General features: G+C 37.3%; 5 protein-coding genes and 1 long non-coding RNA gene across 7 annotated transcripts; 4 read left to right on the top strand and 2 right to left on the bottom strand.

Moving 5' to 3' along the window:
* Nucleotides 1-2,282: 2,282 nt before the first annotated feature.
* LOC139121949 (splicing factor Cactin-like) lies at nt 2,283-23,863 on the bottom strand. The gene is given in 16 exon segments (XM_070687288.1): nt 2,283-4,014; nt 9,285-9,398; nt 9,572-9,655; nt 10,382-10,534; nt 11,177-11,366; nt 12,155-12,420; nt 12,739-12,918; nt 13,355-13,428; nt 14,166-14,411; nt 15,686-15,740; nt 16,312-16,446; nt 17,180-17,260; nt 18,684-18,749; nt 18,976-19,099; nt 19,383-19,832; nt 23,686-23,863. Coding segments are annotated over 16 exon segments (2,433 nt in total). The 5' UTR covers nt 23,775-23,863; the 3' UTR covers nt 2,283-3,888.
* A 262-nt stretch (nt 23,864-24,125) lies between these two features.
* LOC139121950 (uncharacterized) lies at nt 24,126-28,560 on the top strand. The gene is made up of 2 exons (XM_070687289.1): nt 24,126-24,920; nt 25,838-28,560. Exons 1-2 carry the CDS (start codon nt 24,402-24,404, stop codon nt 25,946-25,948), a joined length of 630 nt encoding a protein of 209 aa, XP_070543390.1. The 5' UTR covers nt 24,126-24,401; the 3' UTR covers nt 25,949-28,560.
* A 2,941-nt stretch (nt 28,561-31,501) lies between these two features.
* LOC139121954 (short-chain collagen C4-like) lies at nt 31,502-38,194 on the top strand. The gene is made up of 6 exons (XM_070687291.1): nt 31,502-31,855; nt 34,797-34,905; nt 35,701-35,843; nt 36,424-36,586; nt 36,899-37,048; nt 37,260-38,194. The coding sequence occupies exons 1-6, from the start codon at nt 31,595-31,597 to the stop codon at nt 37,745-37,747; spliced, it is 1,314 nt and encodes a 437-aa protein (XP_070543392.1). The 5' UTR covers nt 31,502-31,594; the 3' UTR covers nt 37,748-38,194.
* Nucleotides 38,195-40,009: 1,815 nt separating this feature from the next.
* LOC139121953 (short-chain collagen C4-like) lies at nt 40,010-66,195 on the top strand. Its single transcript, XM_070687290.1, has 6 exons — nt 40,010-40,290; nt 41,639-41,756; nt 42,231-42,373; nt 43,729-43,891; nt 46,420-46,569; nt 65,405-66,195. Exons 1-6 carry the CDS (start codon nt 40,030-40,032, stop codon nt 65,890-65,892), a joined length of 1,323 nt encoding a protein of 440 aa, XP_070543391.1. The 5' UTR covers nt 40,010-40,029; the 3' UTR covers nt 65,893-66,195.
* An 11,500-nt stretch (nt 66,196-77,695) lies between these two features.
* Nucleotides 77,696-78,229, top strand: LOC139121951 (uncharacterized). The gene is made up of 2 exons (XR_011549371.1): nt 77,696-77,975; nt 78,159-78,229. It is a non-coding gene; the product is annotated as an uncharacterized lncRNA (long non-coding RNA).
* A 4,879-nt stretch (nt 78,230-83,108) lies between these two features.
* LOC139121955 (neuronal acetylcholine receptor subunit beta-4-like) lies at nt 83,109-121,675 on the bottom strand. Of its 2 annotated transcripts, none has more exons than XM_070687293.1 (7): nt 121,567-121,675; nt 108,589-108,722; nt 100,986-101,125; nt 92,715-92,759; nt 89,796-89,905; nt 88,048-89,080; nt 83,109-84,770 (listed from the first exon to the last, which is right to left on the bottom strand). In XM_070687293.1, exons 2-7 carry the CDS (start codon nt 108,656-108,658, stop codon nt 84,621-84,623), a joined length of 1,548 nt encoding a protein of 515 aa, XP_070543394.1. In that variant the 5' UTR covers nt 108,659-108,722; nt 121,567-121,675; the 3' UTR covers nt 83,109-84,620. The 2 variants fall into 2 exon arrangements, with proteins under 2 accessions (XP_070543394.1, XP_070543393.1); XM_070687292.1 differs by lacking the exon at nt 121,567-121,675 and adding an exon at nt 111,178-112,339.
* Between the last annotated feature and the right edge of the window lie 3,701 nt (nt 121,676-125,376).

The following is a 125,376-nucleotide window of genomic DNA, read 5'->3' on the forward strand; positions in this document are numbered from 1 at the left end:
ACTTGTAACTGAATCATGCAATTTGTGGCTGGTATGATACATTTTATGGAATTGACTGTTTATTTAAGAAGTTCAAAATGACAAAACATCTTAAAAAGGTATTGCAGTCTGCATTGTGAAATGGTATCAGAGACATGTTTTATCATAAACAAGTTTGTACATGTTATCCTACTGTCACAGATTTAGCTCCATGGCAGAACAGACTCTGGTGTTAAATTATTGCAAGTAAACACACTCAAATAAATTTTACAACATGTTTCAGGTTTTTGAGACAAGAGGTTCAACAGCTACACAATACGCACAAAATCAGCCCTGACATTTTACTACAGTACTATCACAGTATAGACTCTTGTGTTAAATTATTGACACACACAAATTAATTTTACAACATCTTTCAGTTTTAGAGAGATTCAATCTGTAATAGCTACAACACAGGTCATAAAATCAGCCCAGACATTCACTATGATGAACTCATTTTTGTGAGTTTTATAAACTCATTGATTTCTGCTATTTCTAAGATTATTTACAACTATGAAGAGTATCTTCCATATGTGCATACCAGTGTTGGTATAAAAATATGTCTTCACCAGTACAACAAGTGCTATAAAATGAAGTGTTTGCAGAGAGTGTGTCCAGGTATAAAATAATCCGCAAGGCTGTACTACAATTTACTGTTTTATTCAGTTGAAGTGTTTCAACATTTACATAAGGGGGAAAAATTGTTTGATGCAGCAAGTTGAAATGGGTCTTTTTTCATGTAAAATGTAACAAAAAATGGTTTAATAACATACATAGATGACACTGTTAGACTTTGCTAAAAATAAAAACTTTTAGTGGCAGACTTTGCCGCTCAAACAGCACTAAAAAAAACGGAGTCAGAAATACAATGTACCTTAACTATAAAATACTTGTCTGAGCATGTGAGTGTTTGGAAGTTTCTATGAATAAATGATAACTGGGACTGTGTACTCCATTAAAAGTATATTCAACAGTACAACCATTGTATACACTCACATTGTTCAGTTTACTGGCAAAATGTTTAGTGAATAATTTTGTGCATTCCTTGTTATTTGTTATACTTGTAATAAAATACTGACACAAAATTTTGAGCAAATAAACAGTATTTATATACGAAGAGTATGACAGTGATATGCAGAGTCAGTAAAGCTGGTGTGTACCAATCATAAACCTTGATTATTTCAGAGTAAGATGATGAGAGTCACTCATTATTACTGGTAACACTTTTCGTTATAGTTTACTTATAAAGTGTAACTGTCCAATCATAACATGATACTTTTTTTTTTTTATCAGTATCGCTTAAGCAGTATCGCTTCAGTAAATCCTTGATCAGATTTGAATCAACAAAATACCATACCTACCGGTAGTCATCTAGCAGAGACATATGTAGTCAAAACTGCTCAGCTAAATCCCCACCTAACAATGGATTATATCATGATATTTAATCAAAACATGACAGAATCTCTGCAAATTCTGGCAGAACATTTCAAAGTTTCATATAGATTGAGTGGGTGGTAGAGAAACCAAACACTAGATATATGGTATGAAAGCTCTGAACACATGTATGCATGTGCTGAGAATGAAGTATATACATGGAATATTCACATGAAAGGGTTTTAGGACAAAATAGCCGTGAAAACGCAATGGATCAGCTGGACTGCATAATTTCGAACAGCGACATGCTCATGAAAGAAATCAAATTGAAAACTGACATTCAGATGTGTGATGTTGCACACTATTGAATGATGTATATTGTCCATTCCTTTCAAATGAAAGTTGACATCTGAATAAAAGTCATTTGTACAGAGACTGGAGAAGGAAACCCCTGAAGAATAATTAACTACAAGTAAACAGTTTGTTTGTATGTTGCATTAAGTTGAGGAGGATGTTCTATTTCTTCATTTTCCCAGTGTCTTGGACAAGCAATCTTCATTTGTTTCTATTCCATGCGTCACCAAGCAGTTTCTCTTCCCTTGAAGTGTGGTGTGGTGTTCCTTCACATCAAAGTATCACTCTGATGCTGCACTATTTGGGACTATTAAAACATTACTTATTTTTTCTATAATCCCAAAAAAGAGCTGCATTGCCAGAAAAAAGGGGAAATACTAGTATTTCATTGGAGAAAAGAATGCTATGGAGGCGGAATTCATGGTTCAAATATGAAAAACACTCTGCAGAAATTCTGACTCATGAGTACTCATGAGTCAAAACAGGCAAAGCCAAACATCTTCCAGTCACATAAATGGATGCAAAACATGCAGAGATTGACTAGTAGCAAACATGTAACAAAAATTTATTTTCACAAGGAAAGGAGTGACTATCATATGTCTGAGAGCTACCTCCAAGCACAATCCATCATCAAATGAGATAAAACTGACTGAAGAAAACAGCATCTACATGTTATATATCATTGAACATCCCTGAATAGGGTTTGTTCACAGGAGTCTGGTAAATGAATTGCACACTTCATATGCTGTATTATTCAAAAAGAACAAAAATAATATTTAATCCCTTGTAAAATATCGGAAATACATTTCAATTCATAAAGTGTCAGTCTTGTTTCAGCTTTTACCTTGTGACAAATCAGAACATCATCTATGTATAGGGTTCAGAATCAAACATGTTGAAAAAAAAATTCACACAAAGTCATGACATTGAAAAAATTTTATACACAAATAGTATCTTTACATAGAAGACTTTTCTGTGAGAAGACTTCCTAGTGTGAAAGAAGTGGTAACACCATGCATTTACCATGTTGCATGTAAAAATCTTCCCTTTCAATATTTTGTTGAAGGACACACTCATCCTGACATGTCAAAACAGATACCTATTCACATAGTGCTCAGCATCAACCCTTACCTGTCGATGAAACCGTCAGGGACCGCTGTGTGTTTTGATCTTGCTTATATCACAATCACATCTCTCATGGAATTCCTCAATAAAATCACAATGGCTAACAAGGACGCAATTTGTGTACAATACTTTGTATGGCTGGAGTGCTAGGCTGCTGGTATGAACTTAAGCTACATTGCCCACATAGATAAGACTTCACAGTGAGAAGTATGAAGGTCAACAGACACTGAAGAATACTTAAAAGTTATCAGACATGCACATTACAATTTACAAGTCATAAAAGCAATACCTGTGTGTTTCTGCATTGTTGACTTTTTTGATTCCTTCTGGTTAAAACTGACTAGTAAGGAAAATGTAATGGTTGTTGTAATTGCTGGTTAACTAATTGTACAAAGTGTTGTAAAATTGTCAAAAAATACTGCTACATAGAAATGTTGTACCATCCAATGAGACTGATAATGGCTTAAACTACAAACTTAAAGCCGGAAATATGTCATTAAATGACGACTGGTCTTCTGAAATTTAAAACCAGCACATGTTAAAATTAAATTTGAAAGGTCTCAAGGAATAATTTACAACTGTGCTATTGAAATTCTGTGCAGGAAAACCTACATGATCTCTTATAGTCTTCTCATTGTAATAAAATATTTATGTCTCATTGTCTATAGGTATGAAATAATTGTTTATGAATTGTCACTGTTGACTGGCTATGTACATACGGCAAAGGAAGTTTTCACAATTTCACTCAAGACAATATCTGACAATTTGTTTTTGGTACTGCTGATATTGAAATATTCTACAAGTGAGTGCAATATTGTTGAAGTACATCTCTCAGTTGTTGAAAGACTTGCGAGATTTATTCAGAACCATGGCATTGTATGTGATTGAAAATAATACACAGGGTAAAAATATGTTAAAACTCTAAATCGTTACCTTCTAGAGCACACCTGCAGTAGACAAGATACAAGCTTTGTTTGAAACTTCCCTGGAAATTAAATGTTACCGAAGAATTCCTTCTTATCTTCGGTATCGATATCGTTTAAAGTGGAACCAAAGCTGGAAGATTCCATTGTTGTACTGACAGCGGAAACCATGGCGATGTGAATACTCCCATTCACGGTTCACAATCTTGAAAGCAATGTCCTATAGGAGATAAAGAACAAATTCAATTGATTATATCATGATTTCATAATCATCACCTAAAAGTTATCATCATTTGAAATTAGAGTATTAATGTTGTGATGCTATCTTATGTAGAAGCATCAAACAAATCATTTCAATTACTTATTGCTAATCTTTCTCCTGAGAGGGCTTGAAATTATTAACTCTTTGAGTGCAAACCTCAACTTTTGTTGCCTGTATAGACTATAAGAAAGGCAGCAACTTTTTTTCAGATCTGGACAGTTTTTTCGAGATTTTTCACAAAATTTTGGTCAAAAATTGAACTCATTGAGAGGTTACGACCATTTGGTCCAAAATCATCAAATAAATTACAGAAAAATTCACAACAATTGGTGAAATGTTACACTGAAATTTTAGTGGTAAAAATTGCAGCGCTCATACGGTTAACTGTGTTCATATCCTCAAATTTGTCATTTTCTACTACCTAATTGGCAAAGTGGTGTTCTAATTTCAACCACTATTGCACAATAAATATGACCTTGTTCAGCAGATATTGTACAACACTTATGTACTTATTGTGAAAAGGTCCACAGGTAGCCACTTTGATTTGGCCACTCCTGGCTACCAGTCATTTTCAAAATCAAAAATTGTTTCATGTGTCAGTTACAGGTGCTGGAATTCCTTGAATCTAGACACAGAGGGACTGGCAAACAGTTGCCCAACTCTGTCACTCTAGACGTGTCCCATAAAACAATGTTACCAGGAGAGGATGGGGTAAACACCTCTGAACAAACAGAGTAATGAAGAAATTCTCAAACAATCAGGTGACTGGTCATATTTTAACCCAGGTCACTAGTCATGATTTTAACCCAATACGGACAATACAGAAGAGGTGCTTTCATTGACAGTGACACTTATAGTGATCAACCTTTGTCAATATTGGATAGTGAAAAATTACCAATAAATTGCACAAATGGACTGACCAACGTATTTTCATTTTGGACAACAACAATATTTAAATTTTATGGTCCACATGGACAATACAATAGGTAACAGTTGACAAAAGTCAGGTTGAATTCAGTTGAAAGCAAACTCAATACTGAATGAACTTGGGGATCAAATTATGGCAGAGATTTAATTTGGTGTGAGATGTTATCTATTGCATATTTATGATTGAAATGTCATAAAAATCCCACTCAATTGAACATGATTTAATATGACTGGTATTTTCAGGGCAGGGGTATTTTTAGAATAGACTATACATGTTTGTCCTGTTGTCACTTATACTGTCATAACCAAAATTTGTTTACGTAGGTGACTACACATGGATTGTGCAATGTTAGCCAGTGGGATTCAAATCAGGTATAGAGATGGCAACATTTCCACCTTTGTTCGTTCTTTACTGTAATTGTTATCTGGTGAGTGTCTCACTACATCTGACCAACTGCGATAGACGATCTCTTCCAAATCTTACACATCAGCCAACACAGCTGACCACTTGGAAAGAGGTTTACAAAGCCCGCTAAGTATGGATGTGAAGTGTGGGCTGCTCCACATAGGGTTGTTTGCTTTGCAACAGTAACCCAGATAGTGCTGATTGCAATTTCAGGTTTGTTGCTAAATATAACTGCATGCGAAAAACATCGGACACTACTGCTTGAACTTCAGACAAATTTTGTTGTTGCATGTGTGGCTATTGTAGTAGCTTGTAGTCTCACCCATACATTAGTGTGACTTTTAGTAGCAATTGCAACACAAGTAGATTTTATTTTCGTCATTATGCAAAAAATGCAGACAAATATTTATTTATTTATTTATGCATATTAATGAAAGAAAAAATGACTTCATTTGAGATCAGCGCTATTATTTTCAGGCTTCACACCAGTTTGGTTTTGTTTTAAAATGACAGTGACTCTTAATTATATCTTCCATGGTTGTTTTTAATGACAGTCGGCATTTTGTCCACTTATTGTTTCCCTAAACATTTACAAATTTACTTTTCTTTTAGTGCAATCACTCTCCTCAATATCAGATGTGCCAGGTACTAGGTGCTTGCGTGAAGATTGAAAGCCCCGAAAGCCCAAATAGCTGCGAATGTGTAATAAACCGATCTCAAAATATCCTGAGTTTTCCAAGAATTTTCTTTGAATGAGACCCATTAAAGACTGAAAAAGCGTATAACACTGTCATAATTGTTGAAAGTGGCATGTAAATTCAAACGTTTTTTAACATCATTTTAGATTTCCAGCCATTTTTAAAAATCACTCTCCTAATATAAGATGTGCCAGGAGCATGGATGAAGACTGAAAGCCCCGAAAGCTCCAGATCTGATGTACACAGTGTCTGGAGGATTTTTTCTTTCATCATGGAAACCATAAAAGTACAGCTAATAATGACAAAAACTGCATTTTGTTAACTATCATTTTACTTATGAAAATAACACCTTTTATTTGGAAACCTGTGACTGTAAGGAAAAGTCAAATAAAAAATATCTTGCCATTTTTCCCTTGGAAAATATGTCACTGTATCAATGTATTATGAAATATTAGTGCATGTTGCTTTCTCATGCCGAATTCTCATAGAGGAAACAGGTTTTTGTCATGCTTTGTACATGAACTGCAGATTTCATAGTGATGAGTATACTTTGCAAAGCAGACTTCCAATATGCAATATCCAGGTATCTCTGATATATTAAAGTTATGTGCCTGAAGGCTGGATAAAAAATGTAAATGATGCGATTCGTGTATGGTATGACGCTCTGCAAAACAGACTTACAATCTGCAAACATCTAGCATTCTTTGTGTCTTTGATGTACTGAAGTTATGCGCCTGACAGGTGTGCCCAAACTTGTAACTGAATCATGCAATTTGTGGCTGGTATGATACATTTTATGGAATTGACTGTTTATTTAAGAAGTTAAAAATGACAAAACATCTGAAAAAGGTATTGCAGTCTGCATTGTGAAATGGTATCAGAGACCTGTTTTATCGTAAACAAGTTTGTACATGTTATCCTACTGTCACAGACTTAGCTCCATGGCAGAATAGACTCTAGTGTTAATTATTGCAAGTAAACACACTCAAATAAATTCTACAACATGTTTCAGGTTTTAGAGACAAGAGGTTCAACAGCTACACAATACGTGTATTAATCGGTTAAAATCAGCCCAGACATTTTACTACAGTGCTATTGCAGTATAGACTCTTGTGTCAAATTATTAACACACACAAATTAATTTTACAATATGTTTCAGTTTTAGAGAGTTTCAATCTGTAATAGCTACAACACAGATTATAAAATCAGCCCAGACATTCACTATGATGACCTTATTTTTGTGAGTTTTATAAACTCATTGGTTTCTGCTATTTATAAGATTATTTACAACTATGAAGAGTATCTTCCGTATATGCATACCAGTGTTGGTATAAAATGTAATGTCTTCACCGGTACAAGTAGTGCTATGAAATGAAGTGTTTGCAGAGTGTAACCAGGTATAAAATAATCCGCAAGGCTGTACTACAATTTACTGTTTTATTCAGTTGAAGTGTTTCAACATTTACATAAGGGGGAAAAATTATTTGATGCAGCAAGTTGAAATGGGTCTTTTTTCATGTAAAATGTAACAAAAAATGGTCTAATAACATACATAGATGACACTGTTAGACTTTGCTAAAAATATAAACCGATCTCAAAATATCCTGAGTTTTCCAAGAATTTTCTTTGAATGAGACCCATTAAAGACTGAAAAAGCGTATAACACTGTCATAATTGTTGAAAGTGGCATGTAAATTCAAACGTTTTTTAACATCATTTTAGATTTCCAGCCATTTTTAAAAATCACTCTCCTAATATAAGATGTGCCAGGAGCATGGATGAAGACTGAAAGCCCCAATAGTTGCGAACTGCCAACAAAATGAGTACTAAGCTTAGTCTTCATCACCTTTCCTATTTAGATCGGAAGATCATAAAAGGAGGGCAGCGTAGGGAGCGTTCTCGAGCGATGGATCTTTCAGTCTACTTTCCTACTCTGTGTCTTCTAATCGTTCTCTCACTAATCATTCCTTCATTTGATGTTTGTGCTGTTTGCCCAGAAATAGTGAAATTGCAAGCTTTGGCTGATCACAGACAGTAGAGGGGCCGATCGATATGTATGCAGTATATCCGCAATTGTTGTTCAGAAGGGCATTGGTTACTGTGTTAATATTACAATTGAAGCCATGCCCATCACAAACACTGTCTATGACATCAGTGTAATGCATCACATATGCTTTGCTCCATTCCCGTTGTATTAAAACAGAAGACCTTAAAATACTAGTTTTTTTTACGATTAAATACAACTCTTTTGTGACTTTTTGAAGTCTACCTCAGCAGCTTGGTCATACGCAATGTTACGTATCACTAACTATGCTGATGGGTGTTCTCTTTTTTCTTATCAGCGCCTACGTCTTGTTTTTGCATTTTTCTTGGTTTCAAAGTGTGAACAGGGGTCCTTGTCTTGGGAACAGTGTGAAATGGCATGTGTTCACACAGAGTCCTTGGAATTTGCACCAGTCATTGACAACATGATAAACTCGAAAAAAATCTCCCGGGAATTCTTTTATCTGTCCTAGTGTTTTTGTGACAGACTCGTAAAGGTGTTAATGTAGACTAGGGAGTTAATCACTGGTCATAAAATTACAAAGTCATTGAAAACGATCTTCATCCTCCAACAAAAATAGCAGACACACTTTGCAAGATTAATGCAACAGCTTTTGATCATGCAAGTTTCGACCTGTGCAGCATTTGCACAGGGAAAGACTTTTTTGGAAGTTATAAATTTAAATTGACTGTCATGTCATCTTCGCGCAAACAATGACCATATAATACAAAACACAGTTTTCACCAATATCTGAGCTTTCAGAAAATGTATACTTTAATGGGGTTATGAGCTCAGCTGTTTGCAGAGAATTCAACGTTTAGGCCAAAAAAAATAAATTGTTCTGTTCCAATAACATGGTTTTCAAAAAAGAGGTTGTAGGTAGGCAGGGATTTTTTTGAAAGACATCCTCGTTCAAACAAAATCAAATGTGAGGTAAGCACGTGTGATTTTATGGGTTCTTCTTTCTTTTTTTCACTTCTGTGTTTACGTAGCACCAAAACATTCAGGGTCGGCAGGTAAAAAATAGAGTAGGTCAGGTTATTGGAACAGCACATTTTTTGTTTTTGGCCTTTTTGGGTCAACTCTTGTCTTGAAACCTCAAATATTATGTAGTCAAAGAAACTGTCTGTGCGATTTGACTGTGGTTAATTACCTCATATGGTGGTCCTGCATGGAATTTTAGAAGGGCAAAATCCTTGTTGTCATCACACGGTGTCATTATGTACTCTGGTGTCTTCCTCTTGTCAATCAAATCTGGATAGAATATCTGTTCAAAGAGATAAAGAAGTCATTGGAGGAATGCATCCCTTCTACAACACACACTAGTTTGACAAACTGCCATCCTGTTTCCATGACTACAAAAATGCAACAGCAGTAGTGAACTTCTTGACAGCATGAATACATGGTTGATTTTCTGCATCAAGTGTTTTTGATACTTACATTAAATTTATAACCTTGCACAATTTTTGGAGGTGGGTTGTCCATGTCATAGTGAGTCTGGTTGTATTTGTTCCATTCAAATCCCTGTAAAACAAGAAAACCTCAGTTTACAGACAAACCCTCTACGATTCCTAATTTTTATTTCTTAGCATCAAAAACGCATACCTTGCTTTCCTGTTTGGAATGATTTTTAACAACATCAGTGTGATGTTATTTGAAAATCACTTTCATATAAAATATTGAATCATTACATTCTTTTTCAGTCTACATCGCTTTTTATAGTGAAATAAAAATTGAGTTCAGTCTGTGCCTGGTGAAAAACAAACCTGTATTTTTAGAATTAAAAACCTATAAACGTACAAATATGACTAAAAATAAATGACAGGTAGCTCAAAAGTTGTAAAATTTTATCACTTTTTCTGAACTGAATACTTAATCGCCACTTATGTGAGGCAATGTGCAGGTCACATAAAGGTCATTTAATACTTAATACAAATGCAACCAATTCCAATAGTTTTCAATCAATACTTAACCTGGTGAAAAAGACCCATGTTTACTGGTGGACACCATTAAGCATTTCACTGGCATATACTCGTGAGTGAAAATACAGAATATGCAATTGTCTTTTCATATTGGAGGAGTCATCCTACTATTGGGAAACAGGACATTACTTCTGATGATTTGGAAAAGCCATTTGGATGAACAGGGATAATAAACTCAAAATTCTTTGAAGATCAATTTTTTCAAAATAAAACAAATACAACAAAAAGTAAAACATTTTTAGAAATATCTGAGCTAAAGACATCTTACTGTGTGAACTCTGTTAAAATATCGCGGTTTTCTTGGCCGGTATTTATCGGACCAAAGGTAGAGCTTATCTGATGGCACTTCTACAGCAAACGTGGCCTCATCTCTACCCATTCCTTCACGCGCTTTCTTCTCAAACTCTGCCTCTGCAGTGTCCTGTTAATACGAAAAAAAGTATTTCATTTGTAATGAATTTTGGCAACCTAAAGGTGAATACTTCAGCGATTCGACTTTACGGTTTCATTTCCTCAAAGAGGCCATCATGATTATAGAGACACAATCTGCCTATGAAATTTGTTTCGAAATTCTGTCAGTGACAAACATTTTGCCGTGTTGGTGCATATTTGTGAATTATATCAGAAAGGATTGACAGCTTTTGCTAGACAGACACTACAGATGTGACGATGACACAGCTGTTGGCCTGTGTGGGCAGAGATTGAAATGTTATTGAGGGATTGATGCAGAAATAATATTTGTCAGTCGGCAAATTCAGTGATAAACATGTGATAAAGCAGAAAATATATAAAAAATTTGGGCAAATTTTGCGACTCCTTAGGAAAAATGAATATTTTACTGTGAAACATGCTTTCACTGGAATTGAATACAAGATTGCAAAATGCTGAAAAGTGCATTTTTCAAACAATATTTCGAGTAAAAGTTCAAAATGGCAATTTTTGCATTGAAGTCTGTGTACTATTTTTAGTAGACAAATAACCTTTTCCTTGCGTCTAAAAATAATGCTAATTAGCAATCTTATGAGTGAGTAGTTGAAATACAAAGAATAGTGAGATAGCTTACTTTTGCTGTCCCTGTTCCCAATACTTGTCTTCTTGCATGTTCCAATCTGATCATGTCCTCTTCAACATCAAATAGCAGCGTATCTGGCGGTAAATCTTTGCTTGTGAGAAGCTGAGGGCTGTATTTTCCCATTTCATAATCTTCTTGACTCTGAGCCAACAAATCTTGCTCTGTTAAAACCGATTCACCTCTGAAGAACAGAAAAAAAAATGACCATAAATGTTGATCATGATCATTTTGAGAAGTCAAGATCATAGACAGAATTCATTACGTTGTTTGACACTATACTATTAGTTTATGAAACTTTGATCAGTTTTACACAGTTTTGTCTTTTGTTTGTTGATTGTAGTCATAAATGAAAATGTCTTCACCATAAAATAAACACTTACAAGAAGCCAACCTCCACAAAATATCACTTTAAGTGAGCAATTTCTTATTCAAATGTGAACTGATCTGATCTTTTCAATCTGTACAGGTACAAATCTATGCGTGCTTTCAAATTGCTGTAAGGTTGCAATCACAGTAACAGCGATGTAAGGCTGTGACCTAATTGCTGCCTTTTCTGTGTTCTGTGTCAATTTTTTTTTGTTTCCCAACCTAAAAATGACCTAAAATAGATGCAGCCACTACTTCAGTGACAATATGGCCACAAAGGTCACTTTTTTAATCACGTGTGTTTGGTGATCAAAATTTGCATGTGCACTTGTCAACCTCCACAGTAAGGGAAAATACGGTTGTCAGTGTAAATCTAAAATTCTACACAGATTTGCCGAGGGAATTAGCGGAATCGTCAATCCTGATTACCATAATTGGTAGTGAATTGTCAGAAAGATGAGAATACAACCAATGTATGTATGGCATGAATATGATAATACGAACTGTGCAGCTGACACAATCAAAGTGTGACAACAAAACGCGTGTAAACAGTTCTTTTCTGTAAAAATTTTGGAACAGATCTTATATCAGATGAGTACTCACTCCTTCTCTTCACTATCATCCTCCTCTTCTTCCTCCTTTTTCTCATCTTCATCGTCACTCTTTGCTTTAGCTCCATCTTCTCTCTTATCACTAGCTTTTAGAGCAGTATCATCATTGTCATCGTTATCGGATGCATCATCATCATCATCTTCAGAGTCAGATATCCGTATTTCATTACTGTCTTTCAAAGACAGCTCTTTATTGACTGGCATTTCATTACTGTCCGGCACACCAGCTGGGAACAAAGGTTCTGGAGCAACGCCTTGCTGTGTGGTTGAATGTGGAATACAGGTCAAAGGTCAGACAAATCAACAGTCACTGTCGTGAATTCATACACTACAAGACAGTGAAAAACACTTCATGAATGAGCTCTTTCACAAACCACAACTACTTGTTTTGGGCTTTTGGAATAAAGACAAAATTCTCTTGATCATCATTCTGTGTCTTAAATGTATTCATTATTGAAATGAAGCAAGGCTGTTACATGGTGGTATATTTGCTGTTATTTGCTGATATCTCAAGACTTCTGCCTGATAAAATATCAATTTAATAAGGAGAGGTGTTGTAATAATTCACAAACAAACCTGTTGTCTAAGTCTCAACAATTTGTTTCGGAGTCTTTCTTGATGTCTCTCCCGGAGTCTAGCTCTGGCCATGTGTGCTTTCAGCTGCTGTAACAGTGATTCCCAGTAACCGATATCAACCGCATTTCCACTTTTGATTTTCTTTAAGATTTGGTCCTGCAATGCCATCAGCTGACTTGACTGCCAAATTGAAGTAAAAAAAAAAATTATCACACATGGACATCAAAAAGTCGTTTTTTTCATAATCTCACTTTCTATACTGAGCTTCACCAGGAGGTTGACACACTGCAACGGATTTATACAAAGGATAATGCCATGTTTGACTCTTGTCACACTCTTCATTGATGTAACCAAATCATGATTTCACAGACAAGTTCAGATATTTCACGCTATCCTCTCATTTTTCTACTGTTGTACACCTACACATAAATACAATTCAATTCTGCTCAAACTTTTATTTTCCCCTGAATCATCAAACCACTATTTAAGATGGAAAATATCTCATAACAAAGATTGCTATCACCATGTCGTCTCTTACAGATGACAATAATTCTTCTATAAAATTTAGAAATAAGCTGTTGTAATTTTGTATATTCTCAAGACAAAAGGCACTTACAGTTTTTCCTTTGAAAACAGTGGCTACTTCACTGCTGACTGATGCATTGATACCTTCTCGTCTTTCAACACTGTCTGTAATGTCAGAGATGAAAACATGACAATGCTTTTGTAAAAATCTAAGTCATAGCATGATGTAATTATGAGCTGACAAATGACAGAAATATTATGGTAAACTTTCAAATTGATAATATAAGCTTGGAAGTGAGTATTTTCTGGTTTGATTTGATTGACTTTAAATGAAAAGCTGTTAAAGTTTTCAAGAAAATGTCAATTGATCGACAATTATTCTTCAATTTATCGACAATTATTCTTAAAAAAAAGATTATGTCTGTAATCAGCTGAGGAATCATGGATGAAGTTGCTTTGTTATGAACTGAAAAGTTTTAGAAAACCCTTAATACGGTATTTGGGAATCACCACTGTATAGTTCCACACCATTACCCAGTACATCAGTACATCAGGCCAAATGAAATGGCATATGAGTAACGTTTACATTAAAAGCAGCACAACTCTAAGTTATGATAGCAAGACCAGGAAATAGATTTTGTTCAATAATCGCTTTTTAAAGATTTCTTCTCCTTGACTTATGCACAGAAAAATGTCCGGAAGTGTTTTACCAACAATTCTTACATGAAATACATCACTGTTTTACACTGAATAAATACTTTTAAGTTAAATATTGGTAGGTATCTCACAAGTGCAGAACAACACACACCCAACAAACATCAAACAAACATTGCATCTATGAACAGCGCCACCACAGGTCATGATGCCAACTTACAGTCAACACATCTCGGGCGAAGACTTACCTGAAGCTTTAGGTTCGATTTTCTTCAATTTCACTAACTCATCTTCTGTAATGATGGTCATATCTTTCCAAAAGTCAACATTTAGCCCTTGTTCCAGTGCAATGTAAACTTTGATATCCTCTAACAAATCCTCTAAGTCAAATATTGTCAACCCATGGAGTACTTTGTATGGCTCATGCATTTCAACAGCCAGGTCATCCTCTTCTTCAGCACTGATGTATTGAGCAAGTAAGTCTATGGGTTTAGCTGTGAAAATAACATTATCATTACTAACTCAATAGTGCTCCATGGTCAAAAATATCAAAGGAACTTCTAGATATATCTGACCTTGTACATGAACACAACATTGCAAGTTATCATTTACAACTTTGCTAATCTTCATCTAGCCATTCCATAAGGAAGCAATTTCATGAATAATGTGAATTTGTTTGTTCTCAGCATTGTAACAAATTGTATATCACTTTCTGTCAATCGTCACATTTTACAATTCTTCATAATGAACATGTAACATCTGTATGAGCAATATGAACACATATAAACAATCTGTCACTCGCAAACACTGTTTCCATGGTTCTGCTACAGTTCAAGTCTACACTTCCTATACATATCACAAACAAGTTGGAAAACTGTCATTGGCAAACTATTTCTCTGTTTCTTATTCCATAGTAGCGGTTAATGATGTGTTTGTAATGTAAGTGATAAAAGGGCCAGTCTTATGGGACTTGAAGGCAAATTTCAAGAGATTTCATCACAAACTGAAGAAATGGAATTGGAACGATACATCACTAGTATTTAAGTAGCATTCTTGTTTTTTAACTTTTTTTATCATCCTATTTTGATGCAAACAGTCAATATTTGACCCTGAATTTAAGGGTGGATTATGGGGAATTGAATGACAAAGGCTGGTTTCATAAGATGACCTTGATAATCTGACATCTCATTACAATTACTGATTTTGAGGACATGCTCTGAATGTGTGTTATCCTATGGATCAGACTTTTCGAGGTAGTCCATGAGAAACAAAGTGTGTGCCACAAGACTGTGCAAACCACTAGACCTTTTCCTGGATATCCAACAATGCATTGTTACCGCTGTATCAAACACCGTATACACACTCAAAACAACAAAATCATACTGATTTTGTGTTGCACAATGGATTGTTATACATGAATGATACAAATTTACAATGCCAAAATGTGCCTTGTGTATTTTGTATCCATTGGCGACGGAAATATAGATTCCCGTGTAACCTGCCATAGTGTTCTATGAGTAATATACCCTGCGAATACCCTACGGCTAAAAAGTTCTATGAGTAATGTACAATTTGTATACCGAAGTGCACTGTATCATGTAGCAAACAAAAGAACTATACACTCACTTAACTGTGTTCTACAACATGTCTGTACTGCCAAGATAAAATTACAGGTACATGACCACCATTGACAAACATTCCATCTACAATTAAGCGGGACATCCCTTTACATTATATATTTGTCTGTCATAATAAGCAAGCTGCTTACCTCTACCATCTTGAATACGAATCTTAGATCTCATCTTGGCTTGATGCAAATGAAACTGTACAGACACAAAAACAGGTTTTCAGATTACTTGATTGGGACAACTTTGTATTGACCTCATGTTCTATATACTTCTTTTTTGCAGTAAATATTAATATTTAAAGATTCCACTTAATGAATCTGTTAGCTGTTAAATAAAACAAAATGTAGTAATACTGAAAAAAAAACATTTATCTCTGATATATATATGTCAGCCATGTTCACTTAAAGAACACAGAACACAGAACTTGTTGTAGAAGCATTGTAGAGTATCAGTGGTACATTTTTTTTCTGCATGACCATTCAAGTGAAAAATCATCACTGACAACTACGGGTACAGGTGACAAATTCCTTAAGAAGTTATTTACATTACAAGGTATCTGAGGTTCAATGTACTTCTTTGTAAGGAATGTTGTTAGCTTGATTGCAGTAATGACGATTCATCTCAGCCTCTGAATAGCTGACAAACAGAGATACAGGCACATCACTGTGTCAAATAATACTAGTACAATTGCAGAGTACAGAAAAAATCACACATTTTCTACATGCTTACAGATGATAATCTTAAGTCTTTTTTTCTAAATACTTACACTGTCTTCTTCAGTCTCCCATTCTTTAAACTGTTCAGATTCTTTCTGTCTTTGCTAAAATTCCATTTCTTTTTCTCTTTCTTCTTTTTCTCGTTCTCTTTCCAGTCTTCTCTGTTTTACTTTTGTCAGTTCTAACTGTTGGTACCAAACACAGTTTCAATGTTACCTCTGATTATACTGGCAATTGCCACTGCCTTAGTCTAGTTGTCTGATTTGCTAAAGCTGGGGTTTATATTTTCAATGGGCTCCACAGAAACTGAGTATTGAAGCAAAATAGGTTGGCTGCAGCAATATAGAAAGTTATCCCCTATGTAATATCTGTGAGGTTGTGGGACTTTCGTAACTGTTACAGTTGAACAAGCCACCATGTCTGCCTCTTGGACTAAAGTCAATTTTGATTCTTATATTTTCACTGGAACAGCTTGCTGAGTCTAGTGTTGAAGAAGTTGTCAAAGCAACAACTGTAATAGAGGATCATGCAGACAGCATTGTCGTCAACTAGCGGTATCACTGTACACTGAACACTTGATGATAAATGCAGAACACATTGAAATCGATATTTTGGTATTTTAAATCCTGAATGTAGATTCTATGTTGAACTGTGGTTTAAAAGAGGAATCCGTATCATTTTGATGAGTATCATGGAGTTTGTTATGCCCAAAATGACATTTGTAAAAATTGTAATAATGCAAGAAAGTGAATTTCAAACTAATAATTTGTTCTTTCTGTTTGCAAATGTATGCAGTATGTAAGCATTGCCTAGTCAGAGGGAACAACATTCAATATATTGTGGCATGTACCGTATGACCTTATACCACAGTTTGTTATACATTAAAATGATAGTACATGTACATGCTATTAAACTTACTCGATTCTCAATCTGTTTCTGTCTACTCTTTCTTTTCAACTCTTCTTTGTCAATGTGTGATAAACCCATCTTGGCATTTTTCTGCAAGTATTGAAAAACACATATTAAGCCACAGCTGAACTTCACTAAAACACCATGCGTAAAACACCATGCGTGTTGTTTACAGTATCTCTGAAACCAATCAAAATCTACAAAGTCAGTTTCACAAATAGCATTTTTTGGGGTCATAAAAGCTGACCCACTAGAAACGTAATTCCTTAGATTTGGTTTCAACCCCCTCCTCATTCTCATAATAATGAAACTCCTCAATATGAAATTGTTTTTAGGAAACCGTTATTGTTTATGTATGGAGAATACAAACCTGTTTTAAACGCACATGTACAAAATCAACACATGAATGTTTATAAACAAACTTTACTTTTACACTTTTTCAACGTTTCTATATTCTATATTCTTCTATCAGATTTCAAATTATGTTTTTCAAGGTGTGATTTTCTTCATGACAGAACACAACACATGCCAACTGCTGGAACACAGTTCAGAAAGTGTCAATCTATCTTGATTTCCTAGGTACAAATGCATTTAATTGTCGAAAAGACACGTTTCATAATTTAGCAACAGACAAGTCATTACTAAGGGTCATGACTTGTAGCAATTTAATGTGTTGCAATTAAAACATCGTATTTTTGTTATAGAATGATAGTCTCAATTTTTTTAATTTTATTTTTTGTTACTGCAGAATTCTTACTGTGATTTCGACGTGCACAAAATAAATTGGGGTCTTTGCCATCAGACTGGATGTAACCCCCCCCCCCCCCCCCATTCTAAACTAAGGAATTACATTTTTCTAATGCATCAGCTTTTATTATTGACAGCCCTAATCTTCCCTACCAGTATTCACTAAACTTTGTTTCCAACATATTCAAGAAGATGCCTTTTTAAAAAGGTTAGAATAAAATATTTCTTTACATGTATGTTGTTTCTTTGCAGTGTACATGTTAACTTTTGTATTAATTTAAAGGGCATGTACCTGTAGCTTTTAGTAATTTTTTTCACTTTTTATGTTTTTAATGTCAACTACAGTTTATTGTTCTACTCTCCAAAGCATGTTGAGATACACAGTATTCAGCTTGTCAACTCAGTCTTTACATGTGTAAACTGCGCTTTTATTGTCGACGAGTGAACTTTGGTCAAGTCTAGAATTCAAATGTATACAATAGCAGTGCATTTTACACTGTGTCGACAAACTAAATAGGGATTTCAACTTGCTTTTTCGAGTAGGAAAAGAACTTACTGTTGACAAAACAAAAATTGTGAGAAAAATCATCATGAATTACAGCTAGTGACCCTTTAATCCATAAAGGAGTTTCAAATACATCCTCTTTATTTTGCTCAATGAAATTTGACAAGCAAACATCTCATTTTAGATTGAGCATTTATGTATGATTGACGCATCAAGTCAACCGCAGCTCGAGTATCTTCTTTTTGCTCTGAATACACATACCTTGTCCCAGACGAAGGTTTCTAACAGATTTGGATCACCAAAGGGGTTGTCAGCGTTGGTATAGCCCTGAAAAAAAGTGAACAAAAGTTGGGTTCTGACAATGTGAATATTTACATGTCTGATGTGGACAGCATAGCATTTCATCATAGATTCTAGACCTGACTATTTTGCCCTTGCTAGTGCCAAGACAATGTAAACACATTTAAACAACCAAATTTGCCATTAGGACTGGATGAACAACTGGCAAGAAGTGCTTCATTTTGAATTTCTCTTTCAAAATATTTTTTCTTACCATCATTTCTCTATCCCATCCCATTCTCTCCTTTTGACGTCTTTCTTTAGCAGCTTTCTTCGCCAATCTTCTAGCTCGTTTCTCTTCTGGTGTTTCAATGGATTTCAGTAATTCTTTCTGATTCCTGCCAAGTAGTAAACAAACAAAGTTGACAAAGTGTGTTCAACTTTCATCAATTTTGAACTTGACATGGTTCAACAAACAAAGATAGGTATTAACAAAGAATTACAATACATTCAAAGATTTCTTTCAGACACATGAAGAAATACATGTAATATCTCTAATCGCTGTCCTATCAATTGTTTTCCATTCTCCACATGAAGATCTACTACCCATATGTACAAACCACTGTTGTAGTTTCAGATTTGCTTAACTATCAGTAAGTATAACAATTCCACATAAAATACCTTCTTTCTTCTTTTCTTTTCAGTTTTTCCTCTTGTAACTTCAGCTTTTCTGCCTTCCTTTTCTTCTTGAGTTTCTTCTTTTCCTTTTTACTCAGTTTTTCATCTTTCTCAGATTCACTGGAACTACTCTCTGAAGAGTTACTATACTCTTCAGAAGAGGAAGCTTCACTATTTGAAGAATGTCTTTTCCTCCTTGCAGGTGAGCCACCTCTTCTTCTGTGCTCCTCCCGTGACCTTGAGTGTGAGTGTTGGGAAGAATCTGAATCTTCTGGTGACCTTGACCTTGAATGTCTTTTCTTTCCTGACTTAGAAGTTCTGTGTCTTGGCCTGTCTTTGTTAGATATTGGTGATCTAGATCTGTGCCTGTTAAGTCTTTCCTGAGAATGCTCTCTGTATTTGTTATATTTTCTTTCTCTTGATCTTGATCTCTTTCGATCCCTTGACCTTGACCTACATGTATAAAATAAAACTTTCAAGTATTTCAATGTTGAATCTGGTCCATGAATTATATTTTATAAGCACCAGAAATTCACCGTTGTGAAAACTGTTTCAAGTTTAGGCCCTGGAAAGACATTTGCTGTTCTACTTATGAGATTTCTGAACTTTTTGAGTCAATTACCAGAAATTTGAAATTTCTTTTAGTCAGCCTAACATGAATATATGTAAAAGTTTCTGAAATCTAAAGAGAGTGGGTAGCACAATGAAATTACCTGAGCTTTTGAAATTATTGAGTCTCCTTCATGAGATGCTTGGATGGAATGAAAGTAAGAATCAACTGACCACAAAATATTGAGAATGAAACATGGAGGTCGAAAGGAGTGTCCCTTCTATCTCCATAATCCAGATTAAACTTCCTTATTTTGACCTCATTTAACCCCTTATTAACCTTCATTACTACTCTACTGGGTTCCTTTCCCTTGATGAAAGTAACTGTTCCAAAGCAGTGTGTAGGGTTGCTTATTTACACATAGGTTGATTGTTTACACTTCATCAAGACAATGCAATGCTTCTGGTGTGAATCCTGACAGTTCTTAGACCAGTTACGGCATTTTTCACAAAATTGCTCCACTTTTTTAAACTGAAAATTCTCTTGACTATAATGTACCGGTAACATCTGAAACAGGGTCCTTACCGAAAAGCAAAGCAATGGTCACAAGCTCTTCAACCATGCATAAATCAAAAGTGTACATGACCAACAATCAAAAATTGCCGCTTTCTTTAATATGTTTTTTGTTACTTTCTACATATAAATCTATTAATGTATACAATTTTTGGCTTCTGACCAATTTAAATTCATTCGAATTTTACCATTAAAATACTTTGGTACTGTTGTTAAGTCTTGAATGATTCTGAAGGACAAATTTAATGGATTCAAGAGTTCATTAATAAGTTTGGAAAAAAAGTAAACTACGAGATTTACACTAATTGTAACCAAATGGCAGTCGCTATCATTGTCCCTTTGATGACAGGTTGGCTGACTCCTCATTCTACCTCCTTGCTCTAACTCACTGAATACCATGCGGACCAGTTACCATGTTGAGACAGCTCCAAGCAATGCAGACTGACAGACCATTATATGAATTTAGACAGTACTCCCATATGAAAGTGGGTGTGGGAGCGCCCTCGTATGATGAACCTTCCAGTCTACAGACAATATACGACTTATTCTCATTACTCTTCAGTTCCGTTCTTCATTCTCTAACACCTTTGTTCTCAAAAATCTAGCAGAGCACTTAGTCTTGGAGTAAGACATGCTTATGTATTTTTTTCATAATTTTTGCATTGCCTGTTGGACAAACTGCACAAGAAACACTGTTAGACTAGGTTCAAGTCTGTGATTTGTGAATGTTGGAGTTGAGTGAACGCGACGTTTTCATGTGAAACGCATGAATGGCTGGACGCGATGAGTGGGGTGAACGCTATACGGGAGAGATTCACCCAGAATCACAGACTTGGCTTTCTTGCACGATCTGTGTTGCTATAAATTATTCATGAGATGTCGTTTTTATTTACTTATATATTATTCATAAGATGACATCTCTGTATTGGGAGGAGTTACCTCTTGACCCCATGCGAGACGTGCATAAAACTTACATGGTGTTGTTGACAAAATGTCGAGTGTGATCACTCCCACAAAAGTCAGCACTACCTCTGTTGTATCACTGAAAACGCATGAAAGTATGTGTTGCTTGTGGGGCCCATGTTGCAAAATGCGATAATCGTCAGAGGTTTATTAGCATGCGTTCTCCTTATTGGATAGAATAATGGTGGGAGCTGTCAATCATTTTGTATTTGCTTTGACGTCACTGTGTACACAGTCCATCTGGCCGCCAGAACTGTACAAGAAGTCCAAGTCAGTTTCTTGTATTTCCTGAATAACTCTCCCATTTTTTATCCATAACTCACAAAGACAATGATTGTACATGCCCTGCCTTTCCATGCTTTTTAAAAATCATCTGAGATGATAAAACAAGTGAAATCAATTTAGGTAGGCAACAATATGGCAAATTACACACTGAAAGTGAACAACTGTGAAACAGCATTGCTGTGGCCTGTAAAGACACTGCTTATCCGAGGCACTTTTTTTGGACACGCATGTATATGTACCTGTGAATGGAATCTTGAACAGGTCAAACAATCATTGAACTGACCGCCAAATGATTATCAGTTTGTGCACTAAACCCACTGACATTGGAGAAGAAGACTGCACTGTAACTATGAATAAACGTGGACCCCATTTCCACAGCACTAGTCAAGATAAGTGGAAATAAACATTTGGATACAAAACGCACTAAAACAAATTTTCTGGGGGCCTGGCCCTTGGCTATTACCCATCCCAAACTCTATTGAACCACTCCCTAGACCACTAGCGATTATGCAGCAGTCAATGTAATCCCTGAGGGACCCAAATTGGAGTCCAGGCACTTCGCCCCACACAACTTTGCCCAAAAACCATTTCGTACCAAGACCACCTCGTCCCAAGTACTACTTCATCCAACGCCACTTCGCCCCATGTACCACCTCGTACTAAAACCACTTCGCCCCTGTATAATACCATCATAATACTACCAACTCATCCTAAAACAACGATGCCACGATATATCATATTTCATATGCTTGTATTGCGATGACGTTTCTTTGTATATATAGTAGATAATGTGTCCAAGCTGAACCTCTACAAAGACAGAGGCCAATATTCACAAATTCGTTTGACAAACGTTTGTGCAGTAAAACAGGTAAAACCTGCAGTCAGGACATTTTGGCTACCACGAACCATTTATTCTTGAATGAAACCATAAATGGTCTATTAGACAAAAGAAAAAACGCAAACTAGTGAATGTTACAACTCAGGTGCCGTGTGCAGAATTGCACAATGTCATTTTCTCGAAATGTATACAGTTTCAAGATTTCAGTCCTGGGATGATAGAAAGGTGATAAAACTTCAAGAGCAGTGGTTGGTTATAGGTGAAATGGTTTTGGGCGATGTGACTTTTGGGGCGAAGAGCTTTTGGTATGAGGTTGTTTTGGTGCAAAATGGTATGGGACGAGATGATATGGTGTGAAGTGGTTTTGGTGCGAAGTGTCTGGGAACCCCCAAATTCGGGCGATACTGGACAAATCTGGGGGATTTCCATGTTTGCCATGAAACTATGCCAGTAGGGGAAGGGCAATTGCCTCATATAGATCCCCTAAGTCAATTTCACGGACAAGCGCAGATTTTATGAAAGTCCCACCCATTGGGATGGGGGAAATGTGGGGATATACTTGTTCTAGGTGGGGATTTTCCAGATTGTCTTGCCTCAGGGTGTGGGGCATTTGCCAAATTTCATAAGACTAATTTCAAATCCCCACCCCCCACTTTGCCCTGAGGTTGGAGCGGGGGTTGACATTGACCGCCGCATTTCGACTATTTCAAATGCTTGTATTGCGATGACGTTTCTTTGTATATATAGTAGATAATGTGTCCAAGCTGAACCTCTACAAAGACAGAGGCCAACATTCACAAACTTGGACAAAGTCGTTTGACAAACGTTTGTGCAGTAAAACAGGTAAAACCTGCAGTCGTGTAATGAGCAGTGTCATGACAGTGCTCGGCTCTCAAGCGACAAACCTAATTGTACGGGGTACATGTAGTACTATAACTGGCATAAACAACACTCGCTTGTGGTAAGGCATATGGCGGACAGCCCTCCTCACGTACAAAGCGGGTTCACGAAGCCTCAAGGTAGACGTCCGCCGTGTGCACTCTGCGGCATAAACAAAACAAGGTGCACTTCCTGAAATGTGAGAACTAGATTTTTACCTTTGCCTTGTCGATCGTTTCTCCCGATCGTATGATCTGTAAGGTGATCTAGACCTATGACGCCTCCTCTTTCTATCTGGAGACTCCATTGAGAAAGATATTTGCTGAAAATAGGAACTTTATCGGAAGTAATCAACGTTGATCTTGCGTTCGTTCAAAACAGACAGGCGGCCGCCATTTTCTTGTTTGTACGCATGCGCATTACTGCTTACAATAACCTCTTACTACGCTGTTTTTATGTATATTGTGTTGATAAATTGTATTCCCATTTTGCCATAACTGCTATTTATCCATAGCAAATTGTATTAGAAAGCTATTTCTACCATCCACTGCACTAAAATATTCCTCAATTCTGATTTTATTTACCTTGTAAAACTTTGTATCTGGCCCGTGTTTGGACGAGGACGGGTGGAGGTTATAGCGTACCGTGTATGCACCTAGCACCTTCACATCGCAGCGCGCAGGGACACAAGCGAGACGTCAACGTCTGTTTTTCAACAATTTGCAGAGATCTGAATCCAGCCGATATACGCCGTGTTCATGGGATTTGAGTTTGTTGTATTTGCACATTACACGGGATACAGCACTATGTATATAACTGAATAATGGAGTGTTGATGCATCGGAACCAGGTTATGGCAGGACTTTTGTTTACATTCTTGTAATGTTATGACGACAGGTATTGAAGCGTAATTCAGTAATTTACACATTCTCGCCATGGCCAGTCCGACCAAGGAAGATTCACCAGATACTAATAACCACTTTGCAGTTGACAATGATACAAGCGAACAAGAGAGTCAGAGCGACGCGGCATCATCTTCTGATGATGCTGGCAATCAAGAGAAACACAAACCGGCAGAATTCGATGGCGACCCTGATGAACTCTGCAGCCAACTTGAAAACATGGAGCTTACCGAAGAAGAAACGGAAGAGCTGTTGAAAGAGGCCATGGAAATCAACAAAAAGCTGAAGGCTGAATTAAAACGCCAAGAACGGGAAATGAGTGCAAAAAGCGCAAAAAGACACAGCCGAGGTACTCCCACGGGTGAAAGACCGGGCAGTGGACGGTATGGTGTATTGCCACCAATCCAGTCAAAAGGCAGTGCCCAACGGCATGCAGAAAAAGATAAAATATATGGAGTGAAACTCTCGCATGCAAAGACTGGACACACATCTCAGAGTTCATCAAGTTCAACAAAATCCAGAGATAGAACAACAATAAGTTCTGGGCACGGGGTATGTTAGACTATATCATTTGAGCCAGCTACTGTAATTTGCCTATTCCCACCTCCAGTATATAGGTATATTACTGAGGCTATACCTTCGTTTTTGACATACCTTGAAATGTTACTTGACTGCAATGCCGTTGTTAATCCCCATAATGCAATACAACACCGAATCCAAGGACAAGTGCTATTGGCTTTTGTTCAAACATGCCTTGGAGTTTAGTAAAAAAAGCTAAAAGCTCAGGGCAACAGTTTGTGCATTCCAAAACATTACTGTTAAACTAAAAGATAACCAGTGTTTTCTCTAGCTTTGCACATTTATAGGGACTCCCCCTCCCCCCGCTAAAAACAGGGAGGATGGGAAATATATTTTTCGATGCTTGCGATGTTTTGTCTCTTTTATTGACTGATGTTGCATTAAATTGTTTTAACACGGTATTTACATTAATGTGTTGTGCAGTTAGATTTCGTTTGTGAATTAATTAATTAACCCTTTGATAATTTTCAAGATGTAAATCAAGCAATTCACACACTGATCTCTTGTGAAGAGAGAGTTCTGCCTGAGACCTGCCATGATTCTATGGGAGGTAAAATAACCAAGCTCTACCATTGTACCAATCATATGGTAAAAGTGTAATTGTCACCCATGAACCTCTTTCAAAGGGTGACAGTCGAGTACAACAGTTGCAGAATTATGCAATCACAGAAAACACTGGATAACAGTAAAGTACACAATTTCAAGAGAACTAGCTACAATTTAACAGATACAAATGTCTTTACTGTATTATGTCTGAATCAGGGTATTATATTTCATTAATGTTATAAAACCAATATGGACCAATTTAGTTAAGTAATGTTTGTTATTGCATTTTAATGTATAATCATTATAATTTATGCCATTTGTGTTATCTTTATCTTTCACTGTAGAGTAAGAGGCAGTCACCGGTGAAAAGTGGTCGAGTGACTCAGTCTGCAGACCCTAAACTAACCAGAAGTAAAGGAAGACCAGAATGGAATGATAGATTTTCATTTTCTTAAGTTGTTATCAAGCCAACTTACCAACTTCCTCATGAGGAATGTATTTCCCACAGCTCAACAAAGTTGTGTAAACATTTCCTGTTCTGACTTTAGATGAAGAAAAATATCAAAGTACATACAACTGGTTTCATACTATAGTCCTTGGACTAGAAATGAATGAGGGTTATCCCTTTTTATGTTGTACAAAGAAGCAGCAATACTCAAAATGTTTTTCATTCTGTAAATTAACAGCGAACTTTACGATTTTAACCGTGGTTTTACAGCTAGTTCCGTCCACTTTGTCAACTTTAAGCTGATTATGTTCCTCTCATATGAACTTTTCTTCGTATCCATAGAGATTCTCGTGTCATATTTCATCTGTAAATACGTAATGTTGCGACAACTTTCATTATGTTTTCACCAAACCAAAAAGCTGAAACACCGTGTGTATGAAGTTTTTTGAGATCACTGCTAAATGTTTTAGTTAATGAGCCCATGCTGTACTGGTAGTGATTAGAACACTATGGTTAAATGCCTAAGTACTGTGTGGTACATGTATATTACTGAAAGGATTTCTATGTTTTCAAATTATATCTTGTTGATGTAAACAAATGCAGTGTATATATAGTTTGAATATCAGAAGTGACTTGTTCAATGGTATAATTAAGCAACAAACCACACCGAGTGATGGTACCGGTATACCACAAGCAGATTTTGACCATTTCAGGACATGTATAGACAAGCGATAGGGAGTGCATGAATTGGTCAAAATTGAGTGATATACCCATTGCTGAGGTGGTTTATTGCCATTATATCATAACAGTATTTTGAAATTCTGGCCTGAAACGTTGAAAAAGGAAATTGTTAGAACTGTACTATATCGTGAATATAGCATGGTTATTTTCGCGACTCGACCAATCAGATCACCGTATTTGTGCCATGAATGTACTGATATGATGTAATGTAGCAGATGTATTTAGAATGTACAACTGTAACAGAGTGTACAACAACATACTTCATTTGATGATAATCATCACATCATTTGTAAATACAGCAGCAAGTGTGATGATGTTGCAATGTTACCATGCTATGAATTTTAAAATGTATGCGTATCTATTGCATTGTGCTAAAACGCCATTTTTCCACTGTCTTTGAAAATTGTCTTTTTAAAGGAAAACAAGTTTTTTAGAGAAGAATTGACATATGGAATTTATTGATAGGCCTTTGAGACATGTCATTCACTCAAACAACTTTTAAACTGTATTGGTCAGTAGACAGCAATTACAGTAGCCCTTTGCACATAGCCTGATGTTGTGCTGTGTATTTGTATGGGGAGGGGGTACTTCAATATACCATCTATTGATATAAGTTCATGCTTTTTTATCCATGTTTGCAATATATTTCGTTATACCATAGGCCCAAATGAATGTTATGACCAGTACCTTTCATGACAGACCAGAAGTGATTCACTGTAATACTTTCAGATCACCAGTCCATTTATAACAATGGTCATGTGGTAATCTTAATATAAACATTGACCTTTGGCAAGGTTCACCTGTTGGCACAAGTGTGAGGCGCATGACACTGATAGTACTCAAAGAATTTGTAAACTGAATCAGTAGTCGGTTCTTGAAATATTTTCTGTTTGTCTGTCAGTAATAGCACTGAAAGTATTTATAATAATTCACTCTTCAATCTTTGCGAGGTATCACAATTGAATGAATATTAATGTACATAATAATCTTTTGACTTGGTTTGATTTCCTGTTGATGAGAGAGATCAACAACAATAGTTATGTTGTACATTTTACAATCCCTTGTTGATTAAACAGTTGTTACATGGCTGGTAAATCCCAAATGATTAAGATAAGTGTTGCAAGCTAGTTTGGCTGTGCTACTTCAAGTTTTGTGTGACTACTCTGTAAAGATCTTTGCATTGAACAGCTTTCAGTGATGTGTAGTTCAGTGTGCACTAGTATCATATAGAGAATCAATGCTTTGTAGCAAATGATAGGGCTCTCAGAAAACATTTTAATGTTTGCATTTTAGAACCATTTTAATGCCCACTCATGTACAGTACAGGTTTTCATGTCATATCTGTTTACTTTTCAGATTGTAATTATATAGCTGTTGTATTTGGAATACAAATCTGATTGGTCACAATGATCATTTATAATTCATACAACTGTTCACTGTAAAGGGCTGCATTATAAGTTCAATGTTGGATAAAAGACTTCATCTAGGTTCCCCCACTTTAGTCAGTAAATGTAGCACCTTGTGTTGAAGTCATGGCCAGTCTCTTTTTTCAACCACTAAGTCTCAATAAAAAATTTTGCATCTTCCGATATTTTTCAAATTTCAATTTTTCTTGTTATTAAATTAATTTGTCAGACACAAATTCTGTAGTTCAAAACCCCTCCATCAAACCCAACTACCCTCCAACTAACAAGATTAAGGTTTTTATCCAACTGAAACTTTTGATGTTGTCCCATATATCACCGTCGTGGGTGGAGGGACAGTGCATATATGAAGAACAACAACATGCTTTGTGAATAGCACATATTGCTATGTCAATAAACTGTGCTATATCAGATATACTATGTCAATAAACTGTGCTATATCAGATTTATCACATGCAGAGCATTGTGTGTTATTGTTGTGATCCTTGAAATATGGCATGGAGACGTGTATTGCAGCATAAAATCATGCAGGTGTTTGCTTTTATCAGAAAACACTACATGTGTAACACTCATTGATTGCAGACAAAAACAAATATCCCAAGCCTACATAAATATTATTTGATGATTGATGTCCAGGTGAATTCAAATCTTTGAGTGATACAGAATAAAAATTAAAGATTTTTTGCCAATTTGGACTCTCTCCACATCATTTAGTCATAGGATCTGTCTATAAATTCACTAATCCTGGTTCATATGACGTGAAATAGAAAATTACTTGGTTAAGTTTGTCTGTTACACTCCGATACCTGTTGCTGTCATGGAAACAATCCATACAAGTACATTCTTGCTGACAGAACAGTAACCTCAGCCCAGGTTGCCATGCAGTTTGTTTGAATCCATGGCTTTTTCTCATTGGGCAGTGTTTACAAACACCAGAGGAAGGGTGGGGCGCAGGAGATTTGCTTCCTCTATTTTCAGAACCCTCTCCTATGTCCCTCAATTTTTTTCAAGTACCCCTTTGAAGTCTCCCTCCCACTGCAGTGTCCCCTGCTAACATAAAAGTGGCTTAAATTCCAAAATTGTGCCGGAATAAAGTGTGCATTGTGTAGTAGTAACAGTACAAGTCAAATTGTAGACAGAAGTAAGACTGTCTATGTACAAATAAAGCTGATCCAATCTAGTTTAAAAATGTCAACTTTATAATTTTAAAGTGTTTTAATTTGGCATTAAAAATTGGATTAATGAGCAGTATATTCAAAATGAAAATAATTGTAAGGCATTTTTGTCAGGGTTATACATTTTGAGTGGTTGTACGCTTATTTCATCGCTATGTGATTTGGTACCACAGCCGAGTGGTTCAATTCCCGTTCCAAGACAGAAACTATTAAATTGTAATACTTTATAGAAACTATTAAATTGTAATACTTTAATAATATTTCCTGTCCCTTTTCCACGACAGATTGTTGATAGAGTTGACACTTCGGGGGACAAATTTAAAGAAAAATGATGGTCGTGCAAATCTATATATTGAAGTGTGAGGAGTCTAATTTCTACTTTAATTTTCTTCGTAGGGTTAAAACGGATATTGATGACCGTTTTAAATTTAAAATCTAAGACAATCTGATAATTTGACTCCTTCAACAACGATCTACGGTCCCCCCGCAAACCTTGGTTGTCATTTGTTCACTGAGTGCGCCATCAACGACGAAGCCTCGATCTAAGACCGGCGAAGTCCCCATTTTGCGAGCAGATCGGGGCTTCGCGCTTATGGTGCATCCGGCACACTAAGCTCTGGCTAGGTCTGGCAATCGAGACTGACTTTTTTACTGCGTACTGTAGAATTTTCAAATTTTAACTTGTAACTCATTCAACATCTAATTTATATCCAAAAGTTAAGTTGTCAATATTGGAATGCCGGCCGTACATGGCATAGGTTGCGCTGACAAAGTCAAAGCTGAAAAGTAGACTACTCAACATGCTTTGAAAAGTAGACTTGGAAATAAGTTCACTAAGACTGAGAAAACTTCTAAAAATATCATCAAAAGTTGCAGCTATTTTACAACATGGGAAATCTCATGCAGGTTTAAAGTATTTTCTATTTTTGTCTTCGTTTGTACATGCTGTTTAGAACACTACATTCTAAATTTATACGATTTTATGTAGAGCTGTTGATGAGAAGACTTCAGAATATTTATTTATAATTACCTTCATGTTAGTACCATTTCTGGTCAAAATTTCTCCGAAATGACTCTTTGATCATTTTCGGTTTTTAGATCTCAAGTAATACCTTCATTCAAATTTGATTATTTCATTATTTGTCACAAGGATCTAATATTTATGTTCTAATAATTTTTTGAGTTCAAAGTCCGGACTTGAGAGTATTTTATCATTTCTCGTTAAAACCTGAGAGATGATTGCTCAAAGATGAATCGGATTCGAATAAGGCTATTTCTGTACGTTAGTAATGTGCGGGACATATGACAGGGATATGACAGCTGACCTGTATTGGCAGATTCTCATGGAAGAGCAAAATAGCGTCCTCTCTGTCTTAAGTAGACTAACGAAATATTGAAAGTTCTTCATATCAAATCGAAAAACATTGTGCACGATGATGGACTTGTACTTTGGGTGACGATTTGCCCAGTTTCAAGGGTCAGATCTATGACGTATCATCATACGCTTGTTAACAAAAGTAACTGCTGCTGTTACAAGCCAATAAAATAGCGGAAAAAAACGCGTGAAACAGATTACATATAGATTCCATACTTCCGTATTGCGTCCTATTTTCGAATCCGGTTTCTTCTAACAATCGTTGATCCCTGTTGGTGTGTGTCAATTTAACACGAGAGCTTTTTGGATGGAAACTTTAATCACACACACACACTCCCATCTCTCTTGCGAGCTTTACGTATAAGTCATCGTATTATCACAATCATGTTGGCAATTCTTCTTTGCGATGTCAGGTTTGGGAGAATTTAACGTGAAATTCAAATTTTTGTTCTAACAACACGGAATTGCTGCCATGTAACAATGGACCTCTGTTTTTTGTCCCTTTCACGATTTATTCCGAATTAGTATATTTCCAGACCATTTTCTGTCCGGCTTCTGTCCCTTATCCTGTGTAAACCTCATAGCTTACATGATCTATTATCAGTTGCTTATCTTCGGCATAGGCTACAGAGTTGCATATGACGCACTTGCCAATTGACTAATCTGTGTTAGATAAAGTTGACACCGGGCATATCAGAGGGTAACAATTTAGATGATCCCAGGGCCTCGAAACTGTTTCGCCAGGATCTTTTTTCCAACACGGACTGGGTACTTCCTTGCTGTGCAAGAGGATAGGACGTTGGATATCACATTTCAGGATTTTTATACATAACAAGATATAACAAACAGGATGCAGAATGACCCCCTCACATAATGAAATCTGTCACGTCCTCCTGTAAGACAGTCCTAGATTCTAAGTCTCTCCATCAAGACCCGTCATGCAAGCAGCATCAGTTGTCAAGATGAACGGATCCACTGAAATGTCTGGAGATCAGTTTTACTCTTTTCAAGAGAAGAAGATGAAGCCAAGAAGTTTTCCGTTGATGTTCGTGTTGTGTTGGTTCACGATAACCATCTTGGTTGCAGTCGGCGTCGCTTCTTTACTTTGCTATGTTCAGATACGCGAGTATCAAGGACAAATCGATGAGTATGTGGAGAGACTGGAGTTTCTGGAACAAGAATTAGAGAAAGCCACAATGGTGAGAATACGACACAGTAAGCTATGCGAATGAACACCTTAAAATTTATTTCCATGACTTTGTTTAGTAGAACTACGAACACTGGACAACTGTTTTATCATACTTTTGCTAAAGTACATCAGGATTTGGTTTTTAAAAAGGTACAAGCCCTCTTCTTTCAACCCGGAACTTTTTTATTATTTTATGTAAAACAAAGAGGGACAGCAGACAGAAAATATAGATGAAAAGAGAGCTGATAAAAAAGGAGGGAAAGAAGGCAGGCAAGGGCGAAGAAAAGGATGACAAATCCTAATTATCATTTTGTTAAGAGGGTACATTTTGTTTTGCAATCAGATCATAGGGGATTCAATCTCCGATGATGACGATGATGATGATTAAATATTTAAAAATGAAGATAAATAAACATATATTTGGACTCAGTAAATTTGTTGTTATTGTTGTTGTTATTGTTGTTGTCGTTGTTGATACTATTTGCAGAAAAGAACAAAGTATGCGCTGCAAATTTCAACACAGCCTAACTATACATGTGCGTCGCAAATTCAATACAGCCTAACTATACATGTGCGTTGCAAATTCAATACAGCCTAACTATACATGTGCGTTGCTGCCTAACTATACATGTGCGTTGCAAATTCAATACAGCCTAACTATACATGTGCGTTGCTGCCTAACTATACATGTGCGTTGCAAATTCAATACAGCCTAACTATACATGTGCGTTGCTGCCTAACTATACATGTGCGTTGCAAATTCAATACAGCCTAACTATACATGTGCGTTGCTGCCTAACTATACATGTGCGTTGCTGCCTAACTCAATACAGCCTAACATTGGGTAATGTTAGGCTGTATTGAATTTGCAACGCACATGTATAGTTAGGGACCGTCTCAGATTGTCGCAGAAGTTCAAAAAGCGAAATTTATTCGTTTAGGGGGGGACGGGGTTTGACCTCCATTCAATTAATGAACTTCACTTTCGCACTTTTATTTTGTGATCACAAGTTTTCGTGTGTTTATTTTTAATTAAAGAAAAACAGCACACTCGTGCCAACAAATTTGTCACTGTTTCCATCTCGTTTGTGCCCCAAACACAATTTACCGATAGGAACATTGTATCCTAAACATTTCATTCATCAAATTATACAAAGACAAAAAGTATCATGTTTTTTTAATGTGCTATTTATAAGCGTCTGCTCTAACCACTAGATGTCTTTATTCTCACTTGTTATGCACCTGGTCATAGTCGTTTTGAATATGATTGAACATGCCTGGGCCCCCTTGTCAAAGTTTCTCGCTTATTTACCGCCCCTACCAAGTACAAATTGCGTGTTCACAAAGACAAAGAACAGCACAAGAGATGCAAAAAGGGAAAGTAAAATAAAATGAAATTTTTATGCGGTAAAATGCCCTGTTAGTACTCAAATCTGATCGATTACTTTAATTGTAATGTGGCAAGGGATATACGTCTTTACTTTAGTAGTTATAGCAAGAATGCAACATTGTACTCTCAGGCAGACATGAACATTTCGCACTTTTGAAGTTTCGTTTAGGGGGAGGGGGGAGGGGGTTTTGATCTAAACGAAGAAATTTCGTTTCTTGAACTTCTGCGACAATCTGAGACGGTCCCTTAGGCTGTATTGAATTTGCAACGCACATGTATGTTAGGCAGCAACGCACATGTATAGTTAGGCTGTATTGAATTTGCGACGCACATGTTTAGTTAGGCTGTGTTGAAATTTGCAGCGCATACTTTGTTCTTTTCTGCAAATAGTATCAACAACGACAACAACAATAACAACAACAATAACAACAAATTTACTGAGTCCAAATATATGTTTATTTATCTTCATTTTTAAATATTTAATCATCATCATCGTCATCATCGGAGATTGAATCCCCTATGATCAGATTGTTATCTTTCTGGACATACTTTTCTATTGAAATGGACTGGTAAACTCTGTTAAAGATCCATTAGCTGTAACTTTGGTCATTTTGTTATTTTGTTTGTTCTGTGTAGCATCTGCAGTTTCTGGTTTGAATCCTTGAACCATGGAGAAATTCCTCACTTTTAGCTCATAAATATACCCTATATGAGTATAATCTGCATTGTTATTATTGAAATTTTGTATTCAGGTCCGGACTAGAATACATTTATCGACAATAACAATGGTCATTTCACACACACACAGGCTGTGTTGGCAAGCAGGACATCGGGCATTGGTCATGATGATCGGATTATAGTAAAAATCTGTAGTTGATACATTAAAACAGAGTAGTGAAAAGTTAGTCAAAAGTTACAGGTAATGCCCCTTTAAGAAAGAGGCCTTTCGGGGTCTCAGTGCTTTAGTAACGCACGGTATACTTATGATATTTGCTGTTACAAGTTGGTTTAGAAGGTTCGTGTAGAATCAATTAAACAGACCATCCTACACCCTGCTCTAAGAATACTGATTTCAGCCTAAAGGAGATCGATTATAGACACAAGAGATTCCCACTGCAGCTAGTCGTTATTTTTTCTATTTCGAAAAGTCTTCTATCAGGGAAACTTCCGTCTATTCTATGCACTGTATAAAATGAGTGTATACACTGTATCCTTATCGTTATTTCATATGGCGGAAACCTATCCACGCTTGTTAACAGTCACATCCATGCCTGAAAAGGATCTGCACTAAGGAACAGTCTCGCATAAAATGGAAAATGGAAGGTCAACTGTAGCAATGTGAAAAGAATAAGAACCGTATAAGTGGCAATTCAGTGGCTCTTCTAAGAGAGCAACAGTGTACTGATGACAACTATAGGCAAAATAAAAAATGATGACACTAAGAATTAATATTTCGCCTGTAGATTTTATTCGTACATATGATTTTCGCGTTGTAATGTCATCACATTCCGAAAAATTCGTGTGTTGAAAAAATAACAAGTAACATGCGTTTACATTTTAGATGACGTCAGCTGACATCACCAAGGAAACAAACATGGGTACAGAAATCGCTGGAATGTCTAAACTGGAAGCAAGAGTTCGTCGTGATGTGACGGCAGAACCGCAAACGGGTAATAATTCACTCACTTTTACGACAAAAATGGTGTAGTCTAAACATTTCATTTGTTTGTACTACAAAAATATGTGTATGTCAATATTTTGTAATGGTGTAGACTCCACCATCAGTAACTTGTGATGCATTTTCAAATATGTTTCCTCTGCCCTGTGTGCGAAGTACGTTTTTGTAATCCCAAAATAATGTTGGAATGTCTAGTCTTCAACTTGTAAAGATACCATGTTGTTAGATTGAATGATTCGGTCGCGTATCATGTATATGAGTTTCAGCCAAGTTCAGCCCAGTGTAGTTTATCACCGTGAATTCAAGAAAATGATGTATTCCTACAACTGACACATCGGGCTTCTGCTTGAGCATGGCATTGGTAGATACCCATAAAAGACTGAACCTTTCAGTCTGGATGTGTGTGTGTGTGTGTGTGTGTGTGTGTAATTGTGTGATATGACCATGTATCATTGTCTACAACAGAATTTTTGTCAGTACAAGAATGGTGCAGAGTGTTTGCACATAGTAGAAAAATGACTGCCGTCTAAGGCCTGCAAGGCAAATAGAAATATTTAAAGATGCTTCGGGGAGAAAAAACAGAAACTAGAAAATAGACTATTGTTCTATAGCATATCAAAAGTTACAATTGAAGGCATATACTTCGTCTAGTCCATGCGCCTTCTTAGCCAGTCCGGACTCAAGAAAAACAGCGATCTGAATCTTTTTAAGGGCATAAAGGTTGCATAGGCCAATCAGGACTGTGGAAATGTTGAAGAAATAGTCATATTTTATAATTTATTTACAGGTGACAACTGTGCCCCTGGACCTCGTGGTCCTCCAGGCGCACAAGGAAGAGACGGTGTGCCAGGTCGTGATGGAAGAGATGGTATTCCAGGAATGCCAGGTACTCCTGGCGCTGCTGGCGCTGCAGGACCAATTGGTCCTCGGGTAAGTCGAAACAATACTCTTTGACTTTACACCTCAGAAAGAAAACTTTTGGATTGAAAAGATCATTACAGTGATGCTAAATACAAGTAAATACCTGTCAACAATACTTCAAGGGATTAGACTGATTGCCTGAGTATGCCCCATAGATAGATCATAGGCTGATAAAGTATCAGTAGTCTAAACAAAATATATAATAATCATAAAATATGAATACTATCAATAAACGTAGCTCGGTATTTGACCAATGTTGAGCTTCCTTTCCGTTCTGCAATACTTGAAAATTAACTAAATGCTTTAAACAGGGTTGTGTTTTGTTTCCGCTCTGAAGTACGTGGAGAAGTCCCTGAAAGCCTTTGATCACCCTTGATACAGCCGTTTATGGTGCGTTCAGTATAGCACGTGTATATGTACTATAAGGGAGAAACCCTGCTCGGAGAAACACTCTGGCTAGCGAAGTTGCTCCGACATGAACAAAGTTTATCGTTCTGGTAGTAGCAATACTTGTGTTCGGAAGATCTTACGGCCAGCCTCACATTTGGATTTTTGTGAGACTGATACAAATTATGAATTGTGATTTCAGGGCGACAGGGGAATGAAGGGTCAACCTGGAGAGCCTGGAATGCCAGGTGAAAAGGGAGTCATCGGTAAATCAGGACCTGAAGGTGAGAAGGGTGAACCTGGAAGCTGTGGATGTGACTATCACCCTTCGACATGGTCACAGGATGGTTTATCAACTTCACTGGGTAAGTACTTTATCCCATGATCTCAACAATTGCAAAACAGTAGTTTCGATCAGTAACAGTTTCGCATGGTAGTATTACATTTCAATTTTGCACGAAAGTTAATAACAAAAAACTTAATCTTCATTCGGGGAGTTGCATCGTAATGGATACCCGCCTAAAGAAACCTTAGACGAGATTGGGAGTTAATATTAAAACAATACTTTCTTCCTTCTCTTTGTGTAAATATTGATACCCGCTGGATGGATCATGAGCATTGGATCCAGTTCGATGAAATAACTAGAACCGAGTCTTTCTTTTAAAAAAACTTTTCAGAGTCATCTCACGGAAGCAGTAGCAGCAGCAGTAGCCATGGTAACTCATCATCATCGGGATCCTCCAACCAACCTCTGACAACTGGCAGTATGTATGTCCGATGGGGGCGCACTACGTGCCCTGATACTGGCGCTGAGCTGGTCTTTGAAGGTATGGTTTGTCAACTTCGAGCATCTGATCATGAAACGTTATCATAAGTAAAGTATTTCTCGACTTATTAACATGACTTATGGAATTATCTTTTATAATTGGTATATTCATTTGGATTAATGCATAAAAAAGGAGTAACATGTACCGATGAAATAATTACAATGCAAGGCCTTATAATATGATATAAAACCTGATTATTTTTTATTTCCAGGTTTAGCTGCGGGTTCATATTTTTCACACAAGGGCGGGTCATCAAATTACGAATGTCTTCCCCTTGATCCTGAGTGGGGAACTTACAACGATGCCTGGAACTCTAAATCCTACATATATGGCGTTGAATACGAAGTCAGCTCATTCGATCCATTTTCACATGAAAACGCGGAGGCACTACACAACCATGATGTTCCGTGTGCGTTATGCAGAGTGCCAACTCGTGGTGTCAAGTTGATGATTCCAGGAAAGACACAATGTCCAAAGAAGTGGACCAAAGAGTATGGTGGTTACCTGGTATCCGGACACTATGCTCATAATGCACAGTATATTTTTGAATGTGTTGATGAGGCTCCCGAAGCACGTCCAGGCACCGAACCAAATCAAGAAGGCGCTTTGATGTACGTCGTTGAGGGCGCCTGCGGTTCACTTCCGTGCGCACCCTATGTCAATGGTAGAGAACTGACGTGTGTTGTCTGCACAATCTAAAATACATGAACTGCTGTTTGCAAGAAAACTCACATAAAACAGGCTTTTATGATGTAATGTGTACGTATGCAGACCGGAAAAAATCATCAATTGTAGCTGGCTTCACCGTCACCCGTGGTCGGTCTATTCCGCTTGGCGTCTATGCCCCCATAGACGTGTGTACATATGCTACTTCTCAGACATATATATGTACACACGTCTATGCGGGCATAGACGCCGAGTGGAATAGACCGACTACAGCGACTGTGTTGGCTTCGAAAGAATTGGTTCCTCACTAGGGCAGTAAGCTTATTTTGCATTTTTATAGGTAGGAAGTGAGTTTTCAGTCCAGATTGTCAATAACATTACACTTTAAAAATATGAATGTTATGTTGACAAACTGAATTCTGGGCATTTCTATCAGTGATATACAGAATAAAAATAATGACAAATTGTTAAAAGAAATAACTACTGTCTCTTTAATATTAAGCCATACACACAAACGAGTACAACAGACTTTCAGTGTGCAAAGCATTGGTTCATTAACATTTACCGTGAAGGTTTGTAACGGTCTAAATACGGAGTCGACTTAATTTTTTTTGGTTGACCACTGTTGTCTCTGCATAGGTGATTGACATCAATTTATGTACAACAGTTCTGGACTGTTACCTTTGACTCAGAAGGTGGTCGCCCTATTTCATATTTCGCCCTGCTTTCCAAAGTTGGCATCATTGGGGAGGGTCACCGTGTTTTTTCTTGGGAGGGGGGGGGTCTGTCAGGCACATTTTTATGTGCGCAGAAAGCAAAAAAATCCACCGCCCTCACCAGGCGGAAGAAAGTGACTTGTCCCTTATATTCATCCGTATATATGACGTATATTGATCCGTATATATGACACTCATTGTTGGGATCATCTATAGATATCTTGATCTGATCAAAGTGTTCAGACATATCCCACTGCACCACCAGACCCCAATCATCAATGGAGGGACACAACGAAGTGCCTTTCTTCTTATTATATATAAAATGTCACTATATATAAATATTAACTTCAAGTTAAACAGAAACGGGCCGGGCGTTAAAACACTAGAGGTGTGCTGAGACCGGAATTCCATGGTCTTTATATTTAACGGTAGGTTCTAATGCAATCGAAGCTTTCCTTGCTCAGTGGTACTTTGCATTTTCTTTTTTCATCACGTATTAAGCTTACATTGTCTTCTACGGATAACTAAGTCGTAAATAAATGCGTAGTGATTGCCAATATACAATAAAATCAATGATCTTTTCGTGTCACCGGCTACATCGTTGAGCGATCTCAGTTACTGTGTTTTGTCCTACACATCGTGCCTCGAACAGTTTCGTGTATAACCAGCGTTCTCACGAACCAGGGCTTTATCAGGTTTATTTTTGGTCCACAATGTAGCGCCCTCAGATGTTGCTGCCAAGAGGTCAATATAAATAACATAGTTTTCTTTCCTAATCCTAAAATTAGGACAATATTTCGCATTTAAATGTATGCTTTCTTTGGATTTACCAGCTTGATTTTCAATCGATTAATAATGTGTGAAGGGAGATGGGAACTGTTGTCTATTAGGTTGAGCAGAGTTGTTGAGGGACATTATCGAACATACTGTAACTGTTCAAAGTTTAAAAGTGGACATCACTTTCATAAAACCCTTCAGGGATAATGTATGTATACTGTGAGAATAGAGAGCGACAATAGTTCTGTCCTTAAAAATCATATATTGGCATAAAATCCCACCCACGTCCCAATCAAATTTGTGTATTTTCACTCTTGACTTCGAAAGGGAATGGCCCAAAGTTTCTTTACGGAAAATTTTAGCAAATATTGAAGTCTTTAAATTTTGAGGCGCGTACACATTCAGAGTGAATGAATATTTAATTATTTGTATCTTACCATAAATGCTCGCAGTAGCTTGGCATTATCATAAAACTTTTACTGGTTCGTACAAGATACATTTGTCATCTCTATTGTTAGGCTGTAAAAAAACCAAAGAAGCAGTAGTTTTTTCCTCCGGCTTTATTTCGCGAAGAGCAGAGATACATTCACGTTGATTACACTGGGATGGAGAGTACTGACTGCCAACCTAGACACTTCCTTGTTTTGCATTTTCACGTATCAAGTTGTATCAGTCGGACGCAGGTAGACACATCAACGTTTAAAGTTTCAGGAATTTCGTCCTTAAAAACAACAACAGGATACAGGATTATCCTATCATATACCGAATACAACCTTATGTGAATTTATTCTTGCGCGCCAACTCTATCCACTTAGACCCGTCATGCAAGCAGCAGCAGTTTTCAAGATGAATGGATCCACTGCAATGTCTGGAGATCAGTTTTACTCTTTTCAAGAGAAGCAGATGAAGCCAAGAAGCTTTCCGTTGATGTTCGTGGTGTGTTGGTTCACGATAACCATCTTGGTTGCAGTCGGCGTCGCTTCTTTACTTTGCTATGTTCAAATACGTGAGTATCAGGGACAAATCGATGAGTACGTGGAGAGACTGGAGTTTCTGGAACAAGAATTAGAAAAAGCCGCAAAGGTAAGAATGCGATTTAGAATACTATAATAACTATACTGGGGAAAATTTTTAAAAGTGGATACATGTTATTGCCAAATATTTCCTCTGCGTACGCAGATTTGGTAGTTCAAGTTGGGTTCCAGACCACAAATGTATGCAAAAAGGCATACTAATATTCTATTACTTTGATATAGTTCTGAACAAGGATATTTGCGTTTTTGAGAAGCTTTTCAAAATCCCTATAACAGACCTTTTAGGACTGCATTTCCCCTGTCTGTACCCGTTATTCAAGATGTGGTGATCTCTTTCAAAAATAGTGGTTGGGAGAGAGAGAGAGAGAGAGAGAGAGAGAGAGAGAGAGAGAGAGAGAGAGAGAGGAGGAGTCTGTGTGAAAAGTTTGCATTTTTGTCTCTAACAACTCCAGCACTGCAATGCAAATAACGCCTTCATTTCCTGACCCTCGCCTCGGTAGGCAGAATGTCCTTCATATTATTCGAATAGGTGCCTTTCACTTGATGTGAAATTTACCAACTAACAACATGACAAATGGTGAAAAATCGTACGACATACAGCACGGCAGTAATGTAGGTTTAGGAATCAATAAAATGGCGAATTTCACATTTCAACTCGGCTTCATTTACAAGAGGGTTCACGAATTGTGTCACCTAAAGATATCAATTATGTCATTTATAAGACCAAAGGTACAACCGGAGTACAGCATCCCGGGGATATTGTATCGGGCTCTGCTAACAATATACAACCTTTAAAAAACAAAGTCTATGAGAAAAGTATTATGAGTTTGTTTTGAATCTTAAAACTAACAATAATTACAAAGCGTTTGCCTGATTTTCCATGTAATAGTCTATTATGTCTAGGGCAGCTAGCGACCCAAACATATTTTGAGAGTTGCAATCTTTGTTTTTCCGAGGAAAACTTCAAATTAGCAAAAACGTTTACACAAGTAGAATTTTTTGCCTCGATCTAAAAAAATCTTCTCCGAATTGCCTATCCAACCGTCTCCAAATTTGGTATGTAAATACCGAGAAATGACCTCATACAGTTTTGTTAAAACGATGACCAAATTTGCATAATTATGCGAAAGATTTATCTGATGGCCCTCGCTGCACTGACTGTGCCCTTGTTCAGATTTGTGAAAATTAGCAAACAATTTGCTCATGTATTTGCACATTGTTTTTCAAACTTTGAGTTGCTTGCTCAAATGCAACTAAATTTGGATTTTAGGTTCCTAGGGATAACCTCATTAAGATATGTTCAAATGATGTCGGAGACATACAATTTGGTGTGTGCATGTTTTTCGAATAGTACTAGAAATTACTTGCTGAAGCACTAATAACCAGTGTAATTCCAGATGACGTCAGGGGCTAAAGAAACAGAAGAGAAGGGTGACTACATGCAGATGGAAACTACTGTATTGTCTGAACTTGAAGCCAGACTTCGTCGTGATGTGACTGAGGAACCACAGGAAAGTAAGGAATTGCCTGCATTATAAAAACAACCGAAGTGGAATTATATAGTCATCAAATTTTAAAGCTTATCGGATGAAAGGAATAACATTGGTTCACAATCTGATAAAACACAGATCAAGACAAGATTGAGAAAGCTGTCCCCGGTGAACAGTATATCCCATTGTATGAAATGCTGAAAAACTTGCTACTTGTCAATAGCTAAGGTAAAAATACGAGCAGCGCGTGTCAATAATCTCACATATCTCATTCGAAAGACGAAAAGTCTTATTAAATTTCAGTAATGAACAATAATATCGAAAATGAAAGACAAATGGATTGAACACTTAGCATTTTAAAATATTTGTTCGGTAGGAGAATACAAACTTGTGGGAAAATAAAACAAAAGTTGAAAGCATTTTGAGATCATTTCAATGAGTTATACTGTCCACCATGTGGGCATACCCAAGGCGTCGATACCTCACACTGTATTTTCAGGCGAAAACTGTGAACCGGGACCACGTGGTCCTCCAGGCGCACAAGGAAGAGACGGTGTGCCAGGTCGTGATGGAAGAGATGGTATTCCAGGAATGCCAGGTACTCCTGGCGCTGCTGGCGCTGCAGGACCGATTGGTCCTCGGGTAAGTCGATACACTATCGAAGGAAAATAACAAAGCTTTGGTGTGACAGTGGACACAAATTCATAATCATGATGTGTCGGACAGAACATACGAATAGACTACGGTAATAGGAATTAATTGCCAAATGATTCTTATAACATCCTACAAGTTGTCGTAAAATTCACCAGAAAGCTATCAATTTGTATTTCAACACAGGTAATGTAAAACAATACAGATGTAATTAACAATGAACTCAATGATATCAGTGAAACTCGTTAAACTTGACTCTGAACGCTAATTTGTTTTGCCAACTGTTTCCGAAGATCTTTACTTTTGACAGTAAGTGTCTCCATTTATACTGTTGTCCTTTATCTTTTGTCATTCTAAATTTATGAGAAAATTGTTTAAAGATACAAACTAGCTGTATTCGGATCACCCGGTCCGACTATATCAGCGCGGAACCTTGTTTCCCCTGAACTCACTCAGTATCAAACAAATTTGACCCTTTTCCTGTTGCAGAATGAAAGCCAACCGAAAAGGCGGAGGCATACTTGATTCGCTTTTTTGAAAGTCTCGACATTTATTGAAATCACCGTCGGTAGCAACTGGGCTAAGATTTCTACATGTAAAGCTTCGGTATCTGTTTTCCGTTCGGTTTTCCTTGTCCATGTCCAGACTCAACATGGTCAGGTCAAGGGAACTCTTGTGGTCAACTTTTAAAGTTGTGGATCAAAGAAATCAGTAACATTTAAAGTTAAATTTTGCATCTTTCTTAAGATGTATAATGCTTTGAATGCATTCATTGTTAGTCATGGAGCCGACACCGATGGACGCCGTTACCTCACATAGCACAAAATGTTTTCTATTCATTTGCATAAATTGTGGCCGAAATTCGGGGTCATTTGCGCAGATTATACCAGGCTGTGATTTTTTTATGACGTCGACATTAGAATGTCCGCGCGCACACACGGTTGTCTGAAAACAACAGCTATAGGAGCCAGGCTATGGCCAAAGGAGCGCGTGACCACACGTGACCATGATAAGCATATCGTATACTCATAATATTCAATTTCATATTTGTCATAAAGTGATTAAATGTTGGCAAGTAGGTCACCAAGGAAGCTTTAATTTCATAATGACGTATAAGCATTCATAGAAACAGAAGCGAAGCCAGAGGCTTAGGTCCTGAGGTCATGGTTAATGGAATTCCAATTCATAATAGCTTCAACAAATGTCTTGAAACAATATAATCTATTCCCCTCTAAGTTCACTTAAAACGGCGCAGAAAGATCGCCTTGGATGAAACACAGATCCCCATTCTACCTTATGCCGCTTAAAGTTGTTTTGTTTGACTCACGAATGAATTGTGATTTCAGGGCGACAGGGGAATGAAAGGTCAACCTGGAGAGCCTGGAATACCAGGTGAAAAGGGAGTCATCGGTAAATCAGGACCTGAAGGTGAGAAAGGTGAACGTGGAAGCTGTGGATGTGACTATCACCCGTCGTCATGGTTACAGCATGGCTTACCAACTTCACAGGGTAGGTATTATACCATTCATCTTTCTCAAGATGAAGCGATTGCAGTTTTGCGAAGCATACGTACTGCCATCCTTCAAAATCATACATTGATAAGTTAATTAAACTTCATCAAAGCAGTGAGTCTAGTCTGCATCTCGTCTAATCACGGTCCCTCTATGGACCGTGGTCTAATCTTCGAGCAGATATCAAGTTCTCATCTGGGCGTCACATCCGGTAATGTTTATAAACTGTCACCAGGGATGATTTACATGACAAATTGAAAATCTAGAGGGGGAAAGTAAAAGCCGTTTGCATCATACTTTCTGCCACGATTTATACATTTTTTTCGTTCCCGCTCACAAATTTCTCATTCGCCTGCATGAAAACGCCCATACGCTCCACAGGCGCTCCTTAGCTGGGTAGTCTGCTATGTAGACCGATTTTCGGATCGATTTATTGATCCCGTTGTCGATATGCCCGCCACTGCAACCTAAATATTTATTCTAAGGAGCGCCTACGCTCCCTACCCACTACAAAAGCACCAACTGCCCTCTCACCGCCGCAGTTTTGTAGTCCCCGTCGCCAAGGCCCAGTATAATACGAATACCACTTTGTCCCCCACCCCGAGACTATGTTACCTATTTTGAGTGAAGAAATTTGAATCTGTAGTGTAAAAGCTCTCCAATGCGTGCTCGCTTTCATCTCCTTACGCTAAATTTTAAACTCGGTTGAAAAGGACACACCCTACAGATTTTTAACTTTTAATGAATTTCCATTTACAGATTGTTAACTTGTGGATGAAAATTAGTGATATTTTCAAAATTAAAGGATAGGCCTAATTGTTTGTCATCTAGCGCGAATTTCCAGGTACTTGAAGTAAGAAACTGACCGTTTGATCAATACTGGAGGGTCACAGATTCAGGGGAGAAAGTAAAATCTATATGAAATTGTCTGGTGTTAATTTCCTAGCAGTGTATGGGGTTGACATTCAAAGCATATATTGTTTAATTAGTTGTAAATTTGCTGGTCCGGGGGGTGGGGGGACGGATGTTCTGTTGCTAAACTTTGATAACTTGACAGTCAAGGCGGGTAAAACTGATGAATGTGTGAATGTATCGAGATCAGTTGACGCAGTCAGTAAAAAGCACGCCCCATGTGCTTGACGCAAGATGTCAACTCGTAAGGGACTGGTCAGGTTCTTCGACCGGGGGGGGGGGGAGGCGGTGGATTATTTTTTGACGACGTCAAAAAGTGACTGACCCCCTATTCCAAATTTTGAAAACAGGGTGACCCCCCCCTCCGCGAGACAACGGTAAAACAAAAGGTGGATATAAATTGTGTGTGTATATATATATATATATATATATATATATATATATATATATATATATATAATATATATATATATATATATATATATATATCTATTCAACAGTCATTCTGAATTCATGCTTTCCATATGAACTGTAGATTTCATAATGGTACACTTTCACTTGGCAAACATCAAGATATCTCTGATTTATTAAAGTATATGGCGCCCGAAGGCGCCGCCGAAAATATGAAACATCCAGATATCTTTAATATAATATATTAAAGATATCTGGATGTATCATATGAAACATCCTGATATCTTTGATATATATGTCTTGCATAGTAAAGTCATGCACCGGAAGGGCGTGCTGAAAAGCGTCTGATATATTAAAGTAATGCGCTTGAAGAGCACACTGAAAAATATTGAACATACAGATATCTCTGATATATGTGTGCCAGATATGTTAAAAATATCTCTGATTATTAAAGTTACGCGCCCGAAGAGCGCGCCGAAAAATGCAACTGAATGATGAAATTTGTGGCTGACACTAGCATTTTAAGCAATGATGAGCCTGTGTCAAAATTCAAAAAACACTGACCCCCCTATTGGGCATTTCAAAAACATGGTGGACCCCCCCTATCACCAAAGTCAAAAACAGGGTGACCCCCATGAATCCACCGCCCCCCCCCCCCAGGCCGAAGAAACTGACCAGTCCCTAATGTCAAGTTCGACATTTATGTTCATCGATACTTCAATGTATTTGTCTATGCGAAAAGGGATTGGGGAACTAGGTTTGGCACTCAACATTTGACCTTTCTTTATTAAAGATGGTATGGCTCCTGTTTGAAGGGTTTGCATATACTTTCCTGTGCCGACTGTTGTTACTTCAATGAAGGAGTTCGCCAACATGTGTATAAATCAATAGATGAGTTGTTTATGATTGATATTTACGATAATAAATAATGATGTAGGTAATTATTAATGCATTTATCTTGAAAAAGTGGTGAAAAATTGGCAAAATTACACAATTACTAATACTTTGTAGACGTGTCGAGTGTCGGTCATTATCGCAACGGAAGCGCAAATGGACACCTTATATTACGCTTTCTTGTCTGCCCCTTGTCTTGTATTTGTTGGAGAAATATGTCTAGCCTTTCAAAAAAGTTTTCCATTGTGATGTGGTATACGTAATCTGGGTCTTGATTGATAATTAATCCGCCATTTTATGACTTTTCAGGGTCATCTCACGGAAGCAGTAGCAGCAGTAGTAACGATGGTAACTCATCGTCATCGGGATTCTCCAATCAGCCTCTTACAACTGGGAGTATGTATGTCCGATGGGGGCGCACTACTTGTCCTAACACTGGCGCTGAACTAGTCTTTGAAGGTATGCTTGCCCACGCTGGAGTAACTTGTTATTCAAACATTATCATTATTGTGAAGTCACTTTCCCAGATCTACAAGTATTGATTATAAATATTGATGAATGTAAATTTTGTACGGCAGTAATGACTAACAAATCATAACAAAGGTCGAATTTAAAAATGGAAAGAGAATGGATATTATAATGCGCTCGTTGTGTTTGACGATTTGACACTAACGGTGCCTTGAAGCCGATGGATGGATTTTGTTGATTATACATTGAAACCTTTACAAATATCGAGTCGATATCTCTTTTCATTAAAGGTGCGCGTTCTGTGTTCATTATACGGATTGCAAACAACTTATACGATTCTTTACGATTATAATGTAATGTAGCAATCTACATGTCAGCCTTGGTTGTTTTTCTAATAATGAATATATTGGAAATACACTGCAGGTTTGTCCGGATATTGAGATAAGGAAGATAACCTGTCAATTCTTCCTCTGAGTCTATAAAGTGCAAGAGATGTAGCACTCGAACCGAGGAGAAATAAGATTTAGAAAATAAGTTTCGAGTCAACATTGCAAAATTCGCTGCTTTCGTTAAAGTACAAGGGATATCGCTTAATTGTAATGAAACCGACTATCCAAATCAAGTAAAAGTCATCACTGTGGTAAATATAACACATGCTCTTTCATTCCACATGTGCAACATTTGTTTCTCGCCGACCAAAAAAAACCCGAGAAAAGTTGCGTGTTCTGATTTGATTATCAATGATTTGATTATCAATGACCATTTTGTAAAAAAATGCCACTCACATTTGAAAGCATAACGTAGAATTCGAGGATCGTGTAATTACTGTTAGAACCCGCCGATGGTTTTGTGAAGGGCACTGCCTGTATTTTAATTTATGCGACGGCCTGGAAATGCGCCACCAGCGGCTGGATTTTTGGTCAGATTTTGACATAAAATAGTCGAATTTCATCAACTTGGTAAGGGAAATCTCGAAAAACGATATTACTAGATCATAAATAAAGTGTCAGGCATGAGAGTAAAAGTAAACCAAAGTTTGTTCGGTGATTTGTGGGCTTTACATGAGCCCTTGAATTTTGAAAACTCAGAATTTTGTTGATCGTTTGTCTTTACCTCAAAATTGACCCCCTTTAGGCCTTTCGGGCCAGATATCGAGATAATCATACCCTAGACACATGTAAGGGAAAATCATAATTTGTAGGCGGGGGGGGGGGTGCTGATCGGTGATTGTTAGAATATTGTTGCTCACACAATTCTACGTATTTCAAGCAAATGTCTCCTGGACATTTTGTTTCACATTAACGCTCTATGTTTTATGAAATATTGTAGCCAAATATTATATCAGAAAGTTAGAACGGGACATAATCATACGTGTCTCTACTTGAATGTCAAGGAAACCATTAGCATAAAATCTGCGAAAACAAGATAATTTCCCGGTTCTACTGCTCGATGTTGATGTAACGACTGATTTTTCGCATTTGCAATATAATCCAATTATTTGAAAAGATAAACCATGGTGACGTCTAATATTAAATTAATTTCGATGGGTAGACTCAACCAGAGGTTGTATGTAGATAGAACTGGTAGCCCGGGATTGCAAAGAAAAGGAACAACCATTACTCTGTATTCAATTGTTTGGAAATGATTTTGCTGTTGTCAAGAAGTGAACGCACCCAAACAAAGAGGAGAAATATTCTCTCAAATTCAAAAACAGTCTCTATTCAGATCAAATCAATTCGTAGTTTGTAAAACAATGCTAATATTCAAATTTCATAAACAGATGTTCACAGTACTACCGGTGAGTCCATGGTTTCACACAAGTTCAAAGAGGGTCATTCTTTGTAAGGTTTTTGTGAGCAATACAGAATGCATGTCCAGCGTGCGCTTCTTCTCGCCTTTTCTGGTTAGTGACGAAATTGTCTTTGTAAACTCTTTGAAAATCGATTTTCATTATGATCCGCCATCAACAGACCTCCGATGCCTAATTTTTCTCCAGGTCTACTGTTTACGGCACCGAATGAACGTAGGACTCCACATATTCAAATTTAAGACATACTTCTGGTCATTTGTTTAATAGGACTTCAAATACTCTTGTGACTTCTACAGGACCGCACTTATATCATATTTCAGTATATATCGACAGCAATGTAAGTTGTCTATAGCTCGCTGATATTTTAATGCGGTCGTTGTGTTTGACGATTTGACACTAACTGTGCCTTGAAGCCGATCAAGTACAAAAGGATGGATTTTGTTGATTATACATTGAAACCTTGACAAATATCGAGTCTATATCTTTTTCATTAAAGGTGCGCGTTCTGTGTTCATTATACGGATTGCAAACAACTTATACGATTCTTTACGATTATAATGTAATGTAGCAATCTACATGTCAGTCTTGGTTGTTTTCTAATAATGAATAGATCGGAAGTACACTGCAGGTTTGTCCGGATATATATGATAAGGATGTATACCTGTCAATTCTCCCTCTAAGTCTAAAAAGTGCAAGAGATGTAGCCGAGGAGAAATAAGATTTAGAAAAAAAGTTTCGAGTCAACAGTGCAAAATTCACTGCTTTCGTTAAAGTACAAGCGATATCGCTTAATTGTAATGAAACCGACTAACCAAATCAAGTAAAAGTCATCACTCTGGTAAATATAACACATGCTCTTTTATTTCACATGTGCAATATTAGTTTCTGTCGACAAAAAAAACACGATAAAACTTGCGTGTCGTTATTATAATATCAATGAAGAATGACCATTTTGTAAAAAACTGCCACTCACATTTGAAAGCATAACGTAGAATTCGAGGATCGTGTGGTTACTGTTAGAACCCGCCGATGGTTTTGTGAAGGGCACTGCCTGTATTTTAATTTATGCGACGGCCTGAAAGCGCCACACAGCGCTGGATTTTTGGTCAGATTTTGACATAAAATAGTCGAATTTCATCAACTTGGTAAGGGAAATCTCGAAAAACGATATTTCTAGATCGTAAATATAGTGTCAGGCATGAGAGTAAAGTAAACCAAAGTTTGTTCGGTGATTCGTAGGCTTTACATGAGCCCTTGAATTTTGAAAACTCAGAATTTTGTTGATCGTTTGTCTTTACCTCAAAATTGACCCCCTTTAGGCCTTTCGGGCCAGATATCGAGATAATCATACCCTAGACACATATAAGGGAAAATCATAATTTAAGTCGGGGGAGGGGGGTTGATGATCGGCGATTGTTAGAATATTGTTGCTCACACAATTCTACGTATTTCAAGCAAATGTCTCATGGCCATTTTGTTTCACATTAACGCTCTATGTTTTATGAAATATTGTAGCCAAATATTATATCAGAAAGTTGAAATGGGACATAATCATACGTGTTTACTTGAATGTCAAGGAAACCATAAGCATAAAATCTGCGAAAACAAGATAATTTCCCGGTTTGATGTAACGACTGATTTTTCGCATTTGCAATACAATCTAATTATTTGAAAAGATAAACCATGGTGACGTCTAATATTAAATTAATTTCGATGGGTAGACTCAACCAGAGGTTGTATGTAGATAGAACTGGTAGCCCGGGATTGCAAAGAAAAGGAACAACCATTACTCTGTATTCAATTTTTTGCAAATGATTTTGCTGTTGTCAAGAAGTGAACGCACCCAAACAAAGAGGAGAAATATTCTCTCAAATTCAAAAACAGTCTCTATTCAGATCAAATCAATTCGTAGTTTGTAAAACAATGCTAATATTCAAATTTCATAAACAGATGTTCACAGTACTACCGGTGAGTCCATGGTTTCACAGAAGTTCAACGAGGGTCATTCTTTGTAAGGCTTGTGTGAGCAATACAGAATGCATGTCCAGCGTCCGCTTCTTCTCGCCTTCTCTGGTTAGTGACGAAATTGTCTTTGTAAACTCTTTGAAAATCGATTTTCATTATGATCCGCCATCAACAGACCTCCGATGCCTAATTTCTCTCCAGGTCGACTGTTTACGGCACCGAATGAACGTAGGACTCCACACAATCAAATTAAAGACATACTTCTGGTCATTTGTTTAACAGGACTTCGAATACTCTTGTGACTACTACAGGGCCGCACTTAAATCATATTTCAGTATATATCGACAGCAAAGTAAGCTGTCTATAGCCCGCTGATATTATAATGCGGTCGTCGTGTTTGACGATTTGACTCTAACTGTGCCTTGAAGCTGATCAAGTACAAAAGGATGGATTTCGTGGATTACACATTGAAACCTTGACAAATATCGAGTCTATATCTTTTCATTAAAGGTGCGCGTTCTGTGTTCATTATACGGATTGCAAACAACTTATACGATTCTTTACGATTATAATGTAATGTAGCAATCTACATGTCAGTCTTGGTGTTTTTCTAATAATGAATAGATCGGAAGTACACTGCAGGTTTGTCCGGATATATATGATTAGGATGTATACCTGTCAATTCTCCCTCTGAGTCTAAAAAGTGCAAGAGATGTAGCCGAGGAGAAATAAGATTTAGAAACAAAGTTTCGAGTCAACAGTGCAAAATTCCCTGCTTTCGTTAAAGTACAAGCGATATCGCTTAATCGTAATGAAACTGACTATCCAAATCAAGTAAAAGTCGTCACTGTGGTAAATATAACACATGCTCTTTCATTCCACAGTGGCAATATTAGTTTCTGTCGACAAAAAAAAAAACACGATAAAACTTGCGTGTTCTGATTTGATTATCTATGATGAATGACCATTTTGTAAAAAACTGCCACTCACATTTGAAAGCATAACGTAGAATTCGAGGATCGTGTGGTTACTGTTAGAACCCGCCGATGGTTTTGTGAAGGGCACTGCCTGTATTTTAATTTATGCGACGGCCTGGAAAGGCGCCACCAGCGGCTGGATTTTTGGTCAGATTTTGACATAAAATAGTCGAATTTCATCAACTTGGTAAGGAAATCACGAAAAAACGATATTCTAGATCGTAAATATAGTGTCAGGCATGAGAGTAAAGTAAACCAAAGTTTGTTCGGTGATTCGTAGGCTTTACATGAGCCCTTGAATTTGAAAACTCAGAATTTTGTTGATCGTTTGTCTTTACCTCAAAATTGACCCCCTTTAGGCCTTTCGGGCCAGATATCGAGATAATCATACCCTAGACACATATAAGGGAAAATCATAATTTAAAGTCGGGGGGGAGGGGGTTGATGATCGGCGATTGTTAGAATATTGTTGCTCATACAATTCTACGTATTTCAAGCAAATGTCTCATGGCCGTTTTGTTTCACATTAACGCTCTATGTTTTATGAAATATTGTAGCCAAATATTATATCAGAAAGTTGAAATGGGACATAATCATACGTGTTTACTTGAATGTCAAGGAAACCATTAGCATAAAATCTGCGAAAACAAGATAATTTCCCGGTTTGATGTAACGACTGATTTTCGCATTTGCAATACAATCTAATTATTTGAAAAGATAAACCATGGTGACGTCTAATATTAAATTAATTTCGATGGGTAGACTCAACCAGAGGTTGTATGTAGATAGAACTGGTAGCCCGGGATTGCAAAGAAAAGGAACAACCATTACTCTGTATTCAATTTTTGGCAAATGATTTTGCTGTTGTCAAGAAGTGAACGCACCCAAACGAAGAGGAGAAATATTCTCTCAAATTCAAAAACAGTCTCTATTCAGATCAAATCAATTCGTAGTTTGTAAAACAATGCTTATGCAAATTTCATAAACAGATGTTCACAGTACTACCGGTGAGTCCATGGTTTCACACAAGTTCAACGAGGGTCATTCTTTGTAAGGTTGTGTGAGCAATACAGAATGCATGTCCAGCGTGCGCTTCTTCTCGCCTTTTCTGGTTAGTGACGAAATTGTCTTTGTAAACTCTTTGAAAATCGATTTTCATTATGATCCGCCATCAACAGAGCTCTGATGCCTAATTTTTCTCCAGGTCGACTGTTTACGGCACCGACTGAACGTAGGACTCCACATATTCAAATTAAAGACATACTTCTGGTTATTTGTTTAATAGGACTTCGAATACTCTTGTGACTTCTACAGGACCGCACTTATATCATATTTCAGTATATATCGACAGCAATGTAAGTTGTCTATAGCTCGCTGATATCTTAATGCGGTCGTCGTGTTTGACGATTTGACTCTAACTGTGCCTTGAAGCTGATCAAGTACAAAAGGATGGATTTCGTGGATTACACATTGAAACCTTGACAAATATCGAGTCTATATCTTTTTCATTAAAGGTGCGCGTTCTGTGTTCATTATACGGATTGCAAACAACTTATACGATTCTTTACGATTATAATGTAATGTAGCAATCTACATGTCAGCCTTGGTTGTTTTTCTAATAATGAATAGATCGGAAGTACACTGCAGGTTTGTCCGGATATATATGATTAGGATGTATACCTGTCAATTCTCCCTCTGAGTCTAAAAAGTGCAAGAGATGTAGCCGAGGAGAAATAAGATTTAGAAACAAAGTTTCGAGTCAACAGTGCAAAATTCCCTGCTTTCGTTAAAGTACAAGCGATATCGCTTAATCGTAATGAAACTGACTATCCAAATCAAGTAAAAGTCGTCACTGTGGTAAATATAACACATGCTCTTTCATTCCACATGTGCAATATTAGTTTCTGTCGACAAAAAAAAAACACGATAAAACTTGCGTGTTCTGATTTGATTATCTATGATGAATGACCATTTTGTAAAAAACTGCCACTCACATTTGAAAGCATAACGTAGAATTCGAGGATCGTGTGGTTACTGTTAGAACCCGCCGATGGTTTTGTGAAGGGCACTGCCTGTATTTTAATTTATGCGACGCCTGGAAAGGCGCCACCAGCGGCTGGATTTTTTGTCAGATTTTGACATAAAATAGTCGAATTTCATCAACTTGGTAAGGGAAATCACGAAAAACGATATTCTAGATCGTAAATATAGTGTCAGGCATGAGAGTAAAAGTAAACCAAAGTTTGTTCGGTGATTCGTAGGCTTTACATGAGCCCTTGAATTTTGAAAACTCAGAATTTTGTTGATCGTTTGTCTTTACCTCAAAATTGACCCCCTTTAGGCCTTTCGGGCCAGATATCGAGATAATCATACCCTAGACACATGTAAGGGAAAATCATAATTTGTAGTCGAGGGGGGGGGGTTTGCTGATCGGTGATTGTTAGAATATTGTTGCTCACACAATTCTACGTATTTCATGCAAATGTCTCATGGACATTTTGTTTCACATTAACGCTCTATGTTTTATGAAATATTGTAGCCAAATATTATATCAGAAGTTGAAACGGGACATAATCATACGTGTCTCTACTTGAATGTCAAGGAAACCATTAGCATAAAATCTGCGAAAACAATATAATTTCCCGGTTCTACTGCTCGAACGACTGATTTTTCGCATTTGCAATACAATCCAATTATTTGAAAAGATAAACCATGGTGACGTCTAATATTAAATTAATTTCGATGGGTAGACTCAACCAGAGGTTGTATGTAGATAGAACTGGTAGCCCGGGATTGCAAAGAAAAGGAACAACCATTACTCTGTATTCAATTGTTTGGAAATGATTTTGCTGTTGTCAAGAAGTGAACGCACCCAAACAAAGAGGAGAAATATTCTCTCAAATTCAAAAACAGTCTCTATTCAGATCAAATCAATTCGTAGTTTGTAAAACAATGCTTTTGCAAATTTCATAAACAGATGTTCACAGTACTACCGGTGAGTCCATGGTTTCACACAAGTTCAAAGAGGGTCATTCTTTGTAAGGCTTGTGTGAGCAATACAGCATGCATGTCCAGCGTCCGCTTCTTCTCGCCTTTTCTGGTTAGTGACGAAATTGTCTTTGTAACTCTTTGAAAATCGATTTTCATTATGATCCGACATCAACAGAGCTCTGATGCCTAATTTTTCTCCAGGTCGACTGTTTACGGCACCGACTGAACGTAGGACTCCACATATTCAAATTAAAGACATACTTCTGGTCATTTGTTTAATAGACTTCGAATACTCTTGTGACTTCTACAGGACCGCACTTATATCATATTTCAGTATATATCGACAGCAATGTAAGTTGTCTATAGCTCGCTGATATCTTAATGCGGTCGTCGTGTTTGACGATTTGACTCTAACTGTGCCTTGAAGCTGATCAAGTACAAAAGGATGGATTTCGTGGATTACACATTGAAACCTTGACAAATATCGAGTCTATATCTTTTTCATTAAAGGTGCGCGTTCTGTGTTCATTATACGGATTGCAAACAACTTATACGATTCTTACGATTATAATGTAATGTAGCAATCTACATGTCAGTCTTGGTTGTTTTTCTAATAATGAATAGATCGGAAGTACACTGCAGGTTTGTCCGGATATATATGATTAGGATGTATACCTGTCAATTCTCCCTCTGAGTCTAAAAAGTGCAAGAGATGTAGCCGAGGAGAAATAAGATTAGAAACAAAGTTTCGAGTCAACAGTGCAAAATTCCCTGCTTTCGTTAAAGTACAAGCGATATCGCTTAATCGTAATGAAACTGACTATCCAAATCAAGTAAAAGTCGTCACTGTGGTAAATATAACACATGCTCTTTCATTCCACATGTGCAATATTAGTTTCTGTCGACAAAAAAAAAACACGATAAAACTTGCGTGTTCTGATTTGATTATCTATGATGAATGACCATTTTGTAAAAAACTGCCACTCACATTTGAAAGCATAACGTAGAATTCGAGGATCGTGTGGTTACTGTTAGAACCCGCCGATGGTTTTGTGAAGGGCACTGCCTGTATTTTAATTTATGCGACGGCCTGGAAATGCGCCACCAGCGGCTGGATTTTTGGTCAGATTTTGACATAAAAAAGTCGAATTTCATCAACTTGGTAAGGGAAATCTCGAAAAACGATATTTCTAGATCGTAAATATAGTGTCAGGCATGAGAGTAAAAGTAAACCAAAGTTTGTTCGGTGATTCGTAGGCTTTACATCAGCCCTTGAATTTTGAAAACTCAGAATTTTGCTGATCGTTTGTCTTTACCTCAAAATTGACCCCCTTTAGGCCTTTCGGGCCAGATATCGAGATAATCATACCCTAGACACATGTAAGGGAAAATCATAATTTAAAGTCGGGGGGGGAGGGGGGTTGATGATCGGCGATTGTTAGAATATTGTTGCTGACACAATTCTACGTATTTCAAGCAAATGTCTCATGGCCATTTTGTTTCACATTAACGCTCTATGTTTTATGAAATATTGTAGCCAAATATTATATCAGAAAGTTGAAATGGGACATAATCATACGTGTTTACTTGAATGTCAAGGAAACCATTAGCATAAAATCTGCGAAAACAAGATAATTTCCCGGTTTGATGTAACGACTGATTTTTCGCATTTGCAATACAATCTAATTATTTGAAAAGATAAACCATGGTGACGTCTAATATTAAATTAATTTCGATGGGTAGACTCAACCAGAGGTTGTATGTAGATAGAACTGGTAGCCCGGGATTGCAAAGAAAAGGAACAACCATTACTCTGTATTCAATTTTTGCAAATGATTTTGCTGTTGTCAAGAAGTGAACGCACCCAAACGAAGAGGAGAAATATTCTCTCAAATTCAAAAACAGTCTCTATTCAGATCAAATCAATTCGTAGTTTGTAAAACAATGCTTATGCGAATTTCATAAACAGATGTTCACAGTACTACCGGTGAGTCCATGGTTTCACACAAGTTCAACGAGGGTCATTCTTTGTAAGGTTTGTGTGAGCAATACAGAATGCATGTCCACGCGTGCGCTTCTTCTCGCCTTCTCTGGTTAGTGACGAAATTGTCTTTGTAAACTCTTTGAAAATCGATTTTCATTATGATCCGCCATCAACAGAGCTCTGATGCCTAATTTTTCTCCAGGTCGACTGTTTACGGCACCGACTGAACGTAGGACTCCACATATTCAAATTAAAGACATACTTCTGGTTATTTGTTTAATAGGACTTCGAATACTCTTGTGACTTCTACAGGACCGCACTTATATCATATTTCAGTATATATCGACAGCAATGTAAGTTGTCTATAGCTCGCTGATATCTTAATGCGGTCGTCGTGTTTGACGATTTGACTCTAACTGTGCCTTGAAGCTGATCAAGTACAAAAGGATGGATTTCGTGGATTACACATTGAAACCTTGACAAATATCGAGTCTATATCTTTTTCATTAAAGGTGCGCGTTCTGTGTTCATTATACGGATTGCAAACAACTTATACGATTCTTTACGATTATAATGTAATGTAGCAATCTACATGTCAGTCTTGGTTGTTTTTTCTAATAATGAATAGATCGGAAGTACACTGCAGGTTTGTCCGGATATATATGATTAGGATGTATACCTGTCAATTCTCCCTCTGAGTCTAAAAAGTGCAAGAGATGTAGCCGAGGAGAAATAAGATTTAGAAACAAAGTTTCGAGTCAACAGTGCAAAATTCCCTGCTTTCGTTAAAGTACAAGCGATATCGCTTAATCGTAATGAAACTGACTATCCAAATCAAGTAAAAGTCGTCACTGTGGTAAATATAACACATGCTCTTTCATTCCACATGTGCAATATTAGTTTCTGTCGACAAAAAAAAAACACGATAAAACTTGCGTGTTCTGATTTGATTATCTATGATGAATGACCATTTTGTAAAAAACTGCCACTCACATTTGAAAGCATAACGTAGAATTCGAGGATCGTGTGGTTACTGTTAGAACCCGCCGATGGTTTTGTGAAGGGCACTGCCTGTATTTTAATTTATGCGACGGCCTGGAAATGCGCCACCAGCGGCTGGATTTTTTGTCAGATTTTGACATAAAATAGTCGAATTTCATCAACTTGGTAAGGGAAATCACGAAAAACGATATTTCTAGATCGTAAATATAGTGTCAGGCATGAGAGTAAAAGTAAACCAAAGTTTGTTCGGTGATTCGTAGGCTTTACATCAGCCCTTGAATTTTGAAAACTCAGAATTTTGCTGATCGTTTGTCTTTACCTCAAAATTGACCCCCTTTAGGCCTTTCGGGCCAGATATCGAGATAATCATACCCTAGACACATGTAAGGGAAAATCATAATTTGTAGTCAGCGGGCGGGTTTGATGATCGGCGATTGTTAGAATATTGTTGCTCACACAATTCTACGTATTTCATGCAAATGTCTCATGGACATTTTGTTTCACATTAACGCTCTATGTTTATGAAATATTGTAGCCAAATATTATATCAGAAAGTTGAAACGGGACATAATCATACGTGTCTCTACTTGAATGTCAAGGAACCATTAGCATAAAATCTGCGAAAACAATATAATTTCCCGGTTCTACTGCTCGAACGACTGATTTTTCGCATTTGCAATACAATCCAATTATTTGAAAAGATAAACCATGGTGACGTCTAATATTAAATTAATTTCGATGGGTAGACTCAACCAGAGGTTGTATGTAGATAGAACTGGTAGCCTCGGGATTGCAAAGAAACGGAACAACCATTACTCTGTATTCGATTTTTGGAAATGATTTTGCTGTTGTCAAGAAGTGAACGCACCCAAAGAAAGATGAGAAAGATTCTCTGAAATTCAAAAACAGTCTCTATTCAGATCAAATCAATTCATAGTTTGTAAAACAATGCTTTTGCAAATTTCATAAACAGATGTTCACAGTACTACCTGTGAGTCCATGGTTTCACACAAGTTCAAAGAGGGTCATTCTTTGTAAGGCTTGTGTGAGCAATACAGAATGCATGTCCAGCGTGCGCTTCTTCTCGCCTTTTCTGGTTAGTGACGAAATTGTCTTTGTAAACTCTTTGAAAATCGATTTTCATTATGATCCGACATCAACAGAGCTCCGATGCCTAATTTTTCTCCAGGTCGACTGTTTACGGCACCGACTGAACGTAGGACTCCACATATTCAAATTAAAGACATACTTCTGGTCATTTGTTTAATAGACTTCGAATACTCTTGTGACTTCTACAGGACCGCACTTATATCATATTTCAGTATATATCGACAGCAATGTAGTTGTCTATAGCTCGCTGATATCTTAATGCGGTCGTCGTGTTTGACGATTTGACTCTAACTGTGCCTTGAAGCTGATCAAGTACAAAAGGATGGATTTCGTGGATTACACATTGAAACCTTGACAAATATCGAGTCTATATCTTTTTCATTAAAGGTGCGCGTTCTGTGTTCATTATACGGATTGCAAACAACTTATACGATTCTTTACGATTATAATGTAATGTAGCAATCTACATGTCAGTCTTGGTTGTTTTTCTAATAATGAATAGATCGGAAGTACACTGCAGGTTTGTCCGGATATATATGATTAGGATGTATACCTGTCAATTCTCCCTCTGAGTCTAAAAAGTGCAAGAGATGTAGCCGAGGAGAAATAAGATTTAGAAACAAAGTTTCGAGTCAACAGTGCAAAATTCCCTGCTTTCGTTAAAGTACAAGCGATATCGCTTAATCGTAATGAAACTGACTATCCAAATCAAGTAAAAGTCGTCACTGTGGTAAATATAACACATGCTCTTTCATTCCACATGTGCAATATTAGTTTCTGTCGACAAAAAAAAAACACGATAAAACTTGCGTGTTCTGATTGATTATCTATGATGAATGACCATTTTGTAAAAAACTGCCACTCACATTTGAAAGCATAACGTAGAATTCGAGGATCGTGTGGTTACTGTTAGAACCCGCCGATGGTTTTGTGAAGGGCACTGCCTGTATTTTAATTTATGCGACGGCCTGGAAAGGCGCCACCAGCGGCTGGATTTTTTGTCAGATTTTGACATAAAATAGTCGAATTTCATCAACTTGGTAAGGGAAATCACGAAAAACGATATTTCTAGATCGTAAATATAGTGTCAGGCATGAGAGTAAAAGTAAACCAAAGTTTGTTCGGTGATTCGTAGGCTTTACATCAGCCCTTGAATTTTGAAAACTCAGAATTTTGTTGATCGTTTGTCTTTACCTCAAAATTGACCCCCTTTAGGCCTTTCGGGCCAGATATCGAGATAATCATACCCTAGACACATATAAGGGAAAATCATAATTTAAAGTCGGGGGGGGGAGGGGGGTTGATGATCGGCGATTGTTAGAATATTGTTGCTCACACAATTCTACGTATTTCAAGCAAATGTCTCATGGCCGTTTTGTTTCACATTAACGCTCTATGTTTTATGAAATATTGTAGCCAAATATTATATCAGAAAGTTGAAATGGGACATAATCATACGTGTTTACTTGAATGTCAAGGAAACCATTAGCATAAAAATCTGCGAAAACAGATAATTTCCGGTTTGATGTAACGACTGATTTTTCGCATTTGCAATATAATCCAATTATTTGAAAAGATAAACCATGGTGACGTCTAATATTAAATTAATTTCGATGGGTAGACTCAACCAGAGGTTGTATGTAGATAGAACTGGTAGCCCGGGATTGCAAAGAAAAGGAACAACCATTACTCTGTATTCAATTTTTTGCAAATGATTTTGCTGTTGTCAAGAAGTGAACGCACCCAAACAAAGAGGAGAAATATTCTCTCAAATTCAAAAACAGTCTCTATTCAGATCAAATCAATTCGTAGTTTGTAAAACAATGCTAATATGCAAATTTCATAAACAGATGTTCACAGTACTACCGGTGAGTCCATGGTTTCACAGAAGTTCAACGAGGGTCATTCTTTGTAAGGCTTGTGTGAGCAATACAGAATGCATGTCCAGCGTCCGCTTCTTCTCGCCTTCTCTGGTTAGTGACGAAATTGTCTTTGTAAACTCTTTGAAAATCGATTTTCATTATGATCCGCCATCAACAGACCTCCGATGCCTAATTTCTCTCCAGGTCGACTGTTTACGGCACCGAATGAACGTAGGACTCCACACAATCAAATTAAAGACATACTTCTGGTCATTTGTTTAACAGGACTTCGAATACTCTTGTGACTACTACAGGGCCGCACTTAAATCATATTTCAGTATATATCGACAGCAAAGTAAGCTGTCTATAGCCCGCTGATATCTTAATGCGGTCGTCGTGTTTGACGATTTGACTCTAACTGTGCCTTGAAGCTGATCAAGTACAAAAGGATGGATTTCGTGGATTACACATTGAAACCTTGACAAATATCGAGTCTATATCTTTTTCATTAAAGGTGCGCGTTCTGTGTTCATTATACGGATTGCAAACAACTTATACGATTCTTTACGATTATAATGTAATGTAGCAATCTACATGTCAGTCTTGGTTGTTTTTCTAATAATGAATAGATCGGAAGTACACTGCAGGTTTGTCCGGATATATATGATTAGGATGTATACCTGTCAATTCTCCCTCTGAGTCTAAAAAGTGCAAGAGATGTAGCCGAGGAGAAATAAGATTTAGAAACAAAGTTTCGAGTCAACAGTGCAAAATTCCCTGCTTTCGTTAAAGTACAAGCGATATCGCTTAATCGTAATGAAACTGACTATCCAAATCAAGTAAAAGTCGTCACTGTGGTAAATATAACACATGCTCTTTCATTCCACATGTGCAATATTAGTTTCTGTCGACAAAAAAAAACACGATAAAACTTGCGTGTTCTGATTTGATTATCTATGATGAATGACCATTTTGTAAAAAACTGCCACTCACATTTGAAAGCATAACGTAGAATTCGAGGATAGTGTGGTTACTGTTAGAACCCGCCGATGGTTTTGTGAAGGGCACTGCCTGTATTTTAATTTATGCGACGGCCTGGAAAGGCGCCACCAGCGGCTGGATTTTTTGTCAGATTTTGACATAAAATAGTCGAATTTCATCAACTTGGTAAGGGAAATCACGAAAAACGATATTTCTAGATCGTAAATATAGTGTCAGGCATGAGAGTAAAAGTAAATCAAAGTTTGTTCGGTGATTCGTAGGCTTTACATCAGCCCTTGAATTTTGAAAACTCAGAATTTTGCTGATCGTTTGTCTTTACCTCAAAATTGACCCCCTTTAGGCCTTTCGGGCCAGATATCGAGATAATCATACCCTAGACACATGTAAGGGAAAATCATAATTTGTAGTCAGCGGGCGGGTTTGATGATCGGCGATTGTTAGAATATTGTTGCTGACACAATTCTACGTATTTCAAGCAAATGTCTCATGGCCATTTTGTTTCACATTAACGCTCTATGTTTTATGAAATATTGTAGCCAAATATTATATCAGAAAGTTATAACGGGACATAATCATACGTGTCTCTACTTGAATGTCAAGGAAACCATTAGCATAAAATCTGCGAAAACAAGATAATTTCCCGGTTCTACTGCTCGAACGACTGATTTTTCGCATTTGCAACAATCCAATTATTTGAAAAGATAAACCATGGTGACGTCTAATATTAAATTAATTTCGATGGGTAGACTCAACCAGAGGTTGTATGTAGATAGAACTGGTAGCCCGGGATTGCAAAGAAAAGGAACAACCATTACTCTGTATTCAATTTTTTGCAAATGATTTTGCTGTTGTCAAGAAGTGAACGCACCCAAACAAAGAGGAGAAATATTCTCTCAAATTCAAAAACAGTCTCTATTCAGATCAAATCAATTCGTAGTTTGTAAAACAATGCTTTTGCAAATTTCATAAACAGATGTTCACAGTACTACCGGTGAGTCCATGGTTTCACACAAGTTCAAAGAGGGTCATTCTTTGTAAGGCTTGTGTGAGCAATACAGCATGCATGTCCAGCGTCCGCTTCTTCTCGCCTTTTCTGGTTAGTGACGAAATTGTCTTTGTAAACTCTTTGAAAATCGATTTTCATTATGATCCGACATCAACAGAGCTCCGATGCCTAATTTTTCTCCAGGTCGACTGTTTACGGCACCGATGAACGTAGGACTCCACATATTCAAATTAAAGACATACTTCTGGTCATTTGTTTAATAGACTTCGAATACTCTTGTGACTTCTACAGGACCGCACTTATATCATATTTCAGTATATATCGACAGCATGTAAGTTGTCTATAGCTCGCTGATATCTTAATGCGGTCGTCGTGTTTGACGATTTGACTCTAACTGTGCCTTGAAGCTGATCAAGTACAAAAGGATGGATTTCGTGGATTACACATTGAAACCTTGACAAATATCGAGTCTATATCTTTTTCATTAAAGGTGCGCGTTCTGTGTTCATTATACGGATTGCAAACAACTTATACGATTCTTTACGATTATAATGTAATGTAGCAATCTACATGTCAGTCTTGGTGTTTTTTCTAATAATGAATAGATCGGAAGTACACTGCAGGTTTGTCCGGATATATATGATTAGGATGTATACCTGTCAATGCTCCCTCTGAGTCTAAAAGTGCAAGAGATGTAGCCGAGGAGAAATAAGATTTAGAAACAAAGTTTCGAGTCAACAGTGCAAAATTCCCTGCTTTCGTTAAAGTACAAGCGATATCGCTTAATCGTAATGAAACTGACTATCCAAATCAAGTAAAAGTCGTCACTGTGGTAAATATAACACATGCTCTTTCATTCCACATGTGCAATATTAGTTTCTGTCGACAAAAAAAAACACGATAAAACTTGCGTGTTCTGATTGATTATCTATGATGAATGACCATTTTGTAAAAAACTGCCACTCACATTTGAAAGCATAACGTAGAATTCGAGGATCGTGTGGTTACTGTTAGAACCCGCCGATGTTTTGTGAAGGGCACTGCCTGTATTTTAATTTATGCGACGGCCTGGAAAGGCGCCACCAGCGGCTGGATTTTTTGTCAGATTTTGACATAAATAGTCGAATTTCATCAACTTGGTAAGGGAAATCACGAAAAACGATATTTCTAGATCGTAAATATAGTGTCAGGCATGAGAGTAAAAGTAAACCAAAGTTTGTTCGGTGATTCGTAGGCTTTACATCAGCCCTTGAATTTTGAAACTCAGAATTTTGTTGATCGTTTGTCTTTACCTCAAAATTGACCCCCTTTAGGCCTTTCGGCCAGATATCGAGATAATCATACCCTAGACACATGTAAGGGAAAATCATAATTTGTAGTCGAGGGGGGCGGGTTTGATGATCGGCGATTGTTAGAATATTGTTGCTCACACAATTCTACGTATTTCATGCAAATGTCTCATGGACATTTTGTTTCACATTAACGCTCTATGTTTTATGAAATATTGTAGCCAAATATTATATCAGAAAGTTATAACGGGACATAATCATACGTGTCTCTACTTGAATGTCAAGGAAACCATTAGCATAAAATCTGCGAAAACAATATAATTTCCCGGTTCTACTGCTCGAACGACTGATTTTCGCATTTGCAATACAATCCAATTATTTGAAAAGATAAACCATGGTAACGTCTAATATTAAATTAATTTCGATGGGTAGACTCAACCAGAGTTGTATGTAGATAGAACTGGTAGCCCGGGATTGCAAAGAAAAGGAACAACCATTACTCTGTATTCAATTTTTTGCAAATGATTTTGCTGTTGTCAAGAAGTGAACGCACCCAAACAAAGAGGAGAAATATTCTCTCAAATTCAAAAACAGTCTCTATTCAGATCAAATCAATTCGTAGTTTGTAAAACAATGCTAATATTCAAATTTCATAAACAGATGTTCACAGTACTACCGGTGAGTCCATGGTTTCACACAAGTTCAAAGAGGGTCATTCTTTGTAAGGCTTGTGTGAGCAATACAGCATGCATGTCCAGCGTCCGCTTCTTCTCGCCTTCTCTGGTTAGTGACGAAATTGTCTTTGTAAACTCTTTGAAAGTCGTTTTCATTATGATCCGCCATCAACAGACCTCCGATGCCTAATTTCTCTCCAGGTCGACTGTTTACGGCACCGAATGAACGTAGGACTCCACAGAATCATATTATAGACATACTTCTGGTCATTTGTTAAACAGGACTTCGAATACTCTTGTGACTTCTTCAGGGCCGCACTTAAGGATGTACGATCGGAAAAAGTAAAAGTAATGTCAATTTTTTCAAATGGGGTTTTTGAAAAACTACATATGAGAGTAGTCCAAAACTTGGGAAAAACCGCGCTTGTTGTTTTAAAAAATGGCATTAAAAAAGCAAAGTTTGAGAAAATCGACATTAGTAGAAACTATCAATAATTAATAAATTACTCTCTCCCATTCCTAAAATTTGGGGCATATTTGTTGCAATTTTGGTTAAAAAATAAATATTGTGACTTTTCAACTCAATTTTAATGTAAGTAAAATCTTCAAAGTAGCTTAAATTTATAATTTGTTTATTCTTTTACAGTGTATACGTGATGAATGCAATCATGATATAAATATGAAAATGATGACCTGTTTTATTGACTTTTGGTGATTTTGTGAAAAACCGTGAATATTTAATGCCATTTTAAAAAAACAAGCGCGGTGTTCCCATCTTTATTTCCCAGTTTTGGACTACTCTCATAATAAGGTATTCAAAAAACCCATTTGAAAAAATTGACAATACTTTTACTTTTTCCGATCGTACATCCTTAAGTTTGATTAAAATAGAAAATAATGTAAAATAACGTTTCAACGGTATATTTACTTGACTTATTGGTAGGTGTCTCTGTGCTGTAATATACTTTTAGGGCCTCTGATAATCGAAGTCTGTGATGACTCAGCAAAAACTAAACGAGCAAAACCCAAAATACATGAGCGGATGTTGTATGTGAATAAGTCGCACGGTCGCACCATATCAAGAACTAAGTAAGAGAAATAGTGAAATAATACCCTTTTAATAACTTTTAGTATTTTTTAAATCAAATTTCCAGGTTTAGCTGCGGGTTCACATTATTCACACAAGGGTGGTTCATCAAATTACGAATGTCTCCCCCTTGATCCTGAGTGGGGAACTTACAACGATGCCTGGAACTCTAAATCCTACATATATGGCGTTGAATACGAAGTCAGCTCATTCGATCCATTTTCACATGAAAACGCGGAGGCTCTACACGACCATGACGTTCCGTGTGCGTTATGCAGAGTGCCAACTCGTGGTGTCAAGTTGATGATTCCAGGAAAGACACAATGTCCAGAGAAGTGGACCAAAGAGTATGGTGGTTACCTGGTATCCGGACACTATGCCCATAATGCACAGTTTATCTTTGAATGTGTCGACGAATCCCCAGAAGCCCGCCTGGGCACTCACGCAAGCCAAGATGGAGCTTTGATGTACGTCGTTGAAGCCGCCTGCGGTTCACTTCCGTGTGGACCGTATGTCGATGGCAGAGAAATGACGTGCGTTGTTTGCACCATCTGAGATAGATACATGAACTGGCGTGTGCATGAAAATAAAATACCATGGAAATATTTGCTTATCTTTGTTTGAAGAAAATTGTTACTTAAATTTGCTTTGATAAGATGAGATCAATAATGCGTTGCTGGTAATGAAATTTTAGTTGTGGTGCATTGTAAATTTGCATTGAATGAAAGTTTTATAACTCATGAACAGTTGATTGTTGCACATGTGATCTCATCATTCTTCTTGATATATAAATTCGGGAATTTCCTCAGCAATGTTATACCTGTGTTCAAAGGTGGTAATAAACATCTGGTGAATTCAGTAGATTTTCGATCACATTTGTACGGCACCCAGTCACCTAGCAAAGAAATCACAGTCAAAACTGATGGGCCAAATCCCCACCCTTTACTTGTAATTATAATAATTATCTCTTTTGCCACTTTATATGGCAAAATGGCAAAAGTTTTTGAACGTATTCTTCACAATAATGTGTACCCTTTTGTTGAAACTATGTAACTGAATTTCAATACAGTTTTGTCAAGGGTCCATCAACTGCAATACGTTGAACTGCATACGTTGATTTTCTTTCCAAGTCCCTTGACTCTCAGAAGCAAGTTGACAGCATTTATATAGATTTTTCTAAGGCTTTTGACACTGACAACCACAAGCTGCTTTTTCATAAGCTCTGTTTATTTGGTCTGTGTGGTCCAATCCTATCTCACAGACTGATCTCAAAGTATTGTTATTCGTAGAGTATCTTCCTTTGGCACCCATGTTCCATCAGGGGTGCCACAGGGTTCAATTTTAGTACCCCTGTTGTTTGATTCAGACATTACCTTCCCAATGTCCATCTTCACAGTCACATCAGTATGTATGCTGACGGCTCTAAATTCTTTCGCCAAATACACTCTATAGGTACTCTTTACATGAGGATTTTGTGAATGGGTTCATTTTGATGCCCATTGAGGAACTAAAGTTTTCACATGCTTATTTATTTATTTTATTCACAATGAAGGATTACCCATTTACAAGCACAAATCGGGGAGGTGACCCAATAAGGTTGTAATCTTCCATGGGGTCATTTAAACAATAACAGCTTATTTTTGTGAAAATCAAAATTTAAATTTTCATCGTATTGTTACCACGAGTATCACACTAACGACTACGTCTTTACACTATCATATACTTTCTCTTCCCTGTACATGTATTAGAATAGGACGCCCTGATAGCTTGTTCAGTTCGAAAACGGGAACGGTGATTTCTCTGCAAGTTTTGTAAAATGGGCGCAGAAACTTTACAGAAGTGTAATCGAACCTGAACCTCACTGAACGCGGCATCTTACACAACACAATTTGGTGATTTTTTTGAGAAAACGGGTAAAATACCGCCGCTTCCACTGCTTTTGCTGTCAGCCATCTTGTTTTACGCCATTAACATCAAAATAAGTTCAAAGCTATCGTTTTAGATGACCAAACTTACGGATTCCATTCCAGCAGCTATCGTTTCCCTACCCAAGCTATCACGCACGGTGTCAAAGCTGTCGTTTTCATTCAAAAGCTACACTTTCTTAGGTATCCCTGGATATATCGGAACTGACATAATCAAAGTTGACAAAACTTGCTTATTACGTTGAAATACGATGGTATAATACATTGAAAGTTATAGGCGCTGTTTTTGCATGATGGATAATTCGGACGTTATTGTACCAGTAAACAAGCAGTTTTTAAATCATCCAGACTTGGGATGATAGCAACTGTTGATCAACAGTTTTGCAGAGTGTGTTGCCTGATACAGCGAGAGTTGGACGCTGACACTGCTTGGTGCATTTGATGTCAACTTTTGGCGCAGTCACCAAGAGTAATCCTATTGTTATTTTGAACTTCTTGGCCTACATCGTTAGGACCCCCCGGTCTGTTACAGCCCAAACTTTGGTAAATAATATCTGACATACCGTTACTGTGAGGAAGTGTCAATTTATTTGTGTATGAACGAATACTAGCTTCATTTTAAAGAGCTGTGTGTCGCGTCTCGACTCCCGCTGAATCAAGCAAAAGTGCACGGTGCGCCGTTGCCCTAATGCAATGATTTGTGTACATCAAACCCAAATGTGCTGCTTCAGAGGTGTCTTTCATCAGTGACCCCAACTTATTTTCACCAAGCGGTGAGTTAGAGACCCATACTTTTATCTGTGTATCGAAATTCGGACTTCGGTCTTTGAAACGAAGCGGACTGTTTTGGATTAAGTTTAGATCGGTACGTTCAAATGCACCGACTTGGCAAATTTAGAAAATGCTGGATTAGGGGCCCGTTTTACCACTGCTAAAAGAGTATTTTAGCATCTATGGAATGAGCTCTCGTCCGATCAGAATGGCGCATGGTAGCATGATATAATATAATTAGCATTTTTGGATCAGGTAATTATTAATTTACATTAATGAACGTTCTTAATTAGGGATATATATCCGGGTTTTGATATGATCAAAGTCTACAGAATGTGTAAGTACATTGAAGATACTACTATATGATGTTAATGAAAATTGTTTAGCTTAGATCAGCTAATTATTAATTCGCCTATTTTAAAAACCTTCCTAATCAGGGATGTATATCTGAATTTACTTGATCAAAGTTTATGAAACTTGACATGTACGTTGTAGCACCTTTCGTGGAGGGACCGTGATTGTAGGTACTATGATACAACTTTACCAAAGTTCATGTAACTTACTATAGAGATTGATGAGATAGTGGTATTTTATTAGTTAAAGACATTTTGCGTTTTCATGTAAACTGATAAGGATTTGCATTTTTAATGAATATTCCAAATTAGGCACACTAAACTGGAAAGACTTGACCAAAGCTGAAGAAAGCTGTTATGCTACCGGTAGGTAATTGGTAATTTGTAATATGTAATGAACTTTTCAAAATCTAAGTAATAGCTGGAGCGACTTGACCAAGTTGATTAAAGTGCTATGTAAATTGATGACGAAGTTCTAGAACAGCATGCAGTGAAAGACATTTTGCATTTTTGCATCAGTTATAATTTGTACATTTAACAACATATAAAGGTTGAAGGACTTGACCAAAGGCAATTGCACTTGCTATGTCAAGTGCTGTTACAATGACAGCAGTCAAAGAAATTTAGTTTTTTTCATTTCAGCTGTTACACATTTGTATGCTTTTTGGAATTTCTGTATGGTAAATATTGTTCGTAAATCATAACAATTTCAAGGAAGTTGGAAACTTGTGGCAAACGTTTCAATTTTACAGACAACTGCAATATATACTGAAACACGGGAGCATGTTCAGTTCCTATCTGGTCTTTAAAATTGACAGTGGTTTAATATTTGAAATATGATAGCGAGAAAAATGTATATCCATCTTAATCTTTGAGAGACTTCTCTTGGAAATGCATCGCAAAGTTTTCTATTATGCAGCTCAAATTTAGGAATTACAGTACTTATTGGCAAATTTCAGCCATTAAACAAACAAGGAAATGATCCACACTGGTGCATGATCATTTCCTGTAGTGGACACTTTTAACAACATTGCTGTACAAATAGCTATCAGATGTATGAGGGAAAAAAGGTTCTGTCCATGGATGCAAATGAGATGCACAATGCTAGGTGAAAACAAAAATATGTAAAACGATGGCGTAAAAGACCAACCAATCACCACATCATTTTTGTTACATTCTTTGGCATTTAGTTAAGTTTGTTTTTTGTCCACAACAGTCATTTTTGTTCAATACACGCAATTTATGGTGTTACGGTAAACTTATAATGTGAATAAGACGGAGAATTTGAGTGGACAATACACTCAATCAAATGAAGCGACTCATTTAGATGTCTGGAAAACAGTAACATCATGCCATTTGGCAACTTCATGCTGGCTTAAGAAAATACAGCATCAATTATAGGATGAATAAGGCATTTGAGATGCATACTTTGATAAATTAAGCCACATGACAGAAAAGAATTTGTGTAGATTCTCACTATTTAAATTGTCTCTAAGTGGCAATTGCTGCCGCTTCTGATGCTCTCATTTATTTTGTTCTTGAAAACACTTAATCTTGCTCCTATTTTGCTACAGTATGAATAAAAACATAGTATTGGCCCTGAAAAGGCAAAGAGTTGTGCAAAATATTGATCATCATTAAAGATTCTATTGCAGTCGGGTAACTTTTGTACGTATGCAATAGTGACAAAAGATTGTATGCTAATCAACACTATTCATAGTCATAAATTAACAATGTGTTTTATACACTTTTGTTGTGGCTTGTTATGCCTTATGGCCCTGTGGTTTCGAGTGGCTTCGAGAAGTACGGTAAGTCAATACATAAATTCAAGTCTCACGTTTAAATTTGCTTCGACTCTTGAAATTGAAACAACACGGTATATTAATACATTATTTTTCAACATGTCAAAATAAGGTAATATTTAGGGTCTGCTAAAGAGTCGAAAAGTTTTTGAATTATAGAGCTTTCTTGGAAAGTCCTGGACCTGGATGATGTAATTGATTCAAAGGAACACCGTAAATATCGATTTCCCAAGACGGAAACCATTTTCATTGCTAAGATAAAACATTAGTGATATCACCCTACCAAAGAGCCTGGTGAACACTTTTACTGTGTCAGTTACACTTGACAACTGAATTGTGTTCTTGGTAAATGATTTGTGAGTTCAGGGAAAGGAAAACAGAAAACAAAGAAACAAATAAAAAAACACGAATCAGTACATTGAATAATATTTAAAATATTTCACTGAGTAACACATGCAACATATGAAAACCAATATTGTGGGTCCCACATGGCTACCAGGAAAGACATGGCATAGAAACGGGAATCAGTTTTGTTTTTTACATCCCAAGATACCCCTATTATACAATTGTCAGAGTAATCCATGTTGTTTCAATTGGCTTTGGGAAAACCTGGCATTATGGGCCCCAAAATGTATGACACGGTAATAGGTGGCATGAAAACAGATATTAGTTTTGTTTACTACAGTAGGTGAAATCCGTATATTATGCAACTTTGTGGCAATCCAAACTTTTTAAACTGGAAGTTGGGAAAAATTTATTCTCCAACGACATCGCAAACGGCATTTTTAGACTTGTGTTCGCAATAAGATGTTCTGTGTTGTTTAGAGAACGGATTTGCAGTTTACATTTTCCACTCACCTTAGCGCGATAGAATTACCAAGTACTAGTATTTGAAAGTCACAGTGTCGGCCTAATGCCGACAAAGTTAGACTTTTTAAATAGCGCCATCTTGTGGAATCATATCGGAATTTGTCAACGGCAATATCGGCCAACTGCTATGGTTTCTTACAGCTTTATTGCCATCTTGCATTCCTTAGACGTTTGGTAAATAGGAAGTCTAGTAAACGGCGTAATTCTTAGATCATCCGAATGGTGGCGTGCTAACTCTACAAGTAAGCGTACTTGTTTGTCATAGAAAACTTTGAATACTGCATTTTGAGTAATGTGGATGGATATGTCACATTATTTAGCGCAGTATTCAACAAGACAAGGATTTTCACAAGCATGTTTATTGAAGCTTCTACCTATTGATTTACCAAATTATGCGACAGCTACCCACCACTGCCTTTTTTTGAAAAATCTGGTCAGCGGCAGGAAAATGCCGAGGTAAATACTACTCACAAAAAATGACGCCATCCGAAACTATTTGAGTTTTGAACTCTTTCCCGTTACTTGCAAGATTATATTTCGAAAACAGTAACGAAAACAAATAGTTATTAGGCTGAGAAGAAAAGGCGCCATGTTTATTCAATGGTTGAATATCTTGCAGTTACATATAGTTTGGTCAGTCGTTACTATTTCAAAAGTATATCGTTTTCTACAACAGAATGATGTCCTCAGTTGTTATTATTCACAATCATCAACAGACTGTAGAGAACAGACTGTCATTCAAATAAGATAAAATAAATTATCAAAAACAGAATAAATTGTTACGCATCAGAGGTGTGACCCTTAACGTGTCTTGAATCAAAAGAAAATTGAGGCCGACACATCGTAACCTGCCAGAGACCCTGTCGTGCTGATACGCTTCTTACTTTACATACAGCAAGCACATCTTGGTCGTAAAATTTGTATGAAATAGAAAAATTTTGATTAATGTGATTAACGAGAGATATGAACTTAATAATTGTTTGATTAATATCCTCAGCATATTAATCACACGTAGGAATCAACACTCGCGATACCAGAACTTCTCCCTGCTTGAAAAAAAAAACAAAAAAACGAGATCCATCAAGAAGCGCACTTCCATAGAGTTTGGTTTCCTAAAACTTGTATTGCCAATTTTCTCAGCTCATGTTAATTTACAGTGGATTGACATTGATGTGATGTGATGATACGAGAAAAGTTCATTGGCTATCACTTTTTTTTATTTGTCTGTATTTTCTGTTCGTGTCTTTAACTCACAATAGTTGTTTTACCTTCACTGTGTTTAAAGGAGACAGATCCACTTTCAAGTTCAATACTTGACCTTCACCTGACAATACTTTGCATCAACAAATGGAGAAGTGTTGTCAGAGTTTAATGTCGGCGGGTGTTATGACTGTAACCGATGAGAAAAGGATCGAACAATCTAGATGTGCACAGGACAGTTATTGTTTTTATAGATCATTTGGTGTCCCTAGGGACCAAATAGTAAGCAACTACAATTAGGAGCCATCCGACCTGAATAGCTGCAATTTTCACAAAAGTAAATTTTGAAATCGTGAATTCAGTAAAAATGTCGCCAGTGTTAAGTTGACGGGTCTGATAAAGCAGTATGTTTACATAACCTCACAGAACTGCGAATAATAGTTCTACCACCACAATAACTTGGCTCGGATTATCCCTAAGGCGATTACAATAGATATGGTATCAGCCTTTATTAAACATGAAAACATTAGGTTTTATAAACGCAGCGGCAAAATGAAGTCCATGTCTTTTATTTCACAACGAGTCAAATGTAGATCATGTGCAGAGTATGGTTGCAAGGATGAAGTTGGTGCCGATAAGAAAAATTCAGCAATAGAATCTTTGTTGATGACATCAGCTGTCTTCAAGGGTCATCTCTGTGATCACCTTATTCTGTCTGCCGCTGATATTTAGATCACTAGATAATTGTTGATGACGAGTTGTCACAAGTGTTGCTTGTTTGTGGAATTTCATAGTCACGTCGTAATGGCAAGTACGGTGATTTATTTCACATCTCGGGGCGACAAACGTGCTGCCGCTAAGACAAACTCTCATTGAACTCGCCTTCACATTAAAGGAGCTGATCTTATTTTAGATACGCGGCAGATCACTTTTTTTCAGACAAGAATCAAGAGTTTCATTTAACTTAAATGGCGATTGGAAACGCTGTATCGTCATTTAAGGATTTTTTCGCTCGAGTGTGTTGTTCAAACATTGGACAAATAGGTTGTTTCTTAAAGGGACAAGGTCGGCCATTTTTCATGAATTTTGTTTGATACAAGATACTACTTATAATTGTCGACATGTTGAAAGATAGTGAATGAATGGGTGTCCATGCATATATTCGATCCTGGTTTTAGACACGATACATGAAACCATGGCGAAAATGAATTGATGGTCATGATCAATTTATTTTCGCAACTTGAATGGTTCATTTAATTTGTCTAAAACCAGGGTCGAATATATGTGGTCACCCATTCATTCACTATCTTTCAACATGTCAAACAATATAAGTAGTATCTCGTATCAAACAAAATTCATGAAAATGGCCGACTTTGTCCCTTTAAGTTTGCTGCTTATCTTTCCTTTTGCAGTAAAGTTAGAATTTTATTCCCTCAAGCAGAGTTACTCCAGTTTTTCATGATCAAATCACAATGTGCGACGAAAAGTTTGTCGGCTTTGAGTTCCCATCAAGCATAGCTTCCTTGCGTTGTCAAATGTTACAATATTGCTGACCTACCAAAGGCTATCTTGTCAAAGCACAACTAACCAGATTTTTCAAACTTAGGACAATTAAAGGCTCAATAACCAGCGAGTATACAGTAAACACAAATAAAAGTTGTTGAATCAGTAGTTGAAACCGAGAGAGATTTATATTTCTGCCGCCACTGGCAGTAGACAGAGATTAAAAGTTGAACATGGGAGTAAAATGATAATAGTCACATTGAAGGGCCAATCCGCGTAACACTAACGACACGCAGTGAATCACGGGTGTGCATGTGGCGGGTAGTTCTCATTTTGAAGAAAATTCACTATCCTAACACGGATATTTTGAAACTCTTGCTTAAAGTTGAAGGTTTTTTCGTTTGGCTCATTTGTTGGTTATTTGTTTATCTGTTTATTTGTCTGTCTCCATTTGTCTTTTGCTTTTTTGATCCCCTTCAAATGCTGCATACAGCCCCTCGGAAGTAAATACCGTCGCGTGTGAGGTCATTCATCAGCCCAACGTCTGTCTTGGTATCACGCCCTCTCTCAATATGCCAGATTCTATCTCATGCGTTGAAAATATTGTATTACCTTTTAAAGTCGAAATTTGAATAACTTATCCAAAGCAATTTAAACTGTTCTGATAATTGGTCGTCAATATCACATGATAGAGGAGATGAAACCAAGGGCTCAAGTTTGCATTATCTCATATTCTTTCCATCGCGTATTTACTGTGGAATCTACATCAAATATGGCCCTGGAAGAATAACCGTGTAGTGTTAAATCGCCCACAAGGGAGGGGGTGATGGGCATCAGCAGAACGGGGGTTGAAGCCACTTCAGTGGTAAACTTTCGTCTTCAACTCTTGTAAAAAAGATTCAGTGCAAATGCCACACCTCGTCTGCATGCGTCAAACACCACACCGTGTACACCGCCATTTATGTCGGTTTTCATCGCAAACAACAAGATCTACTTACAATGATGTAGATATATGTGTGTGTGATTTCTTTTCTCGGTTTCGACCGGCACCAAGGGTCACCGAGATCACCAATTCATCATTTTCATTATTGCACACATGATTCGAAACGATATATAAAGTAACACTGAAAAACTTTACACCCATTCAGTGTTGCGGATTAAAGAAAAGTCAGTTATTTCAGTTTAAAACTGGACTGACACGCGAATACCCAGATCTGTGTCACTTAAGTCATTTGACATGCAACCAACAAATACACTGAATGTCTAATTGCTGTCGCAAGGTGTCGTGATACGAAAGTCGATTCTTTTGACCTAGGTACGCAGAATGCACTATAATCTAATATATATATATATATATATATATATATATATATATATATATATATATATATATATATATATATATATATATATATATATATATATATATATATATATATATATATATGGATTTATACCCACACCAAAATCCTGGGACAAATGGAAAGTTATCGAGGACACTCACTCATACCATCGGCGATTACGATTAAAAGAGTTCTTTCACGACACTGAAAATGACTGTGAAGACAATGCTTGTGATCTCCCAAAAGAACTGAGAATACCAAGTAAATGGACTCCACGAACAGGTAGGGATCAAATGCTCGATAAATACTGTGAAACACAAATGAAAGAAGTATTGCAATACAAGTCAGATACGTCGTCCCGCAGAGACAATATCACTAAAGAACAGAGACAAGAAATCAGAAAACTGAGGGATGAACCGTCTATCTATATCAGCAAAGTCGATAAAGGTGGCTCTGTTATCATTTGGAATAGACAAAGCTATATAGAAGTTATGAAAGAACATTTGTCTGACATTAAATACTATCAACAGATAAGTGAAGATTTGACACCTACAGTTCATGCAAAAATCGTCGAACAAGCAAATAAAATGGAAATAATTCAACAATCTCAGCCACAGAAGCAGCAGCTATTTGCTACAAACACAACATCACTACTCCGTATATGCATGGTTTGGCAAAATGGCATAAGGTCCAGAATCCTGATACCAGCCTCCCTCGTAAACCCCCAATTAGGGCTATTATCTCTCAAATCAATAGCCCTACACAGAGAGCATCCATATGGCTTCATCACAAACTGATGGATATCGTGCCACAATATTGCAGGGAATTAGTTAAAGATTCCACTGACTTCTTACATCAACTTCATCAAGCAAATTCATCACAGATTTCAACGTTACCGGCGGATTCCCTTCTGTTCAGTTTGGATGTAATTAGTTTATATCCCAATATCCCGATTGATGAGGGCCTGGAAGCACTTAAACATGCATTCGAAACATGCACCAAATTCAACGCTACCAATACTGATGACATCATTGAGTTAGCCAATATTGTCTTACGTAACAATGGTTTCGAGTTTTGTGGAGAACATTATATTCAAATCCATGGACAGCCATGGGTACGCCTTTCGCTCCTATGTACGCCAACATTTTTATGAGCTGGTTCTGGAGAAAAACCGAAAATTACAATGACCAACCCGATCTGCTCAAAAGATTATTGATGATCTTCACGGTATATGGACACTCGGCGAAGACAAATTGCTCCGATATCACAAATACCTTAACAGTATACACCCATCTATCAAGTTCACTTTGGAGTATGGTAAAACCAAGCAACATTTCCTCGACATCTCTACAAGCATAGTGAACGGGAAAGTGGAGACTGATCTCTACACCAAACCTACTGACAGTGGAAGATATTTGTCTCCCTCTTCACACCATCCAAGACACATCTTCAACAGCATTGTATACAGTGGAGTTATCCGATTGCGCAGAATATGTTCACTCGATATGTGGTTTGATCAACGGGCCAGTGAATTCAAGGACAGACTGATCAAATCTGGTTACCAGGCCAACAAAATACAAACCATTGTAGATGAAGTTCGTAAAAACAACCAAGATCATCCTTTCTCCGTTACAATAAAAAGCAATCCATGGATAGAGTGGTTTGGGTCAACGACTTCAATCCTATGCGACCAGACGTCAGACAACTAGCCAAAAGACACCATAAAATCCTGCAGCTCTCTGAAAGAATGTCTATGGTTTCCCCTACACCTCCCCTCATTTCGGACAGAGTTTGTGCCAATCTTGGCCAGTTGATTGTAAGACACAGATTACAACAACAACAACAACAACAACAACAACAACAACAGAATAAACGGAGCTCACGGCCATGTAATGATACTAGATGCAGAGTAATGTGTTCACAGATGGTCACCACGGACAGCATAACAAGTCATAGCAACGGTAAAACTTTCAAAATAAAGGGACAGTACAACTGTAATACTGAAAATGCCATTTATTGTGTATTTTGTGATATATGCTTATGTCAGTATGTTGGCCAAACTAAAAACAAAATAAGGTACAGAATGGCCGGTCACAGAAGCATGATAAAATGTAAAAACAATGATCTCGATAATCCAGCACTATTTGTAAGTCAGCATTTTAACCTTCCCAACCATTCAGTAAAGAACATGAAAGTCATTATCTTGGAAACGGTTCATAACAGTGATCACAATGGTAAAAATTCTAGGGACATTGTTGAAACAAAGTGGATATTTTTACTTAACACCATGTATCCAAAGGGACTCAATAGAGAGTCACCCATTCCTGCTATAGTGTAGCTTTTTATTCAATCATTGACTTTCGGGTATTTTTCACCCTCCCTGTCAGTTTGACTACATACGGGTGATACCTTTATTTTTATCACATTTTTTATCACATTTGTTTTTCAACACATTTACATCTTTTAAGTATTGACATTGAATTTTACCCTGTATTTTTACCACTTTTTTATTTTGATGGTGATCATTATTATTTAAGACTTTTACATCTTTTTTAGAATATTGACATTGAATTTTACCCTGTATTTTTACTAGTTTTTTATTTTGATGGTGAAATTTTCACTTCAGTAGAGTTCTATTTTCTCCTGGCTTAAATATTTCAGTACCGGTTGGTTTTCCTACAGCTGTCTCTCCACTTTCTAAGACATTGTTGGTTCATTTGTATTGTACACCGTATTGCACATTTCTTACGTCTGCATGTGATGTACATCGCATTCAATATATGCAAATCAGCTTGTAGGTGTCAATCACCCAATGCATTTCAACCTCTGCTCTGGTTGGTTCAGTGTCATTTCCATCTTGACAGTCAACAAGTGAGTACAGTCTTGCGTTGTTCCACAACTCTTTGTGTAATATAGATCCTCGTGTTGAGTCCGAGGTCCAGTTACCACTAAAAGTACTTTTTTTTAGAGTTTCGCTTTTCAAGTTCGTTCCCATTTTTTAGCTTCCTGTATTTTCTTTCACGTGCTTTATAGTCTGTTATCCGTTTATTTCAGTTTTTAACCCTGATGAAGTGGGATTAAGCCCACGAAACGTCGGACAATAAAATTTAGTTTGTAGTGAAGAACACTGTGTCCTAGAGTTGGTGCTGCTTGACCTATCCTGTCAATATATATATATATATATATATATATATATATATATATATATATATATATATATATATATATATATATATATATATATATATATATATATATATAACCACTTTTGAGGCTCTATTATCTGTGACTGCTTAAGTGTTTCGGTCTTTTCTATTTTCAGAACACAACTCTTGTTTTACATCGAAAATTGTGTGGATATGCTTAGTATTCGCCTTTTCAACATAACCGGTATTGCCGTAATGACTTGTTCAGTGTTACTGCAAGGTGAATTTCAGTCAATTCGTTATTCATCATAAGCTGATACTTTTGACTTCATTATGTTTTAGGGAGAAGAAGAAGAAAAGTGAACATCCTTTATAGAACAGAATTTATGAAAATATTATCAAACGTTACAGCTGCTCGTGTTGTGCAAAATGTATAATACTAGCCTAGGGCACAATGAGTTTCTAGTTTCAGTAAAATACACTAGTCTTGAAAATGAAATTACTCCAACTCCAAACATTTCTTTTCATCGTCATTGAGGGCATTTGGCATTGACTTTTCTTTTGACCCTTGGCACGAGTGCGAGATAGGAAAATTAACGAAATGAACGACAAGTTCAAGGCTCAAAGTGATGAGAAGGCGATACATTTCTTTCTGATGTAAAATTCACATGATGCGGTAGATGGATATTATTTTATTCCGTCTCGGATGAATTGAACCCTGGCATATCCATCTCTTCTTCTCTCCGCCACATTAGTCTATTAGAGGGTACATTTACACAACGCTATTTGTGACCTGTGAATCTTGTCTCTGTGTCAAATTTTGACGATGCTTGCGTTCATGAATTTCTTGTATTATTCAACACATTGCGTGACGATACTTTGCATTTAGCCTAACGTTCCACCATGACAACAGCAACGTTTGATATTGAAGTTTGTTTATGTAACAGAATAAGACATGTCGAATAGCTAGGTATTTTTAATATCGGATTCCATGATGTGGCTGTTATATTTTGCACTTGTCCATCATAGAGACAGTTCAGAAAACAGGGTTTGCATCTTTCTCTTCAGATGTGTCTTGTAGTTTTACAATGTTTGAAACCTCGGCTGGGGTGGCATGTAATTGAAGATGGAAAACAAAGTCATGCTTGGTCTTGATCTCATTATCGATAGCGACAAATGCTGCCACAAACACTTTATTAGTAAGTGACTTCTTGACTTCGATAAAGACACTGAAAAGAACGCCCTGGAGAATGTTAAGCCTCACTTACCATCTGAGGTAGTAAGTGGGAGTGTAGAATTATTAGCATATGATATGCATGATTTCCAGACGCATTTAGATTTAATGATATATTCCTGACTTTTTGTCAATGTCTATCATATATCACGACATCTGTGACAGATTGCTATCCACCGTGTGCATTCCTTGATCGGAAGGCTTTTTCCTCGTGTGGTTTGTCTCTTCCTGAATATTGCAAAATGTTTCCCCGTAAGCATGCGCAATGAGGTCGTCAATCAAACCTGAGGAATCCAAAAGCGTCCTAAATTAGGGAGACAGGCCATAAAAAGGGCCTGAGGTATGATGTTAAATGAGCGACAACGATCGTCTGGGAAAGCTACATGGTCATAAATCTTTCTTCCCTTCCTGTTTATTTCAGAGCACATCGTGATCATTCCGTCCGTTGTTTGCGGGTTCATTTCAACCTCGATGAATGAGTTAGCTCGTCAAATCGCAGGTTGCAAATGATTGATAGATTACCTTGATAATGCCGATCACGTAACAAATCCTTGCAGACTGAAGCCATCGTATTTGCTGTGTTGAAAATTTGACAACCTCATTTTTTATAAAGGATACGTAAGACATCTTGGAAATATGAATTTTGAAATGTAACTTTGACCACCTGCGTTCGAAAGCTTTCATGTACAGCACCAATGTGTTCCACAACGACGCTTCAAAGATATAGAAGGCGAGAATTTACATCCCTATCAGAACACCTTTTTTCGCAGTCTGTACAATAATTGTTTTTACATAAATATCGGCATTCTTTTCAGGTCATAGTTGAGTAATTTTCTTCAATATTTTTGGACAGATATCTAAACTTCAGCGTCAAACACCAATTCTCTAACCCTAAGCTGTATTCATTGGCACGATCTTTTGTATCATTCTACTGTTCAAGTCACAATAGATCATCAGTAGTGACGGTCCTGTTGCAGATCCCAGCTAGAATGACATTTAACAGCGAAAACAAGCCGGTCGTGCGTCGACTATGACTGGTAAGTTACACTTGTTGCTTAGCATATTCCCCGTACAATACACATGTATATTATGTCGACCTTGTACATTTACAGAAAATAATGCGAATCCACCGGCAGGAGCAGTATAATAATTGTTGGATCGTTTTGCCCACGTGTACAACCTAGATTCAACATTGGATTGGAATATCATTTCGATAATGTAAGTGCCTCAAGTACTTGCATAGATTCAACTATCCAAACATTAAATAGCCATTGAGTTGAATTATTGTAAGAGCAAGTACTATGTTCATCAATTAAGTGTCTGATGGAATTGATTACTCCCTCAGCTGTCTGCATGAAAATCTGATGGACAAGGATTTGCTCAGTTTTGAATTATCTGAAGAGATTGTATTCCTTCGGCCAGACACTTAAAAACGCACATCTGGTGGCATAGGCATGAGTAGAAGAGAGGTTTTTACAGTCACTATAGCATTCGCTCATCAATCTCAAAAGCTTGCAGATATTGCTGATGGACGTTGTTCACAGGAATGGTACAGGACAATGAATTCAGAATGAATTCAGAGAATGCGATATACTATGACCTCGTTTTCATCTCTCGCTGCCAATGTATTTATCCCGATACGCTTGATAATTATTGAATCATCGAAATAGTGGAATTTATCGTTTGTTGATGGCTTCTCGACAAGCTGGCGTCATTTTGGAAAAATATCGATCAATATGAGCAAATGCATATTTTGTTGATTTAACAAAATGTATTTAGGCAAAGCTTTGTACAAACATTGAATCTAATGTCGTATTGGAAATTTAAAATACCCGGATGTGTGCAAACAAACATTTGCAGGTCGGTAGCTCTGTTTCTTTGCTTATTCATCTTCCTTTTCAACGAATTGCAACCAAAGTCAATTCAGCATAAATTTCAAACATACTTAACAGCAAATTAGACGAGTTCCTTTTTGAATGTCCGACAGTGTAAATGTAAAGGGTATATTTAGTTCATCCTTTCTAATCCTCGCGAATGACAATATCATTAAACATATACTATTAAATCTAGGTCTATGGATATCAGTTGCTTCGTACCCTCAGGCAACATAAAGATTCAATATTGCGTAGAATATTGTGTATGTACGTATGTATGTATGTTTGTATGTATGTATGTATGTATGTATGTATGTATGTATGTATGTATGTATGTATGTATGTATGTATGTATGTATGTATGTATGTATGTATGTATGTATGTATGTATGTATGTATGTATGTATGTATGTATGTATGTATGTATGTATGTATGTGTGTGTGTGTGTGTGTGTGTGTGTGTGGTGTGTGTGTGTATGTATGTATGTGTGTATGTGTGTATGTATGTATGTATGTATGTATGTATGTATGTATGCATGTATGCATGCATGAGTGTATGTATATGTATGTCTATATGTATATTATACATATATGTGTGTGGGGAGAGACAGCCAGCCAGCCAGACATACACAGAGAGAAGCCGAACAGCAAACCAGAGAGCAGACAGAGGGCAGACTAACAGAATGACAAAGGGGGTAAACTGAGTTGGAGGCACAAAGAGCGACAAAAGAGATGAAAGATAAGCACATTTCATTTAAAATTTTCCGGGCTTTCTACGATATACAGCCTATTTCTATTTATCGGCGCCAAATGTATGGTCTGAAGCAAATAAAATGAATTACAATTTCCGAATATTAACTGATTTCATTAAAAAAATGAAAAAACACACTCAGATTGTTACAAAATAACACCAATGTTCCTGGTGAAATACTTTCAATACTGACAAGAAAGAAAAAGTACGTTTCTGTCATTTTCCTAAAATATTGTTTGTCACGTCGATGCATACTTATCCAAAATATTATATCAAGACGAAAAATTTAAGTAACTTATTAAAATTCAGTCATGTTCATATGAACAGTTTGCTAAGAGGGTAAATGATATTTTTGAGAATAATGAAAGCGGAACTTGTTTGATAAAAGTATGTGGATGTTTCTTCGTTTGTTTTGTTTTGTATGTTTCTTTGTTTGTTTATGATATGTGATAAGGACGCCTTTGTAATTTCATATTGTCAAAATAGGACAAGCCGGCATAGTAAAAATATAATACGCGATCAAATTAATTACATTTTGCAAAGAACATTTTGGGGGCACAGTGACCGACACGAGGTTAGCAAAATCAAAGAAATGTACATGGCATGACATGACATGGGCGAAATATCACATTGAAACACACAGACAGATAGAAATTCTGAAACGTTCGTTGCGATTCACATTCACGGCAAGAGATCTGTCCTGGACATCGTCACACACCAGGTGCACATACCTCAGTGCATATAAAGCACGATCAGTATGTTAAGACTCCATCCTATGAAATATTTTCAACAGACTGGTCCGCCGAGTATTTATCGCGTCGTCATTGTGCAGCCATTTTAGCGAAAATTCAGTAACTATATGGTGACGGTTCATTGAAGCATTTGGAGTCACTCTAGCGATATGATGACACCTGAAGCTTACTCTTTCTTGCACGTGACCCTTACAAAGACACGTTATCAGACTGATAATAAATAATAACCACAATCACAGCAAGCACACATAGTAAACAGATTTATTTGTAAGTATAGTTCCACGTGTAAAATCTTTTTATTGCCATGGCAAATTCAACGTCATCACATCAAAATAACATCTACGTCTGGTCCTATGTGGAATAAAACGGTATCATAAACAATATTAGATATGAGTCAGGTTATTAAGAAATTATCAAAAAAAAGCACAAAGCACGGCATGATAGGAAAACAAATATTCAACACGATATATAAGGTGAACTTTTGACCGCGTCATTGGTTATTCCATCCTTCAAACGTATTGCACATCACAAAGAAATCTACCTACAATAAAAATAGCCGAAACGTAAAATGTCTGCTGGTAATGGGGCTTGCTACGCATGTTAAGTTTGTTTGTGTCCGTTTGGCCGAAGTCGATGATTGAAGTGCAGGCTTCACCATCAAGTAAAAATTAATTCTTGAATGTTCTTCTTCTCTTCTCTACATCACAGAACGTCTTTTGGACGACACGGACACATCTAAGGTTTTCTAATTTTCAAAAATAACTTTTAGACTCCCATGGCATATTATTGAGAGACAGACATCGTCTGTAGTATGTAGACAGCCAGTAGACACAACTTTGGCACTGGAGGGCGTAAGAGGAGGGAAACACAGTCACAGAACTTAGCGGCTGAAAACATAGACGTAATTTATAACAACAACTTGATGGATAATAACGCTAGGTTATCCATGCAAGCTTGTTGTGACATTTTAAAGTGACTGTTTTGGAGGACAATATTAAGACGGGAGTCACCATCGTCTCCTATATGGACTACCATCGACATACTAAACATGAATTTTCAGGTCGTATTAGCAAATCTAGTCAAAATGAGCGATAAAAATATACATCATTATCACAAATATTTGTTCATATATTTTAGGTCAGACCAGATGTTCGAAACCCCTGCTGAAAAAAAACATATCTCAACTGATTGATATCTTTGAAAGTCGCATGGGAATGCACATTATTCATGTATTTCCTGCGACTGAGGTTCACAAAAAAGCAAACCTAGCTGTCCGCAACTGTGATTTTTCAAAGAGTATACGACCATGTCAGAAAAACGAAACTATCGTGACATGTAGTTCTGTTGTTTCAGTACCAGCTTGATGATGTTTTCAGACCAAACATCAGCTCAATTCTACAATAATTCAGTAAATAACTGAGTGACGCTCAAGAATTTGTCCTTCGATACACGAACATGCCAGTAGCAATGCCAGATTGCATCTGCAATGACATAGATAATCATCCAATTTTAAAATTGCTAATCAATCTCACCGGGAGAATTGGCAAGTGGTTATCACATTTCTCGTGTACTAGTATTTCTTAATCGACTTCAATCCAGGGAAAACACGCGTGTATAATTTCCTGACAGTCTGCGCTTGGCTGCAGGCATCAAGCAAGAAATCTCACCAATCGTCGCCCTTCACTTGGCGCCATCAATCATTTTGGCGCGATTCTAACTCAAACCTCGAAAATGCCGATAAACTGCCGCCATCTGAACCTTACGTCTGTGTAGTTAATGCGTCATATTTGTCGAATATCAACGGCGCCGATAGAATAATTCCACCAGAGCCACAGATAACAGCTATCAGAAACACCCAGAGAAATATCCGGTCAATAACCATGGCAACGTATTTCCATTCTTCATTCACCTGTAGCGGGAATTAAAAGAAGGAAATTGAAAAATAATCTCGAGAATACGCAAAGGTTATGGAGGTTTAAAACACCTGTCATTCTCAGAGCTGAACTTTGGTTCACGGCTAAAACTTCATGTCGTCAACTCTAACGATTTTTTGTGTAGGTTTGTTAAATATTAGGGCTATTTGTGGCTCTCTCTCTCTCTGTCTGTCTGTCTGTCTGTCTGTCTGTCTGTCTGTCTGTCTGTCTGTCTGTCTGTCTCTCTCTCTCTTCTCTCTCTCTCTCTCTCTCTCTCTCTCTCTCTCTCTCTCTCTCTCTCTCTCTCTGGCCAAGTTCAAAGGTTGCCATAAAGCCATTATGGTGATAGCCGGGAGGGCACATTGTACACACACACACACACATATATATATATATATATATATATATATATATATATATATATATATATATATATATATATATATATATATATATATATACTCGCATTTCTCACAGGAAAGAGGGACCTCGAGCTCCACGCTCAACGTCGCCAGAAGAAAAGCTTCGAATATTGATGTCGGTCGAAGAACACAAAATGAATCGTTTGCCGATTACAGTTCATGAAAACCAAGCGGCCATACCATAGGCATGTGAATTTTGTTATTGTTGCAAGAGATATAACCGTGTGTTCGGCAGCTATACTGTCCTATAATACTTGATACGCAACAGAAACCACGAGATTTGAGGCACGGGGCAAACATAATTGCAAGGGAAAACGTTTTACAAACGAAAGCATGTAATACTTTTAATGTTCAATACTGTACGACATAAATTAGTGCAGTTGCATATTTTTGGCTCTTGTAGAGTTGTTTTCAAGTTTCTCACTTAAATATTATTCCATGGCCTAAAACAAAAATTACATTGGTAACGTAGAACGCAAAGCTCTGGCAGCAAGCTATAAAGTTTGTACCGAAGTACGCATGTGTAACATTTTTCAATGACGGAGACATCTATTTGAACTCTGCAACTGGTTACTTTGAGTTCAAGGGCGTTGAATTCTTATCTTCTTGCGATGCTTACGAACACATCTCAACGATTATTTACTGCTCCCACATCAAATAACTATAAGTTTAATACATCAGGATTGGTCAGCGTACTTTCAACAAAGACACTCGCAGGAATTCGTATGTAGCATGTCGAAAGACAACACAAAAGCCCGAACAAGTTGGACTCTTGTTTCTTGTTACGGAACATAAATGGCGCTCGGTCATTAGAAACGTAATTTATCACAGGAATATACGCGGCGATGAGATCAGGAGAGCATTAAATCTCATTTTCAACCATGTGTTCGCTTCCGATTTGATACGCAATCCATATAATAGATAGAAATGATGATAAAGGAAAGGGTAATAATGAAGATTTTCTCACAGTTTACAACTTACTATCGAAAACATAAAGCTTGTCGCGATGCCTTGAGCATCGGATTATTTGATGGTCAATGCAAAAGACCGACTCTCGTCAAACAGGACAACGTACGCTAGTTACAATTTTCACTAAGAGTCGACGTACGTGACTAGGGTTTCGATGAGTAGAAAAGACGTCAATTTACTGTATAAAGAATGGAATTGGTGCGGTTTAAAAGGAAGTTCAGAAATACTAATGCATGAAAATCACTGGTAAAATGTACAAACGTAGTTTGCATTAAATGTAGGCATGTATTACGTACATCATTCGCACATGTGTTAGCACGAACAGATACGGATTGTTTTGTAGAAACGTAGGGCTCTGCTTATCCAATGAATAATGCTGAAAACGGTCACGTGACGATGTTCCGATCACATGATGTCAGTGTTTTAACAGTTTCACCGGCAAACGTGACGGACAAAGAAGTGAGTACTGAAGGGTCTGGTCAGTTTATTCGGCCCGGGGGCGGTGTCTTATTTTTTTGCGAACATCAAGAAGAGGCTGACCCTCTTCTGAAAAAAAAATAGGTTACCCCCCGCCCCATTCCACATTTCGAAAACAGGGTGACCTTTTGTCATTATGTTTTGCTGAAATTGTCGACATTGTGGTATAGGATCTCAAATTTTCAAGTTTAAAGTGTGAATACAGTATTTTGACACTTTCTGTGCATTTACCAAATATCCAGAACTGTTTTACATAAATTAATGTTAATCATTAATATGAAAGAGAGAAGAGCAGTCAATCAAAAACGTCACTGGGTAATTAGACTGTTACCAGCTATCATGTTGAGTGTTAATGAAGCCAAAGTTTGCTAACTTATAGTCGTGATCTGTTTTTCATCATTTGTGGGAAAAGTTTTGTATCTAAATTACAGATTCCATAATGATGAGTACATTGTACAGAACAGACTTTCAATTTGCAAACGTATATTTCTGATATACCTCCGAAGAGCGCGCCAAAAACTGCAACTGGATGATGCCATTCCTGGCTTGTATTGATGCATTTTTGCAATGATGATCCTATGTTAATTAAAAAAAACATTCACTGACACCCCTATTCATCGTTTAAATTATGGTGCCCCCATCAACAAAGTCGAAAACACAGTGACCCCTATGGATCCCCCCGCTGAAGAAACTGACCAGTCCCTTAAGGCAACGATCTTTAAGGACTTTTGAAGGAGAGCACCATATAAAAACTAGGTAATGGTTTCTCATTTCATAATTCTAATAACAGATTCATCAATGTCTGAACGCTGGCGGAGTTTGAGAATCACTTGTACTTTGACCTTACTCGATAAAATTAATGAAATTAATTTAACATTATATAGTTGCAATTGCATTGCCCCTGGAGGTAGCTTGGGGCGATTTCTATATTTGAATTCACCGATACAGTATCGGCTGTCACACTCAAACCTAACTTACTGCTAACGCCATTCAGAATGAGTACCTGCAGTGGTTCTCCGGATACGTACGCAGACATTTTGGACGTGAGTTATTCACTGTTCAAAATTTATTGTCCCTTGCACACTGTGCATGGGTAATAAAGGGAAAGTAATTTAAAAAGTCGGAGAACAGAAGGCGATGTATCACATATAGGTTATCTAGACATGATGCCATGTCCAGGTTACGTCGACAAATCTAATCACATCTTTTAACAGTGTACCGTGATTGATGTTGATTACCTGCGAGCAAAATGCTTCAATTTTCTGCAAGACTGGTGATGAATTGTCTACATTCAACTTCTAGCAATCTTTCTACTTCTTCTCACATTCTTCTTCTACTCCTCCCCCCCTCTCTCTCTCTCTCTCTCTCTCTCTCTCTCTCTCTCTCTGAGGAGAGCACAACTTACCGTTTTAAATTCGTCGTCGTTTCTAAGGTGATCGGCGATAAATTTTACACTGTCAATAGCCTCCCTCACTTCCGGTGGAACTCGTTTTCGTTGTTTCGGTTTATTTGTATGATTATGATCCGTTTTGAATATTCCTTCTGATATCGTGTGCAGAGGTGACGTAGAAGAACGGGAATTTTTCATATTTTCGTAGCAGCAGTCATTACCGACACAGTTTTTATCTATACTCGGTCGTCTCCTGGCGCTCAGTTCTGTCATCTCCACCATGCCATTGCCGTTGTGTTCGATGTCATGCAGACGCCTGGGGGGTCTGTGACGTTTCATCCACAGGTAAGGAGGGAGGGTGTGAATGAAAACCCTTCGTACCCAGTTGGGCATGGTGTGGGTGCTGGGTGAACGGTGGTGGATATTCAGAACAATCACCGTAATGACGATAGATGCCGTGACCAGCACCATGGTGAACAGAAGGTATCTACCAATCAGAGGGATCAAGAGAGACGTGGGTGGGATGATTTCAGCAATCAGGAGCAAGAACACAGTGAGAGCCAGCAAGACGGATATACACAGTGTAATCTTCTCACCGCAGTCGGACGGCAGGTAAAAAACCAAGACGGTCAGGAACGAAATTAACACACAGGGTATGACTAAATTCACTGTGTAGAAAAGAGGTTTCCGGCGAATGATGAAATGATAGGTTATATCCGTGTAGATTTCCGAGCTTGAAGGATAACTAATCACGTGACGTTCACCTGGCATATCGGTGATATCCCATTCGCCGCTCTCCCAGTAATCCTCCAGTAGAACGTGTGTCACTGTATTATTTTGTTCGTCCTTGATAAATATCAAATCAAGCTGTTCGGCGTCGTACGTCCACGAACCGAACTTCATGACACAGTCTTGCTGGTCGAACGGAAAATATTCGACGTCGATCTTGCAGGAGCTTTGATAAATGGCCGGCGGGAGCCAGTATACTAATCCATTTGGGTAGAGAAGTGCTTTTGTCATAAGGGTAACCTCATAGTTACCATCGGCGCTGTAAATGGACAGAAAGATTTGTTGCATGCGATTTCTTTAACTTGAAAGTAGCGGAATAAAATATCATTGTGAATTAGATCAAATGTAAAAATGTTTGAAAATTACGGTCACTTACACGGAACCCTTGGAGGAAAAGAACAAGTGAGAGGTGAAAGTGCCAAGTAAACTGACCAAAAACCAAGAACTCACTACGCCATTTTCTGATACGTCCATTTTAAACACCAAATTTTAGAGTTCTCCTGCCCCCCCCCCCCCCCCGATACAGCTTGGTCGGACATGAAGGGGCGTTGATTGCAAGAATAAAACTTTGTTTTCAACACAACGTAATATAACCCGAAACTCATCCTACTACAAATAAGGTGAAATAGATACAAATAAATAATGGCGAGTGGAGGTAGCAAACTATTTCCATCATGAGTGAAAAACAATGTACATTTTTATGGCATGGTGAACTTGGCTTCGCTTGCTGCATAAAGTTGAGGGCATTATCAAAGATGGGCAATCTCTCGTTACAGCTTAGGGAAAAGTCGAGTAACTGTAGCTGACAGAAGGGTTGCAAGTACACTGTGAAGATCACTAATTGCGGTAACTTAATAGATATTGCTGTCCATCATGGAGACGTTAACATCATACTGGGCAAACGTTGTGTACAATTGTGACTTACAATATCGTTAAAAGAAGTGTAAGAGCTGAAATATACAACTTTTACCTACTTGTTGAATAGTACTATATCTGGCAGCCATAGCATCCTAGATGGTACCCGAAGAACACTGATTCCTTCAAAATCACTCTCCTTCCATGTTAACCTGTAGTCTTGCCATTGCTATAAGGATTGACATAGAACAGGGGATTACTAAATTGAAAATTGTACGACGGTCATTCACGATTCGATTTAAACGAGAGTGCTGTTGCTGAGTTAGTGTGCTGGGAGAATGCACACTCGTTTGCGAGTTCTTCCTAAGTCTATTCCTGATTGCAATCGACACTATGCATTGACTCCGATAACTAAAATACAAGTCTTTCTGTTTTTGTATTTCACACTGCTCGGAGTCTGATGCCGACCAAATATGAATGTGTTCATGTTGATTAGCATATCGGTATGTCTGGGTATGTTTGAGAAATGGTGTATTAAGAACATCACATCTATCTGTCATTATATTACAGTCTGGCACCAAAGTGCAGGATATTTCTCCTGTTAACATAAATTGCCTTCGCAAGATGTATTACTTATGTAAAGTTTAGCAACTGAAAATGTATACCTTTGGACCAATGTTCTAGGGGAAGATACCTTGCCTTATAATCATAAACTGTTTTCCCGGCATGTAAGGTACTCGCACCACTTTTGTTTTGCCATAACGGCAATATCGGAGCAAAATCGATATCATTGCAGAAACTGTTCTCGATACACGGACGATTGGTAGAATTAGTGATAATCGACCTTGACGAGTAGCTTTCAAGATATTCCGAGAGGAAACATTGGAAGAACTCGTGATTAGTAGTAGCAACAGCAGCAAACGTTAACAAAAAGTTAAATATCAACAAACAAAAGTCTGCAGACTTTGCATTGGTAGCTGTCACGTGACGTTGTCCAACTATCGATGAGGGCGTCATTGATACTGGTAATTGGATTTAAAGTTACTGTCTACCGAATACCAACGCGAAGTATAATCTGACCAAAGTCTTACTAATTGCATCTTCGTCCACACTATGATATTATCTTCCATAGTTTGATTCTGTGATAAATTGATTGGTAGCTCATGAAGTTTACTTAACGTAACTCATGTTTAACACTAAACAGTTGTCTTAAGTTGACAGCTGTACAACTGATGTGAGAAAAGCTTGAAACGTTCGAAGGAAAGATGTTCTTATTTGTCTCGTGCAGATATCCCTCAGTGATAAACACAGCAGCAAAACAAACAGCTAGATGTCGATGATTAAAGTTGGATGGAAATGACAGCTGTTAGAAAGACTACCCGATTAATTCTAAAATTAATGTGTGGAAAATCAAAGTGGTGTCCATATATCAGATGACCTCTTTGAAATGCGATATAACTCCTGATAAAACTCTCTCCAAGTGAAAGGCTAACAAACATACTTCCAGCTCTTCTACTCTTAAGTATTTTAAACATCGCCGATTACTTAAGCGTATTTGGGGCAATTGGTCAAACTATTTTGAATTTGGAGTGAACCTTGCGCGAATATCGATTTTGGAACTTCCCCAAGCAAAAACCAGAGATGGCGACAGAGGATGATAATATCTGCTAAAAGTGTTGTACATCATTGACAGTCTAGACATGACGCGAACGAGGATAAAATGCTTCGGCATCTCAAAACTGTAATTTCATGAACGAGGATGCCTTTCATGCACTTGATAATGAAATGAACTTTATTGTTCGAAGCAGTGGAAATGTCACTGAAGACAAGTTTCATCGTAAAAGACGAGCTACACTTCTTCTTTTTGATAAGACATCAATAATTTCCATCGTCTGAAATTATGCAAAGTCATTATAATCGTCGTGTGGGTTTGGAAATATCTCCAGGGAATGATCACTTTAACCACATGCTGTGACCCCGAGCTTTATTCCTTTCAACTCGGTTTCATAATTTACAATTATAGTGACAGAAAATGACTTGAAGAAGATGAGGAACGAGGACAAAGTAATCAACAATACACAACTACGACATAATAAGGCAAGGGTCCACTTACAAAATACAGTAATGGTAGACTAAACTATTTTGCTGGTTTACGAAGATATTTTAAGGCATAAAAGAAATTTTTAGCAACTCTTTTAAATTTCAGCAGTTTTCTGGACTATATTAACTATTCTTAAATTCAATTAAAAAAACTGAGTGGAAGAGTGTACACACCATGGTCAATTACATCGACTTATTCAGATTCAATGTCTGTAAAATCATCAATTTATTCTCTCGTCAATATGGATTGTCAAGCTAACACCTTCAAAACATTACAATTGACACCCTATACCAATAATCTTAAAACTGACCAGCAATATTCTATATGAACAGTATTCCGAGTAGAGTTGACAACGTGTGAACTATTGCAAAGACACTAATTTAGGCAATAAGCTTTATCAAGGCTGATTGACAAACATGGCTGGTGGCACTTTAACATCACGTCGTGAACGTGACTTGAAGTGTTTAGTGAATGTTGAAAACGTTGACTGCATGATGGTTTCAAAGGTTAAAAAAAACTGGAGACTACAGTGAAATACATCATATCCGCGAGAAATTCCAAATTTAATGGCATATCACTTAACACAACTGCACTCTGACACCAGTGTTATAGATGAGTTGAGTATATAAAATCTTATGTACACTTTTGAATGCCATTATTCACATAAATACTGTTAAATTTCAGAGAATAAAAACGTCAAATTCAAGATTATGTTCAAAGTTTTATCTAGTAGCTTATGATATAAAATATTACACTCTAGTAGCAGCTGCAATATTTTCATATTTTATTGTACAATTGGTTACCAGATAGATCCTGCAGAAATGCAAGTTGCTTTCGTTTTTAATAATCAAATGCATACTGCTGCAATACTTGGGATTATCAGTGAATATTTTTTAATTGATATATTTAAAAGTTGTGACAAAACGAATTGACTCACCTGTTTCAGCCATACATTAGCCTTCATAATTTGATTTCGTTCATCCTGCCAGACGAAGAACAAAAGGTATTAAATGCACATTACTAAGTTTCAGATCTTTCAACCAGAATCAAAATAAATTTCCTCGGAGCCATCGCATCTTATCACATTTCGAAATTGTTCTTACATTTCACAAATATGAACAAATACTTGGGTGGGATGAAATATATTAAAATTCGTCTGGCCCTGTCTTCATGAAATATTTCTCTTAATTTCTTAATTTGACTGCGATTAAATTGCGCCTCATGACGCAAATAATTTTACAGAAGAGCTGGAAATTCTCACGCGACAAGGTTTGCTGCCTAGCGTCACAATACTATGCATATTATTTTTAGTCCACAGCAGGGATTGATCGATATAGTGATCACGATTGATAACAAACTGACGCCGTCGTATAGTTATAACCTTGAACCTCTCTCTTATCGATAGTGAATGTATGCACAAACTCTAAGGTAGTTAACGAGTATTATTCTGACTTTACTCCGATATTATAAGGAGAGGAACGAGGCGAAAAATCTGTCGTGTAAAATCACGGGAAAAATGTAAAACTTTTACTAAAACGACTTTGTCAGTTATCTTAACAACTTTAAAATGAAGAGAAATAATTTGTGTGAATAAATGATGTACGTAGACATTCAATTTTGAAATGTTCATCGACCATGATATGACGCATAAGTTACTTCAATCTCCAAATCAACAAACCCTGGGAACTGATGACACGGATACTGAACTCCTCGCGAATGCGCTAGTCGGGGTCACTTGATTAGAAACGTTGATTTTTAAAGACTTTCCGACACGTGGTCGGTTTTCAGGGTTCATAAATCTCTATACCGTGGTTGGTGGCGACATCAATATCACCTTCAATGCCGATAAGTTCATTTTCTGAACAGTGTTTTTTATAACGCTGCAAAATATGTTCCAAGCTATATTACATGTAACCTTGTCACCGTAAACAACTTTTACAGTCTCCGACTGATGTGTCATATTGTGACGTTTGCGATGAAAGAAGCGTGCCACAAGATTTGAAGATGATACATTGTGTCAGCAATTCTGTCACATTACGCGACATTGCTGATAAAATATGTCAGGGTTAGGAAATAGAATACACTTAAGACGTCACTTCCTGTCCTGATGAGCGGTGAGTCCCGTTGACCTTTGACACGACAGATGGTAAATCATCACCCATCACCTACACACTGTGCAACAAAGTATTCACAATTACACAGCTCGTGTTTTGAAGGAAGCGCTTGGAAGCAATTTATATGAAGAGATGCGAGGTGCCCTTCCTGTTGTTGCAAAGTTGCTACCAGTCCTGATTAATTTTACAGACTCAATTGTGCTCTGAATAACCTAATAAAGACATACACGTCCTTGACAATGCATTGAAATGGATATATCTGGTAGCTTGCCTTCCATTTCTATTAAGCCCATTAACCTAATTTTTTGAACTTGAATCTTTACACTCAATTTAATTAGATCGAGATTGCAAATTGAAATTTCAAGCAATAATGGTCACGCTTATCTCGACTAAAGTAATCAGATATTAGTGAGAGAAATACGCCAGTCGAATACCAAGAGACTTGTCAAAATTTAAGCATTCGCTTATCAAAAAAGAAGGCTAATATTTAAATACAGTAGAAATTTGAAAAGATTGGAGAGTAGCGTTCAGGGTGTTTGCCCTTTGTTTTAAACAATCACGGTCTAGGCCTTGTGCACTTTTCATATCTCCGGTCTTTCCAAATATTCACATTTCATGATTGGCAACCAGAATTACCCACGTATGTCATATTTCAATTATGCAACAAACCACCGAAAGCGACGGGTGTGCCACGCGATTTTGACCAGTTCATGACATATGCACTGGCGATCACGACACAATGAACTGGTCAAAACTGAGTGGTATACCCATTGCTGAGGGGGCTTATTAATTCTCTATATGATAATATAATCTCATTACGTGAAAATGAGATTTTTCTCTAACCGAGAGTGAACGTGTACCGACCGTGCTGTATCGCAAATTTAGCACTCTCGACCGATCCGATTGCTGTCTTTTCGCCATCAATATTCTGGCGAGATATTGAAATTATCATGCCATATACAATAACTGAACTAGTCTTTGCAATGTTTAAATCCCGTCATCTTATCTAAGACACTGACGAAATAGCGCAAACGTCAGTTTTATACGAAACCGTTGGAATTAATATTTTCAAGGTTTATAACAAAATCGCCAAAATTTATTCCGCAATATGAATAAATTTCGATAGTTAAATTTAATGCCAGCCATTGTAGGTGAAAAAAACAGTCAGATTTATTTTGCGACCGCCAACCCAATTAGGTAATATTTGACGAGTTGGGTCACCCCGGTGATTTAATATCTGTATTGCAATTTAAGACTATGGCAGTGAAAACGACACTAGTACCGTTGAAAGACGCTTGAAATGTAAGAAAAACGTGAGACATTATTTCTCGAGTGACTCACTGCGTAAATCACAAATTGTAAAATAATCTACGACGTCGGTATAAAAGCGCGGAAAGTCTTCATCGTAATATGAAAAAAATACTCTTTGCTGGTAGTTTTTATCGATCAACGACTTCAGAATTGGACAAAACAAAATTAATAGTTTTAACGCTTTAAAGAGCAGTTTATTCTCCCACCCATAAATTAAACTGCAACGTTTCAATCGCCTTACAGTACAAACCATCATGGCTTTAGGCAAAAAAAGTGTTTTGTCTCCCGTCATCGCGCGCGTCATGTGAAAACATGCGCGTCAGAACTTGTGTCTTAAGTTTCATTTGGTTTCAATCGCGGGATGCATTATCTGCACTAATGCACATTGAATTGTGAACATGGAACTGGCAGAAACCTAACGTCAACATTGTGAGTTTATGTTATGGATCAGCTGATATCTTCAAATAAATGTTCTGAAATGTTCCTCAGCTTTGTTTCTTTTGTTATTTTTTCAGTTTTTTTTCGGGTTGTTTCTTTCAGTGACAGCGATTTTACTTTATGGAAGCCATGTTTGAATTCCCAAAAAGGGGGTAGGCCATTTTTTATTTCAAGAAAAAAAAATTGCATGACCGCATCATTTTTTTAATCCATCCAAAGACGAGAAACATTTCATGTCTTTATTTATTTTAGTCTTAGTGAACGTAAAGCCAATTTGCATGTGATATCGAAAGTCTTGTTTTTGTCGGTCATCCTTATGCTGGAAGACGAGGTCAATCTCGTGCATCGACTCCATAACATATCATGAAGTAACGCGTATCGCTGTAAAGGACATCAAAATCAGGCAGTGAATCAAATCCTGAACTTACGCTATAGTTTATATTTGTCATTTTTTTTTATTATCATTTGTTCCTTTTTCGCGGAAGCTGTTAATGGGCGAAAGTCTGCTGGACCCCATATATATATATATATATATATATATATATATATATATATATATATATATATATCTATATATATATATATATATATATATATATATATATATATATATATATATATATACACACACCAAAACTTGTTTGTATCTTCTCAGAGGGGTAAAGTGATTGATGCAGGGATACAGAACAATATTACAATAATTATGAGAACACATCAAGTACACATCAAGTAGGAACCAAACATACTTGATGTGCTCTCATATTTATTGTGTGTGTGTGTGTGTGTGTGTGTATATATATATATATATATATATATATATATATATATATATATATATATATATATATATATATATATATATATATATATATATATATATATATATATATATACACACACCAAAACTTGTTTGTATCTTCTCAGAGGGGTAAAGTGATTGCTGCAGGGATGCAGAACAATATTACAATAAATATGAGAACACATCAAGTACACATCAAGTAGGTACCAAACATACTTGATGTGCTCTTATATTTATTGTGTGTGTGTGTGTGTGTGTGTGTGTATATATATATATATATATATATATATATATATATATATATATATATATATATATATATATATATATATATATATATTTATATATATATATATATATATATATATATATATCTTTTCTTTGCATCTAATGTCTCTTGTAAAACATGCTATTAAGTTTTTACATTTTCAGGCTGAGTGCTGTATCCGGCCAACATCAACTTACGCGTGCAATTTCTTAATCAAGTAACCTTGGGCGCGATAATGATAATGAATTAGTTTATGATGATGATAATATGATGACGTAGATACTAGGTAACTCAGAACCCCTCTATCCTGCCATTTCAAATATCATACGCTATAAAGTGGTAGAATGTGGAGTAAGCTCACGCTCCTGCAATCACAGTGATTTCAATGTTTCAATGACTACTGTAGTACATTGTGGTACTTATTTTTAATTTACTTGAATCAGGCAAGAGAATCTTATACTGTAGTCAATAGATAATTATTTTTAAAATCCCAAATGCATTGCTTTTTAAAATATTAATGCATGAAGTTCAATAGCCAAGTCAGAGATGATTTCTTAATACCACGGCAGCTGGCTTAACATTTCAGCTGACCTATTGATACACCGACTGATGTAACAAAGGCAGGAGTGGTCTCGATCTCTGGCAATGCGTGAATAGAAGGGAATCGTTTCTGGATAATTGCTGTAATTGAATTCTTTGACGTCATTTTCTCGGGGCAAAAGCCGAGAGTTGATCGGAGACAAGGCACGAGCACAGTTCTCTCTTCGTATTCTGTGAAAACAGACCATTATCGACGTTTATGATGTTACTTCAGGTCATGATCTAAAGGAGCCGATCAAATGTTCAATTGAGTCAGCTCCTGACTGACTTGGCAAGTTTTCGATGCAACTGTTGGATGATGATCCGAAATATGAATCAATATTAATTTACATTCGTTGCACAGGAATGGGATGACGTCACCCGAAATTGTAGTTTCCATGATGGTAACATTAAAAGTTAAGCAAGAAATTCTCTCTCTCTCTCTCTCTCTCTCTCTCTCTCTCTCTCTCTCTCTCTCTCTCTCTCTCTCTCTCTCTCTCTCTCTCTCTCTCTCTCTCTCTCTCTCTCTCTCTCTCTCTCTCTCTCTCTCTCTCTCTCTCTCTCCGCCTTAACATGCATACTTAGGATTATATATATATGCTAATATATGCTAATATATGCTAATATATATATATATATATATATATATATATATATATATATATATATATATATATATATATAAGTTCTCCTATGTTTAATATACAGCGAATGCCATGTGAATATACACGCGTCATTTCTAATATTAAATATTTGTTTCTTTCATGAATAATCAGATTCCCCTATGTTTGGTCTGCAATCGACATTTTGAAGAAAATCGAGCTGTTATTTTACGTCACGCATTTTCTCCGCGAATTCATGATATTTAACAGAATACCCCAACAAAATGCATCGCTATTCTTTCAGCGATTAAAACATCAACGTCAAGACCTTCGTGCATACTCTTCCGTGACTTGTCGTTCCGTAATGTTCCGTGTTAGTAAGTTAGATGATAATTAAATTTCAATGTGTTGTCTGAATCCGTTGATAATGCCGCGTCAAATTTAGGGTTAAACGCGAATTTAATTACAATTTGTCATCAACTATTTGACAAACAGGGGAAAGGAGAAATATAAGTTAACTGTATTTCCTCGAGACGAAATAACTAACTTAGCGTTGAATTTCGGCGTGCCTGATAGATTTCATCAAAGGATGTAATTTTCCAATTGAGTGTCTAGGTACCTTTGAACTGAACTACTTTAATTACGTTTAAGAATAGAATGGATGAATAGCGAAAGTGTTTGTATAACAGAGTTATTTCTCGCGTTGTGAAAAAGAATGACCAAAATCAAGTAGTCGAGCATTCACAAAGTACTCACGTACGAGCGAGATGAAACCGGAAACAGAGACTTTATCCTGAATAAATGACATGATGTATTACATGACGTAATGCGCGGGTTCCATCGTAATGATTGTTTGTTAAAAGTAACTCGCACTTTTTAAATAAGCTTGTAGCAGTGAATTACGAAATTATCTTTAAGGCATAAAATGTGTGTTTCTGTCAACATGCTCTAAGGAAATTCGGTAGATCGGTCGGGAAGTTTTTTAAATTTTATTTCCATTTTGATATGACCCATCAAAACAGCGAAATTCGGCAATATTATGCGTAATTTTTGAAAATGCGATAAAAGTTTAGGGTCGCAGGGTTTTATTTGGTTTTAAGTAGAGTAGGTCGGGTTACCAGAAACAAAAAACATTTTCCCCCTTTGGCCTAAAGAATGAGCCATGGTATTGCTGCTCGTAGAATTCACCATAGAGGCATGTGATTTAGGGCATTCCAAGTTATTTTATACACATAACCGCAAGATACATCGATGTCTGAATCGTGTTCTCATGTTCTTTAATTTTTAAGTGAAGTGCACAGCATTGAATCATCGGACTAATAACTTCAATTATATTGTAAACTGCTTATTTATCATTATAACGACGACGACATTGTCGCTAACACGATCATTGAGATCTTGTGATTATAATTTAACATCAATTCATTAGTGGCCAGTGTTTAATGTACTAACTATGTAACTTACGAAGTTTTTCACTGAGGCCATTTAAAAAAATTATTTGTTTGCCGTCCTTGGATTTTTGAAAAACCTACCCGCCAGCCAGAGAAAAAGGCACAGATAAAAAACACAAGTGTATTAACATAAGCTCATTTTTTATTTGGTTTCTTTTGTAAAAATAATACTTTTATTTGTAGCAGTGTTAACACTGTGTTTGTTTTCTTCATTTTCTTTGAAAACCTACAAGCACGCGGATATGGATGGCAAACAAAGAATTTTGTTCAACGCGCCTAATGTGCTATCAACAATATTTTAGCGACAATTGCTGTAACTTTTGATATTATTTCATTGAAATACTATCATTCTTCTCCTGAAGGTACATGTATGTTGATTAACAAAATATTACCCTTAACAACACAATACGTTATGTGTAAATATGAATTGTTATATTTCTAAGTCCGGACTAAAATTCAGCTGTCAACAGAAACACCTGACACTACGTTGATAAAGACGTCTTGACAAACTGAATACTTGGCGTTTTGACATGATTTATTGGAAAGAAGCAAAAAGTGCAGTGCCAGCGGAACAATAAGACGCCAAATTTATTCACTTGTACGGCTAGTAAAACTCTAATTGTCAAATAGTGTTATTGTTATACGAGAATGCTTTAAAGTTCAAGGTAAGAGGAGGCTTGATAGAGGCGAGACCTGTCTGGTGTAGATGGCGGTATTTCCGTTATTGAACCTGGGATTGGTTTAAACTAGAATCATGGTGAAAACTTGGTAGTAGGATACGCTCTTAAATTGCTATAGGCCTATAAGCCGCGACCCGTCCAATCCACGGATTCCTCGTCCATAACAATATAACTTTTGATGTACTTGGAGTGTTCCAGCACTGCTTGTAAAATGCTGTTTTACTGCTGTAGTCAACAAATCATGACGGAATGCCAAGTGTTCATCTGTCAACACTTCTGCATGTGTGTCCTCTTCGATGTTTTTGTCGACAACTGAATTCAAGCCCGGATTAGAATACACTAGTCAACATTAACTTGTATATTGTACACGCGTTGCGGGTGTTGGGTAACCTAAACTTTTGCGTCGACATACTTACGGGACAAGAATAGAAAATACACTTGTACAATTTTTGTCTTAAAAAGACAAAAATTACCAAACTTTTATCAAAAATTTCTGCTATTGTTTCTTTATTAACAAGTGTAATCGTACGTGCATCGCATATCAAGTAGCTTCATGGCAACTGTCTCAAGAACATGACTATTGTGGATTCCCATCAGATTTGACTGCAGTACTGCTTATGGTGGATAAAATGATAGATTTAAACTTTCCTTCAACTAGGAAAAATATTTACGCATAACTGACAACTGTGTCCGGAAGGGATGTCTATATTATTAGCTTGAGTACTACATGTCCGCTGAGTATTTTATCTTCAGAGATGATCATCCTGAAGAAATTCAATCCAGTTTGGTTTAATACTTCATCAATGTACGTGAGATTTATATATATTCCGCTTGAATGGAACGAGTAATTCTGCTGTCAAAATCGACTGAACTACATGGCTTGATTTTTGATTGGCCAATTCATTATAATTAATAGATCAGAAATCTCGAGACGATATCTTTTCCAATTACAAAATCGGTACTCACCACGTTGATCAGTTGTGAAATCGTCAGCCCAAGCTCGACGGTTAACTTTTGAGTGGAGTTCACCACTGGACGGATGAGCTTGTTGTAACTGGCGAACAACTTATCAAACAACCTCTTCTCGACATCAGCCGCCGATGACACTGATGAACAAGAAAAAAGCGGGAAAAACTTTAGAAAAATGGTACAGGATATCAACTGCCCCCAAGGTACCATTGTTAGCTGTAAGGCTAAAAATAACAGTATTATATCTGGGTCAGAATCTGTCATGATACTTGGGAGTAGATATTACAAGTAGAAAACTTATACTATATCCAAAGCGATGGGATACGATTGAAGCTGTCTTTTCAATAATTTCTTGCGTTGGAATTATAATTTGACCATGGTAAGAAAATACTTATAATAAAGGAAAAGTTGTCATTTGCAGTTATAATTTTTTGAATTATTTATTATCTGTTATTTATTGGTGCAACTACATAAGATATGGAGTGATAAAAACATCCAAACAGAAAAAAATGTAGATTTTACGATCGCATTTTTGTTTCAAAACAGATGAAATCGTATTACGTTTGGGAGAGAGAAAATATATATTTCGAATACTGACCAAGATTAGTCAAAAACACTGAGCCCAGCATTTTACCCGCCCATGCCATGTAAACTCCGCGAGATTTTGAAAATGGCCGTGGTTTCAATGACGCTATGCTTTCCACACTGACTGCTTCCACTTGAAGGTAGAACGCACCTTGGAGACAGATAGTTGGACTCTCAAAATTTTCCAACTCTTTTCTGATCTACCACTTGTGGGGGCTCATTTTAAAGCTCTTAATGTAACAAAACTTTTCACCGTCTTAGTTTCTCGAAAATCGATAATTTTATATTTCACCATAGAGTTAACACAGGGATGGCGACCATTTTGTATTTCAAATATCGGGAAATCTCCGAGGTAATTTCTCTCTCTTGTACCAAATTTTGCACGGTGACCCCTGATTTTTGTTTTTGATTAGGTAAGTGAATGGTCGAAAGCTTCATCGTGGAAAGTTTGAACAAAAGTTTAATTCTTTCTCTTTCGAGGTGCAAACTGCCTTAAGGGAGTAACTCGTTTGGGAAAAGTGCCAGTGTTTTCGACCGCACAGACGTACAGTGTGTTTGAAGTCTGCCTGCTTAAGTGCTTACTCCATTTCCCAAGAACAGACTACACGGCAGATTTTTCTCCTCCCTTTTTATGTAAATGTGGATATGAGTATAACCCACAAATATAACCACATCGTAGCCATGTGAAGACTATCGACTATCCAGCTTTCAGCTCTTTCAAAAATAGTATCACGATACATTTAAAACAATGCCGACATAGACTCCACATATAAGATCCATAAGATGTTATTATTGAAATCAATGATGAATATGTACTTCGTTGATTTAGAAGTATTGGTAGTAGTCATGATTTGTAAAGCTTCCAGAATTTCAATCGCTACGTACGAAATTATTGTAAGAGATCTGTAGCTGTGTTTGAATATTTACTGTTATCCGGCGCACAACGTAATTCTAATATACTTTCCGTTCATCAGTGGAGCGTTCTTTTAAGACCTCATCTTCAGACACACTTTGGAATTTACAGGACAGAAATGTACAAAGGATTGCTTACAGCAGAGTGGTTCAGTTTCATCTACGGAGACATAACTTGAGTCATGACTTACTGAAAGCACGAAAACAATTTTATATATCTTCTTATAGTACCACACACATTGAGAAACAGTTTCCTGTTCAAGATGAATCGATGACCTTCAATTTGTCGTCGGAAGAAAAATGGCTATTTTCATCTAAATTACCGATTTGAAAGTAATTGCATTTGACGGTAAGACAGAACTTCAATTCTTGAAAAGATTCCTTTTTTATTCACATTTAGAGAAACTGAGAATAACAAAATAATTATTTAGCAATCACAACAGAGTCTGATCGCCACGAATCGCTGAAGAAACCATGATCCAAACATCACTTCTCTATCTTCTCCATAACCATTTCAACAGCGAAGTGGAAAAGTCAATAAGGGTATAGACTAAGAGTAGGTCAATGGTTAAACTGTTTTGAGTTGTCCAAATAACCTTTGCGGCTGACGTGTTGATGGTGTGGCGTCGGTCGCTACATCCCACGAAACCATGGGCGTCGGAAACAACCATTAGAATCAATTATCACAGCTTGTTCGGGGTCAATATGCCGACCAACGAAGGACGGCGATGGCGTTCAGATGATTAATTAAACGTGTTTGTCAATGACCGTGATCTGGACATCGCTGTTTGCCACAATATTGAACTCATCAGATTTTTAATGAGCAGTTTCTCCTTCCCTTAGATATTTAAACATATCCGGTGGCACATTCCGTTGTCATTTTTGCTTAAATAATGACGATGTGGTGAAAGCAATGATGACGACAAAACGGTCATGATAGTGATGGTTGTTGTCATGGAGACAGTGTATTTGACATCACTTACGAACATAGCAACTACAGAGAAGTCACCTTATTGCAAGGACACATCATCAGTTTCAACCGTTGATATTGTAAAGGAGCGATGATTTTTAAAGAACATTCCCGAATGAATATCAAATGGGTGCGTATAAGCAGGCAATAAAAAACCCTGTCCGACATCATCATTAGTTTTCTGCATCGCGGACTTGATCACACTTGCACATGGAGTGTCTTTTACGACCTTACGAATAATTCGATCCCATCATAGTGTTTCATCCGGCATACACCGCTTCGCTTATATGCCAGCGTCTCAGCAGTAGCTTTAGAGGTCGACGTCTGAGTACTTGAATTCGGCAGATCTAACAAAAGTAGCTAAAATGATGTATAATCATTGCACTTGACAATGATTTCAAATTTAGCCAAACAATTTCCGTAACATCAAACCTTTGAACTTTTCTTTCATTATTTAACCATCATTGTGAACCTTCAACGGCGAGTAACTTGTGCGAAATTCGGGGAAATGGCAACCTCTGTGGTCGAGAGTGTCGAATGACAAAAGTTGATGCATGTATATGTGAAATTAATATAATGATTCTCAAAAAATTTAATTTGTCGTGATGGAATATTCATCGTGATAGTACGTATTCAATCTTGACTTCTTGTTGTAATCATGGACAATCCGTCTCCGTCGTCTCAATCGGGATCTGTGATTGTTGTACCGTGATGACTTTGATTAGATCGCTGACAGTTAAATATGTCTCCCGTTTTACTACAATTAGCGTAGAATACGTAGTATTTGAATGACTCAATAATATGGATGCAGTTAATGTATCACAAATTTACATTTTGTCTTGCCTAATATATCACTCACTCAAACCCCATTTCTCAGCTCACAGACGACAAGGCGCTGTAGCCGGCAAGTTGAGCAATTACGAAAAGTGCAGAAACGTGTATTGTCTCTCGCCTTCCTTGAGTTCGGCAATCGCCGATATGCGATTAATTGTTCGCCTTACATTATGCATTCTACACCCGGTCCAATAAAGCAGGGCGGTCACACTTAGATGCTATCGTATACCGTAGAAAGGGCGGGGGTGATATATTCCACGCAGCGGTAGGGCTAAGGAGATGTCAGCCCGGTCATTGATTGTCATTAGCAAGGTCAGAAACTCCTGGAAATTGTAATTGTTGTCCTAATAAATGTGCCAAAGGTCAATGGCACCAAACGGTGGTTAAGGACAAATCCCTATCAGTGTCCGGTGACATTGCAATAAAACTTAACACTCAATAAAAGTGCCCTGTGCTGATACTTGTAGAATTATAGAAAGCGTGTTTTGAGGTGTCAACATTTCAACAGAAGCAATTTATTTTCAATTGAAATCGCAGACTTGACGACACAGTCACGCGAAAATCACAGTAATTAGATTTTCCTTTGACTCTTTACACTCGGGTTTCGGATGAAAGATTGGACTCTTTGAAAGGTACAATGCTTAACTCAATCAGAAATGCTAAACGAAACTTGCCCACCTTTCCCTGTGTGATCGTCAAGGGTTCATTGGTTAGATTCAAGAGACCTGTTATTTTTGAACCGCAATAATAGAGAGCGACCAGAGAAGGTTATACCTAATTTAACTAATTCGAGTGCTTGTCGATATGATTATTTCCACTTCCTGCGATTATTGTTGATTCCGTTTTTAGATTAATATTATTTGTTCGTGTTGGCTCTGAAGAAGTGTTTGGTATTGAAATTTTATTGCCCGTTATGACGAAAGGGTCACCCCGTGACCTTTGACCGTTAACAAACCGACAATTCACATTCTGATGCCAACTAATATCAACTATGCGAAAATTGAGAAGGTGCCAACCATTCACCGTCGCGTGGCATTTCTGAAAACAATTCCCTGAACGCTATTCGCGTTTCTCTCTGGAAACTATATCCCCTGCAGATAGTTTGTACGTGAATATCGCATAAGAAAATAACAAAAGGTTTCCGCATTGTCGAAATTCATCCAACGATGGCGCGTACGGTCTCTAAATTGTGATGAAACGGAGAACCGCTTGCTGACAATTAGCAAAAGCGGTTAACCATGCGTGGTGTTACATACACCGTACATTTTAGTCGTTGTAAGATATTCCGAACCGTTATACGAATCTATGCCCTGTATTTTGGGGGTTGCTGGACGATTTATTTGCATAGCTATGCAACGTGACAATGTAAAGGTTGATGGACGAAATGCCATTTCAAACAATAGCACAGCTTCCATTACTCAGTGATCAATGGGAGAGTGTACTTTGCATTTTGGCTTACATATTGTGTATCTATGAATGTCGTGTGCACGCCATCGCTGAAAATGGATTTCCATGTGTCTGTCGCTCAGAGTCTATTTGAACAAAATATTAACCGTACTGACCGTACATGACCATTTACGAATGGGATCCATGTTTTCGCAGCGAATACATTGAATGGGAATGATCACATATTCCACTTTCTGAAAAGTGTTTGCCGTAAAAATGGGAGAATGTGAATTTGCTGACATTTTACGATATCACTATATTAATAAGGTGGTGTCACCTCCAAATACAACGCTGAATTCTTACTCGTACTCAGCGATTATTTCAGGTCAATAGCGAAAAGTGTACGTCAGTGCAAGGACGTCTACAAAGCCGAAGGAGTTGACAAAATTAATTGGAGCTTAATAAAAAAAAGTTGCTTTCACAAGTATCTGTCTAGTACAGTCTAGTATTCCACATTATAAACACTCTTGTTATGTACTATTCAATTTACGAAATTCATCATAAAGTGACCTATTGTCCAAATGCGTTGACGAGAAACGAATTTAATCATTGGAAATTAGATTTTGATAATGAAGTCACCAGTAAGAAACCGTTGAGCAGATCAGACTTGTTTTTCAGGACACTTTGAGATTGATGGGATATAAACAAATATATTTACACGGTAATACACACATCAAGGACATCGCAAAGTGTGATTAAAAAGGTCATTCGTTTGGGGTGAAAGACCTAGAGGGACCTTCTGAAAAAATGCGGCATAACGGTTGGTATGCGTTGAGTGTCAGACGTAAATCACCGATTACCATGCAACTCGTCAGTGTCGAAGTTAAACTGTTTGAGTATTTCGACAATGAAGACTGTTCATGCCTCTTGAACGCAATACAAACTCTTGACATATTACTCATCACGCACACTTTCCGACACATAAGAAGACTCTTGTTCTCTCCTTATTTGCTTTCTTCCTCCTATCTGATCCCAAACATGACTCCATGTTTGCTCTGTTCCCATTCTCACCATCTGCAAACACTACCAACGCGGTTCCTGGCAAATACCGGCAGCAGAAGCAAATTATCCTCTCGTGTCCTGTCAGATTTTCAAAATAATGTATTTCTTTCCGTATTACTTAAACGATGTCAAAGATTAGAATACGATCGATCCGTCATTCCTTGCTGGTATTGACAGAAACTGTGAGTTCGGGGAATCTTAATTTCAGATAAAACTGCGAATGAAATCCGCCAGTTAACCAAAGAGGTCTCTGAATAAATATTTTGGTGAACTTCTCTACTAAATTTACCATCTGTCAGATATCCATAATTGTATATTTATCAGCTGTCGATGGATTCCCCCGTTGTAATAGCGCATAATACAATGCACCCGAGATTACAAGGTAATAACTGGATGCGATGATGAATTTACACCATTGTTGGAACTGTATAAAAACAGACGTAAAAATACACTTGAGTAAAAGCTATTCAAATGAACTTGAACTTGCCTTTAGTGGCAATAGGGCTTAAGCCGGTGTATCAGTAATTCAAATGTCACTCTCCGTGAAATGAACTTTGGCATACTAACTCGGTAAACAGCGCTGAACCTCGCACGAACTATGCTTTCATCTTGGACAACCAGCACAACCAAAGTTCTAATAAGACAAGGCAGCGATTTTTCTCATTTGACATCTTTACAGGCGAGTGCATTAATATTTATTTTCTCTTGTTGAAATGCCGGGCACTTTCCCAAATTGAATTATATGGTTGCGGTCTTCAGAGTGATCGACTCTGGACCTTTATTGCCTTGGTAACCAGTCAAGGTAATAAGTCAAGAAAGCTCTGTTTTGTTCTCGATTGAAGGAATAAATCCGCGGAGCTTCAAGAATTCTGCAGCTACCAATCAGATCACTCCGAGATGTCCGATTCAATCTGTACCGTGGAGACATAAAGAACCAACAAATTGCCCGAGTCAAAGTGCCCACTGAATAAAATTGAAATTGGACCATTTCATACGTGCCCGTATAGAGATCCGACCGTTCTAATATGTGACTTGGCATTAATGCATTTTCTCAAGCGAATTTAATAAAGCAGTCGAAAACTTAAGATTCAAAAGCTGTGATTTTCATGTGCGAAGTATGCATTCTAATGCTTTTCTCACGGACGAACAATCTGAATTTCTGTTCTTTCTGCCTTCTCAAAATGGAGAGCAATTTTCCGACAGATAACATTAATTTGTAGCACGTGGTATAGTCTTAATCGGCAAATGTTTTATAAGACAGAGATTGTTCATGCGAAAGTGATTCAACTTCCTCTACATGGGTAACCCTGACTATGATTGCAGTAAGCAACAGTAATTTAAGAGAGGAAATTGCCTGGAAAGCCTGCAATTGCCCTTACAGCTGACGGTAGCAACGACAGCCAAAAGAAGAGAAAGGAAGAAAAAAAAAATGGCGCCTTTCGATCGGCGAGATTACGTGTCAGAAAAAATCGGCAAGGTTTTTAAAACGCGATGACACATGATACGGAACCACTTAAAAGGGGAATCTGAGATCGATGCCAGGATTGAGAGAGTAAGGATTTTGCAGAACACGCACTGCCAACTAAAACACACAGAGAAAATCTCTTTGAAGGTTCTATTTGTGTTAGCAACTCCGCTGGAGAAACTGCAAGACTCCTGAGGCTGTCGACGTCGGCCGTTTAATTACAATCAAAATTCGCTTTTGAGGGGTAATTACCGGTGCGTATCTTGCAGCGTTATGGGAATCTTAATTTCAGTAACGCCGATGGTCGGTTGATAAAGCGAGGATGCGAAGCAAATTTAGCCCGCTTGAAGAGCACATTTAACAAGTGGCTGTCATACATCACTCACCTCGATATAATGCTGTGAAAATTACGGCCGCTATTAGCATCCCCTGGTAGAGTCGATGCACTGAAATCATGCCGATGTTTTAGTGTTTTCTGTGAGTGATAGGACCAGGCAATCGCAGTAAAGTAGTTTCGGCTCTGTGTGATTAAAAGAAAGAAGGAAATCAAACCAATGATTCCATTAGATGTTCACTGTAATGTGGATGCACTGAGTACTAACCGCGGATCTCCACACACTCACTGAAGTGAATACAGTGAAAAATTATACCCATATGTTTACCCATGCAAACTACTTCCATTATGTCAGATTGGTACACATACATACGTGTAGACTCATCATGCTAGAACACACGGATGCATTCTGAGGTCCTCGTACAAATTAACATTCATGAAACGGATCACGTCGTCCTTGGTCCAAGATTGTTGCCCATTTTGATGCATCTCCGATCTATTGTCTTGGCGAGCATATCGTGTCCACCATGACCAGGGTTTCATTTTAGTGTACGTTGCAAACAATATATGACTACATCAATGCAGCGCTGCGTTTTGTATTGAATAGCAAGTACTCCCGTATATGCGGTTGATGATGCTCATTTGTTTGCCATGCGACGCTTTCGCCGTGTAAAATATCACCTCAGATTTACATGTGGCCTACTTTTTAATTTCGCAGAAAGCTCAAAAGCTGTATTTACAGATGATTTTTTTCCTGACAGCGAGGGCCCGTGGGATCTGACAAATTGAGTTCTCAATACATGCGTTTTGACATCAGCTGTCAGCATAAAATGTTTTCCTTATTTTCAAATTATTGCATACTGATGTACAAAACTCTTGCCTTTTCTTGCAAGCCGTTTTAACTGTAGTGACCGCAAGATAATACGACGTTCTTACTATGTTAATCACTAACCCTACTATAGCTGAACTCGCTACCTTTGACGTCGTGTCATCGACGGGTGAATTTTTGTATAAAGCTGACATTTTATACAAATAATACGTCGCCTTTGTTCCCTTTCTCTGTGTGAATTTTACTATTGGCGACCGTTTTATATGAGTCGACATTTGAATGTATTTTGTTTAATCCAAGATTTTCAGAATGTTGTTACTCCAAAATGTTCATTTCCTAACGTGCATGACTTGACGTCGAGTGTTTTGTATCCATTTCTCCTGGTTACATTTCTGTTTGGCCATGATGTATGCTAAACCAAGGCTGTAATATCAAAAATACACTCCATAGTTAAGTTTTGCAAGACGGTTGAGGTCTTCAAAGCATGAAAAGCTATATAACTCATGAGATATGGGGGTTGTAACAAATTGCAGAACATATGCGAGGGTATGGGATGAGATACCAACATCAGCACGCACCAATGGTAAAAGCAAATTTGTATTTTGCCAAGCAAAAGTTGAAGATGATTTCATGAATATATATCGACAAATATCGACAAATCAGATTTATTCTAAGTAGTATGGGTAGATGTTCTCAACATATGGTCCAGTCCCAGTTCGGGTGGCTCTGACGAATATCTGATGCAGTCGAAGTAGTTACAAAATTACTTATATGTCATATCTCAATTGATCCCTTTGTGTGGAATAAATTTTCCGAAGAAAGTTGCGATCAAGTAGATGGTTCTTAAACCATTACGTTGAGTAGTTTCACGACTATCTGTCGACAGATCTTAGATTAACCAAAAGTTGATACTGTGAGACATGTCTTCAATGTCTTGTCATCCAGAAGACGTGACGATTGTTGTCATGTGTGGTATTTGAGGAGCATATATCAATGTTGGAAGATGTTCAGGTGAGAGTCAATGAGAAGTGAGTAATACATCCTGTATCTCTGGGCAGAAATGTTGTCAAATGTCTGCACAAATCAAAACGACGTAGAGCTATGTCACTGTGATTCAGGAGCAGATGAGTAACAAATGTGATATATGGTATGTCTGTTCTTCATAGTTCTACCATTCTTCGGGTATTACAGAGTGACTTATTCTCTCGCTCCATAGCAGCGTCTGACAATATTGCATTTCAATGGAATAGACGTTGGTTAGAATAAACTTCTCGCACATGTACAACCAATGTCTGGTACAGACGCATACCTTTAATCACTCTAGCGAGTCCAGTCTGGTCGTGTAGTAAAACGCACTGACATGATTTTACAAAATGCCTTCTGTTTAGTGAAGGAGAAACTGTCATGTGGACATGTGACTGTAAGATGTTAACAAAGTGCAGACAGAGGTTGTTGGTCGACTTACAAATAGATCGTGGTTGAAAACTGAGACTACTGCTAGCGCGCACGCAATTAGCATCCGCCAATTTCAACAACAGCAACAAAGTACAAACGTCGATGTTTCGAAACCAGATACAAATAATTAGACTTTGTTGTATTGAGCTGTTTCTAATCGAATAAGAAATGAGCATACCCAACTTTACATTTTATGATCAGTTTGTCTTGGCAGAAATTGAAATTCGTTTGCATAGAAAAATTATTTAGACTCGTGGAATGGGAAACATTACCCCAAATCAAGTGGCTCAGTATTGGTGTTTTTCGATGCGAAGCTAGGGCTGTGTAATCTGCTCAAATTCATGAAGTTCCACTTACTTCGTGTTTGTTGTTCTTTGCTTTAGACGTTTCCTGACGACGATGTGTTCTTCTTTATGGAAGACGTGATATTAAAAGTTGATACTGTCAGCTTTCCCTTTATGTGGTCTTATTTGTAGGCGCAGTAGTCTCAGTAATGCGCGGTATTTCAGGAGAGATATCCACGCACGGAGATGTTTAGCAAACAGTCATATCATCATTAATAACATATCCTGTATCCTTCGGTAGCATTTCGTTTCTTGGTAAAAACTCTTCCCAGATGAGCAATCCTTGTTATCAAAATACAACGCGATGATCGTTTGGTTCTCTAACTCATAGTGACTTGAAATGTATGATGGTTGTTGCTTTTCCAGTCGCGGTCATCATCTATGGAACCACTTCTCTTTATGATATGAAATTCTACACCGTAGACATGTGGAGACTCAGTGGTGATTTTCTGTAGCGTGTATCCTTCGTCATCAAACGTTCAGACCCAATACTCTGCCTCGACACTCCCACCGAACGGCGTCGACCGCTTCGTGTGCTCTGGTCATATTGTGCGGCGGCCTCGTTTTCAGACATTCGGATCACTTTTCACGAGGCCTATAGTTTTGTTCACCTTTTGAGGGTCATGAATAATTCGCTTAACATATTCGTTAGTGTAATTTACGATGCGGAGCGGTCTGTGTCTTCCAGCGGAGGAAATGGCGTTGTTTTCCCGCCGCGATTCTCTCTCTTAATAAATTCCTCAAGAGCAACACAGCGGCGGAGCGTGTTCAGACTAGCTCTCTGCGTATAAATCTGACGAATGGAAATCTAGCGAGCACCGCCAAGCAGACGTTGAATCTGACAAAAATAACCACGTGACCACCCTCCGAAACTATTAATGTTCAATTTAACTAATTTTGCTAAATCCCTCTAATCTTATAATTCTTGCACGGACGTAGGTCCAACAAACGACTCATGGAAGGTCAGCGATTTACTATTATTATGTCCATAGGGAAAACAGCGCAATCATTAACAAAACCAATTACTTAATATACCGCTGAGTGAATAGATGGTGGTTGAGGCTCCTAAAGTGATGAAGTGGGTGTGATTACCCACAACTTGCACAAACACACGGTCATATCGAACGCCCGAGGCTGACCAACAAAGTTTCCCGGTGTAATCTACCCGTGCGAATGACAAGGCTACATTGTACCACATCTTACAAGTCGCGGAATGTGCGAAATGAATTGAACCTTGCAGTTGGAGAAAACATGTCGGATGAAAACTCCTCTCAGCATATATCTAGAAATACTAAGATTAGTATGCCAGTCAGTTAGGCTATTTACAGGTCGGGATTATCAACGTTAAAATTGGAAAGTCACGAAAAGGTGAATATAATGATGGGGAGTGTTTACAGCCAGTTGTTTCGTCAAAGTGAAAGATGAACAAAGTCTTTACGATGCAAAACATTTCAGGGACGACTGATATCTCCGGAATCTGAACAATATTAAAATTGTCAACGTGAACACCCACAAATTTGCAGAACCTTACTAAACTCCACTTTCTCAATGAACAATTAAAGTGACACCCTGAGGTCATCTGCACAATGATTGACAGGTGATTAGCATTAACGTCATTGTCAATGTCACTAGTTGTCAGTCAGTGAAGAACTCCGATGGTCAGTGATCTCTTATCACGATTTCTTGCTTTCGGACTTAATATTCAGTTACCAAAACCGAGATAGCCTAGAATATACATGGACGCCCGTGCGTCACCTCATGCTTAAACAATTTTAAATGAGGACAGTTACCTTTTACTTTGACATAAGGGGTGGACCATTTGATATCCTGGGGTCCTGGAAGAGTGATGAGGTAGCATTATCTTTATTTTTACCTGATCCACTGTACATTATCTTTCTTCACTCTCTATCCTTTTCTTGTCAAGCCTTCTCTGGCTGATTTTTCATTGACATTTGCTGGAAATCTTTTTTTTTTTCGAAAATCTTCCAGGAATCCCCCTGGGGACATCAAATTATCCACCACTAACCTTGACGAGAAGTTGACCTTAAACATACTTTAAGGCAGTTTATTTATAACCCCGAGATATACATTATTTCATATTAGTTCGATGTGGTGGTTACTTGAGGATCGTCGAAGCAGTAAACTTGACTCTCCCTTCTTTTGAGTTTTATAAAAAAGCCGCGTTTCAATGCATAGGTACCTCCGTCTGTAAATCGACAGACGCTGGCGATGAGGATGGCCTACAAAGGAACGCAGTGGTTTGATTGATTGAACGATGGACTGGAAGGTCGATAGAGAAAAGGAAAGGTACTAGCTGAAAAATTGATAATACATACATACATACATACATACATACATACATACATACATACATACATACATACATACATACATACATACATACATACATACATACATACATACATACATACATGTCCGTATGTCATCAATGATCTGTGTGGTCTTTACCCTTGTTGTGACGTAAGTTAATATCTTGTGTTTTTATTACCTTCAAAACTGCAAGTGATATTGCTTGTATCCTTGCCGCTGTGAAGGACACGCATGTTCAAGTGACAGTCATAAAAAATGAACAATTAAATGGTGGAAAACACCAAATTTCGGCACGGTTGACTGTAGACTTAACATCACGTAGCATAGGCGGGTGACACGTCTGTTCCATTTACTTTCAGTGTATTTTTTCTCTTTAATGATAATAAAGTTTAATAAAAAGTAAAAGTAAAGAGTTTCATATTTCACACCTTCAATTTTCACTATATTTTGTTTTTCAGATGTACATAATTCATTGCTGTGGACTGAGAGACGTACATGCTTTTAGTCTAGTTTTTAAAAAGACCACTGACGTTGGTTATGTTGAAGTAGAGCAAACGTTGCCGGAGGGTGGTATGCTGATTTAATGACGTTTTCCAAATATGTGAAAGTAGGCTATATGTTACGTATGTAGAAATTATCGATTTTTAGCTCTGCATGTAGAATGTTTTAGCAGAGCTGATGTAGGCTGTAAAGTCTGTCTGTCTGTATGTATGTTTGTTCGTTTGTCTTCGATTACATTCGAACTATTTATGCATCGACTGGAATGAAATTTGATAGACTGGCACTAATGCTCAAATCTTATTTGCATTTCGTTGATTTGAATCGAAAAATTTCTTTTTTTCTTTCTTTTTTCGAAATCTGTCAAGAATTCCATGCAGCCGAACACTTGCTTACTCACAGACGACTACCTTGTACGAAGATTTCGATTCCTATTCCTAGTATCACTAAAAATTGGTATCATTACGAAGTAAACATTCTTCGACACTATCCTGCAAGGGCTTGTTTTCATAATATATTCTCAGGATACGGTCATTGAGGTAAATTATCGCCACAGTTGATAGACGTCTCGTACTAGTCGAGGGGGAAGGTGATGGAATTTCTGACAGATTTCAACGGTCATGTTTACAGGGGACAAGGTAAGAAAAACATTCACGTCATGAAGAATCCTCCATTAATTTTAATTTTGTCTCGTTCATCGACATCGACGACTAACAAACCATCAGGCTCAAGCCCCTAACCCGTGGTAACTCCATGAACTTGATTTTACTTGTTGTGCACTTGTTTACGCCACACATCTTGTCATGCACTGTTTTATCATTGTAGTGGGATACAGTCACAGAAGTCGATTTTGTACTATTATCTTTTTGTCGTCATGATAGAAAACGGTGTACTTTCGGTTATTGTATAGGAGAAGATTATATAGTTGAATCAGAGATAAGGGTGAGATCTGGTACAGTTATAGTAGTACGATCTTCGAGAAAGTAGTTCACCTTGAATACGATTGACTGCACCTTTAATAACCGTTACTATCTTTAAAAAACGAAATGGTCACTTGTTATACCTAACGATAACTTACTTGAACATTGCAGAGAGTTGTGTGCGATAAATATCGATCAATTGCAGCAAATCTCATGAGAATAAAAAAATCTTTACTCGAAGGACATATCTTCCAATAACATGATTGTCACTATGCAAGTTCATACACTCAACGACATCTATATAGGTCATATAGTAGGGCGATATTCAGAATGTGGCGACAAGAAGTAGTCAATATTTAGAACGTAAACTTCGGTTTTGCATGATCTACGAAGATAGAGTTGCTCCAGGGATATTTGAACACTGTCTTTCAGATAACCACTCAGCGTGATCCGTTATCAACCAAAAAAACCACGGCGTTCAATCATTGCGCGTGCGTGGCAGGTTTAAGTTTCAAAACGTAAAATATGACAATTATTCCATTCCAGCTGACAAACTGCGCCCGCCATGTCCAATGCAAACGTCAAGGAGTCAGCGTGTATTATTTCAAGCTTGTTTCAAGAGAGTTTTTTTTCCATTCGGGAAACAATTTGATCACGAACGAAAACTTTCCTGACAGTTTGATAACGGTGTTCTGAATGAGTTAACCAAACCATCGTTCAGCGTCAATCAGTCATGTGAGGATTCTTATATTCTAACAGTTTTTGTTATTCAGGCGGGAATTGTAGATACTCTACTGTCGTTTGTACTTTCAAGGGTCAGGATTTAATCGTACAGTCTGTGACATGACTGAGAAATTCGAATAGTGAAATAAGTTTTCGCGTGAATGGCGAACTCTGATCCGTACTTGAACATTTTTATTGTTGTGTTGGATTATTTAGCGTTCATTGACTCCTTGAAATATGGCTGAAAATTTCAGGACGTAAAGAAATTCCGGTACTATGAGCATTAACATCCACATTGAATGGTCCCCACGTGACAGAAGACAGTTTCAAAAATGTTATTCTCACATGTAAATCTCTCCCTCGCTCTCTAAGTATTTCTTTCTTAAACACTTGCCCTCAAATTCACCTTTTTGGTATAACAATTACCTTTCATTCACGTAAATGGGGATTACTGCTGAAATGAATAGTATAGCTCGATGGAAAAGATAAGAAATCTGGTGTTTGACGTCTCTGATTGATAGATCTGCCATGTTCCTTATTCAAAGAGACCTATTTCACTAAAAAGATTTAAGTAATAGTTTTATTCATGTTATAAATTAATCTACCCTAACTGAAAACGTGTGTCTACTGTAAAACATGCGATGGTTCATCATTCCTGCACCAGTTTTGTAAGTCGAAATTTTTACAGGGAACAAACGCTTGATTTATGGCGGGGAAACGGTATACGTACCGTCTTACGCGAATGAAATCTCAACCAGGCAAATGTGTGATTCATTGAAAACGAGGGAAATGCAATCTGTACCTGCAAATACACATCTCCTCTAGATGTTCTAATTTCGAGCGTGTGTACTTCGTAAATTGATTTTTCCTGTTGAAGGGTGATTTATCAACCCAGATACTTAATGTGTGTCTCTTTTTTCTTCTAAGTCTTTTTTCAGTATCTTCTGAAGGAACTGGACAGTTGTCGTTCCAATGATCGTCTTTCTTCCCATGAATCAATTCGACACGGAGCAATACGGTATGGTATTTGCTTTCGGAGCAGTTACACGCTGTCACAATGAATTGCCGATAAAATACGACGGCACATGACAGGTCGACCGACCTTGACATGACGAATCTCTCCGACGATTGGGAGCGCACTCGTGGTCGCCAGTGCGCTCAATTAATTTGAGAATCAAGTAGGTAGATAAACCTTAAACCTCAAGAATGGGAAAATCATAAAATGACGATATTAATCTTTGTGCCAATGCCATGCCTTGACTCACTGTAAAGTCAAATGGAAATCGTTCATGAGCAAAAGCAAAACTCACCGACGGAGACATCAATGAGTCTAGGATTGTAGTTATTTTTCGCCTATCTAATTTTCAGAAATCTATCTTTCAGACTGAGTCGAGGCGATGCATAGACCGTGCATAAATTGAGAGAAATAAGTGTACACGTCTCTATGAAACGATGAAGAAGTTATACAGATGTCAAACTATGAGAGCATCACGACAGCGAGACGAGTGAGTTCATAGAATGAAAGTAGTCACTCTTCTGACTGACAAAACATCGATGTGAATGGTTACCTTATCAAACAGCGACTGCAAGACTTTTCCTTCAGTAGTGCACACTTTGATTGCTCTCATTGTCCGAAGATTTACAACCAGACAGGGGGTTTACAAAAGCTAATGATACACGATCGGTGTATAAAATCAGTTCACAGATGTGACTTCTTATCAAAAGTTAAATTATCAGCATTACAAAATTCTTTTCGTAACTTGTCTACAACTTATGGTGGCGTCTGTTGCCCCTTTGACATCTGACCGTCAGTTCAATGTTGCGACCACAAGATATTTAGCTAAAATGGTGTTAAGAAGAGTGTGTGATGCTACAATGGCGTGAGTGAATCTACCACATGTTTTGTCCTGTTATTCAGAAGCAGAGAGCCGTCAATCAGACAGTTTCTAGCTGTTACGATATTGGGTCCAAGAACGAGATTTGAAACTTGCAACGAGACTTCATCTCGTTCGTTCGAGGAGTAGATAAATGGGGGATAGATCTCGCAATGTTTCATTAACTTCGCTGATTTCCACGCTAGGATTTTCACAGTATCAGTTTCCAATTGTTTGATGTGATATAATAAAAGTAGTATACTTACATTATGTTGGGGAAACTTTCTGTCGCAGATCATGTAGACGGAACGACGACTCACAAGACGTTAGGTTTCCATACAAAACACACACAACACTTTTTAAACTTTTCCATATGAGAACACAGATGTTGTTCTTGAAAATGCGTTTCCTTGCGGTTGAAGCTTTAAAGTGCTACATTGAAGAAAGTTCCCTGATTTCACCATACATTAAGAAGTTTTTTATTTAGGATATCCAGATATCAAACTTCACATGTGCGCACACAACCTAAATTATATATTTGAGACAGTTACAAAAAGTCTCTTTGAGTAATGTTGTTAACCCTCGACACCCTGACGTTTATGTTCAGTTCCCTAAGATTTCTCACCTAGTTCAACAATGGCGCACTTTCGCTACCGTATCGTAAGTGTTTGAAAGCTTTTGGGTATTACCCTCTCCGTTTACAGCATTAGAATGTATTAGTTTTGTAATGTTTTGGCTTGCGGTGTTTCTACGGTATTATTACGTAACACATGGATCTTGTAACCAAGTCGGGTATATGGATCACTTTCTGATCGCCCTGAAAGACTTCTTGGGCGTTCGGAATTCAACATGTCCGAATTGGGATAGTCTGACCGCCTCCATATTCATTTAATCATAAGCCATGGTATTAAATGCAGACACCAAAGTGTTCAATTTGTTTCTTACATTAAAATTGTTAACATTTCCCAACGAATTTCAGTCTGTGGTATCTTGATCTCTGCATTGAAATGATGATGTTGCACGGCAATTTGATAGAAATGATATTACCGTGTTGATCGAGTAACCATTAAAATAAAAACCTTTCATTTCTGACAAAGCCCTTGCGTTTAGCAACGTTATAATCATTCTGCCCCTCGACGGGTCGTCTAATAATGCATCTTTATGATTTATTTAAGTCTCAGTTAACACATTTCTCACTTCCGTGATGTTTCGACAAATGTTGGTTCCCGCTGTGTTGATATTGATTGAAATTCCAGAAATTATCCGCTGACTTAAATTTCTAAGGAAAATATCAATCTGGAATGATCATTAACGAAAACTAATTATCCCAACACTTTTATTTCGTGTTCTGAAGGAGATCTACTATTCACATGTGATTAATATACTATTCGCGTTTAATTTGCTTGATATATGGTATATTTCCGTCGAAAGAAGGAATTTAGCCATCGGACAGCACGGAGACTAGTTGACCTATCAATTCATCAAAAATATCGAGGGACAGCAAAATGTAAACTCTTGTTCGATTCGTGATGCATAATGGCTTGGACAAACTCTTCACAGTCGTAAATCATCGTTTGTCACAAAAGAATCAAGCTAATTGATCGTCAGATACCTTGTTGTGGAGAGTTTAAAAGTCTCGAGGGTTTAGACCTGCATAACAACTTATTTGAACGCTGTATGAAAAAAAGCACCCACATCAGATAGGACCAGATCGCATATATAGGCTTTAATCTGATTGGTTGAAGTGAAGAGAGACCTTTATTGACAGTATCCCTGTTCCATTTACAACAAAATCCGCGAATCTCTTCTCACGTACAACGTCAAACACCTAACACAGTTCTCCGCACTACCATATCGATATCGGTAACAAGGGACGATTGGTAGGATATTATTATGGTCCTCAGATTGTCTTATAATGCTTAAGAGATTTTCAAAGAATTTTTCAGCCTCAGGGAACGAGGATGATAGGTGATAAACAGTTTATGGTGCCAAGAGGGAACTAGCGCTGTCGCCAGTGATCAGAAGTAGGCGCGGCTAAAGGGGCTAGCCATGCCGAGGGTGGCATGGACATATTGGAGACTACCCTTGGGAACCACAGCGAGTTCACATACTAAAAAGTAGATCATTGGCGTTGTTGAAGATGTTTTGGAACATTGGATTGTTGGTAGCCCTTGACTGATGACATCATATAAAGTACTGCGATCAACTGCTAGCAACAGAAAGAATGATAATTTTCGTTGAGGGTAATTTTAAAATCTTTGGCAAAAAAAATTGGATAGCTTTGAACGTGATTGGTTGTGCTTGCACATAGCTGCCTTGTTATGTACGATATGCTGTCAAGTTGATTTTCATACGCTTGCAATTGTAGTCCGCAGCTAATATAAGCTGTGTCGATGGCTATCGATGAAATAGTAACTGTTGTGGGTCTTGTTGTTGGTTGTCTAATTTGTTATTAGACAACCCTTAAATAAAACGTTTCAGTGCCTGGCCTCTCGTGCGACCCCCTACCCCGATATAACCTTCATGGCGGGCTTTCGATTTGTGAACATAGACCATCGAAGGACATTGATCTTAGGTTACGATCAAGACTTTTCGAGGTTTTTTGTTTTCAGAGTGGTGTTTTATCAGACAATGGAATTGTAGTGCAGGGGATGCTAATTACCGAAATTTTGGTAACTTTTTACAGAACTGATTGGCTTAATGATTGAACACAACCTAGTACATTTCGCGATGGTCATTCTAGTCACAAACATTAGTTTATGTAAGAGTGCTATAAGTGGCTCATAAACTCTAAGAAAAATTCATAAGTCTTTTCACTGACCCGCTAATTGAACAAAGTTTATCGCAGAAACTTACAAAAATATAAATTAGATCACTGGTTTGCGTGGAGATTTCACTCCTTGCCGATCTATCAGCACAATCGCACAAAATTTATTTCGCTTCCTCGTCGGTTTCACACTAATTGCTTTTATTATCGCCGTCGCTTTGTGACTTTGTTTTAAATTTCAAAGACAAGAGAATCGATATACCAAGCTTCATATTCTCCTCACGTATGGCCGTATATATTTTTCTTAAACTTTAGTTCATTAGAAATTGAGTACGTCGATATAGATCCATAATTTTCGACATAACATGGCATTCTTGCGTATTGAGAACTGTATTTATAAATTCACCACATACATGCCTGGGCACTTTAAAGCAGCTTTTAAGGATTCATATACCTAATGCCTTTAAAAGTGTTCTTATCTTTTCAAAAACAACGCACAGGTAATTTAAAAATATCATTAAATTGCAAGCCACATCTTCAAGAAGTCGGACATGACACCATTCCGCGGCGACCTTGATCTAAATCTCCGACGACCAACGATAAGCGCCAGATATATGTAGAACTTGCATCAACAATTAAACTTGTGTGTCTCAGACTATCATACTAAAAGGAAATCTTTAACTGAACACCATAAACAGATACTGGATAGGCTATCTAAAAATCATGAATGGTTTGACGCTGAAAACAATATTTAGATTCATTTTCGACTTATCCCAATACCTAAGTCAAATGATCTCATTTTGGGTTATATGATCAAACAGATAACCAAAGAACAAAATTAACAACTGATAACTTTCTACTTGCTTTGACTTTGGAAATTCTTTCACATTTCTTTCTTTACATATTCATAATGATTAATTGATATAGAAGCCTTCCTTAACAATGGTTGAGGACCATTCATGTGGCATCTAAGGCTTAAAATACAGTGTATAGGATTTCATGAAAAAATTGATATCAATCGAAAATCAAACACTTTTAATATTACATAGAATATCAGTAGTCAAGACGCCAATAGCTGAGAAGTCGTGGCTAGATCAACATTTATGTCACATACGTCTAGGATTCTAACTTCTATCGATGTTGCAAGTCTGCAATAAAGCCTCTTTACAGACCTAGCGTTTATCACAAGCTTCCCTCCCCGTTTTATCCATTTCAGTGTCTGCCTTAGACATGAAATTCTGATCACGTCTGGTAACCACAGAAAATATGAAGTTTTCATAATGTCCCACCTGCGTCACCTCAGCGTGTCTCCTGTTCTCTAGTTCTCTCTTACGAATCTTACAGGATGATGTTTGCCTTACCAGCAGGTGGTACGTACCTCCAACATGGAAATAATATGTACAGATAACACTCGTCGCTTTTCGTTTGAAGTGAGTTATCAAATACATAAGGGCTTTTAAATTATCAAGGTGAATTTTTCGGTTGACAGAATTCATTACATTGTGCACTTATTTACGATAAGGTCCCTAGATAACAGAATGCATCCATCAATTGATGTTTTGTTCTGTTTTACGTTATATACACTATAATGCCGCTAATTACATTTATTTACAATTTTTGGGCACTTAAGCACTCCCACAAATACACGCTACATTGATCTCACTACTGTCTGTATTATCATTCCTGGTTCTTTAAAAAACTCAAAACTTGGCAGAAAAGAACGGCTGCGGTGTTCAAACTGTATAGACGATTAGTCCCTGTTGTATAAACTATACAAATTCACACTATCGACCTTGTCAACTGCAAATTACAAACAAAATATACTTATTTCAAAAACTCATACGTTGTATTAGCCTTCAAACAACGGACGACTAAATCGATGTAAATTAAGTTTTGTGACAACGAATCGATGTAATCGATGTAAATAAGTTGCTCATTAACGACAGTCAATATTTCTAGGCACATGTCTATATATCTGTCTGTTAACCAGATGATAATCAATCTTTTACAATTTGAATACACGTGATGACAGTGGGATATCATTGGTTGAACTTACATAACCCATGGTGACAAGTAAATGGATTTATAATAACTGTATGATCGTTTCTCTGAAGTGAAAGCTTTTATCGGATCATTATGGCAAATCGCCTAGATACCAGCTGAAAATAAGGCGCGAACGACAAACATGGAGAACAGTATTGTCCATGATACAGCAATAGTGAGCACTGAAATTAATATGTCCAGTTTGTCAAGTCTCTTTGGGTTTAAGACAGAATGCGCCTCGGGGACAGACTTTTGGATTCTCAAATTTTCAAAATTCTTTTCTGATCTAACACTTGTGGAGGCCCATTAGGAAGTTCTGGGAGTAAGAAAACCTTTTACCTTCTTAGACTTTAGAATATCGAAAAAGTTTGTTTTTTCCGATAGAGTTAACACAGTGATGGCGGCCATTTTGAATTTCAAATATCCGTCATAATGTTAGGTAACTTGTTTCTCCGGTACCAAAAATGACCCCTGAAGTTTTATTCTTGATTTGGTTGGAGAATGGTTGAAAGTTTCATTGAGGAAATATTGAGCAAAATTTTAAGTCTTTCACTTTCGAGACGCATACTACCTTCAAGAAATCCCATCAAATGTCTCCCCTCACCTTTCATTCAGTCTATCAACAAGTCGCGTCACTGTCTATGGTAAAAGTATCAGGACAAAACTTTAGCTTTAATCACGGCATTTTAGAATGCGTTCGGTATGAAAACTCTTGGGACAAAGCCGGGTATCAGTGTATGATTTAAGAGCAAAATGCCCACAAACGGCCTCTATCTTACATAAAAAATCAAAATGGTGCAGTTATATTTAAGTAACGTAAAATGACTAACAGCCAAGTGAAATACGAGCTGACACAAAGCTTTACGACTATTCTCATGAAATCATTATGATTACATAAATGTTGTTTCAAGTTATCTTTGTATTTCAATTTTCCGTGAAGGAAACGGGTTAAGTTTTTATTCAGACAGTTCGATATATGTCCTTTCGATGATTTTGATAAGGGCTCTGGTACAACGAATGAGATTGTGAGTGCCACTGAGTAGAGGTATGAGTGTGAATGCGTTGAGGTCAGTCAACTACCCAGTTGCCTTATGCTTATATATAGTCGTCAACATCCGATGCTTTCCGGCTAATAAGCTAATGTGAATGATTATAGACTAACGCATTAAATTCAGTAAAGGTGGTGGTGAACAGAATTGGCGTTGGGTTGTGAGACTGAGCTCAATTCTGGTAGATGATTGGGAAGTATTTTTCACTACATAGAACGGCGTTGAAATATAAAAGCTACTTTACTCTGAGAGATCGACAGTGGTTGTGTTTATATTCCGCACATCATACACACGCTGTCTCGATCGCACCCAGCATGGGCAGTTTGATTTCATGTAGGTCGGTATTTATTTTAACGCCTAACCCTGACAATAGAACAGATCTGCAAGACGAAGATTACACAAAGAGTTTGAAGGAATTCCTTCACTGATTTATTGTTGTGCAGAACCAATCTTCTTGTTTACGGTACTGGTATGATGTGATGTGATGTAGTTACATATTAGATTGTTCAGTGATCGCCTGTACATTATCAATACTCCTTTCTCCGATGTTTAGTTGTCTTACCCAGTCATGTGAAATGCATTCAAAATAATTGAACCACGTGATATATTGTCCAGGCAGTATCATCCATCCATGCATGAATGGTGGTCAGACGAACCCTTATGCTATTCCAAGTTGCAACTTTAATTGCAAATGTCTAAATTTATACTCCCACATACGTCATACTTACACCTCTGTTTCTGATCATATCGCAATTTTATTTCAATTCCTATGTCAAATATCAATTTTAATTACATTTTGAAAAATGTATGCACATTCGACAATTAATTTCCTCTTGATCGTTTCAGCAAATGCATACGGAGAGTGACATTATGAGTTTATTTTTGTATTTCACCGTTTGACAATTGTTATTGCTAATTCGCCTCGGGACAGATGTTCGGACTCCAAAACTTTTACAATACTTCACAGTTTTGGTCTACCACTTTTAGGCTTATTTTGAAGCTCACGGAGTAAAGAAAATTTTACCGGCTTATTTTTGCGAAAATGGAAAATCTAAATTTTCCCGATAGGCACGGTTGGCGGCCATTTTGAATTTCAAGCGTCAGTGGATATTTGGTTGTTTGTTTCTATATTACAAACTTTTGCACAGTGACCCCTGATTTTTATCCTTGATCTCGAAAGTAAAGGGAACGGTTTCAAGTTTTCCTAGGGAAAGTTTGAGCAAAAGTATAAGCCTTTCAATTTAGAAGTGCTTAAAGCCTTAATAGAGTTATTTGTGATATTCTGCTTACTAATGGGGGACTTCAATTAAAGGTATACAGTCACCTGTAATCTAAATATGCCCATATATTGTCCTTGGTATTAAAATGCCATGTGAGGGCGCTGTTTTTAAAAAGCGGCCACCCGCTTAAAATATGTGATTGGTGAGATTTTCTCTTTCCATGGTAAATGTGGCAAAATTGGAACAGGTGATAGTATACCTTTAACAGAACGGAGCCGTTTGCCTTTTTTATTATCAACGAAACATCAAATTTTACTTAACTACTGATAACCCGTAACGTTTGCACAATATAAGCGACATTGACATTAACTATGTGCTCTCATTGGCCCATCGATGTAATGATCATGAGGCAACTCCAACCGTCCATTTACAGTTTCTTGACAGTTTCTTGACAATTTCTTCGAAGGTTCCCATTAAAAGTTTGTTGGTGAATGCAGTAGAGTCAGTCATTACATACAAAAATCCAAGCGACAGAACAACACACAGAGCCAATTTCCTCCCGCAATTTTAACTGAAACGTGAACCAAATTGCATGGTATAATTAAACTGGTAAATAAAGATTAGAGATTGTAATTATATGAACGAAATGCTATTCATTTCGAAATGTCTATGAAGCTGTATATTTGCGGTCATGTTGTTTGGACTGCAACTTTATTATTAAGATTCTAAAATTTCTTCAAAGGGGTACATTTATTTTCCTTAAAGTATATTATATACTAAGATTACG

This window comes from Ptychodera flava, chromosome 21 (assembly GCF_041260155.1).
Source record: "Ptychodera flava strain L36383 chromosome 21, AS_Pfla_20210202, whole genome shotgun sequence".
Classification (NCBI taxonomy): Eukaryota; Metazoa; Hemichordata; class Enteropneusta; family Ptychoderidae; genus Ptychodera; species Ptychodera flava.

Excerpts from the sequence above, each read along its gene's own strand:
- LOC139121950 (XM_070687289.1), top strand. The coding sequence starts at position 24,402 with ATGGCCAGTCCGACCAAGGAAGATTCACCAGATACTAATAACCACTTT. Across the intron at positions 24,921-25,837 it reads CAATAAGTTCTGGGCACGGG|AGTAAGAGGCAGTCACCGGT; the intron begins GTATGTTAGACT and ends CTTTCACTGTAG.
- LOC139121954 (XM_070687291.1), top strand. The coding sequence starts at position 31,595 with ATGCAAGCAGCATCAGTTGTCAAGATGAACGGATCCACTGAAATGTCT. Across the intron at positions 35,844-36,423 it reads CAGGACCAATTGGTCCTCGG|GGCGACAGGGGAATGAAGGG; the intron begins GTAAGTCGAAAC and ends TTGTGATTTCAG. Across the intron at positions 36,587-36,898 it reads TGGTTTATCAACTTCACTGG|AGTCATCTCACGGAAGCAGT; the intron begins GTAAGTACTTTA and ends AAAACTTTTCAG.
- LOC139121953 (XM_070687290.1), top strand. The coding sequence starts at position 40,030 with ATGCAAGCAGCAGCAGTTTTCAAGATGAATGGATCCACTGCAATGTCT. Across the intron at positions 43,892-46,419 it reads TGGCTTACCAACTTCACAGG|GGTCATCTCACGGAAGCAGT; the intron begins GTAGGTATTATA and ends ATGACTTTTCAG. Across the intron at positions 46,570-65,404 it reads CGCTGAACTAGTCTTTGAAG|GTTTAGCTGCGGGTTCACAT; the intron begins GTATGCTTGCCC and ends TCAAATTTCCAG.
- LOC139121955 (XM_070687293.1), bottom strand. The coding sequence starts at position 108,658 with ATGATTTCAGTGCATCGACTCTACCAGGGGATGCTAATAGCGGCCGTA. Across the intron at positions 101,126-108,588 it reads TTTCACAGCATTATATCGAG|TGTCATCGGCGGCTGATGTC; the intron begins GTGAGTGATGTA and ends CTTGTTCATCAG. Across the intron at positions 89,081-89,795 it reads GATATAGTACTATTCAACAA|CGCCGATGGTAACTATGAGG; the intron begins GTAGGTAAAAGT and ends GTCCATTTACAG.